The sequence below is a fragment of the Pinus tabuliformis genome, chromosome 5_1, assembly GCF_031772625.1.
Source record: "Pinus tabuliformis cultivar Carrire ecotype Pingquan chromosome 5_1, CPIR1, whole genome shotgun sequence".
NCBI classification, from domain to species: domain Eukaryota; kingdom Viridiplantae; phylum Streptophyta; class Pinopsida; order Pinales; family Pinaceae; genus Pinus; species Pinus tabuliformis.
Window position 1 is genome coordinate 779,137,423 of NC_142305.1, and position 144,179 is coordinate 779,281,601.

Below are 144,179 nucleotides of genomic sequence, written 5' to 3' on the forward strand. Positions count from 1 at the left end.
AACCAGTGTGGGAATCAATCCTTCCTCATTAGGAACGACGCCAGATATTCATGTATTAAAAACGGTAAACCTCGTATTAACCATTGTCGAGGAGCCTGGGGTCACTTGTTGATAAACCTTGGATTATGTCAAGGAGCCTTCAAAGGGGATTGAGCTTGCTACTCTGCCCTTGCATGCGTATCGGATCATAGACTGTTCCCCCAGGTGTATTTGTCTCAGTTGGTAACCTTAGTGGCCATATTCTTTAGGACTCTTCCTAAGGTGACAGTGGTGGGAAGATCCCACTGTACCTGGAGCAGATGTCGGATAGACTCACTTGGATTTTCGGAGGGGTTCTCTTCACTCGAGACGGTTAAGTGGAGAAACTTGTGCCAGTCTATTCATTAAGCAGGTTGTTGGGGTAACTGTTCCAACCGCCATTTCTGTATTGAACTCTGCGACGTTGGATTTCATCACCAACTAGTGTTTTCAATCCAGAAAGTTACTGTTTGTGTGTGTTTGATCTCCTAGATTCTTTAGGCGTTTGATTCAAATTTGTTTGGTTCTTTAGAGACTTTAGGTTCTTTTCATTGAGATTTTACTTTGTTTGCATGTGAAGTAGTTAAAAGTCTTTAACTGTGGCTGAATTACCAAGACAGTCCTGTAGACTTCGGGGCCAGTCTCCTGAGATTATAAACGTGGCTGAGTTACTGAGGAAGTCCTGTAGACTTCAGGGCCAACCTCCTGAGGAAGTACCAAGACAACTTGAAGGCTTAAAAGTCCTCGTAACTCCTAGAGATAGTAGAGTTGGGTCACCTGAGGAAGGAGAATCTTCTTTGATAGTACATCCTGATTTTCAACCGTTAGTAGCAGATTATAATCCACAGTCAGTGTCTGTCTTCGAAATTGCTGGTAGCTTTTCATCTACTAGTGATATAGGTGAAGAACCCGAAATATCCGAGCCTAAAGTGAATTTGCTGCTACTCCAACATCGGGGTTTGTTTCTCCAACTTTTAGTGGTCCTGGTTCACCTAGGTTAGAAAGAGTAATCACTCAAGATCTTCCTTCTGGACTTATTTATATTGAAGAACTTGCTCCGGAAGAAGAAGAAGTAGGTATCCCTATCCCTGAAAATCAACCTATTATTGAACTAAGGGAGCGTGAATCAATTTTTTACAGTCCACCTAGGAGCAGTTCTTGGTATCTTTCTTTGACTAATTATTTAGAAAACTCAGGGTTAATTTTTTCACCACCTCGTGCTCCTTATCACTTAACACCTAGAGGTTTTTATACTCCCGTAAATATGTCAGGATAGTCATCCATGTTTACTCAATCGCCCGAATCTTTTTGGTACGGCGGTCCTTCTGTTCCCTCTGGGTATCAGTCTCTTTCTGGTACTTTTTTGGGAGCATCTCCTCAACCCATTGAGCAAGGGTTATTAACTGGAAGCAATGGTACACAGCCGTTGAGCGTAGAAGACATTCTTATGATGTCAGGTTCTATTCCCAATCCTCAACCTCAAGGTGGCCAGTTACCGCCTGGGGGGCAGCCTCAATTAACGCCTGGGGGGCAACCTCAAGGTACACAATTTGTATCTTGGGGGCAACCTCAAGGACATTACATACCTATGGGACAGTACGTTCCTCAAGGTCAACCCCAGACTCAATATGTACCCCAAGGTCAACCCCAGTATCAATTTATACCTCAAGGTCAACCCCAGTATCAGTATGTGCCTCAAGGATATCAACCCCAAGGTCAATACTCGAACCAAGGTTCCAACCACCCCAGGGTCAAATGTTTGTTCAAGGAACGGGAAATGTACCTTTCAATTATCAATCCTACCCTCAACCCAGTTATGGTCCTCAGTATTCTCAACCAGTTATGGGTCAGTACCCTGGAATGAATATAGTGTGGGATCCATCGCAAACCCAACAGGTGTTGCAACCAAATGTACAGTTTTCATCTCAAACTGGACAACCCCTAGTTTCTGGTTCACCCCAGCAGCCAGTCCAGTCTAACATTCAAACTTTTGTACCTTCGGTAGTTTCTCAGCCTGGGCCTAGTACACCTCGTACTCTGCCTCAAACGACTGCTACAACCGCCGCAACATCTGTTCAATCTACCCCACCTACTTCTGGAGTATCGACAGCTCTGGTTTCTACTATTCCTATATCTACTCCTCAGACTTCTTTACCACCATCTGGATCTACGATTCAAACTTCGGTTTAGATGCCTGTAGGACAACCTGGTTTAAGTACGGTTGTCACGAGTCAACCACAATTCACCTATCAACCATACCAGGGACAGTACCAATTCGGTCCTGCTGTCCAGCAGCCAGTTTATCATTATCAACCGTATCCTGGGTACACTTATCAACAACCTCAACAACCCCAGTACGGTCTGGTTAATCTTGGTTTTCCGAGAGGATACAATATCCCGAACGCGATTCCTGTTCCTAGTTATCTCGGATATCCTCCTCCTGGGGCTGGTCTCATGACCCAGAGTTTTAGGGATCCTAATCGGCAGTTACCATTTATTGCAACTTTGGACTTGTCTAACTTGTCGCGCCTAACGAACGATCCCATTAATTATCTTCCGTTTTGGCCGCCAATGCCGAATAAGTTGCCCAGTGACATTCCCAAGTTCGAAGGTAAATCAGGAGAGGACCCATCGAATCATGTGATGACTTACCACCTCTGGTGTGTGTCTAACTCCATTACAGATGATTCAATCCGTCTTAGACTTTTCCAGCGCACTCTAATTGCTCTCGCGGCAAAGTGGTACATTGAGTTACCGCGAGGCACTTTTTATAATTTTAGTCAGTTAGCTACCTCGTTTTTAACTCATTTTCAGTTGCCAGTCCGATATGACAATGGCAGGGAATTGTTAACTTCGCTAAAACAATCGACATCCACTTACATTTCAGATCATATTCATGAGTGGAGACGTCGACGTCGTTTAGTGAAGGTATTTATTCTGAATCAGATCTTGGCTGAGTGGTTTGTAAAATCTTTGTTGCCAAAGATCACTGAAGATGTTGCTAAAGCCGGAGTTGTTACTGAGGAGCAAGTCATTGCTCAAGCAAAGTACCTTGACTTGGTCTATACTCAGTCGGGTACGTTACACGAAAAAATCCCCGATCTTCCCAAGCAAATTCAAATAGCTGCAGCTCCTTCGGGATCTCATGCCACTGATGGTATGATTGGCACGGTTAACACTAAAAGTAAGAAGAAGTCTTCCAAGAATTCTTCCCCTATCATAACCTTGCTTGATTCCCCAACAGGAGATTATTCTGTAGAGATTTCCGTCAATATTCACGTTGTAGAGTCATCTACAGCCAAATCAAAATCTAGTGGGAAGAAGAAAGGAAAGAGGAAGAATAAAACGGGAAAAAGTTCAAAGGAGAAACCTGAAAAGGTGGAATCCAATGATGAAAAGCGGAAACCTCGTTATCCTTGTCTCATTTGTGATGACGAACATTTTGCAAGAGACTGCCCTCATCGTGCAGAGGTTGTGAAGATTGTCAAGGGTTCCCAAACTCCTTCTGTTTTGAAGGATCCTTTTCCGGCTCAAGACAGTAAGATGATAGGTTCATCCTCGAGTACCAATGAAGAACCCATACTGATGATGTCCCATGTTAGGATTGCGACTCGATCACAAGATTATGGTAGTAAGAGTCCTGTTGATGGTAAAGAAGCAGAATCTTCTCATTTTAATCCATCAACTTCAACTCCCGGTTCCGATCCACTACAGATCGAGAAACCTAATCCAGACTTGGTAATCAAACCGCCCGCCAAGGGTATACTCGAAAGTCAGCTTTCAATCCACATGCGAGAGCGGCTCAGAATTATAACATTGTTGAGGATTTAGCTGTTTCACCCTCAGCAATGTCGGCTTTGGAAGTGCTGCAATCATGCCCAGCACAACGTAAATTACTTTTGTCGGCTATAGGAACTATTGATGTTCAGGACCCGAACCTAATAATCTTCGATCTAGAAAATAGTACACCGTGTTTGCCTCATCAAATGGCTTTCCAGATTCTATTGATAGTAAAAAACAGGCCTATTCATCGGATTGTAATTGATGAGGGAGCCTCAACGTGTATTATGTCGATACAGTGTTGGAGATCGCTTGGTTCTCCTTCGCTAAATCAATCCCCGACAATTCTAAAGGCCTTTGATGGTCGTAGGTTTCATCCTTTTGGAATTCTACAGGATTTGCCTATAGGGGTTGAAGGAAAAACCGTTAGTCTAGATGTGGAAGTGGTTGATGCCCCTCTAGATTACAACCTTCTCTTGGGTCGAAGTTAGTCTTATGCTATGACAGCGATCGTTTCATCGGTCTTTCGAGTAATAAAGTTTCCACACAATGGAAAGATCATAACAATAGACCAGCTGGCTTACTTTTCATCCGACCCAGCCTCTTCGGAGAGTATTCATCATGTCGGTAAAACGACTATCCCATATAAGGATGTTGGAGTAGGACCAGTTAAAGATGTTGGTTTACTGGGAACTTTTCCTTTTCCTCCAATCAACGCATCATCTTCATTTGCAACCATTCATATGATTACATCAGACACCATTATTTATGATGATCCTTGGATCGTCCCTTCTGAATCTGAGATAGACTCATTTGGTAATTCCATGCCTTTGAGTCCATATGAAATTGCCTATGAAGCCGTGCAGTCTTTTGCCGACCCGTGTTCAACCAAAAATGACTTAATGAATGTGGTCCGTGAGGAATCACTTTTCACATCAACCTCAGATTTAACTACATTTTCTAAACTTGTTCACTCTGATGAGCAAATTCGTGAAATCCTATGTGTAGATGATTTACCATGGGAAGATCTCCATCACAGATCTTCATTTTTACCTAAGGATGATCGTTTTGAAAATGATTTCTCATCAATTTTTACAACTGAATATGTCAAGGAACCTTAGAATCCAATGAAACATCCCGATTCAGAGTTAAATTTGGGAAACATCTCTCGAACTATTCCTATTGACATTTCGGTTAAGCCTGGAATTGTTGAGAACATTCATATAGGTGCCTCATGTACAGATGACGAAATTCAATTATATAAGGCCCTATTTCAAGAATTTCGTGACGTGTTTGCCTGGTCCTATGAGGAAATGCCAAGAATTGATCCCGTGATTATTGTTCATGAGATCAAGACTTACCCGGACGCTAAACCCATCCGGCAACGTTTGCGTCAGATTCACCCACGAAAAGCTGCTGCAATTAAAGCAGAAGTTGAAAAGTTATTGAAAGCAGGTTTCATTTATCCGATCCCGTTAACGGATTGGGTATCAAATATTGTTCCTATTAACAAAAAGCAGGGAACAATAAGAATATGCATCGACTATAGGGACATTAATCGAGCCTATCCAAAGGAAAATTACCCAACTCCCTATATCGATCAAATCATTGATGATTGTGCCGGCAGCAAAATATTTTCCTTTATGGACGGTTTTTCCGGATACAATCAAATCAATATTCTACCTGCCGATCAACCAAAAACGGTTTTCATTTGTCCATGGGGTACATTTTCTTATTACAAATTACCTTTTGGGCTTAAGAATGCCAGAGAAACTTTTCAAAGGGCGATGTCTTATGCGTTTCATGACATCAAGCACATTGTGCAACCCTATATCGATGATTTTCCTGCTCATTCATTACATCGAGCTGATCACCTCGTCCATTTATGAGCAATCTTTATGAGGTGCAGGCATTATCAGATTCGATTGAACCCACACAAATGTGTTTTCTATATAGAAATGGGTCGATTGCTGGGGTTTGTAGTTTCGAAAGCCGGCATTCGCATTGATCCCTCGAAGGTCAAAGCTATCATCAAATTGCCTCCTCCTTCGAGTCTTCACCAACTCCAAAGTTTGCAGGGGAAAGCAAACTTTTTACGATGATTCATTCCTAACTACGCCGAGGTTACAAAGGATTTTACCCGGTTGTTGAAACAGAACACTCCATTCTATTGGGATGAGATAGCTCAGAAATCTTTTGATGCACTCAAACATGCGTTGACCCATGCACCGTTGTTGCATCCTCCCAACTACAACCAAGATTACTTCTTGTATCTCGTCGCCTCTCATTCCACCATTGGAATGGTCTTAGTTCAGGAAGATGAATTCAGAATGGAACATGTGATATATTACCTCAGTCGAACATTAAATCCAACTTAGCTAAAATACTCACATGTGGAGAAATTGGCATTGGCAGCTGTTCAAGCTATCCAACATTTTCATCACTACATTCTACTATGTAAAACTACGGTAATTTCGGATTGCAACCCTATGATCTACATTTTTACCAAGAAATTGCTAGGGGGAAAGTACTCTAAATGGATCGTTATCCTGCAGGAGTTCAACTTGGAATTTGAGAAATCTAAGTCTAAGAAATCTTTAGTTTTTGCAGAGTTAATGTGTGACTTCCCGCGTGCTGACACGGAAACTGTGGAGGAGGAGCCCATTGCAGATGAATCCTTATTTCTAATCAACACTTTAGATCTGTCGTATGGGGATATCATCATTTATCTCCAAACCCAATCCTTTCAGCCAGAAATTTTAAGGTCAGAACGTCGAAAAATTCGTTTCCAGTCCTAACAATTCAGGATTATTGGAGATACTCTTTATCGCCGTGGGGCGGATTCTGTTTTTCGACGTTGCTTAACTCACGAGGAAGCTGAAAGGGTTCTAAATGACTGTCACTCTGGAGCGTGTGGCGGTCATATGTCTGGGTTTGCCACAGCCCAAAAGATATTGCGCGTTGGCTACGTCTGGCCGTCTTTATTTAAAGATTGTATTACGGCGGTCCGAAAATGCCACAACTGCCAGATTTTTGATCGTAAGATGTGCGCTCCACCTGCTCCTCTCCACCCTATAATTGCCGTTGGTCCTTTTGCCAAATGGGGTATTGATTTTATTACATGTAACCCTCACTCGGCCAGGGGATATGCATATATCATCCTTGCGGTAGATTATTTTACTAAGTGGGCCGAGGCGATGCCTACATTCGAGGCAGAAGGCAAGACAGCTGTAATTTTCATGTTCAATCATATAATGGCTAGGTTTGGTGTCCCACAAGCGATAATCACTGATCATGGGCGTCATTTTCGAAACATTATGATGACCGAACTTACAGGCCAGCTTGGTTTACGTCACGATAGTTCAACCCCTTATTATCCACAAGCGAATGGTCTGGTTGAGTCCATCAACAAAGTTTTAGTTATCATGATCCGACGAATCATTGGGATTCATCGGTCGAATTGGCACAACATGCTATTTTCAGCGCTTTGGGCATACCGAACTTCAGTAAAAACGTCAACAGGGTTCACTCCTTTCCAACTAGTCTATGGTTTGGAAGTTGTGTTACCCATTGAATGCGAAATCCCGTCACTGCAAATGGTCATTGAGTTACTTCCAGCCACTTCCGAAGAGGAAAAGCGTTTGCTATACTTGGCTCAATTAGATGAGAATCAACGTGATGCTGCATTGGCGATCGAGACTCACGCAAAATGCATGAAAGCTCAGTATGATTGAAATGTGACCCCTCAAAATTTTTCAGAAGGAGATCTAGTCTTAGTTTATGATCAAGCTAATGATAAATTAGGTGCTGGAAAATTCGTTCCTATGTGGCATGGTCCCTATGTTGTCAAGCAAAAGCTAGCCAAAGGGGCTTATGAATTGGTAGACTTTGACGGGGACTCTTTGGGTAAACCCAGAAATGGCCTTTACTTGAAGAGGTTTTATGCTTAAAAGAATGGGTATGGAGATTTTTAGTTAGGATATTTTTTTCTTTCTAGCTGGTGTGTTTTAGTTTAAATAGTGTGCTTAGCTTAGAGAGTGCTTTTTTTTCGTCATTATTCCTGCTTATCTTGGTTTTACTCTTGATATTGCATATGTCGATGCCTCTCCAAACATACATTGGTTTTGGTGATGGTGCTTGTCATAATACACGGAACATCTCTTCCGCATCTTGGGTTATCTATTCGCCCTCTGACGAGTTAGTATCTATGCATGGGGTAAGCCTCGGTCAAACAACGAACAACATTGCCGAGTATAGTGCAGTGATTGAGTTATTATCTGAATCTATTTCATTTGGGATTCGGAGTTTGATAGTGAGGTTAGATTCTGAACTCGTTGTATTACAGCTTAATAGAGTGTATGCCATTAGAAATCCAGTGTTATTAAGATTATTTTTGAGAGTGCGTCTCTTGGAACGTGAATTTGATTAAATTGAATATCAACATATTCCAAGGTCTTTAAATACATTAGCAGATGCAATTGCTTCTCGAATGTTAAATAGACATTTGCAATAATCATACATGTAAATTTAAAACCATTCCATAACATGATTTACAAGATAAGCCGGTAATAGTGATATATATATAGGAGTGTGTCAAAAAAATACATCGTCCTCGATCATAAGTTGAAAAACACCTTATGATCGGCAAAAATGATAAGTACAAAAAACAAAAATGTCACATGTGCCCACAATAGGCGATCATCCTATCACTGGTGATGATCTCTATAAGAAACCACTGCACGGGCCACCTTGCAAAGGAAGCTTCTAAAAGGTCCCGGGACCCCAATCACATAGCGCTGAAGTCGACGAGGAATGTCGTCTATAGTGGTCTCAGGAATATCTCCTGTCAAGCGCTCGAGATGACCCTCCAACTCGGCCAAAACCTCTGTTGATTCGTCCTGTGGGGCTGCCGGGGTGCAACTAGTTGCCTCCTCTCGAAAGGCCAGAGAGCTGCTGGTCGCTGTGGACCCACATCTGCATTTTAAAATTTTTACTATCAGTTTTGAGACGATGGAAAAATAAAAAAAATAAAAATAGGAAAAATGTTGAAAAGGATTTTACCTGACTCATCCCACTGCTCTCCTGGTGGAAGAGCCATGTCTGGGTCACCACAAAAATCTATCTCAGCGTAAGGGAAGTCCTGAATGGAAAAGACCTGGTTTTCCAACCATTGGAACTACTCAGGTTTGAATCGAGCAACCTCTGTCCTCTCGTCCGAGAGACGGGCCATGACTGCGACCCATCGCATCAGTTTGGGCTCTCGAGGAAGCCCAGCCCCAAGAGTAAGATGCTGCGGGATCAGCATAGGAACCCTCTCCAGGCCAAAACTCAAGACCAAATCCCCATAACCAAAGGTCTTTAGTCGTCCGTTCTTGGCCTTGGTCAGTTGGCCTTTAACATTGGCCAATACAGCATCGCACCAGTTGAAGATGGTGCTTAGAAAGCAGTCAACTGCCATACGCATATGGGATCCGGTGGCAATATGTGATGCGGCAGCTCTGCAAATTCTGGTGATAATGAATGCAATCACCATGAGCTCAGGACGGGATATTGTCTTTATGTCTATCCCTTTGTCTCTAGCCTAGCTATTGCAGTACTCTAGCCGGAGGCTATCGACAGACTGGCCACCTGGCCTAGTCTCGTGCAGAGTCAAGTCTTCGCCTCTCTTAGGAAAACCAGTCAAGAAATATATGTCTGCCGGCTCGATTTCGAGCTGGTGGCCGCCAATGAAGAAGCACTGGTCCTGTATGCTCCACCTGTCAACCAGCCACTATAAGAAATCCACCTGAGCCCTCATGCCAGGAATGACCCAGAATTTGTACAAGCTGCACGCCCTCAAAGCATCAAGTGAAGGCTGATGATTCCATGCGGCAGCATCCACGTCCTCATGCTCTCGTTCACGCCAATCTAGCATGATGTACTCTCTGCATCAAGTATAAAGACAAATTAAAATGCTAGAAAATATTTTGTGTGGTCCATTTTTGAGAATTTTTGGGTTCAAAACCCTTGCGGCGGGGACCGCACCCTCCAGGTTATACACAGTGCGTGGGACCACACTTTGTCTACACGGAAGGTGCAGACCCCGAGCTTTTTCCCAATGGAGAAAAACTCGGGGTCCGCAGGCCCGCAATGGTAAACCTGCGGGCCCCCGCGCGCGGGTTTTGCACCTAAAAACCCTCCCAAAAATGAAATAAAGGACTAAAACAAAAAATTAAATGGTTAAAAATGAAGAGTGGGATGATGTGGATTACCTGGAGAAGACGGTGTTCAATTCCGACGATTGGATTTTCCGCAATCTTCACGGGAAGTTTTCTGAGCAAAAGCACTATTTTCTCACCCAAACTAAAACGGTAAAAATGAATTGACGAAGGCCCTTTTTATAAGTTTTTTGAGTAAATAAATTGCAAATTTGTTTATGTTTCACTTTGAAAAGGTATTTTGCGACATTTTTATCCATTACAAATAGGTATGAGTAATGTTTGTGTTTTTGTGCAGAATAACGGATTATTCAGGTGAAATCTATCATTTTCAACGAAAAAACTAGAGTCATCTTTAAGCTCTTTTCTGACTCCTGAAACATGAAAAGATTGTCGAGTGTTTCTTTTAAACTCGTTAAAATGGAATTAAAAGACAGTCCACTTACAGCTCTTTTCTGACCGTAAAAACATGAAAATATTGCCGGATTTTTGTCGTTTCAAATTCGATATTGGTTATAAAATGACGTGTCATTGATCGTTTTTTTACTTTTTCGGGTCAAAGGCACTAATGACGAAAAGTAATCCTTGGTCGTAAAAGATCAAGCGGTTCTCTCAAGTATTATTTTATACTTTTTCGAGCTTGGGAGACACAAATTTACGAAAACGGTCAACGCTGGAGTCTTCTTAAGTTTTTCAGACTCTCTAAAATTGAAAGACGCCGAGATTCTCCTATACTGGACTCATTAAAATTTCACAGTAAAGGACCTGTTCAATTACAAATGGGAACGAACCACTCCTTCTTAGGGTTCGAATTTAAACTAAGTTGGACTCATCCAAAGGATGAGCTTATAATCAAGCAAATGTTATCCTCCTCAAGCTTGTTAAAAATAAAGAGGTACTTGCCAGCAATGGTGGGGGAAAAGAGAGAAAAATGAGCCTGTTTTTTATACTTTGTAACCACTCTTGAACACGACACTTTCATTCACCTGGGTTGGGAAATCCTTTGCCTAACAGTTGAGCAAACCACATTGAAAGTCTTCAGCCGGTTTCTGGGTATTAACTTTGAGTCAATTGTCACCAAGCCATTTGTCGTGTCGTTATGTGTTCAAGAGGTCACTGCCAATAAGCCATTCATCTGCAAAATATCTGTCATCCATCTTGACCATCCCTGAGTCAGTCCTTGCAACTAAATTTCTTCAACTTGATCTATGATTTCGTGTTGTGGGCTTGCCTATGACGGATCGCTTTCTATCGACATCAGCTCATTATCTAGAAAGATGATCTAGGAACCGTCAGTACCTTGAGATCTGCATGCCTCAATGGCAGGTTTTTCGCCTTTGACAATAGTTTACATCATTGACTTCTGATCAAAGGATTCCGTGACATGTTCGACATCAACACATTTATTGGCATCTCATGGATTGTACTGGGTACTTTGAGAGCCATTGACATCACTTGTGGTTTCTCTCACACTTGTTAACAGTTTACATCATTGACTGGTAATCAAGTGGTTTCTACCATGTTTGACATCAACACATTCATTCGCATGGATAGAATCGTACTATTTCGGGAAGTAGAAATGAAGACCCTGGATCTAGTTTCCACAATCCAGGCTGCGAGGAATTTTGTATTCATTATATAATGGACTATTCATAAAAAGATGGCTGCGTCCATACTGTGTCCACATGAGTCTTTACTTGTGATGTTTTACAAGATCATTCCTGTATCAGAGCAGTAGTTAGTTTTTCTAGTCAGTTTTAATCTGAGTATGGGAATGCCTACCTCATCAATGATATGATCTCATATATATATCTTGCATTGAATGTTTTTACAGGTTACAACCAGGTTCTCCACAAGATGATCCTCGAAATGATAAATTACTTCACTCTTCCTAAATGATAAGAAATCCTCATCTACTACAGACTTCGCACTTTAGGGGGAAATCTGTTACACAAAAATATCGTCACCATGATTATTTGCAGTCAGTATGGGTCTATCATCACTTGTACTATCCTCCTAAGCAAGTCTCAGACCTCAGCTCTTCAAATCAAGCTTTGGAAATGAGAGAAAGACATTAAAAATCAATGTAACTCTAGTTCCGCACTTTCTCTCATGGTCACCTACGGTCCCACACCTTCTGTGTACAGAATCTGCGGACTTGCCCGCTCTGTCCCTAACGGTGTAGGTGCGGACCCCTGTGAAAGTCAAAAGGTGTAAGTTTTATCTTAAAAAACTCACTTTGGGTTAATTCTAGAGGTTTCTAGAAGGAATTTTGATGTGGATTGTTTGCTCTGAGGTGGTTCATGCATCCCAAAAGAGAAGGAGCTAATCCCTTGATGAGAGGAGCTATCCCTTTGAAGGAGGGCTTTATCCCTTTGAAGGAGGACCTAGTAACCTCCCTCCATTGCACTATAAATACAGGCATTGGGCTGGTTGCTGGAGAGGTTAGAAGCTGAATATTTTTGAGGGTAAATGTTGGTGAAATCAAGACTTCCTAGTTGAGCTCAAGAGGAGAGATCACACATCTTTTTGGCTTCATTGGGGAGTGAGTGAAACTTGTCAAAGTAGAGGAGACTTCTTGTTGGACCCTGGGAGGAGCTTGTACAGCGTCAAGGCAAAGGTTGTAAAGTTCTTCTTCTTTTGAATTAATACAATCAAACTCATTTTTCTCAACAAGTATCTTATGTTATTTGTTTCATGGACTCCTTGACTTTCATGTTAAATATGTTTTATGCAATTGGCTTTTCAGGTGCTATTTAATTTGTTTGCCTTGTTTGTGTTTGCAGGTTCGCGAAAAGGAGATCATTTGGATCGAAGGAGCGAGGGCATCCACAAGCTAGCGTTGGACCTAAGGTAGGCCCTAAAAACACTTGTTTTCCATTGTTTATAAAAGCATATTTAGAGAAAGATAGTGTCTAGTTGGTTTGCTTGTCATTAGGTCTTCTTTAGATTCTAGGAAGGTCTATCTTGTCCGCAAGATCGACTTATTCCGTGTGACAAACCTTCACAACTAAATGGGGTTCTTTTCATTATATTGTCATGTCATTTGGACTCAAGAATGTGCCTGTAATATTCTCTCATGTAGTTATAGCAATGTTTAAAGAGTTCATCCATAATTTATTGGAAGTGTATTTTGATGACTGGACAGTGTTTGTCTTGATGAAGCGCCATGTAGAAAGTCTGTGACTAATGTTGGATATGTGCCGCATATACCAGATCCCGTTGAACCGGAAGAAGTGTCTGTTATGTGTCCCCTTTGGGATATTGCTAGGTCATATGGTGTGCAAGCAAGGATTGATGGTGGACCCTGCCAAGAACGAGGTGATAGTCAATTTGGAGGCCCCAAGAAGTGTCAAGAAGCTACGCGGAACGCTTGGGCATACAGGATATTACAGAAAGTTCATCAAGGCTTATGCTTAGATTACTGCGCCCATGGAGAAATCTCTGAAGAAGGACACTACATTCTATTGGGATGAAGAATGTCAGCACAGTTTGGAGGTATTGAAGGAGAACATGGTCACTGCGCTGATTTTGGTCTTCCTGGATTGGAAAAAGGAATTCCATGTACATGTCGATTCCTCATGCATTGCATTGGGAGTAGTACTAACACAGACTGGTAAATGAGATATGGACCACCCTATAGCATTTGCGAGTAGGAAATTATCAAAGTCCATGAAGAACTACTCAATGACTGAGCGTGAAGGATTTGATATGGTGTATGTGCTTCAAAAGTTTAGGCACTACCTGTTGGGTAGACATTTCAAAATGAACATAGATCATTCTGCATTGAAATACCTGGTCAATAAGCCTATGTTGGGGGGGAAGATCTCCCGATGGGTACTGCTATTCTAGGAGTATGACTTCGAGGTGATTGTGAAGCTAGGTAGGTTGAATGCAGGACCTGACCATCTGTCGTGGACTAAGATAGGAGAAGAGCCCACTAATCTAGAGGAAGAATTGCTTGATGAGTAGCTCTTTGCAGTGCGCATAGCAAATAACCACTTTGCAAATATTATCCACTTTTTGACTACGGGAACGGCACCAAAAGGATACACCAGTCAACAAAAAAAGGAGTTAGTAGTGCACGTGGTGGATTTCTCAGTGATTGCAGCAAAATTTATATAAGATGGGTGCAGAGGAGATATTGCGATGATATGTGCCAGATTTTGAAAGGAATAGCATCCTCGGTGAAGCTCATGGGGGTGCTGCGGGAGGTCATTATGCAGGAAAAGCGATAGCGCGTAATATTTTGCATGCAGGACTGTGGTGACCTACGCTGTATAAATATTCGAAAGAATATTGTAGGGCATGCAATGCATGTCAACAAACGAGTAGACCATCATAGAGGGACGAGTTACCACTGAACCCTCAATTATTGTTGCAGCCATTTGAAAAATGGGCAATTGATTTCATTGGACCAATTCAGACCCTAGGAAAGAAGACAAGTGTGCGCTATACCATCATCGCAATGGAGGATCTAACCTGATGGACAAAGATGTAGCCGATGAAGGATTTTACAGGGGCTATAGCAGTGAAGTTCCTATTCAAGTATGTGTTGGCCAGATTTGGCTACCCAAAAGTATTGATGAGTGACTGTGGTACACACTTCCTCAATGAAATGATCAGTGCGAGGACCGAAGAGTTCTAGGTTTATCAACAGAAGAGCACACCATATCATCCTTAGGCGAATGGAAAGATTGAAGCATTTAATAAGATATTGGAGAACACATTGATGAATATTTCTAATGTGCATCATAATGATTGGGATGTGCACGTACCTGTAGTGTTATGGGCATATAGGGCTACTTGCAAAAAGCTGACAGGTCAAACACCTTTTAGATTGGTCTATGGTGTAGAAGCTATTGTGCCTTGAAATATATCATGCCTAGTCTATGCATATCATCTTTCACAAGTATGGAAGATCGTGAAGCCTTAGAAGGACGGCTCGCACAGCTACTGGAGCTTGAAGAAGATAAGTTCTTAGTTGGATTCCCTCAGCAAGTACATAAGGACCGTTAAAAAGCATGGCACGATAGACATATCAAGTTGCACACGTTTAAGGTAAATGACTTAGTATTGTTGTGTAATAGCAAGTTCACCAAGTTTCTGGGAAAATTTTAGATGCACTGACTTCTGAAAAGCATAGTTCAGCTCACAAAGCTGAAAGGAGAACCCTTTCCAGGAAGGGTGAATGGCAGCTGATTGAAGCCATATATAGGGGATCCGGCTCAATGACTATATGATGGCAAGATAGTCTTAGTGCTCCAAGCAGTTGTAAGGGAGCGCGGGACTATAAACTACATTTCCTGGGTTGGAGGACTATGTGGAAGGTGGGTTGCGTGGAATATGATGAAGTTACAGAAGCTGCGCACAGGGAGCTCTACTACGAAGGGTGGTGTCGCGTAGCACAACAAGAAAGTGACCGTTGGATTCATTGTTCATGATTTGACTTCTAGGAGGTGATTAATAGGAGAGGGTTAGCAGCATTTAAGGCTAAAATATTTGAATATCTACCACCAAAACATCCTTAATGGTTGATTTTGCGGGAAATGGTCAGATTTGAATTAAAAGACCCCTATAAATTACGTGTGTCAGTCCAACAGAGAACACTTTGAACACTTAGAATTTTTTAGCTAAGTTGTTTATTGCGTATGAGCACTCCTTCTTTAAGGATTTGGCCATGAGCCCTGCATTTTCCAAAATACCAAAGTTTAACTAGAAGTTTATCCTTGAAACCATGTTAGGACCAAGCCCTACTGAGACTATGAACACTAGGGGAGAGGTTGCGTCGGAAGGAGCTGCTCTAGAGGTTGTGAGTATGGAAGCTCCGACACCTATTCCTATGGCACCGAGGTTGCTGAGGCCGAAGCCTACACTTTTTAGGGAAACCCATAAGCCTAAGAAGGATAAGCAGAAGCAGTCAGTGCTAGTGCCTGAGTTACCCAGAAAACATTTTGCCACTCAAAAGCAAAAGAAGGACAAGCAGCCTAAGAGGGTTGTTGATTTGGAGGCTGAGGAGGGACAGGGCACCAAAGACATAGATGTCAAGGGAGTAGAGCCCATTACCAAGTTACCCGAGTACATCCCTCCATGAAAAGGGAAAGGTCACCAAGGACCTGGATTCTGACAAGTTCATCATCTCTATGCCCCTACTGTTGGAGCAGGTTCCCTTTGAAGGTTAGTGCCTCATGTGGATCCCCTGATGAAGATGGAGGATTGGGACCTGGTGAACCATGAGAGGTTCCCACATCTAGCAACTGCAAATTACATGAAGCATGTTTACTACCGAGATTCAGGGGTCACTGATTTGGAGACGGTGGAATGGATCTACAGAGTGGAAAATTCTGGGTTGTTAAACCTATTGTGGGTGCCCTACTATCACCACACTACTATTAATACCACTTGTGTGTGGAATTTAGTGACTCTCGTACATGATGGGTGCTTATGGCTAGGGGAAACTATACCCATCATGGACATGCTCATCCACATGATCATGCACCTACCGCATGAGGGCTTGAATCTGGCCAAGGAGTTTGGTGGAAAGGTAGGAAAAAAAGACTTGGTGGATAAAATGAAAGACGCGTTTGAGCTTGTGAAAAACCTGCGCGAATATTCCATCACGTCTATCAATGATCCCATGGTGAATATTGCCACACAAATACTAGTCATAAAGGTTATGAGGAAGTGTCACACGGATGAGGTTCTAGAGCCTGTGGTATCATTAGTTGCACAATGCACAAAGGGCGTGCAGTTTAATTGGTTGTGGTACTTATGCAGTGAATTCCTTGCAAATTTTCGTGAGGTCCAGGATGAGAGCAAGCCCTTCCACTATGTGTTGTTGCTTCTCTCCATCATGCTAGTCGCATGGGAGGTACTGGAGGACAACCAGTTTCATCCGATGAAGGAAGCATTGTCGGAAGCATCCCAGCTCACCTCCCTCTAGGTCACAAAGGACCCCGCACGAGTCATAGAAATAAAGATCTTTTGGGTCTTGATGGAAATGATTTTCCACATGGCCATCAATCAGTGGCCAAGGTTGTCCCAACCTTGAATGAGAAATTGACAGCATATGTCGTGTTTAAATTTGATTTCCATGATGTTGACATTTAGGCAGGCAAAGACACGCACCAAAAATGGTATGATTTACCATACCTGGTTATAGATCATGACATACAAAAGGTGATCAAGCATTGGCCAATAGATTGGTGTGCCCCATCAAATTTGGATGCAAGAACTAGCAAGGGCATGGGCAACTTGATTGAGCAGAAGAGGAAGGATGCAACAAAACAAGATGCGCAAAATTGGCCGCAGAGAGGAAAAAGGAAGCCATAGAAAATTCTCAAATGGAAGAGGATCACACTACAAAGGAGCAGGTCGAGCAAGAGCAGTGCGAATCATAGAGAAGTGGTAAGTCCCCTTCGCCTGTGACAAAGGAGGAAGAACAATCTGAACAGGGAGGCAGAGGAGATGATAGGCTATTGGCTTTGTGGGGCCTGACCCAGGTTCAGCATTAGTTAGCGAAACCAATCCCTACACTACTGGCCCTTTCGGCATTAACCCATGGAGTGTGGATCAAAGTCTCACCCAAAGTAGTATGGGGGGATGCTGGAACCAAGTTTCCGCACCCTGAGATAGTCGTGATGTCGGTTTATACCCTCTGTTCCTACTTTCACATAGGTCACTAAGATTTAGGGCTCTATTAATCTACCCTTTATTCCACCCTTCAGTACCTTCGCGAAGGTGTATGATTGACCTTCGCACAGCCTAAACCTGCAATCCAGGTACTTCTGTGCTACTATGACAGCGTATTGTATAGGTTCCCAAGTTATATTAAGTGTTTTACTTATCTTACTAATCAACCACAGTTAGCACCACATAATCTAATATCCTTACTTGCATTCAATTAACCAATTCAATCACATATATTCGTGCATCACATAAACATTATAAATTAAACCCAAAATGCAATATAACCAGATGCATTAACATGAACCAAATACATAGTAATTGCATAATACTTCTCTTTATTGCTATCTTTAAGTTAATATAGACTCTATCCATCCTACGCACATAGCTGCAGGGGTTCGTGCACTCAGCTATAGACTTCCACCCTACGCCTCTGCACACTCAACTGTAGAGCCTCTACCTATGCTAAGACCCGAGAACACTTAGGCTCCAATGCTTAACTCCTTACTTCATTCTTCACTACTTTCTTCTTGGAGCTTACTTACTTAGCTCCTTTTTATACAATCCCATGGTCTGCGAACCATGGGTGAATCTTTACAGCTGAATTTACACTTTATAAAATAAGGATAGACAACCCTTTATGACTCTTGACACCTTCGTGCTCTGTGACCACAAAATGTAGATTCTTTACAACTTAATTACAAAATTGTCCCAAAACATGGGCTTTTAGCCCCAAAACTATCCTTGGGGGAACCCGTTCCCAACAGGCCCCCAACACAAACATAGTGACTCGCCCTCGAGTCACTCTATGGGAGCAGAGATCTTGGTGTGAAGACCTCCCAACTCGACTTGTATGACGGCAACCTCGGCGATGAACTATGTGATTGCCTGCTTTGCTTCTTCAACCAACTACTCTATCACTGGTCCTAAATTATCACCCTGAAGCTTCTCCTGAGTCGCTTACAGATTAGCAAGCTTACCTTCAATAGAGGTCGTGATCGAGTAAGTCTCTTCGCCAATCTCTGCGTGAGATTGACAATGTGCGCTGTACCTTTTACTTCGTCATAGCACTACTATAGTTCTTGCACCACTCTCTCCAGATGTTGTACATTAGGGTCCTCTTGTAGGCTCATTGGGACCTCGAATCACTATTCAAGAAGTTGTGTACAGTCTGCTACTGCACTGTCTACAACCACTATCACCTCTATGATAGCGGTTGCACACTGCTCCTTTACTTCTGGCAGAGTTGAAGGTTGGGCCGCCAAATGTAAATCTGTAATATGTAGGTTCAGCTCTAGCTGAACCTTATCCAACTCTATGTGAGCTTCGCGCACCATGATAGCAAGATTACAAACATGCACCTTGACCGATTCTCACTCAGGAATGGCCAACTTTGGGACTATTCGACATGCCTCCTCCACGACCTGAACTATGCACTTATTTATGTTAGTAAGTTCCACCATGAAAGTGAGGGCGGTATCTCACTACAGCGCCATCTATTCATTTCCATCTAGTGGCAAAGATGTGTGCAAGGTGACCTTACTTTCGTCAATGTCCTTTGGTATCTTGGCCTTGCCCTTGCGTGGAGGGACGTATTCAGACAACTTAGTGATAGGGTCAAAACCCTCGACTTCAACTTCCTCCACTTCTATGCCCAACTCCTCATCATCCCTCGAGATGTTCTCAATTTCTTCCTCCTCCAGCTCCAAGTTAATGGCTTTGCCCTTTTCCTATGTGGTGGGCTTGGCCTTCATTGGGTTTCTTTTAAGCAACGTGCGCAGCAATATCACAGCCTGCTTACCCTTATTATCCTTCGCACTCTCCTTGGTTTGGGTTGGCTTCATTCTAGGCGTTCGTGGTGATTTGGGGACTTTAGCTAATACCTTTGCAACCTTTCGAGTAGCTCCCTCTACTTCCCTAACAACTTCTAGCATAGCCCCCTCGGTTGTCATTACTTCGGTGTCCATAGCTTCAAATCCTAGGATGAAATCACAGATGAATTTGCAGTTGGATTCTAGGAATTGATCAAACACTGGGTAGTTGAGCAATACTTCGAGGAATGCATGGATCATGCACGTCTGAGAGCTTACCAACACAGTGTTCAAAATGCCAAGAGTTTTTTGTTGGGCCTCCACCTGTAATTTATAGGCCATTTTGAATTCAAATATGACTGTTTCCTGCCAAATTCAATTCATTAATGCCAAATTGGTAGCAGATTTCGAAGGATCTTACCACCAAAGTTTGTCTTAAATGGCAGTCGCCTATCCCATTTGGCAGCATTCTTACCATCAAATCATGAATAGTGGCTTTAACAGTCACTTTCTGCTTGACCTGCGCAATTTCTCCCTAGGTAGCGCAGCTCTCCTCATGCTGTCGCGAACCCTGTGACATTTCCTCGTTCCCTACAATCCTCCAATCATGTAGTTCCCCAACCCAGGGAGTGTAGTTTATAGTCTGGTGCCTCCTTTCAACTGCTTGGAGTGCTAAGACTATGCTACCTTCATATAGTCACATGGCTGGATCATCGATGTATGGCTTCAATCGGCTTCCATTCACCTTTCCTGGGAAGGGATCTCCATTCAATTTAACGAAGCGAACTTCTCCACCGTCGATGATCTCCTTAATCACATAGGGCCCTAGCCAATGCATTCTGAACTTCCCTGGAAATTTATCAAACTTACTGTCATATAATAAAACCATATCATTTACCTTAAAGGTGCGCAACTTAATGTGTTTATCATGCCATTCTTTCTCACGCTACTTTTGGACCCGTTGGTGAAATCCAGCTAGAAATCTATCTTCCTCAAGCACAGCAAGTTGTGTGAGCCTCTCTTCCAGGGCTCTGCGATCCATCATACCCGTGAGTGCTGCTATGTGTATACTAGGCACAATGTATTCCATGGGCATCACTGCTTCAACACCATATACAAGCCTAAAGGGTGTCTGTCCAGTCAACTTTTTGCATGTCGTCTGATAGGCCCATAGTTCTACGGGTATGCGTAGGTCCCAATCACTTCATTGAGCATTGCAAACCTTTGTCAGTGTGTTTTCCAACACCTTATTGAATGCTTCCACCGTCCCATTAGCCTGTGCGTGATAAGGCATAATTTTCTGGTGATATACTTGAAATTCCTCCGTCAGCGCACTGATCGTTTCGTTTAGAAAGTGCATACCATGATCACTCATCAAAATATTTGGACACCCAAATCACGTTAGTGCATACTCAAAGAGGAACTTCACAACAGTAACATGTGTACAATCCTTCACAGGTTGTGCCTTCGCCCATTGAGTCAAATACTCAGTCCTAATGATAATGTACCGCTCTCCCATCTTCTTTCCTTGGGGCTGAATGGGTCCCACAAAATCTATCGCCCATTTCTCAAAAGGTTGTAATGTCATCTATGGTTTCAGAGGCAACTCATCCCTCTGTGATGGCCTGCTAGTCCTTTGAAACACATCACACACCTTGCAATAAGCTTTTAAATCTTGATGGAGGGTTGGCCACCACAACCCTGCACGTAGAATCTTCTGCGTGGTCGCCCTTTCTACATAATTTCATCCTGTGGCACCCCCATGAGCATCCATGAGGATACTACTCCTTTCAAACTCTAGTACATATCATTGTAATGCTTCATCAGACCCCATTTTGTATAGATGTTTGGAAATGACAGCACAGTCTGATGCGTGCACCACTAACTCCTTCTTCTGCTGGATGGTGTAGCCTTCTGGGGTGGTTCTTGTCATTATGAAATGTATGTTGTCTTCAAAGTGACCATCCACGATGCACATTGCAAATAGTTGTGGGTAAGGCAATCTCTCCTCTAGATTAGTGGGCTCTTCCCCTGTTTTGATGCGTGACAGATGGTCTGGTCCCACGTTCAGTGGTCCAAGCTTCACAATAACTTCAAAATCATATTCCTAAAATAATAACAACCACCTACAAATTCTCCCCCCCAACACAGGCTTATTGACCAAGTATTTCAATGCAGAATGATCTGTATACATCATAAAATGTCCACCTAGAAAATAGTGTCTAAACATCTGGAGTGTGTATACAATGGCTAACCCTTCACGCTCGGTGGTGAAATAGTTCTTCTCAGCCTTGGATAACCTCCTGCTTGCGAATGCTATAGGATGGTCCAATTCTCCTCCGCCAGCTTGTCTCAGTACTGCTCCAAGTGCTATACATGATGCATTTACATGTATGTGAAACTCCTTCTTCCAATCCGAGAAGACTAAAATTAGCCCGGTGACTATTTTTCCTTTCAATAAATCCAAACTCTTTTGACAGTCCTCGTTACAACAGAACGTGACATTCTTTTTCAACAATTTCTCCATAGGCGCAGTGATCTACGCATAGCCCTTGATAAACTTCCTGTAGTACCTAGTATGTCCTAAGGTTGTGTGTAGCTATTTTACACTCCTCAATGCCTCCAAGTTAAGTATCATTGCGATCTTCATGGGATCTACCATAAATCCCTGTTTACAAACTACATGACCCAACAGAGTCCCAAAAGGAACAAAAAATAGGCACTTCTTCAAATTGAGCACAATATGGTACCTTCGACAGGTATCTAACATTAAGAGCAACCTTGCCACATGGCATTTTACCAACCCAAACACAGTCCAGTCATCAAAGTACACCTCCAGAAACTTATGAATAAATTCCTTGAATGCAGCAATGACTACACGCAAAAAAATCACAAGCACATTCCTCAATCTAAAAGTCATTACAGTGTACTGAAAACATCCCCATTTAGTCGTGAAGGTCGTCTTACTTCTACCTTCAGGTGCTATTTTGATCTAATGGTACCCAGAGAACCCATCAGTGAAGAAGTACACTTCTTGGCCACCTACATTATCCAATACTTCATTAGTGAACGAAGTCCGAAAGGGATCATGTACGCAAGTGTCATTGAACTTCCTAAGATCTATGCATATCCTTATTTCATCCTTTTGCTTCTTTTCCTGTACCACCATTAGGCTTACCCAATCAGATTCTTCTACGGGCTCAATGATGCTTGCCACGAGTATCTTGTCTAGCTCTAAGCAGACCTTCTCCTTATACTTCGGATTCAGATGGTAAGGTCTTTGCTTAACCAGATTTGTGTCAGTTTTTAATGTGATCTTCATAACGCCCAGGTCTTGTATTATCCCCTTTAACTCCATGAACTTGGTAGGGAACAAATCCTGGTATTCACAGAGAAATTCGGCGACCTTATCTACACTTGCGTCATCCCAATAATCTCCAATCTTCGTGAATTTGGTCTCCGTCTCCATACCAATATTTACCTATTTCGTTTTCAATGGCACAGTTATATGAGGATTCTCAATCTGAGGTCCCTTGACCTTGCGGTGACCCTTGGTTTTAGGTATATTAATATTTTGTGGATCCTCGTCTTCCTCTTCAGCAATCACGTTATAGCGTTCCAGCACATGGCTCAGCTAAGTAGTCGAATTGGGTTGAATTAGATCCGAAGAATCCTACGGTATCCTAAAGGTTGCTACTTTAACTTCTTGTAGCACTTCGCCAATACAGTCAAACCTGTCTTTGAAGTTGAACGTCATTCCTTCACACAGAATATCCCATTCACCTTTTCCATGGCAGAGCTCTGTTTCCAAGTACCAGTTCATCAGGATGACATCCAAGGTGTGACAGAACAAGTGCACCCATTTAGGTTGGGGCTTATCTCCATAAGCCTTAGCCCATTTAGCCAAGTGTGCGTGCGAATCATCCTTCCCATCATATTGGTCTGGCATTCGTACCTTCGGCTTCCCAAAGCATGTTCTGATCATCCTCCTACACTCATGCCAATCATCAAAACTATCCTTGTGCATACCCCACCATCTTGCAGGTGTAGCATAGAGTGCCCAGTCCAAAGCCTGGAAGCACTGCTTCTCTGGTACTTCCTTCTCAAATGCATCCAACAATACATCTACATCATTCAAGCCATCGTAAGTGGGCAGATTTCTTACCTCTGATGACACACAGTGCAGTGACCAGGTCATCATGTTATAGCTCAACGTGGTTACTTCATGTTGCCGATTTTTCCAGCGCTCTAATTCTTCATCCAAGTCTGAGTTGCAGGAACTTTGGCGATCCCATGTAATTCATCTATCCACTGTCAGATTCACCCAATCTTGGTCTCGTGCTATTATCTTATATATGTAGTCCAAATCTTCATCGCTTTCATAATTGTGGACTGGTTCAGTATAGCGCAATCCTTCAACAGGATCCAGGGGTACTATTACGCAAAGTGATTTCTTTTCAAATATCATATTTTTATTATTTAGGTTGATTACCCCATTCATGTTAGTAGCCCAATCAATGCCAAGGAGTGCAAGGTAGGGGTTGTTGTCATCCACAATCCCTATCAATTCAAAGTCAACCAATGTGCTTGTGCCTTCCATGTCTACAATTACTCCTTGTAGCCATCCCATGGGGATGATCTTCTATTGATTCGCCATCCTTAACTGAATCGGAGACCATTGCAGCACGGGTCTCCCCATATGTTCTCAAGTCTGCTTTGATAAAATGTTCGCGTCTGACCCCATATCAAAAATAACCTGATTCATTTCATATTCTCCTATCTATGTGGTTAGTCTCATCTCATGCCATATCCTTGCTTTATGTTTACCATTATTTCGTACCAAGTGCGGTTCACCCGAAGTGTTCCCGGTGCATCTATTTATAAGTTCCTTTAACCCCTTCACAGCCTTCTTATCATGCAGCAGCTTCATGCAGGTCTCTAGATAGGTCATAAGCATAGAAGGGTCCATTTCTTGAATAGGATTATCACAGCTCCCTGAGGTAGAGGCCTTAGCGAAGCTCTTTTTTCTTCCATGAACATTTTTCATGTGCACTCCAAATCAAATTCAACCTCCTTTGCTAGAGCTTTGTGAACCTAGGCGCTATCTTCGGGCCATTTCCCCTTATTGTTTCCCATTGCAATACCACTTCAGAGCACTATATTCACACTCGAATCCTCCTCACAAGGCTCAGACCTCATCATTTGCAGGTTTTGAGTCAGTTGTGGTGGTAGCACCCCTTTGTTGCGTATCCTCGCTATCAGTGTAGGACAGTGTTCCATCTCATGATCAAACTAAGTACAATATTAGCATGATGGACACGTTGGGTTAGTGCGTTCATGGGCATAGTGTCCTGGTCCTCCACAATTGTAATAGATCAGCTGTCCCTAACCTCTGCTAGGTCCTCCTCTGCCTTGGCCTCATCCGCGCCCCTGAAAGCCTATTTGCACCATTCCAGCACTTTAGTCAGGAGGCTGTGTTTTTGCGTGAAATCTCTAGGTAGGTGTTCTATCCATCATCAATTCATAACTCTGGTAGTTGCACTCATCATGCCCTACCGACGTACAGAAGTTGCAGAACAGTTGTTTTGGTGTTTATACAAACTTCTGCAACAAATGGAAATTATTAGTTGTATGTTTCCCTGCTACCTAACATATAGCACACCACAATGCAGGCCCTGTGCTCAGTCCTGCTTGGGCTTCCAACCTCAAAGGAATTGGTCCTCCTCTAGCAATATAGTTCGCAAAGACTGGGCAGTGGTCTTTTTCATGCCCCTCACCTTTACATTTCAGGCACCATATCTCTTCTCGCACCTCTGGTCGAACTATTCTATCTTGCTTCAAACTTTTCATTTCGAGGAAAATATTTTGCAACTGCACATGGATCTATTGAACCTCCATATTCATATCTTGCATCGGTGTTTCATGCAATCTTATTGCAATCTCCAAGGCCTCCACCTGAGTTGTAATATTCTGTTGTGACAATGCAACCCTGAGGTGAGGCAGGAATGAAGCCACGAACCACTCACGATGTTGTCCATCTATTAAGTTCATATTAGCTTCGTGGATTTTATAGTTCAATCTCTGATCCAATTCCCAAGGTGTCTCACCTGGTCTCATCATGATTTCCTTGAACCCTACAATCAACTGTGCCTCAGATTTAGGCCCACTGAACTCTTTATTCAACATGGTCTCGATCTCTGCCAACCTAATGTTTGGGTTACATTAGAGTACTTTATGTACTAAGTTAGTGCACAATCCTGCAAAGCATTAACCAATCTTTCCTTCTTCATGTGATCATTTGTGATGCCTTGATCTTCCCATACAGCTTTTACGATGAACCAAAACTGGTATGGGTCCTCATTTCCCAAGCCCTTAAACAAAGGAAGCTTCATTGAATTCGCCATGTTGAACTGTGGTGGAGGTGGAAGTGGTGTGGGCGAAGTCGCAGGTGATGGTGGTGAAGTTGGAGGTGGTGTAGATGGTGGTGGCAGTCACAGGAATCCCTATTTCATTAGCTGAACTACACTTCATGAAGAAGCTTGCGCTACTCCCTCTTTGTCACCCAACGAAGGTGAAATCAATGGGCTATATTCAAGACCCTTTCTTCCTTCGTTCCTGTAAGTCTTTCCACTTCGCGTAGCTCCAAACATCAAGGTAGATGCATAACCCATTTTTCGCACAATAACATCTTAATCCAGGTATTTAAAGACTTCAAGTACTTACCTCGCAGACCTTTGAAAAAGCACCACTCTGCCTCACTGTAACTAACTGAGATATCGACCATGAATTCAGTCATGAATCCTCCTATGATGAGATCGAGCCAATGATTGACAGCATGGGAGATCTTATCCTTAGAGGCTTCTAAACTCTGTACTAACTCTGGAGTCTAGATAATAGGACCATCAAGCCTCCACCTTCGTTGGCTATCCACTAGCTTCACGATCCACTCGTATAACTCAACTGGAAAGGAACAGAAAAGGATCTCATGGATTTCTATATATAAGTACCTGTCTAGCCACTGTTCCTTTATGAGTCGCCGATTTATGTTCTCCTTTTCCGTGAATTCATGGATCTTCCTATCCAACCAGTCTTCGACCTATTTCTTAGTTGGCTTATAGTGATATGACATCACATATCTCTCATGCAGATTCTGGTCCCGGCAACGGAACCATTTGTTGGTTTGGTGGGGCCTGACCCAAGTTCAACATTAGTTAGCCAAAAAAATCCCTACACAACTGGCCCTTTTGCCACAGCCCACAGAGCGCAGACCGAAGTCTCACCTGAAGCAATATGGGGGGATGCTGGAACCAAGTTTCCGCACCCTGAGATGGTCGTGATGTTAGTTTTATACTCTTAGCTCCTACTTTCGCATAGGTTGTTAAGCTTTAGGGTTCTGTCAATCTACCCTTTATTCCGCCTTTTAATACCTCTGCAAAGGTGTACGATTGACCTTTGCGTAGCCTTAACCCGCGATCCAGGTACTTCTGCACAACTATGACAACATACTGTATAGGTTCCCAAGTTATCTTAAGTCTTCTACTTATCTTACTAATCAAGCACAATTAGTGTCACATAAACTAATATCCTTACTTGCGTTGAATTAACCAATGCAATCACATAAACATTATAAATTAAACCCAAAACGCAATATAACCAGATGCATTAACATGAACCAAATACACAATAATTGTAGAATAATTCTCTTTATTGATATCTTTAAGTTAATACAGACTTTATCCGCCCTGCACACATAGTTGCAAGGGGTCCACACACTCAGCTATAGACTTCCACCCTAGGCCTCTGCATAGTCAGCTGCAGAGCCTCTACCTACGCTATGACCCGAAACACTTAGACTCCAATGCTTAACTCCTTACTTCATTCTTCGCTACTTTCTTCTTAGAGCTTACTTACTTAGCTCCTTTTTATACAATCCCATGGTCCATGGACCATGGGTTGATCTTTACAGCTAACTTTACACTTTACAGAATAAGGGAAGACAATCCTTTATGACTCTTGACACCTTCACACTGCACAACCACAAAATGCAGAGACTTTACAAGTTTATTACAAAATTATCCAAAAACATGGGCTTTTAGCCCCAAACGTTTCCTTGGGGGAACCCATTCCCAACAGGGGTAGAGCACCCCATTTTGGCTAAGGAAGTGCAGAGAGCAGAAGTAGGAGGGGTCCCACAAGAAGCAAAATTCGGATAAAACGCAAGTGGATCCCATGACCTTGATGGAGGGTGATATCGATGAGATCTGTGACAAAGTATGGGATACCACAACTGAGTTGCTGCAATAGTTCAAGCAAAAATACATGCATACGTCGGGGCGTCCAGAAGGATCTGTGTGAGCTACAGATCCAAACTAGAAAAATACAGGTGGGCGCAGGTCAAGCAAGCACAGCACAAACGAGCCTCGCATCGGGGACAAGTCAGGCTACAGAACTGGTAAGGACAGTGGACCTTCAGTCAATTGCACTACAAAGAGGGTCATTGCAAGCAGCATCCGCTAATTACCGAGTTATTTTGAGTACCCTTAAGGACGTCACGCTGAACATTGCAGTGCTCCCCAATGAATTTCTTCATGCACTATAGACAAGAGTAACCGAGGAATTGAGAGCTCAGGAGCAGCGCACTCTCAGTTTAATTAGTGAGTACCGGGTGAAAAATGAACAAATGTTCACCAAGAAGACATATGACCTGAAGGAGAGAGATATTATCCAGGCACAACATTCCAAGCTGGCAGCTGCAGTATCAGAAGCATGCAGAATAGTGTCAGAGTTGCACATACCAAGGATGCACCACCAGAGGCCAAAATATGAAAATTAACTGCAAGAACCTGCGAGGCAAAGGAGGAGGTTGGGAGAGTTCAATTTGATCTCAATATGAAAATCATGGAGAAGAAGCTAAAATTACAGCCTTCGACTTCGCCTAAGGTTAGGGAGTAGTGTGGAGCTGCTATAAAAGAAGGAGTGACCACTTTGGATGTCATAGTCACTAAATTCTCGTCCTTATTTGAACAAGTGATGGAATTAGTGATGGAAATGCAGGAAGACCTGACCCTGTAGATGCTGAACACAGAATTTCGCGAGCTGCAAAAGCAGTCTAATGAGGTTTGGGCAATGGTGTGATCAATTGCACTAGCACATCACCTCGCCAATTTGCAGGAGGGGAAGCAACTTTGCGCATAGGTAGAAGCAGCCTAGAAGAAGGAAGTCATGCTTAAGGCCAATATGGGACCTTGGTTAGACGAAGTGTACTAAATAACAACCAACATTTATGAGAAGCTAATGGACTTGCAGAAAACATAGAAAAAGATCAAGCTAGTCTTGGAAGGACCAGCTACCGAGCAGCTCGTCGAAGAAGTAAAGCAAGAAACTACACAGAGCGTTGTTGAGGTGGGAGTTGTGCAGGTGGAGTTGGGGGACCTTCGCAGCAAGATCACCATGCCAGCCGAGTGACTTGAGGGCGAGTAGATAGTTAGAAGTCAAAAGGGGTTTAGCCTCTTGTTTATGTAAAGTCAAGTTGGTTTTTATATCTACCCACGGTCCGCTGACCGTGGGATTGTATGAAGAAAAACTATAAATAAGAATGTCCTAGAGAGTCTAAAACAAGAAGGAGAAGATAATAGTCAGTTGATAATGGGTCAATAGAAGATTGCACAGAGAATTAAGTCATAGAGGAAGGAAAGGATCTGTAGTTGAGTGTGCAAAGGCCTAGAGTAGAGTCTGCAGCTGAGTGCATGGACCCCTGTAGCTGAGTGCGCAAGGAAGTTTAAGTTTGTAACCTCATTTTGAATATCAATAAAGAAGATTGTTGGATAATTTCATGTTTTCATTTGTTTACTGTTGTTATTTATGTTTACGATATATGCTGTGATGGAATAAATTTCATTATGAAATATTGATGTATTGATGCGCAATTCTATTGGATAATTCTTGCTATCTATACGCAATGCATGTGAAGTATTTACGCAAAGATTGTAATACTTGTTGTTTTGTTTATTAAATACTTAAGTAGATCTGTGCGAACTTAGATCTAGGGTTGTTTTATGGTGCACGTAAGTGGATGTTGTATCTATTAAGGGTCTGTAAAACCCTATCGTAGACCTTTGCAAAGGTTAGAGGACTATTTAAGAGAACTTGCAGTACCAAGCCTTGGGACTTATAGGTCTACACAAAGGCAAATCTAGGGTGATAAAAGACATCACACTGATCTCTGGATGCGGAATATTGGTTCCAGCACCCCCCCATACTGCTTCGGGTGAGACTTCAACCTAAGCTATGCGGGGTGATGCCGAAAGGGCCAGTAGTGTAGGGTTTTATTTGTCACAATTAACTCTGAACCTAGGTCAGGACCCTCTAACCCAACAATGGCTTAGTGATCTATTTTCTATGGAATAAAGTATAACTTCTACGTGAATATATTAAATCTTTAATATCTATGCATGAACTAAATAATGATATGTTTTTGTGAAGGTAGCAGTTAAAACGGTTATGATCTCTGATCGAATCAGTCAGATCTATGCGAAGGCAGATCTAGGGTTAATATTTACTATGCGAAAGTTGGTATTCTACTTCTTATAGATCTGTAAAGTTTGATCGTAGACCTTCGCGAAGGTCTAAGATCCGTTTTCTTAGAGTTGCAGTAGCGGACAATAAAAAGGCATAGATCTACGTGAAAGCAGATATGAGCTACAAGGGCTTAAGATTACTTATCACACAGTCTCTGGATGGAGAAACCTGGTTCTAACATCCCCCAATACTTCTTCGAGTGAGACTACAACCTGTGCTATACAGATTGTTACCGAAAGGGCCAGTAGTTATGATTTTGTTGGTTGGCATGAACAAATCTAACCTTGGGTCAGGCCCCCTTAAGCCAACACCCTCACACTAGTGAAGGCTCTAGGTCAGGCACTAAAATTTATTCTAAAGGAAACACCAACCATGTTGTATTTTTTCCACCACTAAGAGCTAATCGTCAATAACCTTTAACCTATATGGCCTAGTCTCCTTTAGGCATCCAAGGTCCTCTTCATGACATGCCTCTTCACCATGAGGAATATATCCCGAAGTTTGATTTTGAAAAGGGAACCACGGCTCAAGATCATATCAGTAATTTTTGCTTAGCCTTGAAAATGATGAGGGTGCAGTATGATGATGTTTCTTGCAGGTTGTTTCTGTACACCTTGGAGAATAAAGCTGTGACATGGTATCACTTGTTGTTCGTGCCTTCCATACAAAACTGGGTGAGTTCTGAAACATATTTCTCAAAAATTTCTTCGATGATAAGACACCATCCATATTCCTCACCAAATTAATCTCTTTAAAGTTCCATAATAAGGAGAAGGTAAATGACTTTAATCATTGATTCGCTACCATTTTGAATAAATTCCCAGCGGATGTGGCTCTTGATGATTCTATCACTATTGGTTATTACACCAAATCTCTACCGTGTGATATCACTGTGTTTGTCAAGAGATAAGTTAAAGCTACTTTATTGGAGAACTTCATTGAAGCTCTTGTCATAGAGAAGGATTTGTTGTCCATAGGGGCACTTGAGCATGACACATGAGAAGAATCTAAGTCGACAAGTAAGAAGGCCCAGGCCTTTGCTGGCAAGTTTGGTGATAAGGATAAGGATTCTTTCCATTTTTAGGGATTAGCCAAATCCTTAAAGTAGTTTACCAATGAAGTATCTAAATTGAAGAGGAAGAATAGTGAGAGTTGATCGGGGAGTAAACTGGCTAAACCTTTCTTTAGGAAGAACACTAGTTCCCCCACAAAATTAGCTCATAGCTCCAATGTGAATTTCAATATAGAAGTGCTAGGTATGGTAAATTATTGCACCCTCCACTAAGCTCCCCATTCAGAAAAGATGTTTCCACGATGGATACATAATATGACTGAGGTAGTTTCCAAGATGCTTGATGAGCAGACCATTGGAGCCGACAAGGAAGAGTCCAACAACCTTGGGGAAGAAGCCACCCCCCTGATGAGAATGTCCGTTCCGATGTTCTAGATTTTAAGGTAATCCACAAAGGGGAAGTCCCATCCGTCCAAGAAGTAAACATAGGATACACCCATCCCCCTAAGCTACCAAAGACCTATAACCTAAGGAGTAAGGGGTCGGTACTAGATCCCACATTAGAGGAGAAGAAAAAGGCATTTTTAAGGAGGATTCTTCCATCAAACAACTCAAATCAACCCTTAGCCTCTACCACCAAGAAGTTGTCCAGCCAAACTCCAAAATATACTTCGGTAAGTGGTAAGGGAAACCCCTTGATTCTCAAAACGTCATCCAAGTATGTGTATTCCCCTTCCATTCCTCAAGAATCTATAGAAGGAAATGCTAAGTCAGACCTAGGGTACAACATCATTGAAGATATGAAGAATACGCGGGCCAATAATTCATTGTATGAGCTTGCTAAGATATCCAACCAATGTGAGTTAATTATTAAAAACTTCACTACCTCTTCATCCAGCAACAGGTTTACCTCATCCTCAATATTTAGCTCACTAGGCCAGTCCCAAACCTCGGTTATCCTCCAATCCATTGTTAATGTTGTAAATGAAAATTTGAGAGGCTCAACCCCCCCATTCCTCCTAACGTTTGAGATATTTAACTCAATGTGCACAACTATCTTTTTTATTTTTTTGCATCAACTAATTCCATTCCTTTATCAGCCTGTAAAAAGTTGAATATAGAACCTGAGAAGATGGATTCTGAAATCATTCAGTTGGATAGATCTCAAGTTATTACAATAGAATAATTAGACAATGTGATAGTTAGGTTGTCTTGTATTTCTAGAGTACATCAATGCATTGACATAGTGTTGCTTAACATCACAGAAGTGTATGGGTTGTTTCTTAGTAGAGACTGGTCTAGTAAGCTCCAGGGATATTTTTCAACTAACTCATCCCACTTATCACTACCTTATAAAGGTAACAACAACTAGATCATAGTCAATTGTGATCCCTACATGAAGCATGCAGTCACTGATCTGGAACCCCCAAACAATCCAATTAGTTTCTCTCAGGAAAATTTGGGACTGTGTTTTTTGGAAAACATATTGGATGCTATGAGTCCCTACTGTTGCCTATTCCACCTAAAATGCAACTAGAACTCCTTCCTTATCTTCCAACGAATGCTAATGAACCCTATACTATAGATGTAAATTCTCTTAACATAGATTTAACCAATAATGAAATTTGGACTTTATATTATGACGAGTATAAGACTCATGATGGATTCGGTGCTGGTTGTATCCTTATGGACCCCTAGAAAAATAAATTTTTAATTTATTGTATGTTAGCATTTTAGTGCACTAAAAAAACCACAGAGTATGAGGCATGAATCCTTGGGCTCAAAAATGCTATTGACCTAAAAAATTGAATGCTTAAGGTGATCGTTGATTCTGAGATTATCATGAGGAAGGTACGAAATACTATTCATTGTTTATCACCAATTCCCCTATAAAATCATCCCAGAGATTCAATGTGAATTTCAACGTAGAAGTGCTAGGTATGGTAGATTATTGCACCCATCACCGAGCTACCCATTCTGAAAAAATATGTTAGTAATGGATACACAATATGACTGCAGTATTTTCTAAGATTCTGACAAGGTGGTGTATCTTTGAGATGATAATGGTCAGCTATCATGCTAGGGCATCTAAGATAATTGTTTTGGGGGTTTTGTTTTAATTTGGAAGACCCATGTAGGTAATAGATTTAAAACATTGAGGCCTAACCCTTTGAATAATATTAATATCAAAACAGAGGGTTGCTATTGAAATTCACACAATGATATAGCTTGCATAGTGGTGAGCAGAAATAGAATGATGATATGATTATCACAGTCTTCAAATTGAAGATTAAATAATCATAAGTAAGAAAACCTTTAAACTATGTTCAGAAGGTTTAACAGAATATGCTTAAGCTTACAAAATATGTTGATGATTTATTGATTTAGAGGGAATTAATTAAATAGATAGTTAATATAATTCATTATCTTTATAGATGGTAATTTCATAAGCTTATGGGAATGGATTGAAACTCAATTACTCCTACCTAGTTATCTCTGTAAATCATAAGAATATGAAGAAAAACACTGTGAATATAACTGGAAAAACTTACAGGAAAAAAAAAACTGTATGAATCAGAATTCAGAATCCTTTGCTTTGTATTAATGATTCAGAAAATTCAAGTACATTCAATACTTAGAAATGCTTCTTCAAGGGTGCAACCCTTAATAACTCGTGAAAGAGAGTTATTTATATAATTTGAGAACTGAGAAAATATCTTGAACTATTTTACAAAAATAGATAATTACAAAATCAGGAATATAAATTGCTAGATGATCTAGTACTATTTCGGTGTTGAGCTGTTTGATGACTATTGCTGAAAAAATTGAAAATTGTTGAACTTGTGATGACTGTTCCTATTCACCCTCTAGTCCAGTAAATCAGTTAATACTTCCCAGCACTTCTTATCTAGGATAGATATTTTGGTTACCATTCTATAAATTTCATCCATCTCTGTATACTTCGTGAAAGTGGGTTTTATTAGAAATATATGCCTAATCTCATTTAAAATGAAGAAGGTGTCCCTGAGTGCATTTAGCACCACTCTTGGTGTTGCTGCAGCTCTTATGTTTGACACTGAAGCTGCATTGGTGCCTATCTCTGTAAGCTTTAGAACATAATCCTCAATAAGCATTAATTTGTCATTCATCACAAGCATAGAGGGAAAACCCTTGTCGATCAAGGGTTCAATCCTACTAAGAAAACATTGAACTATTGTGTTCACACTGCTGCACTTTTCTTCTAATTGAAGGATGAGGTTCTTCTTGGTGATGATATTGTTTACTTCTAGAATACTTGTTGTCCTGTCATTTATCCCTAGCTCTTCAAGCTCATAGTTGTCTTTAGAGTTGAGGAACTTGATTATATCAAAATAAATTTTTGGCATATCCTCAAGTTGTTTAGAAATAGTCTCCACAACTTCCTAATCTTTCTCTAAGAGGTCCTTTTGATCAAACATTATCCTGATATAGGGCTAGATATCCTTAATTGCTTCAGTAATTTCTTCCCACATAATTTCTCTTGCAAACCCAATTTCTTTCCAATGTAAGATTCTTTAAGCTCCATATGCAATGTTTCAATCTGAGATTTAGCTCTCTGCAACTCAGTTGCATGTGAAGTGTCTACAACTATTTTCAGATGTTGTAACTCCTTGAGTTCATTCTGCAACTTCTTGATTTCTCCTGTTTGAATAGACTGTTTTTGAACAGCTTCAACAAGCCGTTCAGCTCCTTCTGTTGCACCTGTAGTTGATGTTTTGGCTGAAGTAGAAACCCTGGTTCATGGATTGTTGCAAGGGGTACTATATCCATTGGAGTTTGAGCTCCTTTGACAACTTCCTCTTTCTCCTTGACCAATTTCTCCACCTTCTCTTCCATCTGTTTTATCTGCATATTATGTTCCATGATGAGCTTCATCATGTTAGACTTCTGAGTTTTAGTTTCTTCAATCTCCTTAGCCATTGGGTCCTTAGAAGCTGGAAATTTGAGTTGTTTCCTTAATGTTGCAACTTCATTGTTTTTTATTTTTAATTAGTTCTTCTGTAGCATTTATGTTGGAGGGATCATATCCCATCTTTAGCACTAGATTTTACAAAGATTGGATCTTGGTGTCCTTTGCCAATGAGGAGGCTTTCTCCAACTTAAGCTGTGATTGTGTGTTGGCTAAGGTAACTTGCATTTTTTATGAACTCATGGTAGTGTTAGTCAAGGTGGAAGAAATCATCTTCCCAGTTTGTTTGTGCATCTCAATTTGATCAATTAGATGCACATCCTTCACATTGAACTCAAAAGAAGTCTATTTCTGATAGTGTGTAGCAGTCCTTGGCTGTGGAATTTGGGCTTGTAAGAAAGCCATCTGCATCTTTCCCTTCTCAGAATCAAAGACTGAAATAAGTCTGGCTTGACAGCTGGAAGAATGCTTCCAGAATTGGGTATAGGTGTTCAACTTAAATTCTTCATACCTCCTTTTAATTTCACTGAAGACATGAAAAATGTCTTCCTCCTTATCCTTTTGAATGCTTCCATTGGTCTGAATTACCTATTGTTCCTGAGAATTCATGGAATGAGTTGGTGACTGTGTAAACTGTCCACCAAACTGTGTATAAAGCATAGTCTCTCCAAGTCCACCCAATGATGTCTTCTGAGGTTCATTTGTTGCACCAACAATCACAGAGATGCTAGGTCTTTTTTTCCCATGCACAATCCTAAATCCTTGGCTGGATGCTTTAGTTGTAGGGGATGACTTTTCTTCCCTTCCTCTTTTAGTTGTCTTTTCTTGTGCAAGTCGAGTTTGTACATTTGGTGTAGAAACTGCCTGCTCTTCCACCTCTTGGAGGGTGTTCTCTATCCATTCCAACTAATTTTTATATTTCTCTATTTCATGCCTGGCCATGTGATGATATGCAGTAAACTTGTTCTCCACCCTGAGTTTAGAAATGAGACCAAACTTCATCTCCTTTAATAACTTGTCCACTTCCTCTCCTGCTACCCTGGTGTTACAGATGAATGGACCAACTTGGGCTTTCAGCTTGAATTGTGATTTCTTCTTTGCAGCCACAAAGTGCACTTCATTTGCATTTAACCTCTGCCTAATGTATTCCAGTGCAAATATTCTAATAGGGAGGTACTTGGGAAGTTTGTAGGGTGGAAGCTCACAACCATAAACTCTGATTTATGTATAGTTTCGGTAACAATACCAATCCCCTATTGTAGCTTGATCAACCAACTATAATACTTTGAAAATCTCCTCACTGATTCTTGGTACTGGAGTGCTGCTCATAAGACTGATAGCTAGATGAATAAACAGTTCTATGAACTGTTTATATGTAAACTCTTCCTTCTCCTTCATTCCCATTGAAGTCCAAAATATCATTGGTTGTTGGTTTCCTTCCTCATCTAGCTTTTGTAAAGTAAATGGTAATTTGTCTCCCTAAAAATATATGAAAAGGTATACAAGTACTAAAGAATTCTTGAATACTTATTTAGTATTAAACTTGACATATTCCTCATGTATGGCTTCAACTAGGAAATGGATGAAATCATAAATAACAGTGAGTTTGGAGTCAGTAGAAAAGATGGACAAGAAACCAAGGATGGCTTCATTAACATATTGATTAGAGTTATAACCAAGCAGATAGGACAAAATAATGGTGAATTGCTTGGTTCTATCAGGGAACATGGATGAGTCATAAGGATGGTCTCTTTTAGGCAAAGGACTATCAATAACTAGAAAAAGTTCAAGAGTCTGGATCTTTTAGTGAAGTCTAGTTTTTGATAGGCTTCTATCAGATTTTCATGGGAAAAAGGATGGGCTGGTGTAGTAGCAGGGGCCTGCAACATTTTTTCAATGGAGTTAGAATTGATTAAATAGAGGATTTCTCATGTGGTTGAAATGATTGCTCTTTGTCTAGGATCATAAGATGCATGGCATTTCCTCACAAATTTAGGTGCTCTATGTATCTGAGGGAAAATGTAATGAGGATGTTGGGAGTCCTAGAGTCATATTTCATCTATCTGATCAATTTTTTGATCTTCCATTGAATAGTAAATTTCATATAAATCAAATTGAGAAGAAGTCTCAATGATTTTACAATCTCTCTCGACCAGGGGTGTGATGGAAGTCAACCCATGGATGAATAAGAGGATTTGGGACTTCTACAATTTCTTTTCCCTTAGGAGGCATTTTGTCAAATAAAATGCAGACTGAAAGTGATGGAAATGGGTGAAACAGAGTGAGCATAGTAAAAACAGTATAACTGAAAAAGAGGCTAGTGGACCTGGATGTCGACTTTCTTCTAATCAGCACAAATAACTGCTTAATTTTCAAACCGTGGTCAAGTTGTAAGGAGGAAAATTGTTAGTGATCAATTTGGTTATATAAATGTAATGTGTAAGCGTTTTCATGGATAAATAGGGTTTATAATGGGAAAAACGGAGTGGGGCTATTCAATGAATGGTAAAATTTTCATTAATTATCCAATGGATTAATTAACAGGTGTTTGGGCCATAAATATTGTGGGAGTGAAATTGAATGGATAACGGATAGGCGATAGTTGATTGGATGGTAGAAGTGACATGGAGCAGACGTGGAGAGGGACGTGGAGCAGTAGTAAACAATCACTTATAAACTACATTCGGGAGTAACCTGAGGTGGTAAGTGGTGTCGGGATTTTAAGTCTCGAAACACTAAAAGGAAGGAAAGGTGATTTAGGATGGTTGTTTCTAAAATAGCCCATTTCAGAACCCCCCCTCGCCCCACGGATAAAGTCTGGATGGGATATAAGGGTCGAGAATGGATGTGGGCCATCGGAGGTCGAGAGAGCTTGTGAGATGAAAGATAAGGTGACAGGGATTTAACAAGTAAGGTAGAAGTGATGGTGGGGTCACATCTTTGAGCCGGATGTCACAATTGTGGGTTATGGTGAATGAATGGGTGGATGAATCTGGGATATTTACAAAGTAACATTGGTGTTTTAAAATTCGTGGTTAATTAAAACACATCTTCGAATGCATATCTTATCCAATGTTACAACTTAGGATAAAATTCTTTCATGCTCCAATTATTTCTCATAAGTCTACCTTCCCTTTATATTTCGAATATTTTCTTTTATTCATCTGAGTGCATTTAGGCTAGCAACTCAATATTTCCTTTTAACAACTAATCTACCTCTATCTCTTATTTCCTCCATTAGCTCAGATTAAACTATTGAGCCAATTTTATTTGCTACCTATTGACAAAAATTTAAATCAATTCCAATCATGATTAAATTGTAAAATTGGATAAGATGAACTAGGTGTGGCATTTAAATGATCTGCACACAACCTTTATTTGCCAAAATAAACTTGACTAAGTATAGTGGCATTTGGATTTGCAACACTTCCAGAGTTTTTTTTTTTTTTTTTTAACCTAACATTTTATTTTTGCCTTCATTCTTTAGGGCATCCATTCTAACATTTTGTTTGATATGGACTTATTCATAAAATATCCCTAACATTTTTTATTCAATATTATTTTTGTCCATATCCTAACTTAACATTTTTTTAAATATATTTTCATTTTTTGACTAATTGATACTAACTTACCAAAACCAAAAAATGCTACAACACAAGGAAAAGTCCAATGACCCTGAGGAAGAAGCCACTCCCCCTTATGAGAATATCGGTTTCACTATTCTAGATTTTGAGATGATTTACAGAGGGGAAGTCCAATCCGTCCAAGAATTAAACATAGGAGATGTACCTCCCCCTACCGAAGACCTATAACTTGAGGAGCAAGGGGTCAGTACCAGATCCCACGCTCAAGGAGAAGAAGAAGGCATTGTTGAGGAGGATTCTCACACTGAACAAATCAAATCAAACCTCAACCTCTACCCCCAAGAAGTCATCTAGGAAAACTCCAAAAGATACTTTGGTAAGTGATAAGTTAACCCCTTGATTCGTGAAACCTCATCCAACTCCGTGTAGTCCCCTTCCGTTGTTGAAGCATATACAAAAGCTAATGTTAAGCTAGACCTGGAGTACAACATCATTGAATATATGAAGAAGATGTGGGCCAATATTTCATTTTATGATCTTGGTAAGATAGCCAACTATCATGAGTTAATTATTAAAACCTTTGTGACCTCTTCCTCCACCAAAATTTCTACCTAATCCTCGAGATTTAGCTCACCAGGATGGTCCCAGACCTAGGTTAACCTCCATTCCGTTGTTAATGCTGCAAATGAAAATTTGTGTGGCCCAACCTCCTTGTTCCTCCTAATGTTTGAGATATTTAACTACAATGCACACAACTATCTTGTTGATTCTAGTGCATCAACTAATGTCATTCCTTTATCATTTTATAAAATATTAAACATCCAATCTGAGAAGACTAATACCAAAATCATTCAATATAGATCTCAAGTTCTTGCTGTGGAAGAATTAAACAATGTGATAATTATGTTGTTTTCTGATTCTAGGGTGCATCAATGCATTTACATAGTGGTGTTTGATGTCACAAAAGTGTATGGGTTTTTTCTTAGTAGATACTAGTCTAGTAAGCTCCAGGTATATTTCACGACTGACTTGTCCCACTTATGGTTGCCTTATAAAGGTAATAACAACCAGATTAGAGTCAATAGCAAGCCCTACATGAAGGATACAGTCACTGATATGGAATCCCCAAATGATCCAATTATCTTCTCTCAGGAAGAGTTGGGAATGTGTTTTTTGTAAACAAGTGTTGGGTGTTATGAAGCCCTACCATTGCCTATTCCACCTAACATGCAGTTGAAACTCCTTCCTTTTCTTCCAACTGATGCTAATGAACCATATTATATAGATGTAAATACTTTTAACATAGATGTAACTAATAATTACATTTAAATTTTATATTATGATAGGTCTAAGACTCATGATGGAGCTAATGCTAGTTGTATCCTTATGGACCCCCAGAAAAATAAATTTTTAACTTCTTGTACGTTAGAATTTTAGTGCACTAACAACACCATAGAGTATGAGGCACTAATACTTGGACTCAAAAAGGATATTAACCTAAAATTTGAATGTTTAAAGGTGATCAGTCATTCTGAGATTATCACAAGGCAGGTATGAAATACTATTCATTGTTTATCACCAATTTCCTTGCAAAATCATCTCAGAGCTCCAACGTGAATTTCAATGTAGAAGTGCTAGGTATGATAAATTACTGCACACTTCACCAAGATTCCCATTATGAAAAAATGTGTCTGCAATGGATATAAAATATGGCTATAGTAGTTTCCAAGATGTTGATGAGGAAGAGTCCAATGACCCTAATGAAGAGGCCACTCCCCCTCATGAGAATGTCGGTTCCATTGTTCAGGCTTTTGAGGTCATTCAAGGAGGGGAAATCCAATACATCCAAGAAGTAAACATAAGGGACACCCCTCCCTCTAAGTTACCGAAGGCCTATAACTTAAGAAGTAAGGGATCAGTACCATATCCAACACTGGAGGAGAAGAAGAAGGCACTTTTTAGTAGGATTCTTCCACCGAATAACTCAAATCAACCATCAGCCTCCACCACCAATAATTTGTCTAGACAAACTCCAAAAGATAATTTGGTAAGTGGTCAGGGAAACCCCTCGATTTCGGAAACCTCATCTAAGTCTGTGTAGTACCCTTCCATTCCTTAAGCATCTACCGAAGGCACTACTAAGTTATACCTCGGGTATAACATCATTGAATATATCATGAAGACACGGGCCAATATTTCATTGTATGAGATCGCTAAGATAGCCAGCCAACATGATTTAATTATTAAAACCTTCACTACCTTGTCCTCCACCAATAGGTCTACCTCATCCTTGAGAGTTAGCTTGCGAGGCTAGTTGTAGATCTCGGTTTACCTCCAATCCATTGTTAATGCCACAAATGAAAAATCGAGAGGCTCAACCCCCCCATTCATCCTAATGTTTCAGATATTTAACAACAACATGCACAACTATCTTGTTGATTCTGGTGCATCAACTAATTTCATGCCTTTATCACTCTATATGTTGGACCTAATTTTTTTCTCTGTATTTCACCTCCTTTACTATCTTTTTGCAACATTTTGATCCCTATTTAAGAATCTTTTGTACCCTTTCATCCTCATTATTCTATGGATAGTGACAGATCCAATCCCACAGTAAAAGCATTATAATGGTGTTATTTAACTATTTTATAATTCAAAGATCAGATGTTTCATATTTAGATCCTTGAGGTTAACTAATCATTATAGGTTGAGTGTTGTAATGTATTGCTATAGGTTGCCAAAAGTTTCCACAAGTCAAATTTAACTAGTTGCTGGGTAGTTGAGTATGAAATTGTTGTAGGTGAAAAAATGGATTTTTTGATCAAATGAGACAGACTCTCTAAATTCTGAGACACTGGTTTTGTTCAGAGCACCATGTTTCATATAACCTAGAAACTGTTTGCCAAAATTCATCTTTGTGAAGGCGTTATCACCGATGGAATATTCCAATGAAAACCATTTCTGAACAATAACGTATTAGATCAATTCGAGTCCAGATTTTGCTGAACATTTTTGGTTGAAAACTTCTATATCAGAATACGGTTTTGATAGGAAGTGGATAATTAATAATTAGAGGATTTTTAATGCTAAATAAGAGTAATTCATAGATCTCTATATCATTGGTTTTCCCACACCTTTCTCTGTAATAGATCTGATGATTGCCAATTATGTATCAGGCTCTACTATAAAGCCTGCATTTTGATTCTGACAAGGCAGCATGCTGAGCCTTTGAATTATTTTGCTGTGTAATTGTGAATTAAGTTTTAATAGAAGAATATTATGATTTCGTTGCTCTGAATTCCAGTTGAATGTGTTGAATGGGAAGTTGATGCTCATGTTTTAACCATGATCAGAATCGTTTCGATACTGTAGGTTTAAAAGCCCCCAGGTGTGGTAGGGCCCACCCATCTGGGTTTTCTCTATATTTTCCTTGATAGTGTCACTATGAAAATAGTTACACTTAGTTCCCTTTTCCATTATAAGTCACTTCAATTGCGTTGTTTCATTTGATTGGTTAAGTGCATACAGGTGTGTTGAATGATTTTGAAGTTCTTGTTATTTTCATAATTGCAATTAGATTTTGGTGTGAACTCTGTGAACCTTCCAAACCAGAGCTGTGCCATTACCTTGATTTATTATCATCCTAAATACATTGTATGGTCATTTGATAAGTTGATTGAATCGTTACCTATGGGCGATGCCGGAATAAGTCTTTAAACTCTTTAATAGTCATGTATGAACACGATTTTAATTGATTAAGAACATGCTTGGTTTATTCGCCAAATCGACCTTTGTTTCTATGAAAGAATGGACTCAAATCGATCCCTTAATTAAACCATAGCATTGTGTACGCAACACGAGGTAGGAGAACATTGCATTGACTGTTCAATACTATAACGGATTTGGTTGAAACAAATTGGATTGGTGACCAAGCGTGAAGATGCATTACTTGCACAGATGATTGATTGATTTTTATTTCACCTAATTCATTTAATAGACTATCAGATGAATGTGTTGTGGGTTGGTAACAAAACACTACTGGAACATTTGTGTATGATTAGTTGCCAAAGACCAATTCTTTAGCTTACCTCCCCTGTTTGTGCAATTTCCAATTTCATTAGTTGACTAAGACAAGTACTCTTCTCGGTTTCGGTGAAATAACTAGTCTCATTTGAATGATTGATCTTTCTCTTGACTCATAGGCCCTGGTTATCCACTTTGTAGTTAAATCATTGCTTAGATTTGCAACAGCATATTGGTTTTGAGTAAAGAGATTCATAAGCCAGGATTGGTGTGATTCTACAAAATATTTAAGTACAGTTCCTTCAAATTTTTGTGATTACATAGCCGGGTGTTAAATATGATCAGCGTTAGGGTTGCTTTCATTAATCAAATCCTGTACGTGTTTTCTTTGAAGATAGAAAAACAAGTGAGTGCTAGAGTAAAACATAGTAATTTCTCCAAATTAGTACTTAACTCCTGAGTCTTGATAGGGTAATAAACCATTAGGTACAGAACAATTGTTTGATTGAGTTGCTATTAGGATAGATTACTCATTTGCGTAGAGTTATCATTGATACAAATTGCTTATTTTCTTTAGGAATGAATTGTTATTTATATCGATAGTTTAATGGTCGAATGGTTATTAGTAAAATTTGTTTGATTGCTTCAAGTTAGAACTGCCATCATCATAGGATGCTTGTTGAGTAATGATTAAAAGGTTTTTGCAAATAAAAGGCCTGGTACCAGCATTTGAAGATTTGATTGAGTAAAGTTTTTTGTGAATAGAAGTCTTTTTTCATCACTAGATATACGTAGTTCAGTAGTTGTTGAGTACAGATTTGAATGCTAGAATTTGTGAAGGTTTTGAATCTCTAGATTAAATTTGATTGTTGGGTTTTATCATGACAGTTAGATGTTTGATTTATTTTAAGTTTGAAAGCATTTGTTTGTTTTATTTCCTAGTGATCATTATAAAGGAAACCTTAAAGATCTGACCTATAAACTGAATCAAGAAGTGCAATGCAACTCATGTTTATGAGCCCAGATTGAAAATTAAATATTAAGAGATTTAATTCACCAATTTAATCTCTCAACATTTTGGCGTCATTGTCAGGGGGTTGTAATTTTTTATTCATGAAACCATTATCAGAGCGTCAGGATCCTGCAGGGTTGTCAAAGGGCGGGGAGAGTACAGTAAGACGTAAGTGAAGAGCCACACATCCACTTTTGTTGGGGTTGCTCCAAAGTCTAACCAATCACTTCTTGTTCTTGATTTCTATTTTCCTTTATCTTTATGCGTAGAGGTAAAGGTAGACCTAGGGATAGTAAAGGTAGATTCATTTCCAATGTTAGTTTTCTTGCAATTAGCAGTTTTTAATTCAAGATTTGAATGACAAAACATTTTTGGGGTGCTGTAAGAACCCCTCTCTTTTGTACTAATCCATGTTGCGAGACAGGGATCATCAACCAGCAGGAGAAATTCAAGAATGACCGAGATCTTGAAGAATGTCCCTCGAAGCACTTTCTCAAATCCTAGCAGTAGCTGGGGTATCTTCTTCTCGAGAAGAGTTTATCCTGACTACATTGAGGAAATTATCCACACCTCCACACCTAGAACAAGATTTGGAAAGCTCCCTCGAGTCCTTTTTCTTATCTACCAAGGAGATCGATGATCCATGTACCAAATCTGATGGGGAGCATTCAGCTGAACCTGAGATCAAAGAGATTTCACCATGCCCAGCAACAAGCTTTGTGTGCATTTTAGAGACTGATTATCCAAGCTCTTCTGGCATGACCGAGGAAGACATTCAGAGTGGTCCAAATGAAGAAACGAGCCAATACCACCAAGATTACATCGAGCATTGGTTCGAGGCTACAATTTAGTCAAAGTATCACTCTCATCTTCAAATACTCTTCACATCATCTCTTTCAAAGCTGCTGATTGTTCATGCTCATGTACAATCTAAATTTTATATGTTAAATCTGGGCATGATCATATATTTGTACTTGATCCACACATGGCTTCGTTGGAAGTTATCTTTCACTTGAAGGGGGATGCCTTATCTTCAGTATAGTAGGAAAGTTAGTATTGTAATAAATAAATGAAATAGTAAAGAGAAAAATAAGTCCTTTTGTGAAAACCAGTGTGTCTGGCACAACTGGACAGGGCAAGGTTCCCAATAAAGTTTGTAAATTTGTATGATTTCTTCAAATCATGTGGGATTCTGTTATCTCAAAATCAGATCCTGATAGGCTGCTGGTCAGGTTGACTCTAAGTAACTATTTCAAACCGACTTTAGGCTGAGGCTTAGCCTCCTCAACCTGAGAGGGCTCTCTCTTGATGGATTAATGATTTTGATTAAAGATAAGATGGCTAACTCTTATAGAACAACTGTGAAAAATATGAATGGTGTAAACACATTAAACAACTATCCATTGGGCTTATGGAGTCAACAACACCTCAATATAACAATAAACTCAACCTTACATGGAAGTCAGGGCATTCAACATTTAAACATTCAGAACATAAACTCATATGGGACCACACAGTTTATAAATGTATACAGGAAGTCAGAGCACATTCAGTGAATTCTGAGTGATTATACATCCATACCACTGTAAGAATTAAGAAAAGGACAACATCACATATTTTGAACATAAAAAATCCTTCATGAATCCTGAGAAGTAAAGTCAAGCATGTATTACTGAAAATAAGTCTTACATAGGCTAAATACAAGCTTTTCCATAAATTTTCCAACCTTGATTACATTGTTGTTTCAGCTATATATAGAGCTCTTATTCTAACTGATCGAGATTCCTCCTCCAGCATGAGGGGAATTCGAAAACTACTTCTATTACTGACAACTCTTAAACTCTAACTACTTAATAAATACAACAAAGTGTTAACTGGAGTTTTTAGAGATCTAAATCAACTATGACTCTAACTCCATATTACATGCATGATGGCTATAATTAAGATGATTCCTTTCTATGACATCTGGTTCTCTTACAGTTTGGCTGAGATGGGTGTTTAATGCTCCATGTTGACCTTGGATGATGTATCTTCTTTACTGTCCAGAAAAATTAGGAGACTATCCTTGCTTCTCGGCTTTATGATCTTCAAATCTTCATAAGTCGGTTTTTTAATTGTTGTCCCTCAAAATATGATGGTGGCCACGTTTTGATGTGCTGTACGCTGTTATGAAACCTGATTTGATGATGTGTCATCCACTGTTTCGAAAACAAAAAGGAAAACGTATTCAAGCTGTCTGATACATGCTTCAATTTCCTCATGATATGACAAAATGCCACTTTTTTGATTCAAACTATTTATTTACACTTGTGCTAGTCTGATTGGCTGTTGTAACTTCAGGTGTTCTCATTGTACACAACTGTCCTTCAAAATTTTCCCGCTTCAACTTCAAAACTGCTTGATTTATGTTGAAATCATCACTTTCTGCAGTTTCGTAGCGCGCTACGAAACTGCTGAGTTAATTAAAACAACTTGTTTTTAACCTGAGACCTTTATTAACTGAGTGCTTGATTGCCAAAAACTTCTTTAGATTTTCCAAAGGTCGAATAGGGATTTAGATTTCTTCAGAAAATTAAGATCAAGCAAACTTATCAAAATTTTGAAACAAAATCTTACTTGAAATGAAAACTCATTTAGCAAGTCCTTTAAGCTGGCTTAGTTGTGCCTTCAGATCTTCAATTTGTTTCTTCATAACCTTATTCCCAGCTCTCAGTTGCATATTGATCATTCTGATGTACTTGGCTTCTTTGATTGCTGGTACTGTCCAGGTGTGAGATTGTGTATTGCAATCAACCACTTCTACTCTTGCATTCTCTTCCCATAGAGTTTTAATTCTATAATAGTTTGCTTGTATGACTGCATGTCTTCTAGCAGCTTTCTTCAATTTGGCAATCTCATGCTTAGCTGATTCTAATTGGCTCTTTAGGTCTGCTATATTATCTTCTTTAGATGTAATGATTGTTTTGCTTGTGTCTCTCTTTTGCCAACGTGGTGTCCCTTCCCTTGTTTCCACTGTTCTTGGCAGTGCTTCCTGTACTTGCTGGAATCTCCTTGTCATAGGTCTTCTAGGTTTAAAAACAAACTCTTCATCTGGCTCATCAAATTTAAGCCTTTTTGAGGCCTTGGCTTTCTTGGTGCTTTCTTGTTCTGACTGTATCAACTCAATTTGAACTGGTAGTGACTGCTCAAAGTCAATAGCCTGTGATAAGTCATTTAAACTTCCCTTGGACACTGGACTTTCTTCGACTGCTATAGCTTTACCTTTTTCCTTATTCATCTGGATTCTTGTTCTTATCCTTGAGACTACTTCAGATGTGCTTGTTTCAGGTACAGTCTTTTTACCATGAGCTTTTTCCTTAGTTGATTGCTGAGGTTGATCTTGGATGATGAGTGGCTTCACTTGTTTTCTTACTTGTGAATTTGGAACTCTTTTAGCTCTTACATCTGTTTGGAGCTCAGCTATTGTAAAATCTCTAGCATGTAGAGGAGTGAGTCCAGTCTGGCTTTTGAAGCCAGCCATAAAAATGAATGAATTCCAATCTCTGTCTACCTTTTGGAGCCCATCTAAAACCAGTAGTTTGATCAAACCATGATGAAACAAAGAGGTTTCACAATCCTCTTTCCTCAGTTGTACCTTATCACACATCTTACTCAAACTACGGAAAAGATAAAAAGGTAAGTCTATGGAGACCTTCCCGGTGAAATGCAAAAGGAGTTTAAAATGGTAAGAGTAAACCTTGTTATACCTTCCTTCACAAGTCAGATATTTCTGTATGCAGGTGAGTAAATGAGCATAATATTCTTTGACATAACTCCTGGGCACTGCCTTACTTAAATCTTCATTTAAAAATTCATCCTTCAAAAACTCCTTGCAAGGATTCATGTCAAACTTGAAGTTTTTAAACCATTGCTCTTGTCCTCGTGGGATCTCTGTCACAGTAGATATCACTTCTGGCGAAACCCGCAATTCTATCATGGCTACTTTTGAATTCAAGCCTATGAAGTTAAGTGCAAATTCTTTAGTTACCTGTGCGTGTCCTCCTTGTAACTTTTTACAAAAATTCCAGCACCCGGCCTTTTTAAATGCTTTCTCCACCTCTTTATTTCTTAGCGTTATATCTAAGCCTTCAGGCTCAGTCCTTAGACATTTGCCAGATCTGTGCTCCTTTTTCTCCATTGATTCTTCCAAGTCTTCGCAAACAATGGCTACCAGCTCCGGTTGGAATTGTGATTCAGCTTCTATTTGAATTCAGCCTCGCTTGATTATCGGCTTCGCTTGATTATCAGCCTCGCTTGATTATCTTTGTAGTTGAATTTTAAATTTTGCCGCTTAAAATCTTTCAAGTTGTAATCTTGCAGATTTGTCATTCATGCAAGACTTACGACCATCATTAAGATTTATGCACGGTGGTCTTTCTTAGAAATGATGATTCGTGCGTATCAACAGATCTAGTGGTGGTGATAGTGGCAATGAGTGGTGAAATGTGATAAGAGGGGTACATGAGCTGACATGAGAAGACATGGCCTATGAATCACCTAACGGACTTGACATTTCGGGAAAGATTCGCTGCGAAATGTACGAATCCATGATTTCGCAGCGCTGTCAGTTTTAAATTTGAATGATGCGCTGTGAAACTGCCTAATCAGGATTGCGCTGCGAAACTGCCTAATTGGGATTGCGCTGCGAAATTACAAAAAGGCACAGTGACTGACATAAGATAACAGGTGGCTATAAAACAATGGTAGATGGAGGGGAACCAATGGGAGCTGAGAATAACTTGACTCAAAAACTCTTCAAAACTTCAAATTCTAATGGAAGAAAATTAAAACAAAAATAGACTAGCACTGACCTTTGTCATCGAGTTAGGATGAAAAGTTACATATATCAATTTTAGTTCTAAGTGATAACAGTGGCTCCACTTGGGATAGTGTGCTCCTGTAGTACACTAAGAACTCGTATGTCCAGTGCTTTGTCCAATTTATGAAAACATAGATGGAGTTGACAAGCATCCTTTTCTAGCTTTGTGAGCCTTCACCTCGGGCTTGAGCTTCCTGTTCAGCTTGTCATTTATTTGCAACAAAGAAAGACTAATAAAACGGTTATATACAATGTTGTGAGAAACTTGGCAGAGATTTAATCAATTGTAATGCTTTAGGAACCTGCCATTAATAGGTCCTCCAGCATATGGTGTTCCATCAATCTCTTGTAGAATGTAGGTGTTATTCCCATGGAAAGCAGAAATTTGATATGGCCCTTTCCACAAATTTTCAAATTTACCATGTTTACCTTTCTCTTCAATTCTAGCTTCCCATTTCAAGACTTTATCATGGATCTGGAATGTAACTTCTTTGATCTTTTTGTCAAATGCTCTCTTGATTCTGTTCTGGTTTTGTTGATGACTGTCAAACACCTCATTTTTTTTCTCTTGCAAAGCTATTAGCTGATTGATCCTTCGTTGTATAGCATTTGGTTTCTCTTCTAGTCCTTGAATCAACTTCATTACTGGTACTCCAAGGGATGTTGGAAATATAGCCTCTGCCCCATATACTAGCTCATATGGTGATGTTCCAATGGACCTCTTTGTGCAAATCCGGTCAGCCCACAAAGCATATCTCAGTTTCAAATGCCAAGCTTTTTTATTTTCTTGCAGCAGCTTCTTAATGATTCTCACAAGTCTCTTGTTTGATGACTCAGCCAAACCATTTCCCTGTGGATAATAAGCAGTGGAATGTCCAAGGGAGATGTGATACTGATGACAAAAATTAATCATCCTTTTGGACTTGAAAGCTTGAGCATTGTCTGTAATGATCTTAATTGGGCAACCAAATCTTGATAATATATTATTTTCTAAGAAAGAAATAATCACTGAATCATTTGCTTGCCTTGTGGGTATTGCTTCTATCCATTTTGTAAAGTAATCGGTGGCTGTGAGAATCCAGCGATGCTGTCCTGATGAAGGAGGATGGATTTCCCCTATAAAGTCTAATCCCCACTGTTGGAAAGGTGCTTCAATATAAATAGGAACCAAAGGTAGTGGCATAAGCTTTCTCTTTCCTTCAAACACTTGACATTCATGACATGTGGCTATCTTTTTATAGATATCTCTAAACATAGTTGGCCAAAAATAGCCAGCTCTCAAGACCTTGTTTGCAGTGGCTTTCCAATAGTGATGTCCTCCACAATCCCCTTTATGAAACTCATCAATTACTTTATCAGCTTCTTCTTCAATGAGGCAGTTTAATAATATTCCTCCTGCATCTTTCCAAAACAAATTTTGATCATACACAAAATATCTGAGAGATTTCGATTTGGTAAACCGAGCTTTGGATTTTGAAAGAATATCAGGAGCTCTATTATGCTGCAAAACAAATGCTATATCCTTGTACCATTCTGAGATCAAGAATTTCTCATTTATTTGGACCAATTCCTCTTCATTTTCAAAAATTTCTGAGATTTCTGTGCTTAAATTAATATCAATACAGTCCAAATTTGACTGAGTCAACAATTTGGCTAGGCCTTGACCCTTTACCAACTTTGTGGGTTTGATCTCAATGTCATACTCCAACAGTTTTGCTATCCACTTTCCCCTTTTTCCATCTAGATCAGCTTGTGTAAGAATATCTTTTATAACAGCATTTGGGACGTAGGCAACAATGTGAGAGTGCAAAACATAGATTCTGAAATCCTTAATTGCTTTCACCAATGCATAGGCTTGTTTCTCTAAGATATTATATTTCAATTCAACATTGGCTAATGTCTTGCTAAAGAAAGAAATGGGTTGTTCAGTACCTTGACTTCCTTTTTGCAGTAAAACTCCAGCAATTGTGTCTTCAGAAGCGAATGTGAAGATAAGGAACTCCTTGGTAAAATCTGGGCTGATAAGTACTGGTGCTTGGGTAAGTGCCTTCTTGATCTCTTCAAATGATTTCTTTGCTTCAACTGTCCATTTAAAATCTGCTCCTTTCTTTAACATCTTTGTTATGTTTTTGACAACTTCAGCAAAATTAGGAATGAATCTTCTAACAAAGTTAACTTTACCAAGAAAGGATTGAATCTCCTTCTTACTCCTTGGTAGATCTAATTTTTGAATTGCACTAACTCTATTAGGATCAATCTTAATTCCTTCTTTGGAAATAATATGACCAAGTAGTTTGCCAGAAGTTAAAGCGAAAATACTTTTGGTTGGGTTTAGAGAAATACCAAACCTCCTACACTTCAGTAGGATCCTTTCAAGGTGCTTTAAGTGGTCTTCTTCCCTTTTTGAAAAAACTGTGATGTCATCAAGATAAACCACCACTGATTTGTCCTTTTCTTCAGCAAAAGAAATATCCATTGCTCTCTGGAAAGTGGCTCCCGCGTTCATGAGGCCAAATGGCATTTTTGCATACATGAATGTTCCCCATGGTGTAGTGAAGGCCGTTTTCTCCTAATCATCTGGGTGAACAAGAATCTGATTGTACCCTGAGAAACCATCAAGCATAGACATCCTTTGTGAACCAACAATGTTTTGCAAAATGAAATCCATTTTGGGGAGGGGGTAATTATCTTTCAATGAAGCTTTGTTTAAATTTCTGAAGTCTATACAAATTCTGATCTCGCCATTCTTTTTTCTGACTGGTACCAAATTAGCAAGCCAATTTGAGAATCTGATTGGAACAATAATTTTAGCATCAAAGAGCTTTTTCACTTCTTTTTCAATCAGTGGCATTAGAAGAGGATTAATTCCTCTTAATTTCTGCTTAAAAGGCTTTTCATTCTGCTTAATAGGAATGATATGTTGTATGATTGAAGAGTCATATTGTTTCAAGTCAGCATAACTCCATGCAAAAACATCAATGAATCTTTTCATCATCTCAACATATTTAGTCTTCATATCAGCTGAAAGGAATTTTGAAATCTTGACTATCTTAGGCACAACCGAGTCTCCTAAATTGCAGCTTTCTACTTCTTCTTCATTAGCTTGTAGTCTTGGTGCTTTGAACACATCATTTTGATCAAATAATTTCTCAAGAGGAATGAGGCCTTTAGGAATTAAGCTGTTTTGTAATTGTAAGACTTCAGAACTTTCCTTTGACTCTATTAACATATTCTGCTGATCTATCTGATTGTGTTCAAACTCTTCTTTTAATTCAATGAAGTTCCTTACATGCTGATCATCCTCAAAAACTTGCCAATTTGTGATATTATCTGGTATGACTGGTCTATGGCGAACCTCTACTTCATAATTTTCAGAAGAGTGCTTAGGAATGATAAAGATACTGGCAGAAACAGCAAGAGAATCTGCAATAGAGTTTTGATCTCTAGTTTTGATGCTAAAAGAATAGGATTGAAATTTTTCCAACATCTCCAACACTAAGTTTCTGTATGCTCTCATCCTTGTATCCTTATTTTGATATGCACCTTCTACTTGTTTAATTACCAATTCAGAATCTCCACAAACAACAATGTTTTTAGCTTTCAATTTTATCAAGGCTTCCAAACCTAAAATCAGAGATTCGTACTCAGCCATATTGTTGGTACAATCAAAGTTTAATTTGTATGAGAGAAACTTACTTTCTTCAGTTGGACTAGTGATCCAAATCCCAGCTCCTGCCCCTTCTTTTCCTGCTGATCCATCAAAGTATAACGACCAGCAGCCCATGATGTCTCTTTCATCTCCTTGTTGCCCTTCTTGACACTGATTTTCCACAGGTTCATCTTGTGATTCTCTTCCAACTGATTCATTGAAAAGGATAGCTGATCCAAGACCAGTATCACATGAATAAATAGGAAAATTTTGAGGCTTGTCTTTGCTGCTTACCATGTAGGCCATCCTTGTCTCGCGATACAACCTCCTTTGTTCACCAAACACTGGGATGGTAGCATATGTAAGATCCATCTGCATTGTGCCCTTGATTTTTGCTGCCCATGACCTTGAAAGAAGCATCCCAAACTTTGGTGGAATGTCTGCAACAACAATGTCCATAACAATTGTTTTTGCTGGAATTTGTGTGAGCCCCACAATAGCATCTTTTATCAAACCAATGCATTGGACTCTTTTTGAATCAAAGGAAAACAAATCCTTATATGGCCTAGTTACCTCTAACCCCAGTCTTTCCATGATTACCTTAGGCATGAGATTATGTGATGCCCCCGAGTCTAACATAGCATTATGTAGAGTCATATCATGAATGCTAATGCTTATGTAGAAAGGGGGAAACTCTTCATTTTGTTCACCCTCAAGTCTTGGACCCAAACAGATAACGGGATTATCTTCTTGTACATTTAGGATATCAGCCACTCCTGGTTGTGAATTAAGCATTTCAACAATTTTGCTTCTGTATTTGTCTACCTTGAGAATTTCATTAAAAGGGACTGATATCTTAATTTTTGCAATCTCGTTCTCAAGATTAAAAACAGAAGTAGTCTTGTCAATTTCTTTAGGAGGAGAAAGAATTTGAATATCCTTTTTGACAAGAGGAGAATCATCCTTACCTTCAACCACCTTTGAGTTTTCCTTTCTCTCTTCAACTGTCCTTGAGGTATTCTTCTTGGGCTGTGCTTTGTTTGTTGTAATAGGAACATCTCTATTCCTAAGATTGTACTACTTTTGCATCTCAAAGATAGCGTGCTGATAGCCCTTTAAAAAATCTGAAGGCTCTTCTCTTGATTTTATCATACTGGACTCATCATGTTCCTCCTTAGTCAAGAAAATCGCTGACACTTCTTCATCAAAACAATGGATTGATTCCTCAGGGACTTCAGGCTCATCTTCTTCATCTACCAAATTTTGTTGGAAGGGAGGTCTCATTGGAGGATCTGACTGCTGATTTTTGTTGTCTCTTGGCCTTTGCTGATTCTGAGGTCTTCTGAACTGAGGGTTCCTGAACTGAGGTTCCTTCTGTGCTGGAGGAGCAGAAACATTCCCAAGAGCTAGTCGGTCCATCAATTTTTCCATGGTTTTCATCATTGTTTCAAACTTGTCTACTGGAGCAGAGGTAGAAGGTTTCTCTTCTTCCTTCAGCTTAGTCTTTGCCATCTTTGATTTCTTAGCAGCAATCATATTCACCTCCACCTTAATTGCATCATTTTGCATGTTAGCAAGAGAGGCAGACTCCCTTTCTCTAAGTAAAAGAGAGAAATCTGAATCAAATGATTCAGCATATCTCAACTGTGCCAAAGCTTCAGGAGGTTTCAAATGAGCTGGAATAGAATTGTATATTTTATTAAACCTCTTAGAGAAGTTTTGGACAGTTTCCTCTGGAGCTCTTCTAAGATTGTTGTATTCAGTAAGGGCTTGGAGAGGGTTGGTTCTGTTTCCCCATTTCCTTAGAAAGCTATCTTCAAATTCTACCCAACTATGAATGCTTCCAGCTCTAAGGGCTTTAAACCATTTTCTGACTTCCCCAATGAAAGTTTGAGCAAACAATCTTAGTTTTGCATCTTCATCATCCACTTCTTCCCTGTCAACAAAATCATTGAACCTATCCACATGTTCCTCTGCTGTAATATCTTCATCTCCTCCCCATGTTGGAATTCTGGCAGCATATTTGCTAGGAAGATCATGTAAAACAGCAGGGAGAGCTAGTGGAGCATACCTAGCAGGTATAGCCATAATGAATGGAGGAGTAGTGATAACGGGTATTGTATGACCGGTGGGACCAGAACTAGTGTGAGATAGTGTATGAGACTATTTGGACTAGCAGAGGCAGAAGATAAAGTATTAGTACGAAAAGGACTATTTGGACTTTGCAAACCACTGACAAAGGAACTCCAATTTGGGAAGGGTAAACCAGTTTTCGATTTGAGCAAAACTTCAAAAGGATCAAGCTCTTTGAGTTGATTCAAATCTTCTTCTTCTAACAGTAATTCTGAAGTAACAACCTCCCAAAACTCTTCCTTATCTTTTTGTGACACTAAGGATGAAGTATCAATGCCTCTTTTTTGTAAATCTAAAATAATTCCAATAAGTTCTTCTTCGTTCTCAGACCTCAACAATACCTCATGAATTTTATCATCTACAATTTTATCTTCAGGACTTCTAGAAAATTCAGGGAACAAAGATTTCGAAAAAGATGAAGTACCTGGTATATCAGGAAATCTTTGCCTGCTCCTTGAGATGGTGTTTGGATTATCCACAGGAGTAGGTGGATCTGGGTCAGGATTACTCCTTGTATATCTTCTTCTCGAAGCCACCTTTTTAACTTTAAGATTGTATGGAGTCACCAAGGTAGAATGCAGCCTCGAAAACCTTCTGAGCTCCTGCTACCTTCAGAAGTTCAGCTTCATGATTTCGGGAATGAATAATCTTCAGGCTCCCGGCAGACGCACCAAAATGTTATCTCAAAATCAGATCCTGATAGGCTGCTGGTCAGGTTGACTCTAAGTAACTATTTCAAATTGACTTTAGGCTGAGGCTTAGCCTCCTCAACCTGAGAGGGCTCTCTCTTGATGGATTAATGATTTTGATTAAAGATAAGATGGCTAACTCTTATAGAACAACTGTGAAAAATATGAATGGTGTAAACACAGTAAACAACTATCCATTGGGCTTATGGAGTCAACAACACCTCAATATAACAATAAACTCAACCTTACATGGAAGTCAGGGCATTCAGCATTTAAACATTTAGAACATAAACTCATATGGGACCACACAGTTTATAAATGTATACAGGAAGTCAGAGCACATTCAGTGAATTCTGAGTGATTATACATCCATACCACTGTAAGAATTAAGAAAAGGACAACATCACATATTCTGAACATAAAAAATCCTTCATGAATCCTGAGAAGTAAAGTCAAGCATGTATTACTGAAAATAAGTCTTACATAGGCTAAATACAAGCTTTTCCATAAATTTTCCAACCTTGATTACATTGCTGCTTCAGCTATATATAGAGCTCTTATTCTAACTGATCGAGATTCCTCCTCCAGCATGAGGGGAATTCGAAAACTACTTCTATTACTGACAACTCTTAAACTCTAACTACTTAATAAATACAACAAAGTGTTAACTGGAGTTTTTAGAGATCTAAATCAACTATGACTCTAACTCCATATTACATGCATGATGGCTATAATTAAGATGATTCCTTTCTATGACATCTGGTTCTCTTTCAGTTTGGCTGAGATGGGTGTTTAATGCTCCATGTTGACCTTGGATGTTGTATCTTCTTTACTGTCCAGAAAAATTAGGAGACTATCCTTGCTTCTTGGCTTTATGATCTTCAAATCTTCATAAGTCGGTTTTTTAATTGTTGTCCCTCAAAATATGATGGTGGCCACGTTTTGATGTGTTGTACGCTGTTATGAAACCTGATTTGATGATGTGTCATCCACTGTTTCGAAAACAAAAAGGAAAACGTATTCAAGCTGTCTGATACATGCTTCAATTTCCTCATGATATGACAAAATGCCACTTTTTGTATTCAAACTATTTATTTACACTTGTGCTAGTCTGATTGGCTGTTGTAACTTCAGGTGTTCTCGTTGTACACAACTGTCCTTCAAAATTTTCCCGCTTCAACTTCAAAACTGCTTGATTTATGTTGAAATCATCACTTTCAGTAGTTTCGTAGCGCGCTACGAAACTGCTGAGTTATTTAAAACAACTTGTTTTTAACCTGAGACCTTTATTAATTGAGTGCTTGATTGCCAAAAACTTCTTTAGATTTTCCAAAGGCCGAATAGGGATTTAGATTTCTTCATAAAATTAAGATCAAGCAAACTTATCAAAATTTTGAAACAAAATCTTACTTGAAATGAAAACTCATTTAGCAAGTCCTTTAAGCTGGCTTAGCTGTGCCTTCAGATCTTCAATTTGTTTCTTCATAACCTTATTCCCAGCTCTCAGTTGCATATTGATCATTCTGATGTACTTGGCTTCTTTGATTGCTGGTACTGTCCAGGTGTGAGATTGTGTATTGCAATCAACCACTTCTACTGTTGCATTCTCTTCCCATAGAGTTTTAATTCTATAATAGTTTGCTTGTATGACTGCATGTCTTCTAGCAGCTTTCTTCAATTTGGCAATCTCATGCTTAGCTGATTCTAATTGGCTATTCAGGTCTGCTATATTATCTTCTTTAGATGTAATGACTGTTTTTCCTGTGTCTCTCTTTTGCCAAAGTGGTGTCCCTTCCCCTGTTTCCTCTGTTCTTGGCAGTGCTTCCTGTACTTGCTGGAATCTCCTTGTCATAGGTCTTCTAGGTTTAAAAACAAACTCTTCATCTGGCTCATCAAATTTAAGCCTTTTTGAGGCCTTGGCTTTCTTGGTGCTTTCTTGTTCTGACTGTATCAACTCAATTTGAACTGGTAGTGACTGCTCAAAGTCAATAGCCTGTGATAAGTCATTTAAACTTCCCTTGGACACTGGACTTTCTTCGACTGCTATAGCTTTACCTTTTTCCTTATTCATCTGGCTTCTTGTTCTTATCCTTGAGACTACTTCAGATGTGCTTGTTTTAGGTGCAGTCTTTTTACCATGAGCTTTTTCCTTAGTTGATTGCTGAGGTTGATCTTGGATGATGAGTGGCTTCACTTGTTTTCTTACTTGTGAATTTGGAACTCTTTTAGCTCTTACATCTGTTTGGAGCTCAGCTATTGTAAAATCTCTAGCAGCTAGAGGAGTGAGGCCAGTCCGGCTTTTGAAGCCAGCCATAAAAATGAATGAATTCCAATCTCTGTCTACCTTTTGGAGCCCATCTAAAACCAGTAGTTTGATCAAACCATGATGAAACAAAGAGGTTTCACAATCCTCTTTCCTCAGTTGTACCTTATCACACATCTTACTCAAACTACGGAAAAGATAAAAAGGTAAGTCTATGGAGACCTTCCCGGTGAAATGCAAAAGGAGTTTAAAATGGTAAGAGTAAACCTTGTTATACCTTCCTTCACAAGTCAGATATTTCTGTATGTAGGTGAGTAAATGAGCATAATATTCTTTGACATAACTCCTGGGCACTGCCTTACTTAAATCTTCATTTACAAATTCATCCTTCAAAAACTCCTTGCAAGGATTCATGTCAAACTTGAAGTTTTTAAACCATCGCTCTTGTCCTCGTGGGATCTTTGTCACAGTAGATATCACTTCTGGCGAAACCTGCAATTCTATCATGGCTACTTTTGAATTCAAGCCTGTGAAGTTAAGTGCAAATTCTTTAGTTACCTGTGTGTGTCCTCCTTGTAACTTTTTACAAAAATTCCAGCACCCGGCCTTTTTAAATGCTTTCTCCACCTCTTTATTTCTCAGCGTTATATCTAAGCCTTCAGGCTCAGTCCTTAGACATTTGCCGGATCTGTGCTCCTTTTTCTCCATTGATTCTTCCAAATCTTCGCAAACAATGGCTACCAGCTCCGGTTGGAATTGTGATTCAGCTTCTATTTGAATTCAGCCTCGCTTGATTATCGGCCTCACTTGATTATCAGCCTCGCTTGATTATCTTTGTAGTTGAATTTTAAATTTTGCCGCTTAAAATCTTTCAAGTTGTAATCTTGCAGATTTGTCATTCATGCAAGACTTACGACCATCATTAAGATTTATGCACGGTGGTCTTTCTTAGAAATGATGATTCGTGCGTATCAACAGATCTAGTGGTGGTGATAGTGGCAGTGAGTGGTGAAATGTGATAAGAGGGGTACATGAGCTGACATGAGAAGACACGGCCTATGAATCACCTAACGGACTTGACATTTCGGGAAAGATTCGCTGCGAAATGTACGAATCCATGATTTCGCAGCGCTGTCAGTTTTAAATTTGAATGATGCGCTGCGAAACTGCCTAATCAGGATTGCGCTGCGAAACTGCCTAATTGGGATTGCGCTGCGAAATTACAAAAAGGCACGGTGACTGACATAAGATAACAGGTGGCTATAAAACAATGGTAGATGGAGGGGAACCAATGGGAGCTGCGAGTAACTTGACTCAAAAACTCTTCAAAACTTCAGATTCTAAGGGAAGAAAATTAAAACAAAAATAGACTAGCACTGACCTTTGTCATCGAGTTAGGATGAAAAGTTACATATATCAATTTTAGTTCTAAGTGATAACAGATTCCTTAAGGCCCACGTGCCAACAAGCCTTGTCCCATGGACATCAGCACATCATCTACGACCAAGGTTAGGGCTAGACATGGTACCTAGGAACCTGCATGCCTTAATGGTAGGTATCCATGTCATCTACTAAGGAAATACATCAATGTTTCTTGGTGGATGAATTCTGCAGTCCATTTGACTTTGACAAATCCATTCATGGCTAGTAGAATGTACCTAGTGCCTTGATTCCCATTGACATCAAAGGTGGGATATCTCGCATTGGTTAACAATCTCCTCAATAGTCAGTAATCCAATGATTGTTGCTTATGTTGGACATTGACACCATAATTTATTCACATATGCAGGATTGCACATGGATGTGTAGCGATTGAGGACTATATGGTTTTGTAATCTCAGCGTGGATTTGTAGCAGTGAGGACATTTGTAGCAGCATTTCCTTTTCTTTTAGCAATCATCTTGTTTCAATAAAGGTTGCCATGCAATAGCTTGATCATCATTTGTAGTAGTCATATTCCTTATTTGTTTGGGGACATACAACTCCTCAAGCGTGGGGGAGAAGGGGACTTTCATTTCCCAGTCTCCTTTACTATCTCCAGTTCAGCGTTATTCAACAAATCCAGCACCATCTTCAGTTCAGCTTTCAAGAAATATTTTCTTAGTTTTGTAGCATGAGAACAATGTTGTCAGTCAGGTGCAATTCAAACTGCTACAAACTCATCCTTCTTCTATGGAGATCATGCTTGAACAATGGACCTGATTTCTATGCATTCACATTATCTTTGCTTAAAATATTTTAAGTGACCCTGGTATCATCCTGACTCATTTGGCTTGATTATAGATACTTGATAATTACTAATTATAATTGTAGGTTTACCTTAAGTCCTTGGTCACTACTCTTGTTATCCCCAAATCCTTGACTGGAAACCACCCATGCCTCCCTTGTAACCATCATCCTTCCTAATTCTGAACTATATCCTAATTTCTAATTCCTAATTCTGAACTATATCCTCCTTTACCACTATTGTTACTAAACTATCCCAAAACCTTGATCAAAATCTTACCCCTCGCTCCCTCATCATCATTATCTAGTTAGCTAGAGCTTATTATCATCATTCAGATATATACCTTCTTGATGATATTTTCAGTGTTTTAGATGCCACACAATAAGTTATCTCTTTAAGGAGTTCATTAGAAGTGTTTTAAAGAATAAAAATGTTGTTCTAGTGACACATCAAGTGGAGTTCTTGCGTGAGGCAGATATGATAATTGTTATGAGAGCAGGACAGGTTATGAGCTCGGTACATATGATGAACTTTCCCAATAAGGCACTGGATTTGGGGCATTTGTTGATGAACACAAAAAGGGATTAGATGATATAACAATACAAAGTGATATGGACTATGACACTATCAGAGATGATTGGATAGTTTCTCCAGCGATTTTGAGGACCAGGAGCTTGTGGTATTTTACAACTTGCTGAACCTATTGATGCCTATACTCCACTCACTAACAAAGCAATCACACATAAAGATGTATATGCTCCATTTTCTCTAATAATCCGGGGTACATGCACCTTTGAGAAGAAAGTTAGAAATACACAAGCTGCAGGATTTAGTGTAGCCATTATTTACAACAATGAAGATAGTATCGATCTTGTTTCAATGGCTGGAAATTCAGATGGTGTCACAATTCATGAAATGTTTGCTTCTAAAGTAGTAGGAGAAATGTTTTTGAAACATGTTGGAGATCCAAATATGGAATTTTGGTTCATACCTTCATATGAGAACATGTCATGGTCAGTAATGGAAATTGCTTTCATCTCCCTTCTTGCTATTTATGCTGTGCTTTCAACTTGTTTCTTTGTATGAGAGCATCAATTAAGACATGTTGGACATCGTTCACATATTCGTGAGTTCCATGGTATGATATTAATACTATGATGGTTAATCTGGCAATGTAGCTAGGCAAATGTCCATGAACTTCAACAGCAGGGACCAGATCATCCTCTTTATCAAATGCAGCAACAACAACAACAATACCAAGCCCAATACAGTCAACAACCTCCAGGGAAGCAAACTAATCGAAATAAAGTTCTCCAAACCTCATACACTTCTCTGCTAGGTCCCGTTGGGTCTTCAAGCAAGCCAAATAATTCAAATATGAGTGCTAGCCAAGGGAGTGATTTCTCTTTCTGAACAAGTTATGCTATTTTGTTACTGGTTATCTTCTTCACCTTCTTTTTCTCATCGAAGGGATGAGGACTATGAGTGAAAGGATTATGTATATTTTATTATTCAGCTTTCAACAAAGCTAAAGATGGTAGATTTCTAGGGAAAGTAATTTCCTTCAAGATCTGTTTTGACAATATCATATTTTTTCTAGGCCATATGTTACTCTACTTATTGACTCTAGGAGCCGATGGTGAATACTACATGGAATACATAGGTCTTCTCTTAACAATAGAAATCAGAAAGGGAGGCCTGGAATTTTCCTATTTATTCTTATTATAAATGAGACCTGTTGACCAGAGATGTTTGGCACTTTTCAAAGGAGATATAGAATACAAGCTGAAAGACTTTGTTACACTTATCAATTGGAAATTATTGACTTGCCAAGAATGGGTTTCACAACAATCAATGAGTTTCCCTATGAGTTGCAACTCCAAGGTACAATGTTGTTTCTGAGGTGAAAACTTTAGTTGAATAAGGAAATGGTGTAATTTGAAAGCCTATCTGGTCCACATAGCAGACATAATAGATAAGACGAGGTAGATAGAGTCATAGCTAAATATGGGAGGTTGTTGGAGGACTCTCATGAGTTCTTTAATGGGTATTTGGAATGATAGAAAATTGACTGCCTTGGATAACCCATTGATTTGTTCGAACCTATTATTTATGTCTATGCTTTTTGAAAGCCAAAATATTGAAGAGCATTTAGCCTTTGTATCATACCTGAAAGACATAAGAGGGTGAGTGCACGGAGGGTGGTAGGATAGTTTTCAAGGTGTTCGATTCTAGTACAAGGAGATTTGAAAGTTTTGATTAAGGCTGCTGGGCTTTGAAAGATTTTGGTTCCATCTCTTTTTTACTAGGATGCATGAGGGCATGCATCAACTTAAGCGTGGGGGAGATGTTGGACCCACTTTCTCTCTCTGTATTTCACCTCTTTTACTATCTTTTTGCCACATTTTGATCCCTATTTAAGACTCTTATGTACCCTTTCATCCTCATTATTCTATGGATAGTGACAGATCCAATCCCATGGTAAAAGAATTATAATGGTTTTATTTAACTATTTTATAATTCAAAGATTAGATGTTTCATGTTTAGATCCTTGAGGTTAACTAATCATTACAGGTTTAGTGTTCTTATGTATTTCTACAGGTTGCTAGAAGTCTCCACAACTCAAATTTAACTAGTTGCTGGGTAGTTGAGTATGAAATTGTTGTAGGTGAAAAAATGGATTTTCTAATCAAATGGGGCAGAATATGGAAATTCCAAGACACGTGTTTTGTTTAGAGCACCATGTTTCAGATAACCTAGAAACTATTTACTAAAAATCGTCTTTGTGAAGGCATTATCACTGGGGGAATATTCCAATGAAAACCATCTCCGGACATGAACGTATTGGATCAGTTAAGGTCCAGATTTTGCTGAACGGTTTTTGTTGAAAACTTCTATATCAGAATACAGTTTTGATAGGAAGTTGACAGTTAATAATTAGAGGATTTTTAGTGCTAAATAGGAGTAATTCACGGATCTCTATATCGTTGGTTTTCCCATGCCTTTCTCTACAATAGATCTAGTGCTTGCCAATTATGTATCAGGATCTATTATAAAGCCTACCTTTTGATTCTGACAATGGAGCATGCTGAACGTTTGAAGTATTTTTCTGTGTAATTGTGACTTAAGTTTTAATAGAAGACTGTTATGACGCTCTTTCTCTAAATTCTAGTTGAATGTTTTGAATGGGATGTTGATACTCATGTTTTAACCATGATCACAGCCGTTTCGTTACTGTAAGTTTAAAAGCCCCCGGGTGTGGCCGGGCCCACCCATCTGGGTTTGCTCTATATTTTCCTTGACAGTGTCACCATGAAACTAGTTACAGTTAGCTCCCTTTTACATTATAAGTCAGTTCAATTTCGTTGTTTCGTTTCATTGGTTAAGTGCATACAGGTGTGTTGAATGATTGTGAAGTTCTTGTTATTTTCATAATTGCAATTAGATTTTGGTGTGAACTTTGTAGGCCTTCCAAACTAGAGTTGTGACATTACCTTGATTTATTATCATCTTAAATACATCGTATGGTCGTTTGATAATTTGATTGAATCGTTACCTATGGGCGATGACGGAATAAGTCTTTAAACTCTTTAATAGTCATGTATGAACATGACATTAATTGATTAAGAACAAGCTTGGTTTATTCATCAAATTGACCTCTGTTTCTCTAAAAGAATGGACTCGAATCGATCCCTTAATTAAACCATAGCATTGTGTAGGAAACACGAGATAGGTGAACATTGCATTGACTGTTCAATACTATAACGGATTTGGTTGAAACGAATTGGATTGGTGACCAAGCGTCAAGATGCATTACTTGCATAGATGATTGATTGGTTTTTATTTCACCTCATTTCATTTAATAGACTATCAGATTAATGCATTGTGGGTTGATAACAGAACACTGCTAGAATGTTTGTGTATGATTAGTTGCCAAAGACCAATTCTTTAGCTTACCTCCCCTATTTGTGCAATTGCCAATTTCATTAGTTGACTGAGACAAGTACTCTTCCCTATTTCGGTGCAATAACTAGTCTCATTTGAATGATTGATCTTTCTCTTGGTTCATAGGCTCTGGTTATCCACTTTGTAGTTAAATCATTGCTTGGATTTGCAACAACATATTGGTTTTGAGTAAAGATATACATAAGACAGGATTGGTGTGATTTTAGAAAATATTTAAGTACAGTTCCTTGAAATTTGTGTGATTACATAGTCGGGTGTTAAATAGGATCAATGTTAGGGTTGCTTTCATTAATCAAATCCTATAAGTGGTTTATTTGAAGATAGAACAACAAGTAAGTGAGTGATAGAGTTAAACAGAGTAATTTCTCCAGATTAGTACTTAACTCCTAAGTCTTGATAGGGTAATAAACTATTAGGTATAGAATGATTGTTTGACTTAGTTGTTATTAGGATAGATTACTCATTTGCTTAGAGTTGGATTGTTATAGATTTCTTGAGGATTGATTTATCATTGATACAAATTGATTATTTTCTTCAGGAATGAATTGTTATTTGTATTGATAGTTTAATGTTCGAATGGTTATTAGTACAATTTGTTTGATTTCTTCAAGTAAGAACTGCCATCATCATAGGATGCTTGTTGAGTAATGATTAAATTGTTTTTGCAAATAAAAGGTTTGGAACCAACATTTGAAAATTTGATTTAGTAAAGTTTTTTGTGAATAGAAGTCCGTTTTCATCACTATAGATACGTAGTTCAGTAGTTGTTGGGTACAGATTTGAATGCTAGAATTTGTGAAGGTTTTGAATCTCTAGATTAAATTTGATTGCTGGGTTTGCTCATAACAGTTAGATGTTTGATTTCTTTTAAGTTTGAAAGCATTTGTTTGTTTTATTCCCTAGCTGATCATTATAAAGGAAACCTTAAAGCTCTGACCTATAAACTGAATCAAGAAGTACAATGCAACTCATTTTTACGAGCCTGTATTGACAATTAAATATTAAGAGGTTTACTTCACCAATTTAATCTCTCAACATTTTGGCATTGTTGTGTGGGAGTTGTAATTTTTGATCCAGGAAACCATTATCGGAGTTTCAGGATCTTGCAGGGTTGTCAAAGGGCAGAGAGAGTACCATAAGACGTGAGTGAAGAGCCACAGATCCACTTTTGTTGGGGTTGCTCCAAAGTCTAACCGATAGCTGATTTTTCTTGATTTCTAGTTTCCTTTATCTTTATGTGCAGAAGTAAAGGTAAACCTAGGGACAGTAAAGGTAGATTCATTTCCAGTGTTATTTTTCTTGCAATTAGCAGTTTTTAATTCAAGCTTTGAATGACAAAACATTTTTGGGGTGTTCTAAGAACACCTACCTTTTGTACTAATCCATGTTGCGAGATAGGGATCATCAACCAGTAGGAGAAATTCAAGAATGACTAAGATCTTCAAGAATGTCCCTCGAAGAACTTTCTCAAATCCTAGTAGTAGCTGGGGTATCTTCTTCTCAAGAAGACTTTATCCTGACTGAATTCAGGAAATTATCTACCCCTCCACACCCAAAACATGATTTGGAAAGCTCCCTCGAGTCCTCTTGCCTACCTACCAAGGAGATCGATGATCCATGCACCAAATCTGATGGGGAGCATTCAGCTGAACCTGAGATCGCAGAGATTTCACCATGCCCAGTAACAAGCTTTGTGTGCATTCCAGAGACCAATTATCCAAGCTCTTCTGGCATGATCGAGCAAGACATTCAGAGTGGTCCAAATGAAGAAAGGAGCCAATACCACCAAGATTACATCGAGCATTGGTTTGAGGTTACAATTCAGTAAAAGTATCACTCTCATCTTCAAATACTCTTCACATCATCTCTTTCAAAGCTACTGATTGTTCATGCTCATGTACCATCTAAAGTTTATATATTAAATCTGGGCATGATCATATCTTTGTACTTGATATGCACATGGCTTCATTGGAAGTTCTCTTTCACTTGAAGGGGGATGTCTTCTCTTTAGTATAGTAGGAAATTTAGTATTGTAATAAATAAATGAAATAGTAAAGAGAAAAATAAGTCCTTTTGTGAAAACCAGTGTGTCTAGTGCAACTGGACAGTGACTTTGCTTGAAAAATAGGTATCTCGTGAGAAAGGTTCCCAATAAAGTTTGTAAATTTGTATGAGTTCTTCAAATCATGTATTTTTCATGTCATTATGTTTTTACTCGAGTTGGTTGATGTGGGATTCCTTAAGGCCCACCTGCCAACAAGCCTTAACCCATGGACATCAGCACATCATCTGGGACCAAGGTTAGGGCTAGAGAAGGTACCTAGGAGCCTGCATGCCTTAATGGCAGGTATCTGTGTCATCTACGAAGGAAATACATCAATGTTTCTTGGTGGATGAATTCTGCAGTCCATTCAATTTCGACAAATCCATTCATGGCTAGTAGAATGTACCTAGTGCCTTGATTCCCATTGACATCAAAGGTGGGATATCTTGCACTGGTTAACGATCTCCTCCATGGTCAGTAATCCAATTATTCTTGCTTATGTTTGACATTGACACCATTTATTCACATACGCATGATTGCACATGGATGTATAGTGATTGAGGACTATATGGTTTTGTGATCTCAACACATATTTGTAGCAATGAGGACATTTGTAGCAGCATTTCCTTTTCTTTTAGTAGTCATCTTGTTTCAATAAAGGTTTCCATGTAGTAGCTTGATCATCATTTGCAGCAGTCATCTTCCTTATTTGTTTGGGGACATACAACTCCTCAAGCGTGGGAGAGAAGGGGACTTTCATTTTCTAGTCTCCTTTACTATCTCTAGCTCAACGTTCTTCAACAGATCCAGCACCATCTTCAGTTCATCTTTCAAGAAATATTTTCTCAGTTTTTCAACATGAGAATAGTGTCATCAGCCGGGTGCAATTCAAATCTGCTACAAACTCATCCTTCTTCTGTGGAGATCATGCTTGAACAGTGGACTTGAATTCTATGCATTCACATTATCTTTGCTTAAAATATTTTAAGTGACCCAGGTATCATCCTGACTCATTTGGCTTGATTATAGATAGGTGATAATTACTACTTATAATTGCAGGTTTACCTTACATCCTTGGTCACTACTCTTGTTATCCCCAAATCCTTGACCTAAAACCACCCATGCCTCCCTTGTAACCATCATCCTTCCTGATTCTGAACTTTATCGTAACTTCTAATTCCTAATTCTGAACTATATCCTCCTTTACCACTACTGTTACTGAACTATCCCAAAACCTTGATCAAAATCTTACCCCTGGCTCCCTCATCATCATTATCCAGTTAGCTAGAGCTTATTATCATCATTTAGATATATACCTTCTTGATGATATTTTCAGTGTTTTAGATGCCACATAGTAAGTTATCTATTTAAGGAGTGCATTAGAAGTGTTTTAAAGAATAAAAATGTTGTTCTAGTGACACATCAAGTGGAGTTTTTGCATGAGGCAGATATTATAGTTGTTATGAGAGCAGGACAGGTTATGAGCTCGGTACATCTAATGAACTTTCCTAAATAATGCACTGGCTTTCGGGCATTTTTTGATGAACACAAAAATGGATTAGATGATATAACAGTACAAAGTGATATGGACTATGACACTATCAGAGATGATTGGATAATTTCTCTAGCAATTAGAGGACCAGGAGCTTGTGGTGTTTTACAACTTGCTAAACCTATTGATGCCTATACTCCACTCACTAACAAAGCAGTCACACATAAAGATGTATATGCTTCATTTGCTCTAATAATACAGGTACATGCACCTTTGAGAAGAAAGTTAGAAATACACAAGTTGCAGGATTTAGTGTAGCCATTATTTACAACAATGAAGATAGTATCAATCTAGTTTCAATGGCTGGAAATTTAGATGGTGACACAATTCATGCAGTGTTTGTTTCTAAAGCAGCAAGACAAATGTTTTTGAAACATGTTGAAGATCCAAATATGGAATTTTGGCTCGTACCTTCATATGAGAACACGTCATGGTCAGTAATGGAAATTTCTTTCATCTCCCTTCTTGCTATTTGTTTTGTGCTTGCAACTTGTTTCTTTGTATGAAGGCATTGATTAAGACATGTTGGACATCGTTCATGTATTCATGAGTTCCATGGTATGATATTAATACTAGGATGGTCAATCTGGCAGTCTAGCTCGACAAATGTCCATGAATTCACCATTATTTCAACTTTAGCAGCAAGGACCACATCATCCTCTTTATCAAATGCAACAACACCAAGCCCAATACAGTCAACAACCTCCAGGGAAGCAAACTAACTGAAATAAAGTTCTCCAAACCTCATACACTTCTTTGCCAGGTCCCATTGGATCTTCAAGCAAGCCAGATAATTCAAATATGAGTGCTAGCCAAGGGAGTGATCACTCTTTTTGAAAAAGTTATGCTATTTTGTTACTGGTTGTCTTCTTCACCTTCTTTTTCTCATTGAAGGGATGAGAACTATGAGTGAAAGGATTATGTATATTTTATTATTTATCTTTCAACAAAGCTAAAGATAGTAGATTTTTAGGGAAAGTAATTTCCTTCAAGATCTATTTTGACAATATCATATTTTTTCTAGGCCATGTGTTACTCTGCTTATTGACTCTAGGGGTCGATGGTGAATACTGCATGGAATACATAGGTCTTCTCTTAACAATAGAAATCAAAAAGGGAGGCCTTGAATTTGCCATTTTATTCTTATTGTAAATGATTCCTGTTGACCAGAGATGTCTGTCACTTGTCAGAGGAGATATAGAATACAAGCTGAAAGACTTTGTTACAAGTATCAATTGGAAATTATTGACTTGTGGGGAATTTTGAAAGAGCTTGAGGTTTCACAACAATCAATGAGTTGCCCTATGAGTTGCAACTGCAAGGTATAATGTTGTTTCTTAGGTGAAAACTTTAGTTGAATAAGGAAACGGTGTAATTTGAAAGCCCGTCTGGTCCACATAGCAGACATAGTAGATAAGACGAGGTAGATAGAGTCATAGTTGAATATGGGAGGTTGCTGGAGGACTGTCTTGAGTTCTTTAACGGGTATTTGGAATGACTGAAAGTTGTCTGTCTTGGATAACCCATTGATTTGTTCGAACCTATTATTTATGTCTATGCTTTTTGAAAGGAAAAATAATGAAGAGCATTTAGTCTTTTGCCTCATACCTGAAAGACATAAGAGGGTGAGTGCACAGAGGGTGGCAGGATAGTTTTTAAGGTGTTTGATTCCAGTACAGGGAGATTTGGAAGTTTTGATTAAGGCTGCTGGCCTTTCAAAGATTTTGGTTCCATCTCTTTTTTACTAGGATGCATGAGGGTGTGCATCAACTTAAGCATGGGGGAGATGTTGGACCCACTTTTTGTCTCTGTATCTCACCTCCTTTACTATCTTTTGCCACATTTGGATCCCTATTTAAGACTCTTATGTACCCTTTCAACCTCATTATTCTATGGATAGTGACAGATCCAATCCCATAGTAAAAGCATTATAATGGTGTTATTTAACCATTTTATAATTCAAAGATCAAATGTTTCATGTTTAGATCCTTGAGGTTAACTAATCATTACAAGTTTAATGTTGTGATGTATTGCTACAGGTTGCCAGAAATCTCCACAAGTCAAATTTAAGCAGTTGCTGGATAGTTGAGTATGAAATTGTTGTAGGTGAAACAATGGATTTTTTTATCAAATGGGGCAGAATATAGAAATTCTGAGACACGGGTTTTGTTCATAGCACCATGTTTCATATAATTTAGAAATTGTTTGTTAAAATTCGTCTTTGTGAAGGAGTTATCGCCAGGGGAATATTCCAATGAAAACCATTTCTAAACATGAACGTATTGGATCAGTTCAGGTCTGGATTTTGTTGAAAGGTTTTGGTTGAAAACTTCTATATCAGAATACGGTTTTGATAGGAAGTGGACAGTTAATAATTAGAGGATTTTTAGTGCTAAATAAGAGTAATTCACGGATCTCTATATCGTTGGTTTTCCCATGCCCTTTTTTGTAACAGATCTGATTCTTGCCAATTATATATCAGGCTCTATTATAAAGCCTCCCTTTTGATTCTGACAAGGGAGCATGCTGAACCTTTGAAGTATTTTGTTGTGTAATTGTGACTTAAATTTTAATAGAAGACTATTATGAAGCTCTTGCTTTGAATTCCAGTTGAATGTGTTGAATGGGATGTTGATGCTCATGTTTTAACCATGATCGCAATCGTTTCATTATTGTAAGTTTAAAAGATCCCAGGTGTGGTCGGTCCCAGCCATCTGGGTTTTTTCTGAAGAGTCCTTCATAGTGTCATTGTGAAACTAGTTACAATTAGTTCCCTTTTCCATTATAAGTCAGTTTAATTGCGTTGTTTCATTTGATTGGTTAAGTGCATACAGATGTGTTGAATGATTATGAAGTTCTTGTTATTTTCATAATTGCAATTAGATTTTGGTGTGAACTTAGGAAGCCTTCCAAACCAGAGTTGTGACATTACCTTGATTTATTATCATCTTAAATACATTGTATGGTCGTTTGATAAGTTCATTGAATCGTTACCTATGGGCGATGCCAGAATAAGTCTTTAAACTCTTTAATGATCATGTACGAACACGATATTAATTGATTAAGAACAGGCTTGGTTTATTCGCCAAATCAACCTCTGTTTCTCTGAAAGAATGGAATCAAATCGATCCCTTAATTAAACCATAGCATTGTGTAGGCAACACGAGATAGGAGAAAATTGCATTGACTATTCAATACTATAACGGATTTGGTTGAAACAAATTGGATTGGCGACCAAGCATGAAGATGCATTACTTGCATAGATGAATTGATTGGTTTTTATTTCGCCTCGTTTAATTTAATAGACTATCATATGAATGTGTTATGGGTTGGTAATAGAACACCGCTGGAACGTTTGTGTATGATTAGTTGCCAAAGACCAATTCTTTAGCTTACCTCCCCTGTTTGTACATTTTCCAATTTCATTAGTTGATTGAGACAAGTACTCTTCCCTGTTTCGGTGCAATAACTAGCATCATTTGAATTATTGATCTTTCTCTTGGTTCATAGGCTCTATTTATCCACTTTGTAGTTAAATGATTGCTTGGATTTGCAACAGTATATTGATTTTGAGTAAAGATATTCATAAGCCAGGATTGGTGTGATTCTAGAAAATATTTAAGTACAGTTCCTTGAAATTTGTGTGATTAGATAGCCGAGTGTTAAATAGGATCTGTGTTAGGGTTGCTTTCATTAATCAAATCCTGTAAGTGGTTTATTTGTAGATAGAACAACAAGCAAGTGAGTGATAGAGTAAAACAGAGTAATTTCTCCAGATCAGTACTTAACTCCTAAGTCTTGATAGGGTAATAAACCATTAGGTACAGAACGATTGTTTGATTGAGTTTCTATTAGGATAGATTACTCATTTGCTTAGAGTTGTATTGTTATAGATTGATTGAGGATTGAGTTATCATTGATACAAATTGCTTATTTGCTTCAGGAATGAATTTTTATTTGTATCGATAGTTTACTGTTCAAATGGTTATTAGTACAGCTTGTTTGATTGCTTCATGTAAGAACTGCCATCATAGTAGGATGATTGTTGAGTAATGATTAAATGGTTTTTGCAAATAGAAGGTCTGGTACCAGCATTTAAAGATTTGATTGAGTAAATTTTTTTGTGAATAAAAGTCTGTTTTCATCACTAGAGATACGTAGTTCAGTAGTTGTTGAGTACAGATTTGAATGCTATAATTTGTGAAGGTTTTAAATCTCTAGATTAAATTTGATTGTTGGGTTTGCTCATGGCAATTAGATGTTTGATTTATTTTAAGTTTGAAAGCATTTATTTTTTTTATTCCCTAGTTGATCATTATAAAGGAAACCTTAAAGCTCTGACCTATAAATTGAATCAAGAAGTGCAGTGCAACTCGTGTTTACGAGCCCAGATTGACAATTAAATATTAAGAGGTTTAATTCACAAATTTAATCTCTCAACACTGTAAAAGGTTGAATATCTAACCTAAGAACACGGATTCCAAAATCATTTAATTGGATAGATATCAAGTTCATGCGATGGGAGAATTAAATAATGTAATAATTAGGTTGTCTTCCAATTCTAGGGTGCATTAATGCATAGACATATTAGTGCAATGACATCCCATAAATGTATGGATTTTTTCCTAGTAGAGACTGGTCTAGTAAGCTCCAATGATATTTTGCGACTGACTTGTGCCACTTATGGTTTCCTTATAAAGGTAAGAACAACCAGATCATAGTCAATAACGAGCCCTACATGATGCATATGGTCACTGATCTAGAATCCCCAAATAATCCAATTAGTTTAGCTCAGGAAGAGTTGTGAATGTGTTTTTTGGAAACAAGTATTGGGTGCTATGAAGCCCTACCATCATTTGTTCCACCTGACATGAAACTAGAACTCCTTCCTTGTCTTCCAACTGATGCTAATGAACATTGTACTATAGAAGTAATTACTTTTAACATAGATGTAATTAAGAATGAAACTTGGACTTTATATTATGACGAGTCTAAGACTCATGATGGAGCTAGTTATCATTGTATATTTATGGACCCCCAGAGAAATATTTTTTTAATTTCTTGTAGGTTAGAATTTTAGTGTACTAACAACACCACAGAGTATGAGGCACTGATCCTTGGGATCAAAAAGGATATTGACCTAAAATTTGAATATTTAAAGGTGACCGGTGATTCTAAGATTATCACAAGGTAGGTATGAAATACTATTCACTGTTTATCACCACATCTAAAAAATTATAAGCATGGGGAATGACATAATTTAGTTTCTTCTTTTAAGGCTTTCGATATTAATTTTGTTCCTAGGGTCAATAATGTCACCACTGACACTTTAGATAATGTTGCAACTAGGTTTACACCTTTAAGAGACAAATTTTTTATTGAGATTGTTTATAAGTATGTTGTCTCGGATAACATAACTAATCTACATGTTTTCAATGATGATCAATAGATACTCAATTTTGTGGCTAATTTTGATATGTTCAAGGATGTGGTGATAGATGAGGAAGAACATGAAAAACCCTTACAAGGAGAAGCAGATGATCTCAAGGTAAATCCCATGCCGAAAGTTGTTTTTATGCTTGAGAAATTGTTCAAACTACATAACCATTTCTAGGGTCCCCTGAATACCAAGACTCAAATTTACACACTCTCTCATGAAAAAATCAATCTAGGAATTGAAGTTGACCCCAAGTTTATCAATCTGGGTGTCGTCTGTTGGCCTGATTAGAGGCAATCATTTTTCATCTTGTTTAGAAAGTATCAGGATGTGTTTTCCTATACGTATGATGACTTGAAGACATATGACACCCACATCATCCAACATATTATACCTATAAAGGAAAGGGTCAAACCATTCCAGTAGAAACTAAGGAAAGTACACCCCACACTACAAACCCTTATCCAGAAGTAGTTGAAGAAGCTATTGGATGCACACGTCATTTTCAAAGTCAGAATTCCACTTGGGTCTCAAATTTGGTTCCTGTGTGGAAGAAGTCAAGTGAAATATGGTTATGCATCAATTTTCAAAATTTAAACTGGGATTCGTATAAAGATAACTATTTGTTCCCCTCTATGGAACAAATTATTTAGACAATATTTGGTTCTGAAATGTTCTCCTTTATCGATGGTTTCTCTGAATACAACCAGGTTTTGGTCATTGAACCAGATCATTTAAAGACAACTTCCAGGACTAAGTGGCAAACATTTACATTTATGCACATGCTCTTAGGCCTTATCAATTCCAAAGAAACATTCCTGAGGGCGAAGGACATCACCTTCAGAGGACTAATGGACCAAAGCATAGTTGTATATCTAGATGATGTCATGGTGTTTTTGAAGAAGATATCAGATCATCTCCACCATCTGAAGAAAATATTTGAGTGTTTCCAGAAGTATGGGATTTCATTGAACCCAAAGAAAATAATATTCATAGTATCAGAAGGAAACTTCCTTAGGCATATCATAACCAAATTTGGAATTACTATGGATATTGAATGCATAAAAGTTATCACACAAATCCTGCTCCCTAGTACCAAGAAAGGTATGCAATCTTTCCTGGGTAAAATCAACTTCCTCCGCAAATTTATTTCCGATTTTTCCCAAATCATTAAGCCCTTGTAAAATATGATAAAGAAGGATGCAATATTTAAAGGAATCAAGAATAGAAGAATTTCACCATATCAAAAAAGCCATCGCAGAAGCACATTCTCTGCACAACCCAAACCTTGACAAAGATTTCATTTTGTACACTTTCAACTCAGACTCATCGCTAGTTGGTGTGCTTACTCAAAAGGATGGTAACAATGATGAGAGGCCTATATCCTTCATGAACACAGTATTACAAGGTTCAAAGCTCAACTACCCAGACATGGATAAACAAGCATATGCGGTCTATAAAGTGGTTAAACATTTCCGACCCTACATTCTGAAGAACCATGTAACAGTGTTCATCCCTCATCCTACTGTTAGGTCATTGTTCGTTCAACAAGAGTTGCATTAACGAAGAGCTAATTGGGTGACTTGCCTCTAGGAATATGACTTCGAGTTCATGTTGGATCACATGATTAAGGGGTATGGATTATGTAAATTGTCGACTGAAGCTGTAGATCAACAAAATGGAGAATTAGAAGGGTGGGATCATGAGTTCGATATGTACCAAAACTAACTCTCAACGTCTCATGACTCCTCATATTGGTATGTCGATCTGAAAAAATATTTAGGGCAAGGGACCTTGCCTCATACCTTGTCTGCAAACAGAGACGAGTTGTGAGGCATAAAGTTGCATCTTATCAGTTAATACAAGGAAATATGTTTGATAAACACCATAATGGAGTATTGCTCAAGCTCTTCGAATTCGACAAAGCCCAACTTGTGTTAAAGGTGTTGCATGATGAGCTAGCAAGAGACCATTATGTTGGTGATAGCAAAACCCATAAATTCATGAGAGCTAGTTTATAGTAGCCCAACTTATTCAATAATTATCACACATACATTTCTAAATGCTCAATCTGCCAAAAGTGCACTGGAAGAGAATCTTGGTCAGCCGCCCCACTCCAAGCTATAGCAGTCGAAGAACCATTTCAACAAAGGGGGTTGGTTGTCATTGGGTTAATTGTGCCACACTCATCAAAACAAAAAAGGTACATTCTCACAGCTGACGGCTATTTCACAAGGTGGGTGGTAGGCATCCCATTATGGAAAATTAACGATCAAGAGGTAATATATTGTATTAGTCGGTACATCATGAACAGGTTCAACATTCCAACCTCCCTCATTTTTTACAATGCTACTTATTCATCGTCTTTCAGGTTAAATGATTTTTCTTTGGAAAATGGTATTATTTTTAAACATTCAACTAACTATTACCCCCAAGGCAATGGCCTAGTGGAGTCCACCAACAAAAACCTAATCCACATTATCAAGAAAACCTTGTTGTCACACCAAAGGAACTAGCACAGTGCCTTGAAAGTGCCCTATCGGTCGACCATGTCACCTCGAAACCATCCCTTAGAACCTCCCCTTATTTCCTAGTCTATGGGAAAGAAGCCATTTTACCAATGAAATCGCACATACACACTCTCCAGTTGTCACAAGTGTTTCAAGGAATACCTTGCCCTACCATGCAAAGCCAAATCGACACCCTTCTTAAGTTGGAGGAAGTAAGACAAAAGGCTAGGGAGAAGTTTGTCAGGCATCAAAGCCAGATCAAGAGGTGGTTTGACAAAAAATCCACAAGGATTAATGAGTTTAATGTGGGTGAATTAGTCTCAAATGGGATAAATCCATGAGGAAAAAGGTAAACACACCAAATTCTAGGCCTTTTGGATTAGTCCCTTCTAATTTAAGGAGAAGATTGGTGAGCATACCTATAGACTGCAGACCTTAGAAGCGATGGTCGGACCCCTCCTCGTAAATGGAGATGACCTAAAATTTTACTTCACCTAGCAACTCTCGTAGCTGCATTTCCATCCCTGTACTATAGTTTCTTTTTTGTTTTTCTTTCTGCATTTTTATTAGCTCTAGCTCTTCTTTCACCTTTTGCACTTGGTTTCACCTTCTTTCATGCCTTTTGATCAATGTATATTCATTATGTAATAAATTTCCTACCCTAAATAAAATATTTTGGAACATCACTCAAGTCAGACACATTAGGGTCGGGGTAGCCTCTACACCAATGACCGATTTGTACCTTTTTCTATGCCCGCACTTGATCACTTCTAAAGTTGCAACCTAGGCAAGATGTGAAGATCCATCTCAGTTAGAAACTCTAGTTATCCATGGCACCCTATCTTTCAACAGTAAGTCTCACTTTTGACTTATCTATAGATTGAATGAATCAATTAATCCTTCTAACTCAAGAAAGGGAAAGGAAGACCTTAATGAGAAACATATTTCGATAAAACAACAAAGTATATGAAAACCAGAAACAACCTCTCTTGCAAATAAAATAAGACAAGATCCCTCATTCGCCCAGGAAAATGAATGCTCAATGAATAAGTTCCAATGATCACATGAATAAAAGTTAAATAAATGGAAAAGCATTGAGAAAGGTTTCTTGTGCAAGGAAGTTATGAAACAACTCCACTAGGGTACTATCTAGGCTCGTTAGCAGTGGAGCAACATTTGCAATTTCTAGGGAGTGACTCCGTCTAGGTATTGTCCAAGCTCACTAGAATCATAGCAACACAAAAGACCTATAGCCACAATACCAAATATTTTTATGGCTCATATCATTATCCAGAAATCTATTTCAAGTCATCAGAAACATCTTTGGTCTGTATGGTTAACAAGCCAAGTGAAAGTAGTACGGATATTATGATCAATACTAAGGGTAACCTTGAAAAATCAGTGGGACTCATGTTCTTGCAATGATCCACTCACAAAGGTCCAATACATCCTAAATGAAGGGAAATCAGAGATACTAGGGTTCTACCAGTGAATCGCCAATTATTGTAGCCACTTCAACCAGCCCACAAAATTTCTTCCTCTTCAAAATTTTGGGACCCTTGCACCAAGTTTGAATCTTTCACTTACCTCTAAAAAATCACCTCGAAATCTTTGAAGTAAGCCAAGGCTCCTTGGTCCCTTAACAAGTCCAACTACCTGGGACTTAAGGGTCATCTTCTGCCTTAGTTGCAAGTTGCGCAGATTGAGCTCTCTTGTAATGAAAAATTGTGACTTGCGACCTGCCTTTTAAACCAAGTGAAGTTGTAAGGTCGCAGCTTGGAATCTCATGACCTTTCTTCTCCTTGCAACGATGCAACTACACGATCGGTTCGCCGGGTCGAAAAATAATTGCTTGATTAGTCCTATGACCTCGCCAACCATGCGACTATGTGACCTCATCCATGGAGGTCTTTAGATTGCTAGGTAGCTAAGTCACAAAGAAATGAAGACATGTTCTTTGCGACCTTACGACCTATGTGACTCGGCAACCCATGTGACCCCTGTACATGCGAACTTTTCTATATAAACATTTCGGTCCACTGGCTCATTTGTTATTTTCATTGGAGCGCTCAAGGAATGGAAAGTCTTGGCGACTGTGAGAGGTGCATGACTTCCTCCAGATAGGTGACCTTTCCTCTCCCTTGCAATAATTTCTCTTTTCCATTTGTCCCCATCTACCATCCAACTCTATACCTTCCATGATGGGAGGGTTCTATCCTCCCTTGCATGGCCCTTTAGCTCATTTCTACCCTGTAAACCCTCCAAGTGAAGCAATTTTCCATCTAAACACCTCTCTGTTGAGATAGCGGTGTCACATCTCAACCATTCATGTTTTCTCTCTTAGTGATTTAGGTTTTGAACCCAGTGAACCCCTAAAAACACATTCTGAGTTTCGGCTCCTCTGCCAAGCCTCACTAGAGAACAAGTTGCACAAGCAAAAGGCACGATATGCCAAACAATACGACTAGGAAAATATTCTGACCTCATGATTTCCTTTATCACGCAACCCAGTGAAATTGTGACCTCGCGACTCCTATGACTCCTACGACCTACCCACTCCTGCGACTTATGCATGTTGTGACCTCCATGACTTACGACTCCTGTGACTTACCTAAATCTGTGGCTTGACCATTGCAAGTCACCAAGTAACTTGTTCTCTTCTCTCATTTATTTTGACTCGTATACTATGTGACCCAATGACCTCTTCTAGATAGAACTCCTCACTAAGACTTTGCCCAATCCTATGAAGCCTTGATTTGTGTTTTTCTTTTTTTTTTTACGCTATTCATGCCATCTCTCTCATCGTGGGATTAAGTTTTTTACATGCCAGGTGACGTTGACCTTGAGTGTATTTCGATATCTTATTTCTCTAGATAAATGGCACCTCGAGTAGTCAAGCCTTCCCAGAAGATCTCTGTAATAAGAATTCAGGAAATCTATCAAGATCCACTGGCTCCTATTTATAGGGACATAGTAGTAAACATTAACAAGGCTACCAAAATCTCTTGGTTATACATATATTCAAAATTTTCTTAGATGAACATTCCTGAGGACCAAGAAGACTTTAAAGTATACCTCAACATCAAGAGTTCTAGGCTTCACAAGGTGGCCTCATATCCGCTTGTCTTCCTATGTGCATAGACCATTGATTGGATTATTGAAAATACTGACACAGATTGGTGGGTGGTAAGGATTCATACAGGTGAAGCCTTTGCAACCATCTTTTAGTGCACATTATTTCTTATTATAAGTTTCTAGATAAGGAAGAAAGATTTGATACCAAATAGTTGTCATATTTCATAGTTCCAACAAAGGACATTTTAAGGGCTTGTTGGCAAGACCATTCTAATTTTCGGGTTAAAATTGCTAAGGCATACAGGACAGAAGGCCTTAGGAAAGTGTATCAACTTTTGGCTACTATGATGAAATAGTTGTATGGAAGGCCTAACTTCAACACCTTTCTCAAGACATGGGTCCCTCTCATGTACATTGTTGCCATCAAAGGCATGATATTCAACTGGGCAATCATCTTGCCTTCCACATTGAAGACTAACACACATGCAGCAAAGCATTGTAAAGCAGCCCAACCATCATAATTCTACATGGCCTTGTACCTAATAGATGCAGTATGTTCAAGGTGTCAATTCAACGATTGGAGTTACAATTGGACAACAGTTGTGGCAGAACCCATGCACTAAAATTATGATATATTTTGTGACCTAGTTTATAAAAGTGTGCATGACTCTTCCTCTGATACATTCATTGCCCCATTGTACCAGTTTCTCTTCAGAGAAGATCCTCCTTTCATGTCAAAGAGGTCCATAGAGAATATAAATAAAGTAGTAGATTGGTTCCCCATCGAGGGGGGCACATTCATCAAGGTCTTTTGCTCGTACAAAACTCCTCACACACTCCCCAGGTTCACCACAGACAAATTTCTACTACAGGAGGCATGTTATCATATGACTAAAGGTTTTTCAAAGACATTGAGTAAGGGGAAGAAAAATCCTTGGCCTGCCTTCCCTCTCACTATTGGGGCATATAATTTTTCAAGCTTCAAGGAAGTTGAGGTAGAAGTCGAGGAGATGAAGGGATTCTATTTTGTGAGCTCGAGTCATTGTACCTATGACCCCATAATGGTGGTAGAAACTCATTGGAAGAAGGCTAATTTTAATTGGTCATACCCGCATAATAGGAAATATCATGAGGATAAAGTCAAAAATTTGTACAATGTGGCTAGGGATTTCAGCCCAAGTGAACAACAAGAAAAGGAGGACGAGAATTCTGAGCAGTCCCAAGAGAATGTACACCTACAAGATAGGTCAGCCTTGATCAAGAGGAAGAAAGGGAAATAAAAGACTGGAGGGAAACTAAAGAAGCACAAAGGTGAAGAAATAGAAGATCCGCCAAGCGAACAAGATGAAGGTGAAGATGACAAAACTTTATAGGATATAAATGTGACCTTAGCTAGGTAAAAGAAGGTGGCCACAATAACTATCGAATACAAGCTCAAGCGCACCTACCTTATGGAACAGTTGCACATAGATGTCCCAGAATTTTCTATTACTAAATTGTTAAGGTAGAATCAATTTGTTTTGTTATGAATAGCAAGGTAGCATAGAGTAGAACAAAGTAGGAATTCAGAAGGTCATGAAGAAGTCCAAGAGTCATGGGTAGACCAAAATTCACCATCTTTTCTATAAATATACCCTAATGGCACATTGTAAAGGACTTTTAGCTTTGGACTTATTCTAGTGCAAATTGTTTTGCAAACTTATGATATTTTAGTGAATGTAAGGAGTAATGGTATATTTCCACAGTTTGATTCGATGAAGACCTTTTATGTTGGTGCCATGAATATTATCAACTTAATGAATTGAAATTTCCTATGAGCTTTAGTGCACTGTCTCCTCATGTGTCTTCTGGTGCTGTGGGGTTTCCTTTGTAACACTTAGATGCTATATGATATGTTGACCTTATGCTTTTGTTGATAAACTATTTTAGTGATGTTGGCATGGTATCATTGTGGACCGTGCTCTCATTTGTGATTTCAATGGTTAACAATCACGAACTCATTCTTGGTTTCTAAACTTATTTCTTATTTATGCATGGTCTTATTTAAAGTCTTGCTAACAACACTTTTCTTAGGATTCAAGCCTTGAATTTATGTTTTTGTTGTTTATGGTATTTGTTTTATTGGGTGTTCATTAGTTACTTTCATTTTTTGAAGTATATATGTTTCATTTAACCGATACTCCCTTTCGTCTTTAAAGCATACTTCAACCAATGAGATGGCAATCAGGCTCACATACCGAATGTGATCCCTAAACCAAATGGTGTAGAGTCTAATTTGGATTCTACATCAGGGAGATCTCCTAGCTGTTGGCAGTAGATTCCAACCTATCAACATGGTGGTTTTTTCAGATATCGTCATACCAATGATATCTTCACATGGTTGTTTTTTTTTACTTATTGTGATACTTGATATTGGAAATGAAATGCATAACCATAATTTATTTTTCTTTTTTGTGTATGATTTTTTATTTTTTCCATGATTTTTACATTTCTTATTTATTTTCTTTATATCTCATTTTCAGTATATATTTTTCATAAAGTTAATGTGGGAGAGAACATGAAAAAGATGAAAAATAAAAATAACAATAAATGTAACCAAACAAAATTATTCATAAAAGTGACCTAAAAACAAACGCATTATTAAATAAAAATTGAATGTAACCCTAGTTGTACTTGATGCAAAAAAAGAAAATCACTGCTAAGTAAAAAAAATGATAATTTTGTTCTTTATTGTTTCATTTTTCATTATAAAACGCCATAAATTATTGAAACAAACTGGTAAAGATGCAATAAATGATTTTAAAATGTTGTATTGCAGTGATGGATGATGTCTTTGAGTAAATGTTCGTTTTTATTGTATAGAGTTTTCCTTTGTTTTAGCCAATTTGTTGAAACCGTTTCTTTTCTTACACATCATAGCCGGGTTTGAACATTTTATTTGAAATAGTTTAAGGTTGAGATATTTTTCTTAATAGGAGTTAGTGGTTTTGTTTTCTTAACAAATATTTTAAAAACGTTCTTTGTGTTTTGTGAATGGTTCTGGCCAAGTTAATTTATATTGATTACAAAAACTTCAACCACTAAAAAGAACCAACAGAAATAATTGATTAATTAACTAATATCAATACCATTTACATTAATCTAAAAAAGCTCACTTTTCAATCTAATGGACCAAAGTCGCTAAACTAACCACTAAATATAAAAAAATATATTGTTTATATGCGCATAATCATCTCTCACATGATTATTTTTGGATAAGTTGTAATTTTTTTATAGTGATAATCAATTTTGCTATGTAATTTTTTATACTGTAGTTTTTTATTGTTTTATACATTGCTATGGCTAAATAAATTTAGAATATCAATTTGTATGTTTTTTCATCTTATTGAAATGCTTGAAGTGGCTTTTAATCACTTTAATTTTGATGGTAGATTTTTTTAAAGATTTTAAAAATTATTTATTTTTTAACTATATTTAAAGAAGATTTACTAATGATTTAATTATAGAATGGTATTTTGGTTCCGTTGAACTTTGAGTATGTTCACTATGATAATTTTTAAATATATTTGATGATAGTATTTATCCGTCATATTTATATCTATAGAACATATTTTACAAGTTTGAAATGATAATTATCATTTTTAATATGATAAATATTGTTTCAGAATTTTTTCTTGAAACTTTTCATTTCCTCATGGATGAAGCCATGTGTAAGTTTCTACTGTTTGAAATTAGTGTGCTAATATTTTATTGGCTTCCATTATCGGTGCTCACAAGTTTTGAAATAGTTGGTAAACATTGAAATGTTGATTTGTAGAACCTTGTTTTCCTATCTACTTAAGGTCGATGTGACATTCATGAATTTTGATTTATTACTCTGCAAGTTCATACCATCCATAGTTTCCTTATTGGACCCTACCTTAATGATAAATGACATATATCTTCATTGTTTTTTCTTTTATTCATTCAAATATGATTGGTTGTGCTAAGATATGTTTATGAAAACATGCAATCACATTTTCATCGGCACTGATATGGTTTAGAAGAGGACAAACCTTCCTTATGGTGGAATAATGCCCCATAAAGAGGCCATCTTCTATAATGGAAAAGTGTATTCGTTGTATTTAGACCAAGATTATGGTGATTATCCTACATATAGGTATACTATCTATTGGTTGGATATTATAAGAAATATGTGGGGTTATTCATTTGTTCCTATGAGTGACACATGATGTATGTCATTGGCATCATATAAGAACTAGCTAGTTTGTATCATCAATAATGGTTCTACCTCTGTTTGGTCGATTGAGGAAGTTGAAAATTTTCAATTTAATGAGCCTTGCAATGAACAAAGCCTTGAGTGTTTTGAATATGTTTGGTGGTTCAGGTGGAGATTGTTGGATACTATTTCTATGGATATTAATAATAAATTCCGTGGCTACCTTCATCTTCGCACAATTGAAGGAAAACTATTTATGTTCAGTTATATGGAAGTGACATTCAAGTTATAAGATTTGTTAACTAGATTTTATACGTCAACAATAATTGAAAATGTATCCATCTTGGAGAAATATGGGTTTCATGTATCATCACTAAAATATTGAAATTCTCTAATTGAAAGTGGAAATGTTTTCCCACTTATTCCAAATACATATTCTGTTGTTCACATACTGCCACTACCTATGGATATAATACCTTAATAATTAAAGCTTTAAAATATTTGTTGTTATAGTTCCTCAAACATGTTATTTTTGTTTCATCTTTTTTTTTTTTTTTTGGATATATTCATGATGGTAGTAATACCAGTTTGGAAGAGTCATATTAATTTGTTGTATCTTTGTTGGTCATTGCTTGCATTATTTTACTATTTGGTAGATGGAATAAAGCACTTCTTGTTTCATTATCTAATATGATATATTGAAATTGTATTCCATTGTAAACTAGAAAATTTGTTAAATGATATAATGCACTTATAAATATTAAATGGACTAATGAGCTACATTATATATATAAAATAATGAGCTACATTAAGTATTTAATTTATTTAATAAATTAAATTTTTGGTTTGAATACTATTTAAATTGTTTTGTAGATATGTCAAGGGAAGAAACAAACAACTTGTTGATCAGAAAAAAATGTCCTCCGTTAACATTAGGGGAGACCAACTGATCCAGAACTTAAAGAAGCTCTTTTTTGGTTGAAAGATCTAAGATTAACCTAAAACTAATCTAACTTAAACTAATAATTAATCTATTTACACCTATAATACATAATGTTACATTTCCTTTATATGGATCACTAAAGATGTAAATCAAAGAAGTAAATCGACACAAAGGTTTGATCGATTTAAAAGGTTGATCAAACCACAATTAAATGATTTATTTTCCCCTTTAAGAGAGGACTTAAAGTATTACTAATATGGGAATGTAGAATTAATCTAAAACATGAAAAACCTATCTTGAACTATGATTTATTTTCCCCTTTAAGAGAGGACTTAAAGTATAACTAATATGGGAATGTAGAATTAATCTAAAACATGAAAAACCTATCTTGAACTAGAATGGGATACTCTAGAGAGAAAGTTAACTAAAACAGGGGGAAAGACTCATATAATTCATTATATGATTTTGTATTAATTAAAGGAAGTAGTTCACATTAACTAATACAAGTGGAAGCAAAATAAGCCTGTAAATGAATAATAAATTGTTATTAGTCACCACAAGAACACTTCAAAAAATTAAGATTGATTCTGATCTCATTCTACCCTGCAAAGATAACTTCAACAAAGCTTCAATAGAAAAATGTAAATGACACAAAAATATTGCATAAGAACAAAGAAACATAATATTGTTTACAATAAAGATCAGAACCAAAAATTAAAGTTTAATAGTGAGACAATAATCGTGAATTCCATTAATAGTACACAAGAACAAGAATTAATTAAACAATGGCAAAGCTTATCACAAAATATGCAGTCCTCAAGTAGCCCATACCCATAATCACATTGCCCGCAATAGTGCAAAGCAATTATAACAGAGCCAAAAACCCTATGTCTTCTCTATAATCGGCCTTTCTACACATAATAGTAGTGTTATTGAACAATTCCAACAACTACATAGAATCCCCCTTGAGTGGATCACAAACTCACCCAATCTTATTAAAGAGACAAGTATTTACACAAAGTTTCAAATTTAACAGATCCCTTCGATTTCTAAACAAATGAGAATTAAAAAGTAAACTAATCATGAGGTTTTGTATTTTGTTGAATCACAAGATGAACTTAGAAGATCTCGGGAGCTTCGTTTGGATGGGATTCGAACAATATTCAAATGAGCAGAAGGGTTGCTTCCAACAAATTATCTGAATAGCCTTTCTCAACAACCTTTGTCTTTCTTTAGTGCTATAGTGGTTCAACTGTTCAATTAAAATAGGAAGAGAAAGTTCTTTCATAATCGGCCCAGCAATCCAAATACAATAAAGAAATCAACGTTTTACAAATAATTTGAATCTAAACTCATCCCAATGAAAAACCAATGATAAATAGCCTGAGACCATTAACAGTGAATTAGTCAAAACTTAATAATAAAGACCGAATCTAAGTGTGGAAAATGGTGTATGTGGATGAATATAAGAGGTTTTGAGTATCGGAGATTTAACATAACACAGTATGCAAAATTTGTGATATATGTTAATTCCGATGAGGAGCGGATGCAATATTATATTAAATTGTTGTGATAAATCTCGTCGGATCTACAACCAAATCAGTGACCAAAAGATTAATTCATATTAGCGATTTTAGATATATGCGATTTCAACAATTTTGATATGAGAGAGGATTCCATATTTTGATTAGACCAATCTTAATACACATATCGGGTCCACTTATCAGAAGGAATAAAATGTTCGAGGTTGGAGCAAAGGCCTATAGAAGACCAGACCTAAATGATTATCAGAAGTCAGAGATCAGAGGTGAATGATTATCGACATATCAGAGCAGAGTCATTTATGGATATTGGCAATCGGAGGAGTTTTGTATCAGAAATCAGAGATTAGGGAAATATGGTATCAGAACTTTTAAGAAGGTGATACATATCAAAAACTCTGATATGAGGGATTCTTCGATATAAGGGAGTGGAGGAGGGTTACATGGTATGTGGGTCCTCCACAATACTTTAGCCACTTTATAATATACATCACTGAAACCTATATTCATGTGTTTGTATTAAATATATTTGTCATATGGTTCAGAGTTTATATTTTTATGTTTATTAAAAAGGGCTAAGCAATTACCGCATTATTAAATGGTTAATATATGAATCTTGGTCTCAGGGGCTATGTTTTATTAATTAATCTAATTAAAACAAAAGAATAACTAAAAGTTTATTAACTTTAGAAAAATGAATATTTTAATTAACTTAAAATTCTAAATAGTAAAACTAAGGCTAAATTTTCAAACCATAAGGGAAGATGAAACAAGCATTAATGAAAAAGATGGCTAGGTTAAACTGAAACAATAAACACTCAAAGCCTAAATGGATGCAAAAGGATCACCATTGTTATAGACATATTTTGGCACATCAACCCCAAACTTATATGTCGATGTATTAGGGCTCATAAACCCCTAAAAGAGTTCTTTCATACCCTAAAGAAACATAGTCATCTAAATACATCATTCCCCAAAAGTTCCATTTGAGAAACTATCCAAAAAATGTCTAAATTGAACCATACTGACTGCTCCACTGGCAAAGTGTGATGCATACTGAGTGGTACACTGCCAAGGTGTGATGCATACTGTTTAGGCCTTCCATAGGGTGCGATGGGCGAGGATGGACAAATGTCCAAGACAATTTTCTAGGTGGTTGCTCATGGAATCTTCTAGAAACTTCTCCTGTGGCACTTGCCCCTCTGAATTCGCCCAAGGATGAATAAGGGATCTAAGAAATCTCCAATCCCTTCTCTTGTGGAACCAATTGTAACAAGTGGAATGACACTAATCAAACGCCATGGATGACTCACACCCTTTCACACATCTATAAATGGATCCCTCATCCAAGAGATCTAGGGGCTGGAATATTGTGAATTGCAAGGAAGTGCTGATAGTTTGTAGTTGATGAAAGAGAATTGTATTGTTGGAGTGATCTTGCTATTTCATGAGGTGAAGAAGGATTGAACCTGGGAGGACGATGCTGGATCAGACAACTGGGTTGTAATTCTCCTTTCTATTAATAAAGTTCTTCAAGTTTTCTTCCATATGATTGTGCAATTGTGAATGTTATCATTTGTGAATGCTATCATTTGTTCATTATATATCTGATTCTGTAATGTTTATGTTGTCATAGATCATGATGCTTTGACAGTTCTTTGTTGTTGTACTTGTGCAGGTACTCTCCAAGTGTGTTAAATATGAGGAGGAGTTGCAGGATTTGTCAAAGGGGAGAGAGATCAAGCAAGGGATTAAGCGGATGTCCCAAGTTGGTTCCATTATCTTTCTCTTATCTATTACACATAGAAGAAATAATTGAATTACTTTAAATTGTTGTTTCTAGGGTAGCTGCCAAACCTAGAGGGCTAGCATTCTTTAGGAATACTAGTTTTCCTAGAAACAAATTGGCGACAACACTGGGGACTGAACAAATGTTTGTTTGTTGTTATTTTTTGTTTTATAAACTATATATAGAGTCTGAAGTCAGCCAGGTAGCCTTTGAACTGCTCTTGCTCTGCAATTGCATAGTAGATGAATGCTGCTTCAGTCAATCTCTGGTTTAGTTTATGAATTAAACATTTGACTTACAAGCACATCTAGATGCCCTTTTGGTAGCTCAATAACCTTGTTGAGCATTAGAAAAGGTATGTAATTGCCACTTATTTCGTTATCTTTTCCTTTAATTCATAACTTCTTTACATTATGAGATGGGCATATAATGAATGATTATGATGAAGTTAAAGAGATTTGTGACTAACGTGAAATGGCTAATTATTACCTTTTTCTATGTAGAAAATGAAGAAAATGGAAGATCACCATTTCAGAGGAAAAGACAAGGCAAAACCAACTTCTATCCCTTTGACAGGGAACTGCATCCAGACGAGGCAATCCAGATCGGAGTGCATGAGCCAGGAAAAGGAAGAAGAAACGCCATATCAGCACAAGAGGATGAAGAGATAACTAAAGGATAATGATATGGCAAATCCCTCAGGATCCTTTGATCCTGCGGGATCGCTACCTTAAGAATATCTGTATCTTTGGTATTTTTTCTTGGCCACTATAAAAAGGGATAGCGCTACTAGCCCAAGGGGCGGATTATTGTTGTTTTAAAGAATTTGTTATTGCAAGCTGAACTTTGATCATCAACTCTCATTAAAGATCGATTAATGTAACTCTATTTTCATGATTAATACATAAACTTTGTTGTTGTTCCGTCTTTGATTCTGGAGTAACTGCAGCAGTGCATCCCTGGTGGCTAAGGGCTTGACCCTAGCGAATCACTTGCTTTCTGTACCATTATTTTTTATTACAAGTCATTTGTGGTTTGATTTCTTTTACTTGCTTCATTCAGTAATCTGTTGTTTCTTTTCATTTCATTTATTGGCTCTATTATATTTAATTTGTATTTGAATAGTAAGGTTATCTTCTGCAACTGAAATGTTATGATGTTCATTCTGAAATCATATCACATTGATGTTCCTTTACAGATTGACATTACTGTTCGTTTACAGAATAACATTGTTGTTCATTTATAGATTGGTATTGTTGTTTATTTAGCTACGGTTTACCTCTAATTGTGATTGTTGTTCATTCAGATTACCATTCCATTGCAACTGCAATTGCTATTCCTTTATAATCGTAGTTAATATTTATTATGCTAAACTCAAATTACTGATTCCATCATTATAGATTCATTGTGTGTTAACATTTGATTTAGTTCGTTGTGTGTTTACAGTTGATTTAGTTTGCTTTTTGGTATTTCGTAGACTTACTTAAGTTTGTTGTTCCATTCTTGGTTTGCTGTTCAATTCATTTACTAGTTAAAGATTGTTGTTGAATTCCTTTAGATTACGATTGCTACTTAATTCATTCCTGTAAGTTAAAGCTTTGATGTTCGATCTTTTCAATAGATTAGTTGTTGTTCCCCTTTCTGTTAATTGAATTATCATTTCAAGTAATTGCTTTGGTGTGAACAAAAAGATCTGCAACTATAGTGAACATTGACTATTGCTGTCTAGTTCCTAGATTGGAGATATTCTCTTTGATTGCTTTTCATTTGCATCAGTTTACAAAGGAAAGAGTTATGATTATTGTATCCTTTACTGATGAGTGTTGTAGTTTCTTAAATGAATGATTTAGTTACAAAGCATTTCAATTTCTTGCCATTACATTTAGAGTTTGTTTCTAGCATTTATTTACTTTTGCAAAAGCACTATACTACTAGCATTACTCTTGACAAGTGACCGCCTCAGACTGAGTACACTCTTGAGATAACAAATCATACCTAGATTGATAATTAATGTAGGGTAAATAGAGGTTAAAAAGACCCTTTTTACTGCTCAACGTTTTGGTGACGTTTCCGGGGAAGAGTGTAGCCATTTATTTCTTTTGAGAGCAGTGTAAGTACCTGCTAGAAGAGAATTTGGTTTTAAAAACGGAAGGTAAGAGCCTACATACGGAGCATGTAATAGCCCTACTCCCCCGCTCGCTTTCCTGCGGATTTTTTGTTATTTTGGGTAGAAATCAGCATTTGATTTGTGTGCATGACTAAGCAGAAAAAGCCTGATAAAGCTAAAGGGTTGGTGACCCTTGGCCGATCGACCTTTATAGATGAAATCCTTAAAAAAGGAAAAATCTCAGCCTTCAGTAGGACCTAGAAAAGTTGCTTCTAGACAACTTACTAGTTCTCTTCAGGCCACAGGATCACCAACTGTAGCCTTTACCAAAGTGCACAGCCAAACTGAGGAGAAAGATTTTCAAGAAATTGAGAATTCTAGCCCAAAATCATTGCAAGAAGGGAACCTTAGTAATCTCCGCGAAGGGAGAGGAGAAACAGGGGAAACTGAAGAACCAAGATCTCCTCTTGGAATAATTCATCCATTAAGCAGCCCAAATAAGGGAAGTGCTGTAAAAATCATCCAGAACGAAGTTGAAGAACCTCAAGAGCTAAAATACCCCCAAACATTAAGAACTCTCATCATCCTAGACAAAGGAAGTGTTGTTAAGGCCATTCCTGCTCCATCTAACCAGCCTAGGAATACCCTCCTAGAAATCCTAGAAGGTTATTGGCACATATTTGACCAAATGGCCCAAAACTAGCAAACCCCCCAAACCTCCACACTGCAATATCCCATTGTAGATATTGCAGTTAATGCACCTATGAAGGCAATTCCTCTCCAGCATATCCCTACATTCCATGGCCTAACATCGGAAGACCCAGATGCATTTTTGTTTGAATTCGATGTGTTGTGCAAGGGATATGACTATACCACTGATCCCCAAAAGCTGAAACTATTTCCCTCTACATTAAAAGGAGCTGCTTTACAATGGTTTATGGGGTTAGGTGGAGGTGTTATAAATGACTGGGATCAGATGAAAGGTGCCTTCTTGAAGAAATATCAGGATTATTGTAGGTCTAGAGAGTTAAAGGATGAAATATTTCAGATGGTAGCTAGACCTAATGAGACACTAGAAGAATATGTTGAACATTTTCAGTATAATCTTCAAAGATCTCCTTATGCATCATTACCCTTACCTGACAATGTACTAAAAACAACATTAATTAAAGGTATGAAGGAACAATGGATTGAAACACTGAATATTATGGGAAAAGGAGACATCTATCAAGAAGATTTTGCTAACATCATTAATTTATGTATCAGGAGCTCACGAGGCAACACAAGGCTAAAACTAGCGGAACATGACAAGTTTACAAGGGACTACAAGATCTCTGGAGAAGGAGTAACTCCTGCAGAAATCCAAAATTTACTAGAAAATTTCAAAATTGATATATTGGGGACTCTGACAACGCAGCTCAATATTATGCAAGCGAAACAAAAACAAGCAGAAGCAGAGCAAAATCTGGCAATATTCTATCCCAGATGCAGAAAGAAACACAGCCACAAAGAGTGCCCATTAGATGCAGTTCAAGTTTGCGCCATTTGTACAAAAGACCACTCTACGGAGAGCTGCCCCTCACTTCTTGGTTTGAAAGTAGTATACAAAGAAGCGGAAGAAGAACTAGAACTAGTGTACCTACTTAATCAGCGTCATCAATGGCAGCCGCGACAATCAAGTATGTTCCCCGATCCATCTTCTTCTTTCCAGCCTCCACAATATCATGCTCAGCAATATAATACAATGTGGCAAAATCAACCTCCCTTCTCAAAATGGTCACAACAACCATTTCCTTCATCATCACCATGGCCGAATCAGGAATGCTAATCTAATTGGCCAAATTCTCCCTACACTCCACCATATTGGCAAAATAATGCATATCCAACATAATGGTCCCCTCCCACTTCGCAGAGTCAAGCCTGGCGGACAAACTAGCAGAGACCGATGAATCAACCAGTAGGAACCATTCCACTCCCTCAACCTACACTGCGAGCACTACAACAAAACCCCCAGTCCAACTTAAGACTGCAACTCCCAGCGCAACCCAACCTGAACCCAAATAACAGACTGGTTCAATCCGTTCAAATAATTGAAACACCAGAACTAGAAACCGATCTGAGGGAGTGCAACGACCATCAATTAAGGTCTGGGCGCATTATAGAAACTGAGGGAGATAAAAATGTTCAAGTTAAAAATTAGTTACCCGCAGAACAATCATTATAAGAAAAAGATGTGGTCAGACAATAGGCTCATGACCAAGCAACCACATCTTCTCCCCCATTCCCAGAACAATTAATCATACTACACCCTACAAAACATCCTGACTTTGATATTCTGGGAGAACTAAAGAATTTGCACATAAAAATCCGACTCCTCCAAGCTATCCAAGATATCCCAATGTATGAAAAGACCATCAAATAGTTATGTATAAAAAAACCAAGGAGGAGAATAACAAATAACCCAACAGTCCAAGTAGTCGGCACCCTGTCTGATCCGTTATCAGGAAGAGAAGCACCCGTTAAATATGAAGACCCAGGAAATCCAATAGTGACAGTGCAAATCAATGGAAAAACCTTTTCAAACGCCTTAGTTGATTTAGGGGCTGCAATTAATATTTTAACAACCACCACTTGTCAAAAACTAGGCATTACATCAATAGAACCAACCTCCACCTTATTATAACTCATTGACCGATCAATGGTTAGGATAGAAGGTACACTACATGATGTCATGGTATCCATTAATTCCTGGGAATATCCTGCCGACTTTCTGATAATAAACCCCAAAAACCGACTCGATGGACACCCGTTAATTTTAGGCAGACCTTGGCTTGCGACCGCTGATGCCTACATTGGCTACCGACAAGGCAGTATGACCATAACTAGAGGGAGTAACATCAACAATCTAGCCCTATACTCTCCAGCCCAGCCAAGTGTAACAATAATAAAAACTAACAAACATCATGTATCATACCTCACTGAAAACATTAGATCCCCATTAACCATAAAACATGGCCTCGATTTTAAAGATCAAACAGAGGATGATGTTATTAACAACGTCATTAACCAAGCTGAATCTAGATCCCACGTACAATGTCACATGATAGAGGTAGCATTTGACAATGAACTAGAAGAAGATCCTCTCAAAGACACTCATGATCAAACAATACCCACTTCCTCTGTTTCAAATAGAAAAATTATAGAGATTGAGCCAGGAAAAACAATAAACATTAATAATAGCCTGACTCTTGAACAAGAAGAGAAGCTGGTCCAACTACTGAGAAAATACAAGGAAGATTTTGCATGGGATTATCTGGACATCAAGGGAATCGATCCCCAGCTATGTACACACCAAATTTATATAGAAAAGGATGCGAGACCTGTTCACCAACCCCAACGGAGACTTAACCCTCACCTGAAAGACATTGTGAAAGCTGAATTACAAAAACTTTTGGATGTAAACTTTATTTATCCGATCTCCAATAGCAAATGGGTCGCTCCACGAGTAGTGGTGCCAAAGAAGAATGGAAAGTGAAGGATTTGTGTAGATTATAGAGAATTACACAAAGCAACCCAAAAATACCACTTTCCCCTTCCATTCATTGACCAGGTATTAGATACATTAGTAGGAAAGAAATCATTTTCTTTCTTGGATGGCTTCAGTGGGTACAATCAAATTTAGATTTCCCCTAAAGACGAGGACAAAACTACTGTAACCTGTCCTTGGGGAACATTTGCCTACAGAGTCCTACCCTTTGGCCTATGCAATGCCCCTACCACATTTCAAAGGGTCATCCTCAGCACCTTTCAGATTGAATAAATGAAGGGCTCGAAGTATACATGGATGATTTCACACCATACAGAGATGATTTCGACCCAACACTAGACACATTGGAAAAGGTGTTGCAACGATGTATCGTCATCAAGCTCTGCTTGAGCCATGAAAAGTGCCATATGATGATGACTGAAGGACTCATCCTAGGTCATTATATCTCAGCAGTTGGAATACAGGTAGATCCGGCCAAAGTTCAAACAATTTTGTTAATACCTACTCCTACCACACAGATAGAGGTACGCAGTTTTCTTGGATTTTCTGGTTATTATAGGAGATTTATAGAACATTTTTCTCAAACAGCTGCACCTTTATACACACTAACAGGGAATGTTAATTTTGTTTGGACAGATAAATGTGACTGTGCTTTTGAGGATTTGAAAAAGCTTGTGTTAATAGCCCCAGTGCTCAGAGGCCCAAATTGGGACATGCCATTTCAAATTTTAGCAGATGCTTCGGACACAGTTATTGGAGCAGTCATTGGGCAAGAAGAAGACAAAGAACCATATGCAATCTATTATGTTAGCAAGAATTTGTCTCCTGCTGAGCTAAACTATACTGTTACTGAAAATTAATTTTTAGCTGTAATACATGCTGTGAATAAATTTAGGCATTGTATCACTGGATATCATGTTGTTTTATATACAAATCACTCTGCCATAAAATAGTTAACAAATAAACCAATTACAAACGGTAGAGTAACAAGATGGTTGATTTTATCGCAGGAATTCGACATCACAGTAAAAGATTGACCTGGGAAAGAGAACCCTGTAGCTAATTTTCTCTCATGAATGCTGAAGCCAGTGGACGCAGTAGCAGTCGAAGACCAATTTCCAGATGAACATTTATTCACTGTTACTGTCAAGACACCCTGGTATGTTGATGTTGCAAATTATTTAGCAGTAGGAAAATTACCAAAGCATCTGACCCCCAATGAACGAAAACAAATTGTGCATCATAGTACCCGATTTTCTTGGATTGGGGGCTACCTATTTCATACAGGGGTAGATATGCACATTAGAAGATGTGTCCGTGAAGACAAAATATTTGACATCTTGAAAGCCTGTCATGACGGACCATGTGGTGGAAATCTCGCAGATCGAAGAACTGGTCACAAAGTTCTACAAATAGGGTATTAATGGCCCACAATCTTCAAAGACGCGAAGAAATTTGTTCAAGCCTGTGATAGTTGCCAAAGAGAAGGACGCCCTGGACAATCCGATGAAATGCCTTTGAACCCACAGCTAGTAATCGAACCATTTGAGCGTTGGGCACTCAATTTTGTTGGTCTGATCAACCCATCATCAAACTAAAAAACATATATTTTGGTAGCAACAAAGTATGTTACCAAATGGGTTGAAGCAGAGGCACTTCTAAGAGCTACAGAGGACTCTCCCATTCATTTCATGTTCCAGATATTTGTGTGATATGGCCTCCCAAGAGACATAATCACAGGCGAAGGACCACAGTTTGCAGGTAATAAAATTGCTGCAACATTAAAAAACTATCATATTCAGCAAGGATTACCACTCTGTACCACCCACAGGCAAATGGCCAAGTAGAGATCATGAATAAAGTAATAGAAGCAATATTAACAAAAACCATTGCATCACACAGATGTGATTGGGCCACAAGATTGCTAGAAGCCTTGTGGGTATACCGTAAACATGGAGAAACATCATCGGTTATTCACCATATCAGGTAGTATTTGGAAAGGAACCCATATTTCCAATAGAGTTCGAAATACAAACGTTGAGAACAGCACAAGAGATCGGTCTAGATTTAAATGAGGCCCAGATTAATAGACTACAACAAATCAATGAGCTAGATGAAATTGGGCTCTCGGCTCTTCAACATACTGCATTAATCCAACAACAGAGTGCAAAATGGCACGATGCCCTAATCAAAACGAAAATCTTCCACGAAGGAGATTGGGCACTCCTATACAATTCTAGGATTTAGGATTTTCCATGAAAACTTTAGACTCACTGGCTGGGACCGTATGAAATCCAGAAAGTGCATGACAATGGAACTATTACTTTGAATACTATTGATGGATCTGGACATATTTTTAAAGCAAATGGCCACCGAGTTCGACTGTACCACAAACTGCATACTCGGGAATCCTTCTACTAGCAACTCCAGGAAGATTCTGACATGCAGATTCTGGCTGAGGAAGAGAACTCTTCCTCGCCTTTGGTTCACTAAGTAATTTGATTGCTTTTATAGTTTGTACATAGCTTTTTATGTTATGTTTGTGTAAATTACTTTCTATATAGATTTTTGCATTTCTGCAATTTTCCGTACATTTTCTTGTTCCTTTCCAAAGGAATAACACTTTCACCGCTTTGTTGTTCCTTTTCAAAGGAACAACACTTTTTGAATTTTGCGAATCCTTTCCGAAGGAACAACATTTTCGCCATTTTGTTATTCCTTTACAAAGGAACAACAATTTTGCATTTTATTGTTCCTTTCCGAAGAAACAGCATTTTTGTCGTTTTTTTGTTCCTTTCCAAAGGAACAACACTTTCGTATTTTGTTGTTCCTTTCCAAAGGAACAACACTTTCGTATTTTGTTGTTCCTTTCCTAAGGAACAACATTTCCGCCTTTTTGTTTTTCCTTTTGGAAGGGACATAACTTTCACGTTTTTTTGTTCCTTTCATAAGGAATAGCACTTCCACATTTTTGTTGTTCCTTTTTGAAGGAACAACACTTTCGTTTTTTGTTGTTCCTTTCCGAAGGAACAACACATCTGCATTTTTGTTGTTCCTTTCCGAAAGAACAGCACTTTTGTTTTCTTCTATTCCTTTCCAGAGGAACAGCACTTCCATTTTCTGTTGTTCCTTTCCGAAGGAATAGCACTTTCATTTTTTGTTGTTCCTTTCCAAAGGAACAACACTTTTGTTTTCTATTGTTCCTTTCCGAAGGAAAAACACTTTCATTTTTTTTGCTATTCCTTTCCGAAGGAACATCACTTCTGTTTTCTGTTGTTCCTTTCCGAAGGAACAACACTTTAATTTTTCTGATGTTCCTTTCTGAAGGAACAACACTTTTGTTTTTTTTTTTTTTTTTTTTCTGTTCCTTTCTGAAGGAACAACACTTTTGTTTTTTTTGTTGTTCCTTTCTGAAGGAACAAAGTTTCCGCATCTTTAGTTTGCACTTGCTTTATTTGTTGTTCCGATTAAGGAACAGTTGTTTTTCGTCTCATGGAACAACAGTTTCAAGTATGTTTTTTTCCTTTTGCTTGCAATTTTTGTGTGCAAATATTCTTTTGTTGTCCCTCTAAAGAAACAACAGTTGTTCCATCTAAAGAACAACACTTTTTGAGTGCATTTTTCTTCTTTTTGTGTGTATGTGTGCTTTACCATTTAAAGGATTTTTGTGAGTGATGGCGATTTAAGGCATAGCTATACATTTATGCAAGAATACAAAAACTAGAGGATACTGAAATCAGCAAATCAAAGAAAAATTGTTACCTTTAAAAGAAATTGCTTTGAATTGATAAGAGAAAAGAGGAAAGGACACAACTATTTATGTCACTTTGCTGTCTTTATTTTCACTAATACCAATATGATTGATTATTTTTATCATGTGGTTCTTTCTAAATCCCCATAATTCTCTTTGATCATTATTATTGGATAAGAAAAAAGGAATATTTTTCTCTATTGAGATGATCAGACTTTTTCCACCATCCCTACTCTTAAGGAGTGTTGAGCCACCCTCTGTATATAAATAGGAAAGTGCTACATAAAAGAAAAAAGAATAAGAAAAAGATACATATCTATATGAGTACTAACATGATTTTTCAGATGAAGGATAGGGGGTCTCATCAAGAGCCAGCCTACCATGATCATAAGGAAGAAAGTGAAGTGGCATTCCCACTATGGCCACCACACCAGGGATATGATCCAAGAGGCACATCAGAAAAGTAAAAGGTCCTTGGAACAGGAGGTCTCATCACGAGCCGACCTGTCCAACTTTCACTCCTTCCTAGTGAATGGCATTATGATTCCTCTAGTTACCAAGCCAACACAATGGCCTCCATTCTGACATCGCACAACACTTTCCTAGGCATACACAAAGGATTATGGTTCCAAGGGTGAAATAAGCAACTCTGTCAAGGTTATGGACACCTGTGGGCAACAGAGCTCTGTTGATGGTATTGAAGTCATATTTCTTATACACCAATAGTCATTATAAACCCTTCTTCTTATATCTTTATAGTGATTTCAAATGAGATTATGTCATATAACCCTTTCGAACCTTTGATACATGAAAATCATTTACAAATCAATCATGATGGTTAAAGTGGATAATGATCGCATAATAACTTTTATTCACGCCAACTATCCTATCCTCCATTTTTCGCATCATATCACGGCATTTCCATATGTATTAGTGATTTCCATCATACGCCTTGATTTCGGTAATCCACTCATTTTTGTAAACATGTCATATATTTATATGTTGTTCCTTTATTCCACTATACGATTGCAGTTCAGCATGCTACTCCTTTATTTGATGGCCAAGGACGGCCTATCACATTATAGGGGGTGTGGGTGATCCCCATAATTCACTGGCATACGTGTCAGCTCATTATTCAGAGGTATTATGACTTCACCAAAACTCGGGAATAGCAAGTCTAACGGTATTTTGTTTCCCAATATGCATGGCTTGTTGTTCGAATGCAAAATTTTGTGTTTTGCTTTGCAAAAATTAGTAGTGAATTAAAGTGTGAACAGCTTGTTGTTTCATCATCTTCTCTATGTTCTTTTAACAGTAAGCTAAAAATTTGAACATCTTGTTGTTCCATCATTGTCTCTATGTTTTTACAGTGTGCTAAGCGTGAACAAGATGGGAGGAAGATCAATTCCCAGTGAGCCACAGGTGTTAATGGTCTCTGACGCTGCATGAGAAATCTTAGCAAGGGAAGGATGGATAGCCTTCCTTAACCATCTACAGAAATCTAACGAGATGGTGGTAATCGAGTTTCTGTAGAATTTGCAAGAAAATCGTTCCATGGTGAGAGGGAGACAAATAACAGTCACAGATGACATAATTGTTGAAGTTTTGGGACTACTAGCCATTGAACCTGTGTGGACTCTGAAAAATGTGAGACTGTGAGATGCCATAACCATCTTATGGGACGACAGGCAGAACCTTACTGTCAAAGGAAAAGGAGTCCTACCGTCAACCCTGGGAGAGCCTTGGGTAGAATTGGTGAGAATTATCCAAAGCTACATCAGTTTCGATGGCAGAAAATACGTGGTGAGACCACGCCATCTCAAACTATTAGCCTTGTTAAAGCAAAAATGTGTTGTGAATTTGGCTGCGTTCTTAAATTTTTTATTACATGATGTTTCCCGAAGCATGAGAAAATCTCGCCATGTAGAGTCAGTAGTAAACCATCATGGTTTAATTCAGTTGATAGTCAGTTACAGTCTTGCCCAATAGCAGAGTAGTTGGGAAGAATTGATTTTCTCGATAGATGGGGGACTGGCCTTGCTAGCACATCGAGTATACCACCGAAACGAAGACAATCTGTCAAATTGGTAAGGAGCAGAGGAACGCTAGGAAATTCCTAGGGAAACATTAGCCAGCCTGTGGAAATACATGATTCAGAAGACGAACAACCCCCACAACTTGAAGGTGGGGAGAATGAAGAAGAATAAGAGGAAAACGATGAAGAAGAACCAGAAGAGGAAACTGAGCAATCCGGTCAAGAAGAATGGGAGGAAACAGAGAAACGCAAAGAAATTCCACTGAAAAACCCTCTACAAGAAGATGAATTGGTCCAAATTTTTGCCAATATGGGCGAGTATGTCCAACCTCATAGCCCACTCAACCCCCATACTGAAGAAGGGCCGCAAGAACACTCTGCTCTGATAAAAGTGCATCTGAGGAAATGTGTGATGAGGAGAAAGAAGAAGAGGATCACTCTGCTCATGATAAGAGTGTATCTGGGGATAAGAGTGACGAGGGGGAGGAAGAAGAACAATCTATTCCTAGTTAGAATATACCCAAAGAATTGCATGATGAAGAAGAGGTAGAAGAAGAAGCTGCCCAGGAGACAGCAAAACAAACCAGGGTTTCTACCCCTAAAAAAATTGATCAACGGAACACTGAAGAGGTGTTCCAAGAAGGAAACATGGAAATTGGCCAAGGCAAAGGTATAATGCATGAAGTACAAAGCCTAGGCCTAAGAAAACAAATGGCTATTCCTTTTAAGGAAACAGATGAAATTCAAAAATTGCAAAAGAAACAACAGAGATTGCTTAATGTAATTAAGCAACTTTGAAAACAAATAAGAGTCTTAAAAATGGGGAAGAACTCAAAAGGAACCTCTGGGGCAAAGCGTGCAACCACCTAGGCAAAACCCCATAAGAAAAATACCAAGAGGACTCAAGTCAAACCTGTTATTCAGAATCGCAAGGAACAACATTTGGCTGTTACAAATGCAGAAGCACAAATGGACAACACACCGACCTGTGATAAGGAAGTCCAGACAGAGGCACTGTCCTCTAGTATTATGCCCAACCGGACAATCCGTGAGAAGGAAACTTAGACCATAAAAACTAGATGTCACAATAAGGAGATCCAAGTAGATCTTCAGCCTAAAATTGTCATGATAGATAATGACCCGAGGATAGTAACTCTGCAAAAATATTTGGCACAAGCCCAAAAAACGATAGAGAAACTCACAGAGGAAACTATTCCTCAAGAAAAATATTAGAAGTTACAATAGCAGCTAAAGAACATCAATGCATCGAAAAGACAGGTCTTCGATGGATGGTGAAGGGCAGAGGAAAAAGTCAAAAGGTAACCCATAGACTAGGCACAATTATAAATCAAATGGATACCTTATGTTCTCTGTATACTGATGTTATAGCGTGTAGGGCACCCGCCAGAAACTATGCTTTATTTTTGATGGAAAGATATTTACAATTGAAAATTAAGGTTGTCAAGGTAGGAGTGCCTATAGAGGTAGAAACCATTGATGATTTCATAAACTATTGTAAGCATTATGGGGTGAGAGTTCAACGATTGTTATGTGAATTTTATTTGCACAATCTTGTGTTAGATGGAGAAGTAGAATAGAACTCTTGCCCTTTTGTGGGTGATGTCCAACTTCTGGCATTTATTTCTTTTGGTGTTAATTAGATAAAGTGGCTTAAAGCCTACAATGTCTTCCAGAGACAGGAGAATGGGTTAGATTTGTGGGTAAGGGGTGAACCTAGAAACCCATTGCAATTATGGAATAAACATAGGAGCTTAATTAGAACTCAGGGTGTGATCCAGACATTGGGACCTATTCACACAACATTCATTCGTCAAGGGGTAGAATACTTCCTAACCATCAAAGACCTTGCCATAGCAGTAGCCAAATTCCGATACCAGACTTCTAATCAGAATATCCAAAACAGAGAGCCATTCAATTATGATAATTTTAAGCTAGTTGCTAACCGATTGGTTATCTATGGTGACCTCATCTTGAAAGAAGGCTTGTCTTGGTTAGGCTATAGATTCTGAATTCCAATCATCTGGTATCCTGCACCAGGGTATAGAGCCTTATATGAATTGCCTGAAGGTCAGACAGGGCATATTTTTGAAATCATAGCTAGGAATCATGGTTGTAGACCACTGACTGAGAATCCTTCTCCAGCCTATTCCCTAACTGCCTTGCATGTCAATTACAATGTTTTCATGAGGGCATGAAAAAGGGTAAGCAGGGGGGTGTGTTGAGCATTAGAAAAGGTATGTAATTGCCACTTATTTCATTATCTTTTCCTTTAATTCATAACTTCTTTACATTATGAGATAGGAATATAATGAAGGATTATGACGAAGTTAAAGAGATTTGTGATTAACGTGAAATGACTAATTATTACCTTTTTCTATGCAGAAAATGAAGAAAATGGAAGATCGCCATTTCAGAGAAAAAGACAAGGCAAAACCAACTATTTTCCCTTTGATAGGGAACTGTATCTAGCCGAGGCAATCCATATCGGAGCGCATGAGCCAAGAAAAGGAAGAAGAAATGCCATATCAGTGCAAGAGGAAAAAGAGATAACTGAAGGGTAACAATATGGTGAATCCCTCAGGATCCTTTGATCTTGAGGGATCGCTACCTTAAGAATATTTGTATCTTTGGTATTTCTACCTGGCCACTATAAAAAGGGATAGTGCTGCTAGCCCAAGGGGTGGATTATTGTTGTTTTATACAATTTTTTGCTGCAAACTAAACTTTGATCATCGACTCTCTTTAAAGAGTGATTACTATAACTCTATTTTCATGATTAATACATAAACTTTGCTGCTGTTCCATCTTTGATTCTATAGTAACTGCAGCAGTGCGTCCCTGGTGGCTAAGGGCCCGACTGATCCGGATTTAAACAGGAACCCAACAAATTACAGAGATAACCATATACACAAAGATGCAGCGGAAATAATACTTCATTTCATTAATGGAAAATACTCAAATATGCTTACAACAGAAATGGAAATAAACTAGCTAGGGCGATGGTAGCTTATCTCTGAGAAGAGATGTGATGGCTACATGCCTCTGAACTGTCTTACAATGAGGCTCAGAGGCCTATTTATTGTTGAGAAACAATAGAAAACCCTTCACATTCCAAAACCTAACCCTAGAAGATGAAACGCCAAATTGTGGGCCCCGTTTTTGGGTAAGTTGGTACATCAACTTCCCGGGGTCGCGAATTGGTCATACTATCTCCGTTTGACGTGCATGATAGCCCGTTGGAAAGATCTCTCCGAGGACTACGACGGAAGAGACGATTTTTATCAAAAAAATCGTTGGCGGTAGATTTCCCAAAAAACGTCGTTTAGGGCCTCAAAACGGCTCCGGAAGTTCAGGACCCGAAAAACTGCTAAAAATAGTAAGTTGTGCTACAATTAAGGAAACTGAAAATGCTGAGAAAGACAATGGTGGGGGTCCAGGTGGACTTGGCAGGTGGCCACCAATATCCACCTGGATCATTCCTCCCCCCTTAGGAAGCAATGGTCCCCATTGCGTTGAGATCCTCCATGAGATGAGGAAACTTCTGCTGAACTTGTTCCCTGGTGAGCCACTTGCCCTGCTGAAGGAGTTGGCCTGCTTTGACAACTCGATACAGTTGGATATTCTATTGGCGAGTGTTCTTGATCTGTGTGTCCATGATCCGATCAGTTGCAGCTCGTTCCATGCAATCTGGATTTAATTCTGTGGGTTTGAGCTGTTCTGCAATGTCGGATGTGTCTAGCAATGGTGGAAAGTATGGCCGAAGGCGGTCCACATTGAACACTGGGTGCAGGCCAAGGAATGGGGGAATGCTGAGCTCAAATGCATTGTCTCCCATAGCCTTAGTAATGGTGTAAGGACCATATCGGAGTGGTCTCAATTTCCGATAGGCTCCAGTAAGGTGTTCCTTTTGCAAATGCAACCAGACTTTGTCGCCCACCTGAAACTTGTGTGGCACCCGATGTTGATCATGTCGCTGCTTGTACTTGGCATTTGATTTCTCAAGAATTTCATGGACCTGCTGGCGAATATGTTGGATGCGCTCAATGAAGCTGGTGGCCTTATCTGTTTCGGACTGGACATGAGCTGAATTCATGTGAGTAGCTGCAAGTGGCATGGCCACATCAATGGGGCATAGTGGCTGGAATCCCAAACCCACCTGAAAAGGGCTATGTCCAGTGGAGCTATGAAGAGCTCGGTTGTAGCTATGCTGAACACAGGGGAGGCTCTCGTCCCATGTGCGTGGATGCTTTGAGTTATACATGCGCAGAATGTGCACAATCATCCTATTGACAACCTCTGTCTGGCCATCAGTTTGAGGATGGAAGGCTGTGGACTTCGTGAGTTTGGTGTCCATCATTGACCAGAGACTGGACCAAAATGTGCTGAGAAACTGACTGTCCCGATCTGAGATGATAGACTGTGGGATCCCAAAGTGCACCCACACTCGTTCAAAGAAGAGTTTAGCAGTGGCTTTTGCTGTGATATTCTTCTTGCAGGCCATCATAATGGCCATCTTTGAGAACCTGTCGACGACCACAAAAACACAGTCATTTCCATGCTTAGTGGAAGGAAGGCCTGACATGTAATCCATGGAGATGGATTCCCAAGGTCGACTAGGGGTAGGCAACGGGGTGTAGAGGCCTTGCTTCTTAATGGTCGGTTTGGCAATGGCACAGGCAGTACATGATCGGATGTACTTCCCAACATCCTGTCGAAGATTCGGCCAATAGAAATAATTTTGTAGTACTGCCACTGTTTTCTCGACCCCAAAATGCCCAGCAGCCCGACTGTAGTGTGCTTCCCAAATCATCTTGGCACGCTCGCTTGAAGGAACACAAAGGTGACCGAGGTGGCATAATAGGGCATCCTGGAGATGAAAATCTGCAACCTGCCGACCCTCCAAGAGTGTCTGGTATGTGTGGCCGAATTCTGGGTCACTTTTGTAGAGAAGTGGCCAATCAGAAGTCTCGTGCCCGCAAGAGTTGAGCACGGTGGTTAGCGCCATGATCGGTGGTCGACTGAGGCAATCTGCAACATTATTGGTGCTGCCCTTTTTGTACTTGATATTCAAGTGAAACTGTTGCAGGTATGTAGACCACTTCTGATGGCGATCATTTTGCAATTTCCCTTGGGTCTGTATGAACTGCAGAGGTCGGTGGTCTGTGTGGATGACCGTTTCCTTCCCCAAAATGTAATGCTTCCATTGTCGGCAGGCCTGTACAATGGAATACATCTCTTTATCATAAGTGGGGTACTTCCGGACTGTGTCTGAAAGTGTTTCACTATGATATGCCACTGGATGTCCATGTTGAGTAAGGACTGCCCCAATAGCATAGTCAGAGGCATCTGTCTCGACCTCAAATGGTTGTTGTAAATCTGGTAACGCGAGCACTGGTGCCATGCAGAGGCGATCCTTCAACTCCCTGAATGCCTTCTGTTGAGATTCAGACCAAAAGAATTTTTCTTTCGCCCCGCCCTTGGTGACTTGACTCAAGGGCCAAGAAATATGAGAAAACCCCAACACAAACCTGCGGTAGAAGTTGGCAAGACCTAGAAAGCTGCGTAGCTCTGTTAGAGTGGTTGGAGAGGGCCAATCCCGAATGACTTGGACCTTGGCTGGATCGACATGCACCCCCTGTTCATCAATGATGTATCCCAGATACTGAACCTCGGTCATGCCAAAAGTGCATTTCTCCAAATTGGCACATAGCTTGTGTTGCCGCAGTGTTTGGAGAACCTGTCGGATGTGGTGGAGGTGCTCTTCCCAACTCTGGCTGAAGATCAGAATGTCATCCAAGTATACTACTACAAAGGAGTTGGTGAATGGCCGCAAGATGTCATCCATTAGCCTCATAAAGTTTGCAGGAGCATTCGTCAATCCGAACGGCATGACCAACCATTCGAAGAGGCCCTCCTTGGATTTGAAGGCAGTCTTCCACACATCTGAGGGTTCGATTGGTACCTGGTGATATCCTGACTTCAGATAGATCTTGCTGAAATATTTCGCCCGCTTTAGTTGGTCTAGGAGGTCATCAATCCGTGGGATCGGGTACCTATTACGGATAGTGATCTTGTTCAGCGCCCGCTAGTCAATACAGAGTCTCCACGTCCCATCCTTCTTCTGTACCAACACGATCGGGCTCCCATAGGGCGATGAACTCGGACGGATGTGACCTTTCTGCAGGAGCTCCTGAATCTGCCTCTTGATTTCATCGTTCTCCAGAACGGAGCGCCGATAAATTGGTCCATTGGGTAGCGGTGCACCTGGGGTCAGATCGATGGAGTGCTTGACTTGACAGTGCAGAGGAACCCCTGCCGGGGAGGTGAAGATGTCCTTGTACTCCTCCACAATCTTGTCCATCTGTAGTTGTCGTGCAGAGGGGCCCCGTTTGGAGGCCGCGGCCACTGTCTTCTTCTTTCCTTGAGGGCGTATCATCAGGAAAACAAATTTCCTGGTTTTGGAAATGATCTTACTGCATTGTTTTGCAGTAATCAAAGAGAAGGCGGCAGGTGGTGCTACCTCTGGTATCCTGAACAACTTATTTCCCAATGTAATAATAACTGCACGGGGCCTCGATTCATACACAGCATGTCGCTTCCACAAGTATGGTTGTCCTAGTAATACATCACAAACTTCAAGGGGAGCAATGTCACACAATACCTCATCCGTGAAGGGCTTGATGTTGTATGGAAGGCGACACTGCTGGCTCACGAGAAGATCTCGTCCTTGGTGAAGCCACCCAATGGTGTATGGTTGTGGATGTGATGTGGTCGGTAAGCCCAACCGCTTCACGACCTCTGCCGAAATGAGGTTCTTTTGACTCCCGCTATCAACAATGAACTGTATCGGGGAGCCCTTTACCCACATCTGGGAGTGGAAGAGACGCTCCTCCTCCTCTGGATCTTCGGGTTCATTTTTCTGGATCTTTGCGGTAGCAACAGTGGCGCTGGGGTCCGCATCAATGATCTGCTTCCCTTTTTCATACCCCTTATCGGGTTCTGACTCTGTGTCGGAACATGCATCTGATTCTGAAACCTTTAGCTCAGCCACCAGTGACTGCTTGGCCCGACACTCACTTGTGTTGTGAGTGGAGCTCTTATGGAACTCGCACCATTTTCCAGTGTCCTTTCTCGGCTTCGCGGCGCCGTTCTTTGCTTGCAGCTTCGGCTGGTTGTCTTGGGCTGTCCCGCCTTGGATTTGTCCTTTGTTCTGTGGTTTAGGGGCACCTTTCCCCTGCTTTGGATTCACAGATCCAAAGTCTCGCTTCTTTTGTTTAAACTTCTGCTCGACCTTGACGGCATACCGGTATGCTGCGCCGAGCGAGGGGATGTTTAGGAATTGTATTTCTTCCTGGATATACTTGTGCAGGCAGCCACGGTATTTGAGTATCAAATGTTGCTCCGAATCCTTGATACCCAACTTTGTGCGAAGGGTATGGAAAAGATTGGTGAACTCCGGCACGTCTTGGTCCCTTCCCTGCCGCAGCGTGGTCCACTTTATGTATTCATCCTCATAGCTCTCGACAGGGTAGTACTGCTCCTTGATAGCATCCCAGAACGAATCCCAGGTGGGTGCGGCTGAAAATAGTGAGCCAGTACTTTCATCCTTCTGCTCGCAGTAGGTTTCCCACCAGTCCTTGACGTGGGGGGCTGCTTTGAGGAGAGCAAAAACAATCTTTTCCCGACTCGAAAATTCATGAACAGAAAAATAACCCTCTAGCAGATTTAACCATTTATCTACGGCATCTGCGTCTATCTGACCTTCGAATATGGGTATTTCAAAATTAACTTGTACCTTAAAGGGTGTGGCGTTTCTAGAGTAGCTGCTAGAAGCCGATGCGTTGCTTCTCGGTAGCCGCTGAAGGATCTGGGCAAAACTGTCCATCATCGCGTTCCATTGTCGCTCGAGGGCTTCTTCGAGCAAGATTTTGATGGGATCTCCTGCCCCCTCGTCTTTCTTCTCGTCCGCCATGGGAGGCCGTCGGGATTTGCGAGGCTGGTCTTGCAAAGGTTCAACCAGTTCAAGCCCTAACTCCTTATATCCCGACCTTGTTGGGGACATGCAAAGAAAAACAGAGAAAAAGCAGAGCGCTCTGATACCACTGATCCGGATTTAAACAGGAACGCAACAAATTATAGAGATAACCATATACACAAAGATGCAGCGGAAATAATACTTCATTTCATTAATGGAAAATACTCAAATATGCTTACAACAGAAATGGAAATAAACTAGCTAGGGCGATGGTAGCTTATCTCTGAGAAGAGATGTGATGGCTACATGCCTCTGAACTGTCTTACAATGAGGCTTGGAGGCCTATTTATTGTTGAGAAACAATAGAAAACCCTTCACATTCCAAAACCTAACCCTAGAAGATGAAACGCCAAATTGTGGGCCCCGTTTTTGGGTAAGTTGGTACATCAACTTCCCGGGATCGCGAATTGGTCATACTATCTCCGTTTGACGTGCATGATAGCCCGTTGGAAAGATCTCTCCGAGGACTACGACGGAAAAGTCGATTTTTATCAAAAAAATTGCTGGCAGTAGATTTCCCAAAAAACGTCATTTAGGGCCTCAAAACGACTCCGGAAGTTCAAGACCCGAAAAACTGCTATAAATAGTAAGTTGTGCTACAATTAAGGAAACTGAAAATGCTGAGAAAGACAATGGTGGGGGTCCAGGTGGACTTGGCAGGTGGCCACCAATATCCACCTGGATCACCGACCCTAGTGGATCACTTTCTTTCTAAACCGTTATTTTCAATTACAAGTCATTTGTGGTTTGATTTCTTTTACTTGCTTCATTGAGTAATCTTTTGTTCCTTGTCATTTCATTTACTTGCTCTATTATATTTAATTTGTATTTTAATAGTAAGGTTATCTTCTGCAACTGAAATGTTATGTTTTTCATTCTAAAATCATATCACATTGTTGTTCCTTTACAGATTGACATTACTGCTCGTTTACATAATAACATTACTGTTGATTTACAGATCGGTATTGTTGTTTATTTAGCTACGGTTTACTTATAATTGTGATTGTTGTTCATTCGGATTACCATTCCATTGCAACTGCAATTGCTATTCCTTTATAACCATAGTTAATATTTATTATGCTAAAATCAGATTACTCATTCCATCATTATAGATTCACTGTGTTAACATTTGATTTAGTACACTGTGCTTTTACATTTTTTTTAGTTCGCTGTTCAATATTTTGTAGACTTACTTAAGTTTGTTGTTCCATTCTTGGTTTTCTATTCAATTCATTTACTAGTTAAAGATTGCTGCTCAATTCCTTTAGATTATGATTGCTGCTTAATTCATTCCTGTAAGTTAAAGCTTTGTTGTTCGATATTTTCAATAGATTAGTTGTTGTTCCCTTTTCTGTTAATTGAATTATCATTTCAAGTAATTTCTTTGGTGTGAACAGAATGATCTGCAACTGTAGAGAACATTGACTATTGTTGTCTGGTTCCTAGATTTGAGATCTTCTCTTTGATTGCTTTTCATTTGCATCAGTTTACAAAGGAAAGAGTTATCATTACTGCATCCTTGACTGATGAGTGTTGTAGTTTCTTAAATGAATGATTTAGTTACAAAGCATTTCAATTTCTTGCCATTACATTTAGAGTTTGTCTCCAACATTTATTTACTTTTGCAAAAGCACTATACTACTAGCATTACTCTTGAGAAGTGACCACCTCAGACTGAGGACACTCTTAAGATAATAAATCGTACCTAGATTGATAATTAATGTAGGGTAAATAGAGGTTAAAAATACCCCTTTTACTGCTCACAAACCTCTCAGGACATTCCTTCATACTTTTCTCTTTTTCCATCTACAAATTGAGGGTTTTTGACCTTGTTTTCAGTTTTGTTTGGTTGTTTTGCTGCATATGAACAGTGCCTCTTTACTAAAACTTACTTGCATCACTTAGATCAGCCTCAATTACATTAGGATTAGTGAATTTGTTTTGTGCATTTGTTCATCATTTACAATCCATTGTCGAAAATTTGTTTTAATCGATTTGTCATTTTGGTACAAAAAGTGTCGTAATTGTCGTTTTTTTCGAAAAGAGAAGTGTCGTAAATTCTTCCTTCCCTTGATAATTGATTAAAATTTTCTTCATGTATTTGATTTGACTTGTTTACATTCTAAGTTTCGAAAGAATTTTTGTTCAAAATTGAAAGTATCGTTTTTGAGTCTTCCTTTCTCTTTTGAAGAAGAAATTGTCGAAAACGTCATTTTGAGTGAAATATTTCAGATCTTTGCTGCATTTAGTTTTCCTTTTGGCATTTTCACATTAAGGAAAGCGAAAAAAAGTACATGCATTTGCATTTGCATTTAGCATTTTTGATTTGTGTGTAAAAATATGATTTAGGGAAATGCACTAGTGTGTGCTCTTTTCTCTTTGCTTAAAAGCACTGTTATTTTCTTTCCCTAGTAGCTAGGATTTTCATTGATCAAGTAAACAAAGATTGTTTATCATTATAGATTGCATCTTAGGAATTTCAAATCATCATCACGCGGTGAACCATTGAAAGGCAAACTCTAAACAAGATCAACTTTAAAATGAAGTTCAATGAACCTAACAATGCTTTGGAACTTAACACAACATATTTAGAAGTCTAGGCTAGTGACGTGTTCCGGCATCGTTAAAACTAGTGGCTATCATTTTCATTGAAGGTTGGGTGATTCCTCCTCCTTGATATGACAAGTGCTAGCACAGACTTGTGCTCCCCCCATACCGTCACCTATATATTGGGAGACCACAATAGACTTAAATCATTTATCCATAGGAAACTGAGTATGTCGCCTTATTGATCGCAATGCACTAAACACAACATTCGGGAAGATTGGTTGTCGTACATAAGTCCTTGGTAATTTCTTTTTAATTTATCACCAAGGTGTATATTGCAGTTTTTCGATTGGTTTGGTAATCCCCCTGTCTATATTTTCCAGAGTAGTCCCTTTCATTCTTTTTCGACTCTTTAAAAGAAAAGGTCCATCTGAGCACTTGTCCTTTCAAGCTCATTAAAAATCGAAGGAGACTAGAGTCATCTTTAGCTTTTTCTCAAATCTTAAAAACTGAAAAAGCAAAGTTGTGTCCAAAGTGTTGTTAAAATTAATTGACTCTGAATAACATCCCTATTCCTTAGTTGATCGGAGGTTGAGACATATGACAACAAGTCCAGAGTCCACTGATCAAAGAATCCCTATTGATGGGAATCCTAGTCCTTTTCCTTCTTTCGGAAATATTGGTGCTCCTTATATGGCTACATTATCCCTTCCTGGACTTACCATTGGCCTGCCAGTATGGCTATTTTCAACCTCCTCGGTTCAAAATGTCGAGACATCTCTGAAATCGAGTACACCTCCAACTGGAAAAAATCAACCTCCAGTTGATCCTAAAGTTGACCCTTTGCCTTCTTCCTCGTTTGTTTCTTCCTCCCATTCTTCCTCTTCACTTGGTGAAAGTATTGGTACTAGAAACCAGGTGCCTAAGAAGAAGAAGAAGAAGCTAATTCAGCAAGGGGGCAACCATGCAACCATTGCTCTGAATGCAACATCTGATGAAAATCCATCCGTTAAGCCTCACAAAGTCAAATATCCATGCATAATTTGTGTGGGAGACCATTTTCATCGAAATTGTCCTTATTTTCTTCAGATCTTCAAAGAATGGTCCTCCTGTTCACACCATCCTATGTCATCAACCTCTGGAGATCATGTTGGTAACACACCATCAACTAGTGATAGTAAATTTCATGGACAGAAGGGAAAGGTCAGGATTCCATGTAGGTTATGTGAAGGTAATCATTCCTTTTACCTTTGTCCCTTTTTGGATGAAGCCAAAAGAGTGTTGGATAATCGTCCTACTTCACCGTAGTGACTTCCATCTGGTTATAGGAAACTCCCCTTAAATACTTCACTAGTTGATAAATCGACTGACCAAAATCAACCATCAGTCAAAACCACTCTCTCTGAAAGTGAATCATATGAGTCTATACCTGATCCAAATCAATAGGTTGAGGTAACGGTTGACCCAATTTCACCTTCAGCTAATTGTACCTTTCCCGAAGAGAGTGAAAATCATACCACTCAAGTTCTTTTTGTTTCCTTAGATTCAAATGACCTTGGGGGTAGTCCACCTGTTCCATCAAGAAAAGAGGAAAATCCTCCAGTTCTTGTAACTCAAGGGGTTAATTCTCCCATTTCTATGGTACCCCCTCTAAGTAGTCTAGTCACTTCCTTTGATTGGAATCAACTGACAGGATCCTGCCTTTCGTCTTATGTGCATTTCCAGATCATAGTACAAGTTTGTAAAATGATTGTATATGGCACTATTATAGATGAAGGTGCATCAGTGAGTATCCTTTCCTCAACTTCTTGGCAAGCACTTGGTTTGCCACCGCTTGTGCCTGTTACACAGAATATTTTGAGCTTTAACAAAGGAACCAGTCGACCATTAGGGATCCTTCCTCAGTTACCTATCACTTTGGGAGGAAAAACTGTTTATCTGAACGTGACGGTATTCCCTTCACCTTTATACTACAATTTACTTCTTGGGCGTGACTATGTTTATAACATGGAAGCTATTGTTTCAACACTCTTATGAGTGATGTGTTTCTCGCATGAAGGAAATACTATCACTATTGACCAGCTTTCATTTCCTGGTCCAAATATAGCTCCAAGTCAATCATCATCCCTAAATGGTCCATTTAGCTGAATGTAATGAAGTTTGAGGGTCATGCACCTAGCAGTAAAGATAAGTTTCCCTGTAGGTTATATGATTTGTCTATCACACCATTCACCTTTGTCTATTTGGACGAAGCCAAAGAGGGGTTAGATAACCATCCTGCTTCACCGTAGTGATTTCCATATGGTTATAGGAGACTCTCCTTTTCATCATGCTAGGGGCATGTAAACCAATTCAAGCATAGTTTCTTCGTTTTGAGCTTGTGTAAAAATGAAACTGAAGCCAAGCATAGTTTGTTCATTTCAAGCTTGTGTAAACATGAAACCAAATCGAAGCATAGTTCCCCATGGTTCAAGCTTGTCTAAAAATGAGCCCATTTTTCAATTTTTAAACCCTTTCGATTGCCATTTTGTCAGCCTTTTGAGCCTTAGTTGTTTTCATCTCTTCACCACCATCTCTTCGGCTAACCATATGCTTTCCCTTGGTTGTTTTACCCTTTTTGAGGAATAGTTGCAATGAATGGTCTTATTAGCCAGCCTCTTCACATAAATCAACATGTTTTGAGAAGTTCCAAAGTCACCGGAACCAGTTGCTACCCTAGACACCACTTGTTCCTCAAAATAGAGTCCTCTTTAAACCCTTTTCAGACTCATTAAATATGAAAATATTGTCGAGTGCTTGTCTTTTCCAGCTTGTTAAAGTATTGGAAACGTCATCCCTCTTGTATTATTTTATCCTTTTTCGGACCAGAGGGATTAATTTAAAAAAAATAACTTATGGAGTTTTCTTTTCATCCCTTTTCAAACTCTCTAAACATGAAAAGGACTGAGTTATCCTTGTCATTAAACTCATTAAAACAATAGCGACAAACTTGTCCATCTAGACGAGACCAAGTTTCACTGTCGCTAGACCCGTTAAAATAAAGAACAAATAGAACAAGCATATGTTATCCTCCTCAAGTTTAACAAAAATAAAGAGGTACTGGTCAGCAATGACTGGGGAAAAAGGGAGAAACTTGAATAATTTATGGTAGCAAGTCACCCTTGAACATGACACTTTAACTTCATCTCTATTATTGAGTTGGGTTGGGTTATTCCGTTCACCGGTCATCTCACCATTGGTCTTTCATACCATCCATCTTTTGGGATTAATGCTACCAATTCATCTCAGTGTCACTGACATGTTCAAGAAAAGTCATTCAGTTGAGAAATCACCATCCAGTTAATGTCACATCCACTGCAATACCTCAAACCTTCATTTTTTCATGACCGCCATTCCTGAACCTTGTGTCGTTAGTTCATTTTTCACCTCCATAAATCATTTGCTTCATTTTGTGTCGTAGATGTGGGATACATCAGGGCCCTCCTACGATGAGTTGCTTCTTGTTGACATCAACTCATTATCCAAGAAGTTGACTTAGAAACACCCCTTTCAGTGCTTTGAAGCTTGCATACATCAATGGCAAGTTTCTCTTCCGGTGACAGGTTGACATCAATGACCTTTGACCGAAATATTTTGCGTGGTGTTCGACATCGGATCATTTATTCACACCACGTGAATTTTACTGTAGTACCTTGAGGGTCATTATCATTATCGGTGATTCCTCTCGCATTTGTTAATAGCTCACATCATTGGCTGGTAATCAGGCGATGTCTTTCCATGTTCGACTTCAAAACATCTCTTCACATGGATTGACTTGTACATCGAGCGAAGATGAACAAGTTTGAAGACCTAGGATATAGTTTCATCCATCTAGGCTATGATATATTTAGGGATATAAAAACATCAAATGTACAAAGGGTTTACACAGATGGTCATCCTAACCATGGATTGCAACTCTATATCTCTAGAATCACAAATCTGTATCTGCAGACGACTACCTGATCTATGTACACGAAATGAAATTTATAAAGCTGAGCATGGGAATGCTTCCCTCAGCTAGATCATGAAAATCATATTATGATGATGTATTGTATTGTAACTTATGTAGGTCACCTTCTAGTTCGAAACTTCAGATCCTCATGATAAAGCATTTCACTCAACATGAATATTTACCACCTCATGCTTTGGGGGCAATTGTTGTAGAAATATTTGGGCACATCAACCCCAAACTTATATGTCAATGTATTAGGGCTCATCAACCTCTAAAATAGTTGTGTCATACCCTAAAGAAACATAACCATCTAAATACATCATTCCCCAAAAGTTCCATCTGAGAAACCATCCAGAAATTGCCTAAATTGAACCATACTGACTACTCCATTGGCAAAGTGTGATGCATAATGAGTGGTACACTGCCAGGGTGTGATGCATATTGTTTAGGCCTTCTATAGGGTGCGATGGGTGAGGATGGACAAATATCCGAGACAATTTACTAGGTGGTTGCTCATGGAATCTTCTAGAAACTTCTCTTGTGCCACTTGCCTCTCTGAATTCGCCCAAGGATGAATAAAGGATCTAAGAAATATCCAATCCCTTCTCTTGTGGAACCAATTGTAACAAGTGGAATGACACTAATCAAACGCTATGGATGACTCACACCCTTACACACATCTATAAATGGATCCCTCATCCAAGAGATCTAGGGGCTGGAATATTGTGAATTGCAAGGAAGTGCTAATAGATTGTAGTTGAGGAAAGAGCATTGTATTGTTGGAGTGATCTTGCTATTTCATGAGGTGAAGAAGGATTAAAGCTAGGAGGATGATGCTGGATCAGACAACTGGGTTGTAATTCTCCTTTCTATTAATAAAGTTCTTCAAGTTTTCTTCCATATGATTTTGCAATTGTGAATGTTATCATTTGTGAATGCTATCATTGGTTCATTATATATCTGATTTTGTAATGTTTATGTTGTAATATATCGCGATGCTTTGACGATTCTTTGTTGCTGTATTTGTGCAGGTACTCTCCAAGCATGTTAAGTACAGGGAGGAGTTGTAGGATCTGTCAAAGGGGAGAGCGATCAAGCAAGGGATTAAGCAGAAGTCCCAGGTTGGTTCCATTATCTTTCTCTTATCTATTACACATTGAAGAAATCATTGAATTTCTTTAAACTGTTGTTTCTAGGGTAGCTGCCAAAGCTAGAGGGCTACCATTCTTTAGGAATACTAGTTTTCCCAAAAACAACCATGTCTATTATGATAGAATAAAATGGAGGTGTTGTGTTTTCACCACAACAATGGAGACACACTAGGGAGAAGAAGTTATCTTTGTCATAAGGATACAAAACTTAGTTTAAAAATGAAGGAATTACAATTAGATAATTTGAAATGCTCAAATTTAGATATCCTAACCATTTTGTCCCTATTATATGTTGTCAAATAAATAGATATGCCATTATCGTTCATGAACTTATAAAAATTTACCCCATGAATTCAATGTTTCAGTAAATTTATATGTACAGCCGTCATCTTAGTTGCGTATCATTTTTCGAGTAAACAAGTTAATCAAGAGAACATATTATTAATTTAACCTCCATACCATAGGCATGGCCACTGCTGCCAGTGGACATCTAAAGCCTCGATAGAGATTCTTTTAACCCTTTTAGGTGTGAGTGTCCAATGTATTAGGAATGAATGCATAGTTGTAAAAGATCATCTTAAACTTATTTGAATGCCATCTGAAGAACATTGTCTTGGCTTCGTAATGAACTAACAACAATGTCATTCACAAGATCTAACATGTTGAATAAGCTGGCTCACGATGAGACCTCTTGTCCGTCAACCTTGTGGTCGAAATTCATTAGGTTGGCTTGGTTACCAATAATGGTAATGCCATAATGTTAGAACTTATGATCATGGTAGTTCAGCTTGTGATGAGACATCCTATCCTTCAATTGACCATTTTATTTTTATGTTTAACTATGGTTAATGTTAATCTCATAGATATTACTTAAAAGATGGGGTGGCAGACTACTCCTTAAGAGCAAGGGATGGTGTTAAAGTCTTTAAGCTTACTACTATTCACTTGATTAAACTTGTTTTCCAAAAGAACTCATGACCTTAAGTAACTATTGTTAAATGTGTTTTACTTTCTTCAAAGATAGGGGTTAAAGATAGTTCATTAACAAGTAACAGAAAGATTTAAACTCAACAAACAAAAAACCAAGGACTCTACTTTGTTAGGAAAGCTGAAAATGAACATAAATGAAGTCATCTTCATTGAAGTCATCCTTAGAGATTAGGTTCCGTTAATAAATTACAACATAAAAATGACTCGCCCAATGATTATTCCAAGCTGAAAGAGAAAACATTACTCCATTTTATTGTGAAGATGTAAAGACAATCCAACTAAGGCTAAAATGCTTATCAAATCAGAGAGAAGAAAATCAAGAGAATGAACCTTGAGATACATCTTAAAAGATAATATAGAGAATTAATATAAAAATGAGATTGTTTTGATTTTATCTTGTATGATGATTTGTTAATAAAGCTCTTTTGTTTCAAAGAATAGTTATTTATTTCAAGTTATTGTTGTATGCTTTGACAGGGGTTTTATTACTTTTGCAAATATTTCTTAAAGATAGTTTGTGAGCCTTTATAGATTCAATTTAAGAATAAGACTCACAATCGATTTCAAAATGTACACAAAATTAGAAAAGAGAAAACTCTCTAATGTCATATGATGATTGTTCTTTTGAAATGTTAGTTGCCAACAAATTTGAATCCACAAATCAAATCCATTGGAACTTGCAAGAAGAACTACAATATAAGAAAGAAATAATGATTAAAAAGAAAAGAAAAACTAAAATAAAGCTCAAACCAAATGAGGATGAAGATATAAATGTGTACGTAGAAGAATTCGATCATAATTTTACCTAATGAATCTTCATTTTCTCCCATGTATTAATCAAAGTTCAAAACCATCTTCTTATTCAATTTAAACTAATTTTTAAACTACACCTAATCCTAATCTAAAATGTAGAGTAATACTAAGTGAAATCGTACTTCCATTGTAGCCATTCAAGCATCTTATTTTTTGCATGAATATATATGTCAAACATCAATAATAAAATCATAAATATAATTAAAACAAAAGAAATAAAACTAAAAATATTTTGTACAACTATTGTTAATGTATGTACAAGAAGTAATTTATTTACATTCACCCTCTCTTGGAGATTTTCTTCCAACCAGATCTCGATGGGATCATAAAAATATGGATGGATATTAGTTAGAGATTGGAAGTGAACTAAAGAAGAGGATAATAGGTCAGAATATGAAAATATTCTTTTTAATGCAATGATTTGCATCAAATTGTTAGTTTTATGTACATATGATAGAAGGTCATTAATTGTGTTAGATGGCTGGTCATGTTGTAAAGGTACACACTTGAGTAAAAAAGAGTGTTCGCAATGCCTTTGAGAAGGAGAAGAAAATTGACAGGAGATGAACATCGGACAAAATTTTTAAGAGTAATGGTTCTTCATGTTTAGAAATAAAGCTCTAAATTTCAACCTTATCCTTTTTTGTTAATGTATCTCGTACAAGTGAAATATCGAGCAGTTTGACATATCATCATAGAATATGTGAGGGTTGGAAAATAAAAGATGAAAATGAATTTAAAGCAAGCCAAAAGGATTGAAACAAAATCAAATCACTATTTCCAGAAATATTAAAATTATTGTTACATCTCAGTTGGGATAAGTTTGAAAAGATTTCTTTCTTACAAGAATTAGCCAAAATAATGCAATTGGAATGGTTATTGGCATCATCTTGTGCATGAGATAATGGATAAAACGTTAATGTGATTATCACCAGAATCATAGATCAAGTTCTTGATTAGTGAAATTATTATAATGATTAAAAGTTTGAAAAAGAGAAATGATTAGAACAATTTTTAAATTAATATTTATTTTTTTTCAAATATAATTTTACTTGGACCATGAGGATTTAATGAAGAATGAGATGAATCAAGATCCTCATTGTTAGTGTATTCATCATAAATGACTTCACAAATTTCCTTAAAAAATTTAGCATTCCCATGAGACACATCAAAACAAGAATAAGAACTGGGCACATTTTTCTGAGATTGAAAGAATGATCATTGATAAATTCGTTATCCTAAAAAAATCAACTGGAAATTCATGTGTAACAAGTGCTTTGGTTTAAAAGATATCCTTAATATGAATAGGAACTGAATTACTAAAAATATTAGGATAAAGATGGAAATGAGAATTTGAGATAATCGGTGTAAAAAGCTCTCTGTGGGAAGATTCCTCTGTGTATTCTCTGTTTTTGATTTCATATTATTTGTTGATCATGCTTTCCTGCTATCTTGAATTTTGTAGGTGATCATTATAACAAAAAAAAAAAATTTCAGATTCAACGATTAGTATTTGAGTTTTCTGTTGATTTTCTGATTTCGGGATCATTGATTCTTCAAATATGTTGATGTGATCTTCTTGCAAACAATTATCAACTTGTTCCAAGTTAGTTGGTTGTAATTCATTAACATGTGAAAGTGAATATGAATTATCATTAACACTATAAGAAGTATGAATTAAATGGAGAAATCTATCATATATAGTTGCAACAGTTTCTTCGTAATTAACATGTTTCTCCATGTCATATTTGTTAGTCATGTTATTGAAAGGCAAATAAGACTCATTTAAACTTGAAATTGTTTCATATCGATTATGAATGGAAGGAAACAAAATAAATCTATCAAACCATCCTATTAATTGAAATTCTAGAGGTAAATGGTCATGTTGAAATTGAGAACAAATTAATTTGAATCTAATATAAAATTTATCTAATGATTCACCTACAAAACGATGAAGATCCTCCAATTGATCACATAATGTTTCAAAGTTGTAATCCTAAAAAGTTTGTAAGAAAAGAATTACAAAAGTGTCCCAAGTGCATATGGAAGCAAATGGTAGGGCTTTGCACCATTCTTTCGCAATTCTTGTCAATGAAAGAGTAAATAACCTAGACATGACACCTTCATCAAGATCATAATGATTGCAATTTAAAATAAATTTATAATCATGTTCATAAGCAAAGGCATTATTCTCACCATTAAGCTTCTTCTTTCACAAGAGTTTGGCTACCTAAATTAGAGTCGAAGTTGGTGGAAGTCCAGTAAAGAAATTCCAAAGTGGTCTCTTAAGAGGAACCATTGAAATCAAATAAAACTTTTAAAATGCAAGATATTTAAAGAAACCAATCAGATGTTGGTCCTCTTTCTAGCACTAGAAATGTTGATCGGAAAAAATGTCCTCCGTTAACATTAGGGGAGACCACCCAGTTGGGAACTTGAAACAACTCCTTTTCCATTGAAGATGGTGGTTCTGACTGGTTATGGGTCTAGTTTCCCTCTCATCTATGACCAACCTAAGACTAATTTAATACTAATATAACCTAAAATAATAATTAATCTATTTACACCTATAATACATCATGTTATAATTCCTTTATATCGATCTTTAAATATGTAAATTAAAGAAGTAAATTGACACAAAGGTTTGATGAATTTAAAAAGGCTGATCAAACTACAATTAAATGATTTATTTTCCCCTTTAAGAGAGGAATTAAAGAAAAACTAAGATGTAAATGCAGAACTAATCTAAGACATGAAAAACCTATCTCGAACTAGAATGGGATATCCCTCTCCCAATCCAAGATAAATTTACCTAAAACATGGGGAAATACTAAGATAATACATTATATGATTTTGTATTAATTAAAGGAAGTAGTTCACGTTAACTAATACAAGTGAAATAAAAACAAGCTTCCGAATGAATAAAAAGAAATTATTAGTCACCACAGGAATAATTCAATGAATTAAGATTGATTCTAATCACATTCTACCCTGCAAATATAGCTTTAACAAAGTTTCAACAGCAAAATGTCAATGGCATAGCAATAGTGCATAATATCAAAGAAACATAATTTTTTTTAGAATAAATATTAGAAACAAAATGAAACTTTAATAGTGAGGCAATAATCCTGAGTTCCGGTAATAGTACACAAGAACAAGAATTAACTAAACAGTGCCAAAGCTTATAATATATGCAATATTGGAGTATCTCAAACCCATAATCACATTGCCTGCAATAGTGCAAATAAAGTATAATATAGCCAGAAACACTCTATTTTATTTATAATCATCTGTTCTGTACATAACAATAGTGGTCTTACACGAATTTAAAAACTATATAGAATCCCCCTTTAGTGGATTGCGAACTCCCCCAATCTTATTAAAGAGATAGGTAATTACACAAAGTTTCAATTAACAGATCCCTTCGATTTCTCAACAAACGAGAAATAAAAATTAAATGAATATGGAGTTTTTGTATTTTGTTACATCACAAGTTGAACTTAGAAGATGTCAGAAGCTTCATTTGGATTGGATTCTAATAGTCTTGAAATGAGCGGCAGGGTAGTTTCCGACAAATTCTCTGAATAACCTTTTTCAACAACCTCTTTCTTTCTTTAGCACTATAGTGGTTCAATGATTCAATTAAAATAGGAAGAGAAATTTCTTTCAAAACTTACCTTGCAATCCAAATACAACAAAGAAATCATAATTTTACAAATAATTTCAATCTAAATTGATCCCAATGAAAAACCAATGATAAATATCCCGAGACCATTAAGAGTGACTTAGTCAAAACTTAATAATAAAGACTTAATCTAAGTGTGGAAAATGGTAGATGTGGATGAATATTAGAGGTTTTGAGTATCATATATTTAACATAATGCACACTGCAAAATTTGCAATATATGTTAAGTTCTGATGAGGAGCGGATGCGATATTCTATTAAATATTGTGATAAATCCCATCAAACCTGCAACAAAATCGACAATTAGAAGACTAACTCATAGCGGTGATTTTAGATGTGTGCAATTTCAAAAGTTTTGATATGAGAGAGGACACGATATTCTGATTAGACCAAAGTTAATACGCATATCGGGTCCACTTATCAGAAGGAATAGTATGTCGTAGGTTAGAGAGAAGGCTTATCAGAGATCATAGGTAAATGATTATGGGAAGTCAGAGTTCAGAGGTGAATGATTATCAACATATCAGAGTGGAGGCCTTTAGGTATATCAGCAATTAGAGGGAGTGTTGTATCGGAAATCGAAGATCGAGGAAATATGATATCATAACTTTTAACAGGTGACACATAACAAAAACTATGATATGAGAGATTCTTCGATATAAGGGAGTGGAGGAGGGTTACATGGTATGTGGGTCCTCCATAATACTTCGACCACTTTATAATATATATCACTGAAACCTATATTCATTTGTTTGTATTAAATCCATTTTTCATATGGTTGAGATTTTATATTTGTATGTTTATTAAAAAGGGCTAAGCCACTTACCACATTGTAATATGGTTAATGTATAAATCTTGGTCTTGGGGGTTATGTTTTATTAATTAATCTAATTAAAGCAAATGAATAATTACAAGTTTATTAACTTTATAAAAATGAATATTTTAATTAACTTAAAAGTCTAAATAGTAAAACTAACGCTAAATTTGCAAACCATAAGGGAAGATGAAACAAGCATTAATGAAAAGGATGGCTAGGCTAAACTAAAGCAATAAAAACTTAAAGCCTAAATGGATGCAAAAGGGTTCCCATGTCTATTATGATATAATAAAATGGGGGTATTTTTTTTTCGCTGCAACACAACCATAGTTCGAAAAGTAATCACTCTCCTGCCTCACTGGAGAGAGTGAATGAATATTGGAGGAAACAATATTATCAAAATAAAGATGCAATAAATGAGCAAAGAAGAGCTACATATCTAAAAAAAAAAAAAGACCTAATAGATCTTGATAATCATGAACTCATTAGTCATAAATATCAAATATTTATTTTTATAATGGGAATAACATTTGGTATGGATGTTCCTTTCCCTAGATGTTGTATATCTACAAATTTTCTTAAGATTCCAAAATCTCCTAACAATAGTCTTCTTTGAAAACATTGTGTTTAAAAGAGAGCCTAAATAGAAGTGAGAACTGTCACTCTTCTATAAATGATGGAAGAGATGCAACTATGGGAGACCTGAACAATCATGGGATTCAATAATTACCAACATCTGATTTTTTTGCTGATAGTAATATTCTTGCCGAAATGGTTGACAATTTACAACATTATGTTGCCAACATGGAATCTACCAGTCCTCAATGTGGATATATAGATAATATCATTGGTGCTATAGAATTTTTTCATACTTTATCTCTTAGAACAACACATGTACTTCAAATATATTTCCTTTTGTATAAACATTTCAATGTATTATATTTATTATTTCATGTATATTTAATTTTCTCATTTTTTGCATAAACATATTCCTATGAATATTGGTCGAGAAATAAATTCACATCCAATACAACCTTTATCCCTTTCTCCAGTTAAACTTGGACCATCTAACTCGCAAGAAAATGTAAATGTTTTGTGTTTTTTTATCTTATTTTTGTTTCAACAATTAAAATTCTCATATTTTGCATTTGTCCTTGTAACACCAACATTTCTATTTTTCTCTAAGCAAAAAATAGTTAGACACAAACGATTTACAATAATGGAATCTCATCATTTTATGCAAACAAATTTTCAAAGAAATGGTCCCATTGGAAAAGGTGCTTCACAACATGTTTAACCTACATTTGCTTTTAATAGAGAGAACATTATTTCTTCTGTTCATTTTAGCAGAGACATGATTGAAGTTAATAAAAAATTATAGTCCATGATTGATAAGTTTTCTATTGTTCAAATGTGCCAAGTATGCAATGAATGTTATCCTGGTATACAAGTTGTTATATGGCATGAAGAAATTATTTGTAAAATATGTAAGAATGAGAAAGGATCCCCTTATTTCTCTTCTTTCAATAGCATGGATCCCAATGAACAACCTAATGTCCTAAGAGTTATTACCCAAGTTGAAGAGATGTTAATAGCATGGGTTAATAAAATATTTCAAGTAACACATGCTAATGATGGATAATATAAATATAGTGGGCACAAAATAAGTTTTCCACAATATATAATTTTTATTGCAAACAAGCTTCTACAACGTGTTGACCAACATGACTTTGTTATTGTGAGGATACCTGGCGCTGAGTCTAAATATTATGAATTTTATGTCAAAATAAAATGGGTGGTGGATGCATTGCTTTAAAAAAATCATATGGATAAATATTATAGCGATGTTAAAATTTCCATGGAATCAATTGTTTCTCTCCTAGAAATGCCAACTAATGTGTCTAGCAAGTTACAATTTGTTTGTTTTGATCTCAATGAAACATAGAGAATTGATGAAGGCATTGAAAGCCTGGGTCTTAATTTTTTTCACTCTCATCCATCATCTTTCATTAGTCACCTACCTAATGAATAGAGGGAGGTGGATCAAATAATAATATTTATTAAAAATACAAATTATATACCTAACAAACCATTGGATTGGCTAGATATTGGTTCCTCTCTGATTAATGAATATAATATAGAAGGGTTATTATACATGGAATTCCCCGCTCTTTTTCTGACTGGTGATGCTAATTGGTACATCTACGTATTTATAATGTTTAAATGCATGAATATGGTTTGCATCTACTCATATATTTTGACGATAGATTTGGAAGCCATCCTCAATTTTGATATTTCTTGTTGAAAAATATTATGTATCATCGTAACCAAGGATAACTTACTTCTTTATAAAAAATAATAGTCATGAAAGTGGACTTACAACTATTGAATACTTGTGTCAACAACTCAACTATTTACCTGACAATAGGTTAGTAGATAAATTAATGCATTTTGGTTCTTCTCTTAGGGGCATAAGGGCCTATTAGACAACATTTCATACTAAACTAACTTACATGATTACTTAATTAGTTTTCCTAACTTCTTTTTTAACTCTAAGTGAAGAAGAAAAAAAGTTTCCTGATTATATAATCTTGTGTCTTCAAACACACCTTCTCATCTAGTAAATCAACATGCAAAAAAAAATTAAAATGCTATTTTATATCTACATACAGTTTCCATGTGTGTTCACCAAAGATTCAATATATTTCATGAATCACTTCTTCAAAAATATCTTGGAGCTAAAGACTTTTGGTACAGGTTTGTCTTCATTCATTATGTCCCATTCTTTATGATTTTGGAACAAGATTTTTTTCTTTTGATTCCTTTGTATATGTTGACTATATCTTCATTTTCTTTAGGTATGAGTGTAGCATAGAGGTTTAACCCACATCTACAATTCATATGGTTTCCAGGTGCTCTAAACATGGAAATATTGGATTGATCTAACCCTTTGAATATGCATGTTGCAAAGAGTTTCTTTCGCAAATATGTAACTACTTGGATCCTTGTGACATCCATTGTTGAAATGTTATGATTATTTAAAGCTTGAATGATGATCCATAGCTTTTGAACACATCACATTTTTTTCTTATAATCCTCATGAAGAATATCAACATTTGTTGAGCTGAGTCTAAAGACACACAAAATGTAGTGTTGATCCTTATTTACTAAAAAGGGGGTCTATCTTTTCATGTTGCTACAATGCTCCATGGAAAGTTTATGATGAGTTTATATTATTCATATATGAAAAATGGAAAATGAAATATTAACCAACACATAATGATGATTGATTGAATTTTCACAACGTTGATCTCCTTACAATGTTGCGAGTAAATGTTGATTATCTACCGATTATTTATCGACACTTAGTTCTAAAATATATTGCAAAATATGCTTCAAAAGTAGAAAAAAGATCTAAAATTTGTCATGACATGTTGACAAGAGTGAAAAATGCGAGTGGATGTGAAGGTCCAGCAATGTCTGCATACATAAGGTTCCTTTCAGAAATGTTAGTTGATTGTGACATTGGAGCACAAGAAACCTGCCATATGTTACTAAAGCTAGCTCTTGTTGTGTGTAGTCAATTTTTTTTCCATTGAATGTTGGGAATAATTTATTCAAAAAACTCTCAGTGAATTGTGATGAAATTTCCCACCATAATAGTTTTGTTCAAATTTAATAAACCTGGCCCCATTTTCGAGAGCATTTATCGTTAATAGAAACAACAATATCTTGGACATTTGATGTCAATCGTAAGCAAGATAAATGGATACCAAGAGATGTGCATGCCATTATTTGAGTGTGGACATGATTTTATGCTATTCCCAATGAGTAATCAGAAGAGTTTGATATGTTTTACTGGATCGAGTTACTTTTGTACAAGCCATTTCGTGGCATTTCTTTGAATATAGGACTTCAAGTAAAATTATCATTGAGAATTGGAGGAATTTAAGATATTTCCCATGGCATGTTGATCGAGCTATTTTTTCATATGAAACTAATGAAGAATATTTTTACTCCCACATACACGTAGATAATATTGAACAATATTTTGAAGAGTTAAAGCATCTATCTCAAATAATTCCTCCAAATAATGTTAAGATTTCTGACCCTAACAATATTGGTTGAAGGGACTTCAATATTCACCATAATTAGCAGCAAAAGCTAATGTAGGATGAAATTGTACAACATGCTATTCATTTTATAAAATATGGCCAGTGTATGGGTATTGTTAATGACAGCTCAGTCACAGAGACAATTGTGTCACCATCTTATTTATTAGAGAAACAATGGCTTGATTTTGATATCATTTTGTGCCACTCTGCTGATAATGGAAACCATGATCCTCTAAAAATGATTATTCAAGGAATGACTAGAATTGGAAAGCCTTTTCTTATTCATTGTATTTCTCATGCTCTTTCTACTTTAGAAACTAATAATATAATTTTGTTGTTATTTCTCGCTCCAACTCATATTGCTTCTTTTAATATACATGAAAAGACAATACCCTTTGCTTCGAAACTTCCTATCAAATATATGAAACCACTCAATGGCCAACCTCTAGTAATGTTTCAAGAAGAAATGAGACACATTTGATATATCTTGATTGATGAAATGAGCTTTATAGGTCCAAGTTTATTCATATAGATAGATTCTAATTTGTAATAAGACTTCCTTGATAATAATTCTTCTCCTTTTGGTGCTAGATCCATGATTCTTGTGAGTAACCTTAGTCAAATGCCTTCTTCCAAGAATAAACCTTTGTATGCAGGTAAAAAAATGGGGAGCGTGTTGTGGAAATTCTTCAACATTATTGTCACTTTGGATAAAAAAATTCAATAAGTAAATGATTTGAAACAATCCTCTTTTCATAATATTTTAACTAGCATTGGAAATGTAGAACCTTTTCTACATGATTGTGATCTTCTCATGTCACATGTTGACGACTACTTGCCTGCAATGGAAAAGAGTTTATTTTATTTTTTTGTTCACTTATTTGCAACAAATAATTTTCCCACTCTAGACAAATAACAAATGCTAAAATAGTTGAATTCTCCAATTGCAAGATGTGTTGCAAAACATACCAGAAGAACAAAAATAGTTGACAATGATGATGATGTGTTGGAATGTGAATTATTATTATGTCAATAGTGTGTCATGATGAAAATATAATTTTTGGGTTGAAGCTAGGTTATTTAATGCTACACTTCGATATATTGAATATATCTTCTATATAGCTAGTTCAAATTCCTCGTCAACTTCCACTATTCACTACAATTATTTTTTAGAATTACGCAGGAGATCCATTTGATAGACGTTATCCAAACATTGTGCCTATAACCCCTATTATTAGATAAAATCTTAAAAAAATACCTTTGAAAATGGAATGGGCTCTCACTTTACAAAAATCAAATGGGATGAATCTACAACGGGCTACTATTGATATTGGAGAAAACAAGAGCCAGGGTTTGGTATTTACAATTATATCAAGAGTGAAATCCATATGTGGTTTATAGATTTTTCCACCTTTCTCTTTTCAACATTATGCAAAAATGTAAAATGTCACATATGTTACACATAGGAAGAAATATGAGCAATGGTTGAACTCCATATAATTGTAACATATATATGTTCAATAGGTTTTAGTTTTTTATCATAGTTTTCAACTGATATGAATACTTATTAATATTTCTTGTAATAACTTTCAATAATTTCAATAGATTTCAATAAGTTATTCATTGTATTTCTCAATAATTTTAATAGATTTGTCATCAACTTTGATTCATTTTGGAATAATTTGTTTAATGTTTTTCATGTGATTATATATTTCATATTTATTTTGGAAATTAAATTAAATGATGTAAAGACATAAATAATTTTCCAAATAAAGTTCTTATTTTTCTTTTAACCTTTCAAATATAGTTGTAAATACCAACCCTAGGTACTAGTGTAACCACCCTCCTCCCACATCTACCAAAGTACCCAGCTGACCAGGGTAAACATGTGATGAGAGGCTACTATGATAGGATTTCACCTCCTTAGTGGCCTTAGGGATATTGAATCGATGGAAACACATCAAATACCTTCCACATCAACAACAACACTCTCAGGAGGTGGCCTATCCACTCAAGCATCTTGCCCCTGGGTCCCACTAAGTTTTTAGACTTCTTGACCTCTAGACTCTCTCACGCTATGGGCATGCCAGAGTCAAGGGACCTATAAACACTCCCACAAGCCTACATGCCTGCATCTAAGGACTTTCCCCAGTATACATGTGCTAGTGTCCATGAAATTTAAGGCACTTTTCTAGCCCAGAATTTTGGCCACTGCCCAGAACTTGCTGTAACTTCCAAAATTCATTAAACACATGATAGAAAGACTAATAAACCAAAAATCAACTTCAAAACTAGGCCTGACCATCCCTAATCAAGACTAACATTTTGTCAAACACTTGTCATCAATGCAATCTGCAGGTCTAGGATACAAGACATAACATGAATGACTTAAAAAGATTATGAAACATGATAAGAAGGCTCACCACCTTCTCCCTTGAACTTTTATGACATCAATTAGGTCTTACATCAGTCATTTTAACCATTACAAGTAAATAGATGAAGTAACCATGACATGAACTAGTCAATTAACCATGGTTATAACTAGCATAAAACCCTGGAAATAAAAATGAGATAACAACCTTAAATCCACATATAAACACGTAAAAAAGTAAGAGAACATAGCTTTTATTAACCATAGGAAAATACGACCAGGTTCGAGACTTCCACATACCACCCGACCGTAGACATGGCTAAACCAAATCTTTCTTTCGGCGTGTCACCCCCGTGCCATATTCCAAGCATGAATGCGGGATCTCATGGATACAAAAATCCAAAAAAAACCAAAGGAATCCATAGGTTAAACCACCTCCACCCTCACCAAACTATGATCACACCAAAACTAGTGTGCTTATTACAAAACCAAACTGAACTTGGAATGCCATCACTATCCTTGAGGGCTTTTTTGTCTCCTTGTCTCTCAAGCTTTACTACAATTCAATCCAAGATCAATACGCCCTAAACCAATGCACCAACCTCTCAATCTTTACCACAATCCACACTAGGATCACTAGGCTTGACTGCAATACAATATTTTACCTACAAGTATTCTTGTTGAAGTTGCTTGATCCTTCTCTTCCTTCCTTGATCCTTGCTTTCCTTCCTTCCCCTTATCTTGCTTTTCCTTCCTTGCTCCAAAGCTAGAGTTCTCCAAGAAAACTCTAAGTGTCCAAGATTGAGAGAGAAAGAGCATAATGAGAGAGATCCAAAATTGAACCCACTAAGCTTACACTAACCAAAATCTTTCAAATTGATCCTCAAAATCGTTTTTATCAATTAGGCCTCCATTTTCTTCATTTTCCATTATTTCCTTCAATTTCCTCCTCACATGCAACCTATGACATTTCACCTTACTTTTCTCCTATTTTCCTTTATTTTCATAAATAAATTTTCCAAAAATGCCCTTTTGTCTTTTTATCCCTTTGTTGTTGCAAATTTCCTTTAGCCATAAACACATCCATTAACACCCACTAGGATATATTTTCCCAATATTCAACTTGGAATAAGTGTCCCTTATTCGTGGTCTTAGTTTTCCTTTATTAACTTATATTACATGGAATTTTCACCAAGGTTGTTACAAAACCCTCCCCCTTGGGGAACACCATCCTCAATGTTAAACGACACCAAAAACTCAGTAAAACAACTGAAAATAAAACATACTTCCCATGGGGCTTTATAACTTAGCTATATAATGAAAGACATGCTCAAAAGAAAAACATCATGACAATATAACCGTTTACTAGATATTTATAACATAGCTCATTACCGTATATACAATAACCACATAAACATATTTTCACATTTTCTAGACCAAAAAATAAAAGGATACAATGCCTGAATCCTCAACAAGTGAATCTAGAAGCTCACATCTCCACCATCAATGTAATACTGGAATTCACCTCCTTCCCAAGAAGTCTAGCATCCACTTCCATAATCGAACTGCACCCAATGTCCAGTGCTATAATCCTGCACCACTTTTCCTCTGAGCAAATAGTTACCATCTCATTGTTCCAAGGTGCACTCCCAATGTGCATTTTATTCCATCTAGGAATGCTACTGACCAAAGAAAATATATTCTCAACCTTCCCTTCTTTCCTACACAGTCCCTCAGGGAATCCGGTTACCCCTTCCGTGCAGTCACTCACCATCCAAGTTCTATGACATTCCCTATCTTAGGTGATCAATCCCTTGGCAAGGCTTCCTCGCATCAAAAAGTCAAAAAACCAAGGCATATACCTGCCTCAAACCATCATACCGGTCATAGAATGATCATGGAAATCAATGGACACTATTGGGTATGAATTTCCCATAATGGCCTTGCTCCTGAAGTGTTTTACCAACATACTACTGCATGTTCCAATTCCTTTCGTCGTTGCTACTAATCCTTGCAGTCGATTTCAACCAACCAATCAAGAATTTATGTGTTTCCTATACCAAGCACATAACTTCCATTAGATTAAAATAAATTGAATAACTTCAAATCATACATAATTAGTAGCTCATCCATGAGGTACACTTACAATCCTATTTACTTCCTGTCACAACAAGTCAAACTAGCATCTTTGACCAAATCATCATGTATAAATACATCACATTAGGTTAGCTCAAAACAAAACCATAATAGATAAAAATCATAAATCAGATGTGACCATCATTACCCTGAACCATAATTCACAGGCATAATAAAACAGAAATAAATACTAATGCTTATTCTTTAATGAATCTTTAGCTTCTACCTTTGTCTTTATTTCATACGCACTTTGGATCAGTTTCCACACCCAACAAACACCCAGTTCCTTCTCCTCAACCATGTGCACATACACATAGTGTGCATCACAGATATACAACTTCATGACATACAAAGCCATGCAATACATGCACCTATACCTAACATACAATGCATACACATGTACCCAATATACAACACAACACAATACATACACCTATATCTGGTTTACACCACAACACAATACATACACCTACACTTGATGTACAACAAAATGCATATACGTAGACAAAGTAAAACACAATGAATACATGATAAGCCCCAGAAATGGATAACTATATGGGCTCATTCTACCTAATATTTTATTTTAATCCACCATTCTCAATAGTTTTGTGCATGTTTTTGAATATATTTATGTCAAAAGAGTGAATGGGGATAGTCACTTTGCTACATGGTCTAATGAGTGTTTATTGCAGATTTTTGGACATTTTTGGACAAGGATCGAGCATTTATGAGCAGATTGACAACCAAAACCAAGGAAACATGTCTAAGGACTTCTAGGAGGGGTGTCTCCTACATTAATGACCCCTTCCTCGAGTTCTCCACTAGCAGCTCGGAGTACAAAGTCCCAGAATGATGATCCAAAGGGGCAGCCGAGCAAGTCTAGTAGAGTTGTTGTTATCTTCAGTTTTGGCAGCCGAGTTTCTTAAGTTTAGGAGGACTGTTGGGAGTCCCCACTTGTATAAATAAGAAGGCTTCAAGCCGCAGTAGCTTAGCCATTTGATAGTCTATTTTCGCACTTTGGTGTAGCATTGTACTCAACTCATTTTCGAGCTCTTTTTGAGACAGTTTTATGTGATGTAACTGCTATTTTTGATCAATGAAGATGAATCCATCATTGAACCAGCACTGATCTTTTCTAGAGGGCTGCAGCTCTTGGTTTAGGGCCCAACCCAAGTGCCCAGCACCTCCTTTGTGTATTTATATTTTTTTTCTTGCATTCATAAGCTGATTTCTGGGTTGCTTTTGATGGTTAAATTAGTTGTTCTTGCTTCAAGTTTCTTAAGTAGTTTGTTGTAGTAATAGAGAAAGATCCAAAAAGGCTACCAGCAGGTCTTGATCTCCTTTCTCCCTCCTTGGGACCATGATTTGAGGTCAAGGCACTACTGCTACCACCAAAAACACAGTCTTTTCCTTTCATGCAATTGCTAGTGTGATGTTTTGAGTTGGAGAAGTTGATATTTGCTTGGATTCACATGCTTAGACTATTTCATGTTCATTTACCATGGATTTCTTGCATAAATTTCTGTTCATAAAGTTCTGTTCAGCAGTACCCTATTTTTAGGTAAGATTTTAGGTCAAAATAGACAAACTTTGTTTTTCGGTTCTTGCTTAAGTCAGTTTGAGAAGTAAGTGTGCAGCTCACTTGTAGGACATTCCAACTCATCATTCCTCCATAGCACAGCCTGTAGCAGTACATATTTCAAAGATTTCCCCAGTCTTTCGCCATGTTTCGCAAATCTGCCCTAATTGCTGCATATTTCTATAAAGCTGCTTTTGTGACCTTTGAACAAATCCCACCATCTCCTTCATTCTTGATCTTCATTGACAAATTCCTAGACCCCTCAACACCTTCATCCAGCCTTCATTTCCCTTCTCCCATCAATTTTCCACCTCCAAACCTCCAAAAAAACCACTTTCGGCCTCCTCCTATAGATCCTCCTGTAGAAACTCCTGTAGATCCCTTGCAGCCTCCTATAGAACTTCTTCTGAGGGATTTTTCAAAGTCTGGTCACACTGGAAGTCTCGAGAAGGGTACTAGGGACTTCTTAGGACCTCTCCACACCTTCCTCACCATCTGCAAAAGCCATCTCCATCTTCCTTTGCCATGAAACCTCTGCACAGTCACAATTAGTCAAACCATAAGCATAACAATTCCACATAAAAATACCCAAAAGTACAAAAAGATTATTTCTTCTCATTTCTCTTCAGAAGTAGCTTGAATAAATGCAATTTACCTTTTCAGAAGTTAATGGCACCCATTTCAGTAGTTTCCATCTCTTTTCTTACACAACTAGGGTTTGCTAGGGTTTGTGTTTCATTTCAGTTTTCCTTCTCTTTCTGCAAGTAGAATAACCTCTATAGAGTTAGCTTTCTTCAATCACAGTAAAAGCTTCTTCTGAGAACTCATAGAAGTTTGCTTAAGCTCCTAGCAAACTTGCGCCAGCTGATCAAGTGACAACCTGCAGTAAGAGCTAGTACTTGTGCATACAACATCATTGCTTCCAAGTTTGTTACGAACTATCGGGTTGATAAAAGTAAAGAAGGGATCCCTAGGAGTTTCAGCATTATTGTTGCAATATTGGAGCTCACCACTCTTTTTGGCACCATTGCCGAGGAAGTGTCAGAGTATTTTGTGATTACTGCTTTTCTTTTATTTTCTACTACAACATTCTGCTAAGTGGTTTATTTCAGCAAAAGTAGAGTAGTTGTTTCATTTCCATCCTACAATTTCAATTCCGCAAGCGTAGATTAGACATTTCCTGCTTTCATTTCAATTCTACAATTTCATTTAAGCAAAAGTAGATTATTCATTTCCTGCTTTCATTTCAATTCTGCAATTTCACTTCAGTAAGCGTAGATTAGGCATTTCTTGCTTTCATTTCAATTCTGCAATTTCATTTCAACAAAGCAGATTAGTCATTTCTTACTTTCATTTCAATTCTGCAATTTCATTTCAGCAAAGCAGATTAGTCATCTCTTACTTTCATTTCAATTCTGCAATTTTCATTTTAGCAAGATTTATTTTAGTTAGTTACAATTTTCTGTTCAATCCATTTTAGTTTTTTCAAGTACAAGCAGAAAAAGAAACACAAAAAATCACCCAAAAAAAGAGATTTCCTTTCATGCCTCGTAGGAACAGAGGCAATTCAGGAAAATTCCTACCCAACACCCCCAACACATCACTAAGTCACCCTTCTCTCTTCTTTGGTGGTGGTGATCCAAAAGATCCTTGGGTGAAAACCTCTTGGAGACACCCAGGGCAGGCAATGAGGGTGAAAACCTCCTGGAGGCACCCCAGCTATCTCGAAAAAAAAAAAAAAAAGCCTAACTTCTTTTGAATAAATTGCAGGTTGTAGGAGGTTCACACAAGAGAAAAAAGACATGGCCAGGCTGCATACACCCTTCATAGTCCATCCCTCCATCATCGTTATCCTTTTCCAGGCCTCAATCTCATTTGTTTTGAAAATTTCGCGTCCTACAGGAAACTCTGTGTATTCTACAAGAGAATCCTGTAGAAACCACAGAAAGGCCAAAATCAAGTTTAGAAAAGAACCCGAGGGTTGGAAGTTTTTCTAGAAGGCCTGTGGACCTCCCTGCCACCATCCATCTACCTAACTCTCCATTCCACCCCTATGCACTCACACTTCCACTTGCATTTCTTTCCCTGCAGAGAAAAAATATAGAAATTCAGCTTCTTTCACTCTGTAAACACAAAAAAATGATGACAAATAAAGTAGCAGTGTTCTTCTTGATTATTCTTACCTAATACCTCTCAGCTACTATTTCTTTCATTCAGAACCTTTGTCAGCTGTTTTTTTAAGTCTACTCAAGCATCAACTTAAATTTCAGAAGGAGAAGCAGCTACAAAAAATCCTGTAGGATTCCTATAGTAGTTGATCCCTTTAAAAAACAAACTCCAGAGACAGGGTTAGCGCAGCAGGATGTATGAAGCATGTAAAGAGCAGATCTTAATTGAGAAATCATCAACATAAGCTGATGGCTAAGCATGCAGAGCACCAACTACAACAACAACGAGGAAACGAAGTGCCAAAGTCTAAAGCATGCATAGCACAGCAGCAACTAAGCAGGTAAGTGGCTAAACCTATTCCTCGATTGCATGAATATTATTTCAAATCTGCATGAACTATGGGAATGGTCATGATTAAGTAGAATCGGTGGCCAGCTAACTCGCCACCCTCGTTTAGTTTACACACCCTTGTGGAATTCAATTGAGCCATGTCTAATTCAAACTACCAATCAGATATGTAGTCAGCACGTGTGGCATGTCAACTCGAGAGGGTAACATTTGAAACCAGTAGTGGTGACGACCTATAACGAGAGTAAGGGAGGTGATAGCGGTCAAGTGACATGAAGAACCATAATTACATTGGCATAGGACCAACGGTTTGGATGGGGATAACGTACCCATCCGGCCACCTCACCTCCTCACTGTGGATTACGCCATCAATTAAGTACAGTGCAGTCTAAGCCTCAACCACCCTTTGTTTCATTTTCATTTATGAAGTTCTCGATTGCAGTACTCATCTACCACCTTGAAAATAGTGAACCAATCATTTTTTGCTAGTTTTTTAAAACCCTCCCGCCTATCGGGTTCTACAAGAGAACTACTGCATTCTACAGGAGCAGGAACACCTTCTATAGGAAGGATAGAGAGCGGCTCTGCAGCAGAAAAATTCAGAATTTTTGTCAAATTCGAGCCAGGAATGAGGTAGGCTTGGAAACCTACTCTGCATACGATATGTCTAGATAAGGTGGTGGATTAAAAATAGAGTGTTGGTTGAGGAAAAACAAGGAAAGAGAAATTCAAAAGTCTATTGTGTCTTTTCTGAGTTCTACACAGTCTCTCTGTTTGCTTCTCTGCATTCAAAATCTGCCTTTTTCTTCCTCACATTCTGCTGTAAAAAAATTTGGGATGCGATCATAGAAATCAAACCTGGGAAGGAAACGAAATTGCAAGTCTATTTAATTTGTGAAAAACCATTGTTTTATATAGTTCTTGTTCTATCAAAGTATTAATTTTTTTCCAAAAACCAAGAAGCAAACTCAGATTGAAAATAGTTTGAAGAAAGGGAAAATTGCAAATTGGTGTTGTGAAGAAGAAGCGCACGGGAAATTCCTCCTACAGTTTCAAAAAAAAGAAAAAAAAAGAAACAGAACAAAACAAAACAAAAAACAAAAAAAAAAATAAAACTCAACTGTCCCTCTATTTCTGATTTTGGAAACTGTTGTTTTTTTCCTCACTTGAGCACTTTCAGAAACCACTAAACACCATGCCAGGAGGTTTTATGAGGAATGAGCCTTTGAACTCCAAAAAATTGCATGAGCACGTTGAGGTGGTGGCCCTCTTCACCAGGGGAAACTAGATGTCTTTCTTTGAAAGAATTCATGGATATGATGATGAGGTGACTGAAGAATTTTTGATGTCCTTAAGACCCCATTCAAAAACACATGCTACAGTCAGTCTCAGGGGTTTGACCCTAGAGCTTACACTTGATTTTATCAGCAAAATCACAGGTCTTCCACTTGGGCTCCCTTGGAGCAAGGAGGAAAAAACATTGGGATAGGTTGCTAAGAAGACACTCTTTCAGCCTGACAAGCATCTTGTAGATGATAAAAATGGGGTTAGAAGGACAAGCTTACCTCCTCCATGGAGTGAAGTCAGCTACCAGATAATGAAATACATCACTTGTGAAGGAAGGTCAGTATAATTTATGGCTATCACTTCAAGTTACTGCATGAATTGGGATATGGGATGGACCTACCTGCAGTTAGGAAACTCAGTCTCCCATATTTCCTCGTCTAGTCCTTGATAGAATGTGGCACCAAGTTGAATTCAGGGGTCCCAGACCAGCTGGCCCACCATGGCCTCATTAAATTATCGATGGAAGATGCCCTACACACATACACCATCCCCATAGCTTGGGAAATGTTCAGGAATATGTCTAGAGGAGATGACATCAAAACTTTGACTGAGGACATTAGCCCATCTGGCATTGAGGAGGAGGAAGAGAAAGAGGAAATTGAGAAGGAAATTCAGGAGGAGACACAAAATATTCAAATAGAGGAGGAACAAGAAACATAGGAGAAGCAGAAAGAAGAGGAGAAACTTGAAAAATCCACTGTTGTACCTAAGGCAGAAAAGAAAACAGCCTCAAAGACAAAGAAGAGGAAAAGAACAGAAGTTGAGAAGAAAAATCCCAAGAAAGCCCAAAAAAGACTGCCACAGGAGAGGCAGGGACCCATCAAGAAAAGGAGAAGACATCACCAGAGATAGCAGAGACACAAGCAAAAATAGCAGACACAGGAAAGACTACAGAAGATGAATGAAAAGAACAACAGAAAGAAACATCCCCTGAAACATTGGCAATGGAAGGAGCAGTTGTGCTTGCTACATTGAGAACTCCAGCAAAACAAAAGGGAAAAATAAAAATACAAACATCCATGTATTTCAAGGCCAAGAGGAGCACCAAGATTAAGGTGGGCCAGCCCCAGCCACCATCCAAAGAACCCATTATCATTGAGGATGCACCTGCTGAGAAGAAGGAGGAATCCCCCTCCAAGATCTCTATCACCTATGAGAGAGGGAGTCCCAAAACTTCCACCTGGAAGGAAAGAATCAAATTGGTGGACTCTAAAGCAGTCCTACGGGAAGCTCAAACCTCTCTACAGGAGACATTGACCAAGCTGAAAGAAACTAAAAAGTTAGAAGAGAAGGAAGCAAAACAGTCACAAGAGGAAGGCAAGGCCAAAGAGATACCTGAACCAAGCCCTCAGCCTAATTTAGGCTCCTATTACAATTTCCTAGAAGGTGGGAAGATCATTCCACAAAAATTCGTTTACCTCTTTTCTTTGAATTAGAACACGAAAGGGTCAGAACCCACACCTGGATGCAGATTGCTAAATCTAAAGGAGTTGAAGATATAGGGCACATGGAAGACTAGTTGAGAGATTTGAGAAGGGAGTTGGGCATGGTAAGACACACAAAGAGCATTAGAAGAGCCCAACTACAAGAAGAAAATGAATTGCTGAAAAAGTAGCTACGGGAATGGGAATCTAAAGGGGAAGACAAGTTGTCGATCTTGGAAGGGCAGAAATAACAAGAAGGACCCCTAGCAGACAATGAAGCAGCACAGAAACAGTAGCAAGAGGAAGAGCCATAGATCGATGTTGAAATGTTGATGAAACAGCAGGAAGAAAAAGAATCTCAGACAACAGCTGAAGTGCTGATTTTAAAACAGCAGTTGTAGAAGAAGGAAGCCCAGATGGATTGCATGGCCAGCTGGGAAATGGAAGCCTTGCAGTGCAGACAACCAGCTAGATCCTATGCACTATATTTCAAAGACCAATGGCTCCAATTCCATATCAAAACATTCGCCTAGAAGGGCACCATCCCATTTCAGGATTATAGTTAGTTTATGCATTTATGTGATAATAGTTCAATCGAGGATAAAGCCAAATTATCTGAATTTTACCTCCATAATATGGCACTACTAGACATGAACTTATGGGATCCAAATTCTGCACTGGGAGACCTACAGCTCATGGCTATGGCTTCCTAGATGAGCCACGAGGAAAAGAGAGCAGGGGAAATTCAAAAGATAATGGCAAAATAACTAAGTGAGCCCCTGATGATAAGAGCAGAACCAGCATAAACATTAGCTCTTATTTATGCCCATGAACACCTTGCAGCCAATCCCCAAGTTCTGCCTGATTATGTTGAGAAGCAAGCACAAGTGATCGCTCATTTGGAAGATATGGAGAGATTATTTGGCAATGACTGCCTTCATGCTTGCATGAGAATATGGAATACATTGTCATATAGCCTAAAGATCAGGGAATATCACTCCCCAACCAGAATGAGGGAAGCTATGATGAGAGTGCCTCTATATAAACAATCAATGCAAAACTTGAAAGCCAACTAGATTGGCCTTATGTTCAATCCTACACTACTCTTAGGACTATTGGAAAGGGTTAAGGAAGAAGAAGAACAGAAGCAATGGGAGGAAGTGGAAAGAAAAGTCATGATAGAGAAGAGGACCTCACCTCAAAGGCTTGGGATGTCAAGGAAGCTATTAAAGATATTAAATATGAAGAACTGGATTAGTTGCTCAGAGGATGAGCAACCCATTCAGCAGGGGGGTGATGATGAGCCCTAGAAATGGGTAACTATATGGGCTCATTCTACCTATTATTTTCATTTAATCGACCATTCTCAATAGTTTTGTGCATGTTTTTGAATATAATTATGTTAAAAGAGTGAATGGGGATAGTCACTTTGCCACATGGTCTAATGAGTGTTTATTGCATATTTTTGGACATTTTTGGACAAGGACTGGGCATTTACGAGCATATTGACAGCCAAACTCGAGGAAAGAGGGCTGAGGACTTCTAGGAGGGGTGTCTCCTGCATTAATGACCCCTTCCTCAAGTTCTCCACCTGCAGCTCAGAGTATAAAGGCCCACAATGATGATCCAAAGGGGTAGCCGAGCAAGTCTATTAGAGTTGTTGTTATCCTCAATTTAGGCAGCCGAGTTCCTTAAGTTTAGGAGGACCGTTGGGAGTCCCCACTTATATAAATAAGAAGATTTGAAGCCTCAGTAAGTTAGCCATTTCATAGTCTATTTTCAGACTTTGGTGCAGCATTTACTCAGCTCATTTTCGAGCTCTTTTTGAGACAGTTTTATGTGATGTAACTACTATTTTTTATCAATGAGGATGAATCCAGCATTGAACCAACACTGATCTTTTCTAGAGGGTTGTAGCTCTTGGGTTATGACCCAACCAAAATTCCCAAAACCTCCTTTGTGTATTTATATGTTTTTTTCTTGCATTCATAAACTGATTTCTATTGTTTAGGTTAAATCTTCCTTTGGTAAAATAGGTTGCCTTTGATGGTTAAATTAGTTGTTCTTGCTTCAAGTTGCTTAAGTATTTTGTTGCAGTAACAAAGAAGGATTCAAAAAGGCTACTAGCAGGTCTTGATCTCCTTTCTCCCTCCTTGGGACCATGATTTGAGGTCAAGGCACTACTATTGCCACCAAAAACATAGTCTTTGCCTTTCATGCAATTGCTAGTGTGATGTTTTGAGTTGGAGAAGTTGGTATTTTCTTGCATTCACATGCTTAAACCATTTAATGTCATTTGCCATGGTTTTCTTGCATAACTTTCTATTCATAAAGTTCTATTCAGCAGTACTCTATTTTTAGGTCAGATTTTAGGTCAAAATACACAAACTCCATTTTTTGGTTCTGGATTAGGTCAGTTTGAGAAGTAAGTGTGCAGCTCACTTATAGGACATTCCAGCTCATCATTCCTCCATAGCATAGCATGTACTAGTTCATATTTCAAATATTTCCCCACTCTTTCGCCATATTTTGCCAATCTTCCCTAATTCCTGCATATTTCTATAAAGTTGCTTTCTTGACCTTTGAACAAATCCCACCATCTCCTTCGTTCTTGACCTTCATTGACAAAGTCCTAAACCCCTCAACACCTTCATCCAACCTTAATATCCCTTCTCCCATCAATTTTCCACCTCCAAAAAAACCACTTTTGACCTCCTCCTGTAGATCCCCTACAGCCTTCTGTAGAACTTCCTGTGAGGGATTTTTCAAAGTCTGATCGCACTGGAAGTCTCAAGAAGGGCACTAGGGACTTCTTAGGACCTCTCCACACCTTCCTCACCATCTGAAAAAGCCATATCCATCTTCCTTTGCCACCAAACCTTTGCACAGTCACACAGTGAAACCATAAGCATAATAATTCCACATAAAAATACCCAAAAGTACAAAAAGATTATTTATTCTCATTTCTCTTCAGAAGTAGCTTGAATAAATGAAATTTAACTTTTTAGAAGTTAATGGCACCCATTTCAGTAGTTTCCATCTCTTTTCTTGCACAACTAGGGTTTGCTAAGGTTTGTGTTTCATTTTAGTTTTCCTTCTCTTTCTGCAAGTAGAATAGCCTCTATAGAGTTAGCTTTCTTCCATCACAATAAAAGTTTCTTCTAAGAACTCATAGAAGTTGGCTTCAGCTCCTAGTGAACTTGCGCCATCTGATCAAGTGACAGCCTGCAGTAAGAGCTAGTACTTGTGCATACAACACCGTCGCTTCCAAGTTTGTTATGAACTACCAGGTTGATAAAAGTAAAGATGGGAGCCCTAGGAGTTGCAGCGTTATTGCTGCAATACTGCATCTCACCAATACACATGTCATGATACCATGACTACACCATGCACATACATAATATCACATGTACACAACACAACATGTACGACATGCACATAATACGGCATGTACACCAGTACCACATGTAAAACATGTACACAGTACCACTTATATAGAGAACCACCTGCATAACATGTACACAACATCACATGTACACGACACCACTTATATAATGTGCACAAAATGCCACATTTGCATTATACCACCTATACAATGTGTACACAACACTAGATGTACGCAACACCACATGCATAACATGTACATGACACTACATATACACCATACCATATGCACGACATGTACACAACACCACCTACACACAACACCATATTACAACATGTACACAACACCACATGCTCACAACACCACTTGTACAATCATGCACACAACACCATATGTACATAGCACCACACGTACAACATGTACGCAACACCACATGTACATAGCATTGCATATCCGACATGTATATACCATCATTTGTACACAACATTACATATCCAACATGTACATAGCATCATCTGTACACAACATTGGATATCTAACATGCACACAACACCATATGCACACAACACTGCATATCCAACATGTACATAGCACCATCTATGCCCAACACTACATATGCAATAGTCACACAACACTATATATACCACCTTTTACATAACATTACATAACAACATGTGCACACACCATATATACACCACATCGCATGCGCCCAACATCACAAATGCAACATGTACAACATATCGAACATATGCACAACATTAGTACAACACATCCAAAACCACATTGTCTGTCGCAAGCAACCTTACTTCCAGTGCTTTTGTGCCATCCATGTTTATCCTAACATGTCGTGCATCATGTTGTTTTGATTTCACTGATGTATCTCTTAGAATTAGCTTGTCCATAACATAAACATAGACATAGTATAACCACATAATATCAATTCATATCCACATGATACTAACCTCAGAGATCTATGAAGCTACTTTTCCCACTTGATTCCTCGTGAACCCAAAATCTCTTCATGCCATTCACCTGCATAAGCAATCATTCCTCCACAGGAATAATTCCCGATGACCCTATCAAACACTAACATAGATACACACATACATACATATACATAAAATTAGCACAAAAAAATCATGATCTCATCATAAAATGGCATACCTACATACATACATGTATACATATATATACATCGACACAATCATGATCACAACATAATTACCAGATATCATAAGGTCAAGGTTAAGAGAACTTCCTGTATCCATGCAATGCATGTACAACATCGAGAACAACAATTCCTAGAATAGCTAAGGCATATGACTCCTCAAATATATTTACTTTACCTTTCTTGATTACTTTTCTCATGATTGTCCCGCCATCGCCCATTTACACCAATGGACCCAACCAATCCAACTAGATGTTATATGCTTTCCTTCAGGTGCCCTCATACATGCACTAAGCTTCATCGAAGCCTTACATCACCTGTCGAGTTTCATTCATATCTCTCTAAGCTCCATTAACATTACTCTTTCCAAACCAATTCCCAAGAATCAAAACATAAAAGGAAAGACAAGAAACAAACAAGAAGAAAACCATGTAAAACCAGCAACAATATGACACCATAAAAAAACGTGGCATAACTATGCACAAGACACAAGTAAAACTGCAATCAAGCACAAAAAATCACCAAAATTCCAAAAGAGAAAGGCTAACAACAAACACCATGACTCAATCCCCATGGTTCCTAGTGCCTCCAAGGGAAACGTAAACCTGAGCCTTCTTCAATATTCCATGGAAATTTACTTTCCATGCAATCCCTTGCATCATACCACCATCAACACATAACTGTTAATGCTTAAATAAACATAACAATACATTGGTTACCTTACCTTGTTGTGCCAATCACATTGCTTGCAAATAAACACATCCACACCATCTCTCAAAGGACTCCAATTCTCGTGACATATCTACTTATAACTAGAGACTAGGCATTATACCTGTCAAATACAAGTTCATGAATCATGAAATAATTCTTTCCTAATTCCTTTCTTTGACCTTTTCCTTACTACAATTGAGCGTTACTATGCACTGTCACATCACCCAACTGTTAGTTATATAAACACATCAATTATTATCTTGTCATGTTAATACCAACCATGTTTCTTTCATTGTTTACACATGTCAAACACATGTTCCAAATATCAAGACAATCACATCTATCAATTTGAAATAAACCTTTACCAAGGCTAGAAATCATGCAATAATTCATAATCAAATCATAGTCATTAGACATAATACTACAACTGTCACCTGTTACACTAAAGTACATGTGAGTTATCTCAACACATATGTGTTAGTACAATCATCTTAAAACAAGATTGTTCATTTAAGAAATCTTACAAACACATACTCATATCATGCAATTAATCAAGCCCCAAGGGTTAGCTCAGTTGGTCAAAATCAGTTCCTCATCGTTCGGGAGGTCATAGGGTCCATTTTGCCTAGAGCCCTTGGGTTTAGGCCTTGCTAGTGGGTCGCGGGGCTAGATTCCCTTCGGGGTCGATCAGCCTAGACTTTTCCATGGACGTAACGACCATTTGTTGACCAAGGTGTTCGTGAACCACAACTAAAAGTAAATAAATTATGCAATTAATCAAACATTCAGACAATAGATAGGCGGCATAATAGACACCAACACTCAAACACCAATTAAATGACATAATAAAAAATTCAAGCACAAAGTAGATGAGATAAGAAAGCTCATACCTTAATGTATCTCAGGGGAGGCTATCTTGTCTACACAATCAATCCAAATTAGCATGATATAACATCACGACATATCAACTCAAAAATAAATAAGGTCATGACATCCATAATAGTCACTATCTATCATGTTCACATCATAAACTCATAAACATTTGTCATTTATGCATACCAATCACATATGTATGATCAGTCTAGATTAGTACAACATAGTGTCACAAACAAGTTGACTCATGCCTAAATGTCATAACCCTAACCATATTCATAGGCAGATACAATTTCATATGATACATATAACATCAAGAGCTTAATGTAATAACCCTAATCATCAATTCAACTAACATATAACAATAATAAGTTAACATATAACATGCACATCAACAACATATAACCTAATATTCGATATAACTATCATTAACAACAAAAAGTTAACCTATAACATACTCATCAACAACATATAACATAATCATCAAGTTATTTAACATAAAACAATAATAGAAATGCATACAACCACATGTTACTATCATTCATGACTATTCGACACATGTGCATGTGACTACACTAATCAACTAACATCTATCATGTATGTAACCATAACATCAATAGATTGAAAGGGATACACATAACCACAATGCATATCACAGTCCTTAACCTACATACCTACATGTCCAACATACAAACTTGTATGATGACATGCTCTTGCATCGAGGTCTAATGTGGAAACTTCACTTTGATGATCTACATCTCCTGCTCTATCTCAACCAACAGATTAGCCTCATAACACACCAATATCATCATGATGACCTAAAATGCACACAATGACCTCACAATGTCAATTTGACCTACTATAAATGTATAACTATAACCATGACAATGCATGCATAAAAACATATAGACACTGACATGCATAACAAATTGACAAACACATCTCAGCAACAACATCATCAACATTCACATGGTGACATCACTACAACCCTGATCAACACCATGCAAACAAAAAAATCACATGGACTACAAACATAAATTTCACATATCTGACTGACATGAATGCATGACCAACGCACACCCATCTATATCGAGGGGTGAGCCATTATCTGATACCACTCTATAACCACCCTCCTCCCATATATACCCAAGTAACCGTCCAACCGGGGTAAACATGTGACGAGAGGCTACTATGATAGTATTCAACCTCCTTGGTGACCTTAAGGAAATGGAATCGATAGAAACACATCAACCATACCTTCCACATCAGCAACAACACTCCCAAGAGGAAACCCAGCCACTGAGGCATCCCACCCCTAGGTCCCACTGAGTTTTTATACCTCTTGACCTCTCAACACTCTCATGTTATGGGCATGCCACTATACAGGGACCTATGTGTTGTAGTGTTTTCTTCTCAAAGATGTACAAAAATAACCCACTTAATATTGTGGATGACAAACAATATCAACAATATAAATGGTTGCTAAACATTGTATATCTGTAGCAACCGACAGAAACAAAACCTTCCAAAGTTTGGATCTATGCCACAATCATAGTTAAACAACAAAAAGAAAGAGTAATAAGTCCAATCATCCAATGGAAACCATATATACAAAGAATAGTTTTATTATAACACATGTGAAGGGAACAAATAGATGTTACCAGTCCCCCTTTATGGGATGGGTTCTTGGCTATCCTCAAACGTCTTTCGCTTGTGTAGAGTCTCTCTCCTCTATAATGTGTACATCTAGAAAAATTATGGTATGCGAGAATGAAAAGATCAAAGTTACAACAGTGAGTGGAACAATGAAAATAATAAAAAGTGAATAATGAATGGAAAACCCTTCTATTTATAACAAAATATTGAGTTATCCTTGAATAATGAGCAATAATAAAATATTACTGATCTCATTCTTGGAACAACCACCTCGAATATTTTATTATATTTGTTTAGGAGGGAAAAAGTATTTAAACTTTTATTTAGAAATAATAAATAAATAAATGATTTATTTATCATCTCAAGGAATTAGTTAAGGAATAATAAAAAAATAATGATTTATTTAATTATTCCTAAGGGATTTAGTCAAATTTGACAAAGAATAATAATTAATTAGTGATTAATTAATTATTCTTAGAGAAAAATAAGATAATTAATGATTTATCTGTTTATTTTTCATGATTGGGTCAAATATGACAAGGAATAATAATTGAACAATGGTTTAATTAATTATTCCTAGAAGAAAATCAAATAAATAGTGATTTATTTAATTATTATTCATGGGTTTAAGTATAAATTACTTAACAAATGTGGTTTATTAAGTAATTTATCACAGTGAAAGCAATTTTACTATGGTAAAATTGGCTTTACATGGTGTACTTCAATCCATCTAGTAAATTGGGCTAGATGATCAATTTTTTGGTGATAACAGATTTCCCCCCAACATGCGAGTTTTAGGAGAAAAATGTATGACTAAAGTACGTTGTAAAGACATAATCACTAGAGAACATAGGGTAGTCGG